We start from the raw sequence: 142,495 nt of genomic DNA, 5'->3' as shown, positions 1-142,495 counted from the left end.
TGTTTCTTCTCATACTCCACATCAAACTCGAGTCATTTCACTTCCAGGATCTGCTCAGATCCTCTTAGAAAACAACAAAAACCACATTTTAGGTGTTCCTAAAATAGAAAAGTGGCACCAGTGTTTGGCCCATTGGATTTTTCCATTTGAAATCATCGATATTTTGCAATCTGGATGAAGCTGGGGATGTTTGTACTCTGAAATGTCAGCCAGCATCTCCCAATTTCACATACTTGTCATCATTTTACAGCTTCAGGTTCACATTACAAACTGGCAGTGATGCTTTTCAGGTCATCTAAATATTCTTTTTTTTTTTCCCTCTCTCTGTCCTTTTACCTAAATCCTTAAATTTCAGAGGGAAATTGGGATTTCAGGGAAATCTTTCACCGTGGTGCTGCTGCTGGGATTCTAAATCAGGTACAGCTCTGGAACCCCAGGGCACTGAGGGGGAAAAAGGCACAAAAATGATCTGAAAATCATGGAATGGTTTGGGTTGGAAGGGACCTGAAAGCCCATCCTTAAATCCATGGGCAGGGACACCTTCCACCATCCCAGGGTGCTCCAACCTGGCCTGGGACACTGCCAGGATTGGGGCAGCCACAGCTTCTCTGGGAGTCTGGAATTCCAGTGCTCCACCATCCCCATGGATTCACCTGAATGAAAGGACCCAGGGCTTGAGTTGTGGTTTGAACTCTGGAGTGAAGAGTAGCCAATAAATTAGTTTGGGAAAGGTGGGAGAAAAACCTGCACGTGGCTCGATGTGATCCTGTATCCACAGAAAAATCTCTTCTCCAAGAACTGGAAGTTGCCTTCAAAAACAACATTTTCTCTGCACTTTGAAAATGTATTTTATGGATATCAGAGCAAACCCTGTGCTCTGGCATAATGCCAGCATCTCCCAATGCCGGAGGAGCTTCCACTTGGGCTCCCCTGGCACTTGCACATTTCAAATGCACAAAAAATCTGCACCCAGACCCTCAAAACATTTCAAAAGATTTTTTTCTTTGGGAAGACATGGCCAAGGTTTGAGTTCCTGCAATGAAAGCACTTAAAGTCAAAGAGCATCACAAACTAGAGCCCTACAAACCACTAATTCCATTTATTCCTCTCCTCCTGGAGCCTGTCTGGGAGGGCTGCAGGGAGAAAAAAAGGGAAAATTCCCCACGTTCCACGTGCCCACGAGAGCAGAGAGGAAAAAGCTAATGCAGGTCACCTCTCCTGTCCTCTGGCAGAGCAAATCCATTCTCCTTTCTGTATTTACTGCCTGAGCTAATAGAAAAGCTTTCCCTGCCCAAATCCTGAAGCTTTTGCTGCTCGGTGCTCCGAGAGCGAGAGGATTCATCCCTTGTGCTGCCCTGGATTAGCGGGAGGAGCCGCGCGCGCCGCCACCGAGGGCATTCCTGGCACGGATGGACAGCAGAGCTTCCTTCCACGTGCCAGGAGCAGGAGGGAGAAGTTTTGTGAGCTTGGTTTGATGCCTTGAGAAGGCTGAGCTGGAGCAGAGGCTGGGCAGAGCTACAGAACAAAGCAGGGATTTATTCAAAGCATCTCCTCCATGGATCCACCTTGGGCAGCACAAGAGCCCAGCCAGGGCTGCCCCCAAGATGAACCCAAATGGTCCCAAAATGCACGAGCGCTCCCAGGGTCTCTCCCTTGGATCAGTTCTGCTCCATTTGCACCTTGCAGTTCATTGTCCCGTTCCAGCTTTAGCCCAGGCACTCCCACCCTGCTTGTTTTCCTCTCCTCAGCCCACGCTGTTTGTGCTCCTGGGCTGAGCTTTGGATCATTTGTCCTTGGTGCCCAGCTGGAGCAGGAATTGTTTTGTCTCCCTGCTCTGTGCAGAGAGCTCAGCATCCCCTGCTGTGAGCCCAGCCCCGCACACTAAAGCAGCACAGAACCTGAAACACAGAAAAGCCAAACCTGAGCCATCAGGTTTGGGACAGCTCAGCTGTGCAGCTGGGCAGGGCTGGCCCTGCCAAGGAGGGGGAAGCAGGGACTTGGTGGAATTCCTGCTTTGATCAGAGTGGAAGAGCTCACTACTTGCTTTGATTTTGGCTTCTGGAGGAATTTTTGGGCTCCAGTGTCAGCTGGCATTTCAATAATGCCAATTCTTTACCCAGCACTGCCCTGATGCCTCCAGTTTTAGCTTTTATATAAATGATGCCTCAGGTTTGGCTTTTCTGTGTTTCAGGTTCTGTGCTGCTTTAGTGTGCGGGGCTGGGCTCACAGCAGGGGATGCTGAGCTCTCTGCACAGAGCAGGGACACAAAACAATTCCTGCTCCAGCTGGGCACCAAGGACAAATGATCCAAAGCTCAGCCCAGGAGCACAAACAGCGTGGGCTGAGGAGAGAAAAACAAGCAGGGTGGGAGTGCCTGGGCTAAAGCTGGAACTGGACAATGACCTGCAAGGTGCAACTGGAGCAGCACTGATCCAAGGGAGAGACCCCGGGAGCGCTCGTGCATTTTGGGACCATTTGGGTTCATCTTGGGGGCAGCCCTGGCTGGGCTCTTGTGCTGCCCAAGGTGGATCCATGGAGGAGATGCTTTGAACAAATCCCTGCTTTGTTCTGTAGCTCTGCCCAGCCTCTGCTCCAGCTCAGCCTTCTCAAGGCATGTGCCCCAGGAGCAGCAATTTAGGACAGAAATGCAAAATCTTCATTGCTGTTCTTCCCTTTGTGGCCTGATTTCTCAGGGCAAGGAGTTACCCTTGAAAACTCAGCCAGAGGTGGTTCATTCCAGGTGAGCACAGGGAGGAATTATCCCAGCAGGAGGGAGAAAAAGGAACTAAAAGATCCCCATCTGTCCCCATCCCTGAGCAGCAATTCCCAGCTCATCCCTCCCTCTGCCTGCCCAGGGAATATTCAGCCTTTGAGCAGAAGAACTCCACAGAAGGAATATTTTCAAAGGATTTCACAGCCAGGGATTCAGGATTAAACACAACATTTTCCTGCTTTTACCAAAAGGTTCATCCCGTGCCAGACACAATTCCAAGAGCGACAGGACCACAGGGAAGGGTTTTTACCTCAGAGGGACAAACAGAGCAGTGTGAGTTAGACTAAGACTAATCAGACTAAAACAGTGATTTCTGTACAAGGATTTGGGGTCTCTCTGAGGTAAAAACCCCATTTCCATACATCAAAGAAGGAAGAGGAGGAACCTTCATCCTCATAAAAATGGGATCAGGAAGATCCACCCTTATCCCAGGTCAGACTTTGTTAGACCTTCAATTATTTTTATGTTTCAAGAGAACCAGCTGCCATCTCCTGTAGATATTAAAAGGTCAGCTTCAGTATTAATATCAATATTAAAAAAGGTATAAACCAGTTTTTTCCTTACAGAGACTCTTTTTGTGGTGCCCGGAGTCTGATGTAAGGAGAAGTGTAATTCAGATGGTGTCACCAAGGCAGTCAGTGCCACCCCAAGGGATCCATGTGTGTTTATATCCTTCCTCTCGGGCTGCAGATCCTCCCTGCACGGAGTAAAAGACAAATATTCCCAGAGAGGGAGAGGTGTGAGGCTCAGTGTGAGCAAACCCTTTGCTGAGGGCCAGGGGGCACCCAGGAAAGGGGTGTATGAAGGTAAAAGGTGCTGGGAAAAAACCCATTCACAAAGTTGTTGAAATCCCACAAAAACCTGGATCTTTTTCCTTCGGGAATGATGCACAAACTTGATTCTCCCTTGCACTACAAATTAATGAAGGTGATGGGATTGCAGGGATAAAGTCCTGGTAATGCCCAAGAATTGTGAGAAAATTGGGGGGTGAAGCAGGAGGGGATGTCCTGGCCATGGAGCATCCCTGTGCTCCCCATTTTCCAGGGGAAAGGCTGTCTCTGAGCTTCCCTGTCCTTACAGCTTGCAAGGGCCCCTCTGCTCCAGCTGCCTGAATTTTGGAGAGCAGCTTTGCAAGCCTGAACTTCCTGCCTTGTGATTCCTGCAAACCCTTCCCAGGGACTCCAGCTGATCCTGCACGGCCTGGGACAGCTCCAGGGGAGTTTGCAGCCACACAGAGCAGAGTTTGGTGACTCCACCACTGCCAGCATCTCCAGGATGGGCAATAAAACACAAAATCCAGCCCTGAGCTCCCGAGAAAGGTCTGGCTGCTCGCCCTCGTGCCTCTGAACCGCTTTTGGAAGCCCTGCCCTGCCCAGTGCAGGGGAAATTATCCTAATTGAGAGACTTTGAAGGAGTCCCCAGGGAGCTGCTGGATCCTGAGCCTTCCCTAGGTCACTGCAAAACAATTTCACACGTAATTCCGATTGCACAAAGAGTCATGAGCTCATAGAAACTCTGACACTGCTTTGTGTTCTCCCCAGTCCAGGTCACTTCTGGGGCTGGATAAAAGGCAGATGATGAAGCTCGTGTTATTTTTAGAGTCACCCTTGTAGGTATTTTATTCTCCTTCAGCTCAGACCTGCACCCTCCGAACAAACAGAAGTAGATCTGCCCTTTTCTTTACTCCACTTTCAGATGATGATGAATTAAGCAAGTTCTGCTTGTCAGCTCTGTTTATTGAGATGGACCAAACCCAGAACCCAGCCAAACCCAAACCAGAGGAAGTCCAGAGCTGCAGCCAGACCTTTTACCTGTTTTCCCTTTTGAATGACCCACATCCAAATTTTAGGAACATTTCCATCGGGTTTTGATCTATTTTTAATTCTTAAGACTCCCAGCCTGTAGCTCAGAAGGAGATAAAGCACAGATAGAAAGATCTGGCTCCTCCTTCACAATCTTTTTTCCAGAGTTGTGCAACCAAGGCAGTTTTTATGACCGAAGTGGTATAAATTAGCCAGAAGCAGGCACAGGAAGGGGGATACAGCACCAGGAAGATGGATTTAGCACCAGGAAGATGGATTTAGCACCTTCAGCCATCATTTTCTGTCTCTGACCCATCCCATGACTCTTTCCCAGCAACTCTGCCCTCATCTCCAAGAGCAGAAGTAGTGGGAATGTTTTCCCCTCAAGGGCTGCCTCATGCTCTGGGATTTCTTGCAGGCCTCAACATGTGTTTAGAATTCCAATTCAGCGCAACTGAGGTCACAAAATCAGAGAGCCAATGATATAAAACGAGGATTGTTGGTCATGGGGATCTCTCACAGAGGGAAACGGGGACAAAATGTGCAACTCGTGCTGGATATTTTTCCAGGCTGTTCATTCTTTTGTGTCTTGAAGGTTGGATTTTCATCAAAATCTCAAAAATGAGAAAATTTCAGCGAGGTCTGTGAACACCTTTGGGCTTGGGGAGGTTTGGAGTCCTCTTGACTGGAGGTGTCCAAGGGCTGGAGGGGGCACTCAGTGCTCTGGGTTGGGGACAAGGTGGGCATTGGGCACAGCTGGGACCTGATGGCCTTGGAGGGCTTTTCCAACCTCAGTGATTTTGGAATTCTGTGATTCCCACCCTGGAGAATGCCCAGACTGCATCCATGGCCTGGTGGTTTGGTCTGGTACTGAGCTTACAGGACCCAGCTTCACACTGATCGCCAGTGGCATCAAAACATGGGGTGAGGAAGAGCAAAATCCAGCAGAACTGGAGATTCCTGCTCTCCCCTCTCCAAATTCCAAGCTTGGCATTTTTCCAAGACCCAAACCCAAGAGATGTGCTGGGCTGGTGGGATGAGCTCGCCTGCACAATTTTTCAGGCACAGGAAAATCCAGTTATCCAGCGCTGCCCTTCAAGTTCTTTTTTTCCCCAGTAATTTAATCCATAGGAAAAATAGCCATGCTTCAGGCACCAATGGGCTGGGAGTGAGGAAATGTGGGGAAAAAATCACCTTTTTGTCAGGTAGTGACTCTGAGCAGCCAACAAACCAACCCCAATTCTGCCAGCAGGTTACACCTGCCCACAAATTCAGGGTTTGTGGTTTTGTGGTCGTGTTCCAGCTTTGTTATTCCCTTCTTTTTGTTGAATATTTTGGTATTTCAGGGAAATTTTTCAGTTCCAGTGGGGTAATAGGACTAAAAAGATAAATAAACTTAGCTCAGGTGGACTCTTTACACCCTTTATTGTCCAAAGGATGCCCTGGCTCTGAGTTTTGGGCAGACTCCATCCCAGACCAGGCTGGTCCAACACCAGGGCCCTGCTGCCCTTTTGGGAAGTTTCTCTTGGCAACTGATTTTAGGAAAATCCTCTCTGCTCCCTGATTTTCCAGTGGCACCACAAATACTTTGGGGACCATGACATCTTGCCTCTTTAATAAACAAGGGTTCCGTGCTCAGAGGGAGAACTTTGGATCTTCTGGAGAAGAATCCCACCCAAAACCAGCTCTGGATGACGACATCCACGATCACAGCCCTGACACAGAAAGCCCAAACCTCTCCCCAAAATCCCCTGAGTCCATCCCACTCCACCTCCCCGCTGAGAGCAGAGCTGGGTAGGAGAGGCTTTTCTTCTAAATTCATCTCGGGCTGGATGTTTTGGTGAACTTGTCTGCTTTATAATAAATATTTTCCCCCTAAAATTATGGAATTGTCTGTTTCATTTCAAGCTCTTTCTTCACCCCGGGCTCCAGAAAGAGCAATGGTTTTTTAATGTGGAAATTTCTTGCACAGGTTCCTTCATCCCTTGAGCCAAATCCCATTTTTCTGCTTCTTAAAGATTTATTTATCGATCCTTTTTTGGCCCACCTGATGAGTTACACAACCACATATCACAGAGGGGATGTAACCAGCAGTTTAAAAACCTTACAAAAAGGGTCTGGAAGCAGCCAAAGCAGCTTTATCAGCATCACTCTGATTTATTTAGCACATCCAGTGATTTACTGTGGCCTTTGCTTTATGCTCAAAGCATTTTTTCATTCTTTTTGTTCAGCTTTTTTGGGGTTTTTTTTTGGTCTCTTCTGAAAAGTCAACACATGCAGCCACTATTGTTTTCTCTTCCCATCTTTTCAAACTTTCAGGGTTTAAATAATCTCTAATAAATAAAAAACTTGCAGTTGAAACACGGGAAGGAAAGTTTTTTTCTTTCTTTCCAGCTACTCCTGACCATAAGGCACATTAAAGGTTTGGGGTTCTTTTCGTTTTGTTTTCTGCTTCTGTTTGGTTTGTAATCAAGAAACTGCTTGAATGAGAGAATAAATATAAATATGAGCATAAATAATATAAATATAAATATAAATATAAATATAAATATAAATATAAATATAAATATAAATATAAATATAAAGTATAAAATACAAATATAATTATCTAGAAATAGAAATATAACAATAACTACATAATAAATACAATAAATAAAAATACATATACTTTTTCTTTTCTTTTTTTTTTTAATATCCAATCCTGGATCCTTTATCACTTCCAAACCCAAACTTCCTTGAAGTTCCTGGCAGATCCCATAATTTTTTTCCCTTTTCCACACTAAATTTCCATTCTCAGCTCAAGCTGGAAGTGCTGACCTGGCAGAGGGAGTGAACATTTTAACCCCCATGAGATTTCCACTCAAGTTTTGGCAGCCTGGGGAAACCTTAGCTGGAGATATTTAGGGAAGGTCCCTAAATTAATCTTTTCATGCCTCTGTCATCCATCAGTGGGATGGACTGTGAAGTTCTGTCCTTCATAAAGGCTTTGCCTGGGGCGTTTTTGGGATGGGGAATTCCTTTGGTGTCTTTGGGAGCTGACCCTGCCAGCAGCTGCACAGGTGGTGAAGGAGCAGATCCTTCTGCTTTTTTTTTTTTTTTTTTTAATTTATTAGAGCTGCTTTTTTTTTTAATTAGAGATCCTCTGATTTTCACAAACCCTCCTGCGAGCCAGGGAAGGGTGGCTGGGCACGGTGGGCACGGGGCACAGCTTGGATTTGATGATCTTGGAGGTGTTTTCCACCCTCAATGGTTCTGTGAGGTTGGGTCAGTCCTGGCTGAAAGGTGGGAAATCAAAGTTGAGAAGTGGGAACGATTCCTTAAAAACACTGGCAAAGTCCAGGTGAAGAGAAAATAAAAATTGAAAAGTGGGAATAATTCCTTAAAAACACTGGCAAAGTCCAGGTGAAGAGAAAATAAAAATTGAAAAGTGGGAATAATTCCTTAAAAACACTGGCAAAGTCCAGGTGAAGAGAAAATAAAATTTGAGATTCCTTAAGATTCCTTAAAAACACTGGCAAAGTCCAGGTGAAGAGAAAATCAAATTTGAGATTCCTTAAAAACACTGGCAAAGTCCAGGTGGAGAGAAAATCAAATTTGAGATTCCTTAAAAACACTGGCAACGTCCAGGTGAAGAGAAAATCAAATTTGAGATTCCTTAAAAACACTGGCAACGTCCAGGTGAAGAGAAAATCAAATTTGAAAAGTGGGAATGATTCCTTAAAAACATTGTCAAAGTCCAGGTGGAGAGAAAATCAAAGTTGAGAAGTGGGAATGATTCCTTCAAATCATTGTCAAAGTCCAGGTGGAGAGAAAATCAAAGTTGAGAAGTGGGAATGATTCCTTAAAATCATTGGCAAAGTCCAGGTGAAGACACAGAGCTCTGGATTCCTCCTGGGTGCCACAACCACCTCGTTCCTGTGCTTTGTGAGGAAAAGCTCCTGGCTCACCTCTCCTGGGGCAGATTTTCCAGGGCTGGGATTTTTAAAAATGCTCTCTTGTGGCACCTCCACAAGGTTTTCCCAACCAGCCCTTCTCCACCACAAACCCCTTGCTCCTCACGGAGCATTTTGTGGTCCTGTGAAGCTTTCAGAGCCCTCTCCAAAGATTAAATTCGAAGATAAATTCTAAATAAAAAGATAAATTCTCAAAGATTAAATTCACCCAGGTGCTAAAATGCTTCCAGTGCCAGGCATGGGCTGAGCAGTTTGCAGGGAAGAACTGTTCCAAGTTTTTCCTTTTTGTCCCAAGTGCAGCTCTAATCAATTTTCCAATGGATAAATGCACTGGATAAGTCCCACCCCTCCCATTTCCAAAGACATAAACAAGTCCCAGACCATCCTGGGATGGAATCCCAACCCAAGTCCTGAAATCCAGCACATTATCTCATATTAAATACACTCCTAGAATCCCTCTGCTCTCTGTTTAATTGAAGTGTGACACACAAAGCAAAAGATGTTAATTGAATTTTATAGCTCCCACAAGCTGCCAGGTTGTTGGAGATAATTTTTGCTGAGGGGAAAATTTATCTTCTCGGGCTTTATTTCTTTTTTTTGGGGGTTGGAAGCACTGAAGAAACCATTGCTTGGAGAGACACCACATTTATTTATTGGCTTTGCTTTCTTGCAGCTAATGGCTGGTTTATTTTACAGCAAACACATCTAGCTTTGCTCTTAATGACACTCTCAGTAAAAATCTCATAAAAACGAGGAAAAAAACCTGTTCAACCTCTGAACTTGAGCCTTATCTCAGATTTAATCTCGATTTGAAATGAGGCCTGACTCCTGACCTCTCTCAGCTGAACCTCCCATCACCTGCCAGAGCTCTTTGGTGAAACCCAGCTTTTATTTCTGCTTTATTTGATTTACAGTAATCCCTTCTAGGCAGGGCTGCTCTGAACCCGGGCTTGGCTGTGCCTGATCAATTAAGAGAGGAAAAGAGTTGATGAAGTTGATTAGAGCTCCTCTGATAGTGGAGCCTATCACAAACCCTTCTGCACCCACTTGGGCTGCTCAGGAGGGCTTTTTGTACACACTGGCTATCGATCAGCACCTTCTAATGAAGACATTGCAGAGGTAATTGCTGCTCCTGCAAGGCCCTGCAATAAATTTAAAACCTGGCAGCACTAAAAGTGTGATCCTCAGTCAACACATTTCACTGGCCCAGAGCTTTGGGCCTTATCAAAAACACTTATCTGGCAAAATCCGGGCCTGGAAGGGGCCATTTCACAGGTTCCTTTCTAATGTTTGTGTCACCAACTTCAACCTCAGCTGGCAAAAAAATATTAATTTTTTTTTTAAAAAGGGAATTTGATGCTTTGAGGCAATTTTATTCATTTCCTTCCTGCTAGTGTGGTGGGTAGTTCAGGCCCCAGTCTGTGCAGTGGGAGATAAAATTGAAAACTATTGTACTTATTTCTAAATATAAAGATGTATTTATGCCCTCTCTAATTATATCAGTAATTTCTTGCAAATTACTGAGGAGCAGCACTTCTTGATTTCTTGTACATTGGTTAATTTTAGATCCACCAGCAAAGGGAAAAAAAAAAAGTCAAATGTGGCTCTGATAACAGAGTTCATCACTTCCTGTCTAGTGAACACCTGGCTCCATGTTTTCCAGGAAAAGACAGAAGGTTCTTTGGCAGGTTAATTAGAGGAGCTAATTGCATTTTTATTAATGGGCCTGCTACATTTTATTTCTAGTGGAGTTGCCGGGCCTGCAGCAACCCAGGGCCTGTTTTTGCTTCTTGTGATGCTCCGAGGGTTGGTGCTCATCAGAGGGACGAGGTGAATTGAAATGAAATAAAGACTGCAGCCAGGATGGAACCTCTGGAACTCTGTACGGTTTGATTAAAAAAAGGTTTGATAAGGAATCCTGTCTGTTGGACACAAGTTTCACTGATTTAATACGGAATGTGGGAAAAGAGAAAATTAAAAAGAAAAGGAGATAAAAGAATAACACAGAATTATGAAATTGCTGAAGAGACCATGGGCAGGGACATCTTCAGCTGTCCCAGGTGGCTCCAAGCCCTGTCCAGCCTGGCCTTGGGCACTGCCAGGGATCCAGGGGCAGCCGCAGCTGCTCTGGGAATCTGTTCCAGGGCCTCCCCACCCTCACTGGGATGAATTTCTCCCTAAAATATTTGTCTGTGCAGCAGCAACCACATCACCCAGCATCTCTGTTCCCAGAAAACCTTCAAGACCCCTCGGAAGGTGCCTGCTCCAGACCCAGCCCTTCCTGCGGAGCCTCCCTGGTGCCAAGGCCAGCAGCTGGAGGGGACAGGCTGTGGGTTTTAACTGCATCCTCCTCATCCTCATGGATGAGGAAATAGAAAGGAAATAGAGCTCCTCTCATCCCCAGCACATTGCTGCCTAATTGAGAACGATCTGCTGAGGCCTCCGGGGAGAAACCTGCAATCTGAGGCTGCTCCTGGCCAGTATTTGCATTAAAATCCACAATTGTTGCCTGTATTTCATGCAGAAACCTCACTTAATGTGCTTGAAGAAGAAGCCCAGCCCTTTCTACCCAGAACATTTGTTTATTGATTCTTTTGCTACGCATTTGTTGACGGCACGATTCCATCTTCCACGGGAGAAAGAGGAAAATAACACATCGAGTCTGAGGGGAGAATTCCTGATCCTGCTTGGGAACGGGAGCTGAGCAAGCAGAAAACAAAACCTTCCGTAGAAATACATCCCAGATGTAGTTCCAGATCATTAACCAGCAAAACTCTGTAGGATTTGATAAAAAAAAAAAGATTTGATAAGGAATCCTGTCTGCTGGACACAACTTTCACTAACCCAGGGCCCTCATGAACAATTCCTATTTTTGAATTAATGAATAATGTGCACGATGTTTGATAAGCTGCCTCCACCAAGCCATGCAAAGCACAGAATGTACAATCCTAATTAGCTGCTTTGCCCAGCTACTTAAAATGTTTTGCACATGCCAGCAAATGTAAATACACAATTAGGATATGCTTAGTTAAAAGGCAAAGCAAGATAAAGTACAACTATTATTAGCCAGAACAAAAATCTTCCTGATCTTCATCACAGCCAGGGCTAATTAGGCTGGTAAAATGTGCAAATGAGCTCAGCTGATTGTTCAGGGTTTGAAAAGCAGTGCCAGGCTGGGAAGTCCAGCGCTGAGGGTGTCGAGGGATGGGTTTGTGATTGTTGGTTCTGGGAGCTGCTGCCTGCACAAGCGTGAAAATAATCAGCATTAGGAGGCTGTGTTAACAGGAATTGGGAGAACAGTCACAGCAGATCTTCATTGCAGATGAACCCCAAAAAATGTCAATTGTATCAGCTGGTTTGTGTGGCTGGGTGTCTTTCTACTTATATGTGGGGAGTAAAAGAAGTTCAGCTCGATGTCAGCTTGGTTTAATGAATGAAGATTGAGGAGGAAAATGGAAAAAGCCTTTTTTCTTTCTCTCTTTGAGCATTTGCCCATTCCCTATCTTGAAACCCTGCATTTCCAGATTGTCTGGGATTAGGAAATGCTGCATGAGTTAGTGCCAGAGAAGATAAAGAGGAACTTTCTTCCAGGGAATTTGAAGCATCCTGCCCTGCTGTGGATGGAGGTGATTCCCCTCAACCTGAAACACAAGGTCTGCTACAGCAGCCTGACAACTTCTTTGCTGTCAAACACACACCAGGAGCTAATGAAAAGAGAGGCTCTTCAATCTCCACTGCAAGTGTTTCAGTGTTTATCTAAAGGCTGGTTTTGCCAGCTCCAATTGCTCCTGCTTCTCCCAGGAATGTGCACCCAAAATTTGTCCACCTGAATTCCTCAGCTGGCTGTGGACACCTGGCAGGGTCGGTGAGAGTGGAAGTGACACCAAAGGCACCAGCAGAACCCTGACCCAAGACTCTGCTGGTTCTCTTTGTGCAGCTTGGTGTCCTTGGGGTCTGTCCCTGTGAGGGCCATCAGCAGCTGGGGCTCCTGGAGGAAGAAACAGGAATGTTGTGTGAATAAATAAGCGGAGGCAAAGCAGAGACCACCGCTCATCCCCTCAGTGAAAGCACCTTTCAAGCAAATCCATATTTACAGTCATAGCGTTGTTAAAGCTATTTTTAATTACAGAAAATAAAATACTAATAAAGCTTATTAGTGTTTCATCTCTCCCTCCCTTTCTTCACACCCTCGGGTGAATTTTAATTGTGGTTTCTTTCCCACGCCCCTCCAAATCTGAGGAGGCTCCAGCAAAGCCGGAGAGGAGCAGTCTGATCCCAGCCCAGATAGGCTGGGTTTGCCTCGTTAAGCCTGCCTGCAAGCCTGGCAAACTGCTTAAAGCTGAGCCCGTTCTCAATTTACAGGCACTCGCTGTCTGTGGGATATGAGACACCAAAAAAAGCCTCCTGTGTCCCTGATCCTTTAACTGCGTGTCAGAGCGGCGTGATGAGCGAGGTTTCATCTTTCTCGAGGTGTTGCCAGGTGCTAATTAGCCTCGGGACCTTGTACAAAGGGAGAAAGTGCAGGAAAAGATTTCAATGGAGATTGGTTTCTTGCCCACCGTGTGGAGCTCAGCCCTGCAGGAGTCTGTGGAATTTATTCCCATTTTGTGCTTCCTCCAGGGACAGGCTCTGCACTCATTAACAGAAGTACCTGTTGCTGATTGAGTGGGTATTTTAGCAGGCTGGATTTCCACATTCCCCATCCACAGCTGTCTATAACGTCCCCAAAGCAGAGGGAAGACAGAACAATGTTTAACCCCTCAGTTTTGTTGGGGGTTTTTTTTGGTTTTTTTTGTTTTTTGTTAATTTGGCTCAGCTAAGGAAAACTTCCATCCTGGACCTGATAACTGCTTTATTAGAGCACTCTAAAACGATAAGAGAGCACAGCAAGTTCCCCAGTCCCAGGGGAACGTGGGCAGGGCTGGAGCAAGCCACAGCTCCTGGTGTCCCAGCCTCCACTCAATCCCAGCGGCGTAATGGAAAGCAGTGGCAATGTCCTTGATTCCCCGATAGCCTCGGCCCTACGTGCTCCAGCCTCTCCAACACAGGCCTTGGGGAATCTGCACGTGGGTTTGGCCTAGCCAGACACCCCCTTTGGATTTGTGTTTTTCTGTTTTGCTGTTCCATTGGCGGCGAGGGAAGGAAGTGGTGGGAGAGCGGGGTCAGTGCCCGGCCGCTCGCAGCATTCCCAGACTCCCCAGGATGGTCATACCCTTGGCAGGGCTGCTGCTTGCTGTGGGCTCACCTAAAAGTGCTTCTGGCTGCTGTCAAAGCCTTCCCAACACGCAGAGAGCCTTGTTTGTGGATCCCCAACCCTTCTTTCATCCCATTTCCAACTGCTCCGTTCCCCCGGGCGCTCCTGCAGCTGCGTCATCGCCGTCAGTTCCTTCTTGGGGGGATTGCATCCAAAGCTTTTGGGCTTTTTCAGGTCATGTGTGCCAGACCTCAAAGTGACCTGAGCTAACAATCCCTTGTTTCTCTTCCTCTTTCATGTACTTACTTTCCAGGATCAATCTCCTTCCAACAATAATATTAATGTTGGCAGCCTGTCCCGCTCTGCTGTGTGTCTGGAGCGGAGAGGAGAAGGACAAAGCTCCCTGTCTTTAAAACCTTAAAGCACTCCCCTTCCAGCCACACTTGGGGCCTTTTCTTTACATTTGTTCTATTTCTGAGCTGAAGATGGAGGGGTTTGTAGTATGAGAATCCCGTGCCCAGCACCAGTGACTGGGGCAGAATCCATCAGGGCTTTGCTGGGTTTGTTCCCACCACTTTTGATATTCCTCAGACATGAAGGGGATTTATAGAGCTTCTTCCCATCACCTTCTGAAATTCCTGACACAAAGGGAAATTCAGAGCCAGCGGCATTAATGCACAGTCACTTTGTTTCAACTTTTATTTACCCGCTGCATTCTGTGTTAAAAAAATACACCACAAAATAAGTCAAGTGCAGAATAATGCACAGACAGGGAGCAGAGTGGGACAGAAATGGGAGGGGAGGCTGGTCCTGGGAGGCTGTGTTCTGTCCTGATGGCTGCAGCCAGAACCAGCAGCTGGAAGTGACTGATTAAAAAATTAAAACAAGAAATTAGATGGTTTAATAGCAGAGAGAAATTTGTGCAGGAGTGCGGGGAGCAAGGCTGGATGCATTTCCAGAGGATATTCCAGGCTCAAAGCCTGGACTCCACAAGCTGCGAATGGAGCAAAAGGACCAAGCTAAGTGAAACTTCACCTCACCTTAAACTTTCCAGACTCAGGAATAGAGAGTTATTCCTTGGAATGAACAGTTTTACAGACCGGCCTGGAGGCAGGGTGGGTGTAGCATTACCCCAGGGTTTATTTCCAGTGAAAAGGGGCAGCCAGGGGTTTGCAGCCCTGGGGTTCTGTCAATACCCTGCAGGGCAGGAGGTGCTGCTTTGTACCTCGAATTTATCCTGCAGTGAAAAGGGAAAGGATGTGGGCTCAACCCCCACTGGGGGAGAAGATTTCCCATTAGTAACAGGACCTTGTGTGTTCACTGTACACAACAAACCACGAACAAGACCATAGAAGAATTTTCTTCTGTTCAAGAGAGAGGGGGAAATGGATTTGTAGAGAATTCTCAAAGCCTGACAGAAGGCTCACACAGTCTGCATCTGTGTGCAAACCTCGAGATTAGAAATACTAACTTAGAAATACACAGAGTGAGACAAACACTGGTGAGAGAGAAGTGGAGCTAGAAACGAGTTTCAAAGGATGGCCTTGCAAATAAGACTGGATATTTGGAGAAATAGAACTGTGAAAGATGCATTGTAGTGGGACCCACGAGGGGTAATTTTAGATGATTGGCTTTAAAGCATTTACAACATGGTGTAGCAAAAACTAATAAGCCAAGAAACGCTTATAATGTATTGTAATTAGGAAATAATTGGCTTCTGATTGTGATGGTGTGCATTATACCACCTGTATTGTCTCACCTTTCACATGAGACTGAAAATAGAATAAAAGTTTTTAAAACACCTCTCAGTTTGAGAGTTTTTAACATCTCTAAGTCAAAAAGTCCCATAATCCAACACCCTGGCCCCTTTTCCCCATCACCAAACCCTTCCAAACCTCCCTGGACGTGATCCCCACTCCCCAGGAAGGACGGGTCCCATCGTGCCCAGGATGGCGAGCGCTGCTGTCCCGATCACCATCCCCGTTCGGGTGATGAACAACAGGAACTGCTCCGTGCCGGGCTGTGATGGCCCAGATAAGAGCGGAGCAGCAGGGGCGATGCTGATGTTCCGTTTGCAGAGGGCAGGGCAGGGCAGGAAGGGTGAGACAGAAGCGTTAACGCTCCCTCGCTTATCTGACAGCTGGAATTGGGCTTTTCTCTTCATTTTTCCCATTGACAAACGCCGCTTTTCATTTTTCCCATTGACAAACACTGCTTTTCTTGCTCTTCCCCTCTCGGGAGGAGCTGATTGCCATCCTGCCTCCCTCCCTCCCTCTCCACCCAAACACCACACGGTGCAGATGTTCCAGCTGCCACCAGCCCCAGCGCTGCCCAGGCTTCTCCAGCATCATCCAGGCTCTGCATCCCGAGTTTTCACAGAATCACAGAATTTCTAGGTTGGAAGAGACCTTTAAGATCATCGAGTCCAACCCGTGTTCTAACACCTCAACCAGATCATGGCACCCAGTGCCACATCCAGGCTTTTTTTAAACACATCCAGGGATGGTGACTCCACCACCTCCCCGGGCAGATGATTCCAGTGTTTGACCACTCTTTTCTGTGAAAAACTTCCTCCTAATTCCAGCCTGGATCTCCCTTGGCGCAGCTTGAGACTGTGTCCTCTTGTTCTGTCTGTTGTTGCCAGTTTTGGGGAGAAATCACCCTGTTTGACCATTTACAGGCGTTTATCCCCACCACCTCAGCCCGTGGTGCTCTGATTTCTGGTGCTGCTGTGCAGAGAAGGGCCTTATCCAAACCATGTTTATTTATGAGAGACTTTTATTTTATTTAGGAAAAAGAAAAAGATACTTTTAAGACAAAACAGATTCTAAGGGCAGTAAATCACTCGGTGTCTTCGCATCTAGAGGTTGGTTATCCCCTGGTGGTAAATAAATGAGGTTTTTTTGCCTTTTCTAGTGACTGCCTTGTTATGGGCTGCTGCTGCCCTCCCAATCCAAGGGATGCCTCACACCCAGCTGGGGCTCGGCCGCAGTTTCAGTTTGGCTGGACCTTGAAATTAGTCCCTACCCTCGTGATTGAGTTGTCAGCATCTGCTGAGGGATCGTTCATTGTGCTGTCCCTTCCCATTCAGACAGGAAAGCCTCACACAATAACTTCACCTCGTGGAAAAGGTCATGCCCAGAGTTCACAAAACACTGTCTGTGTTCCTTTATTTATTGCTTATGCCCACCCCATAAGCCACAAAACAGGGGAAGACAGTTAAAAATACTCTGCTTTGGCACATTCCCCCTGATTTGGCAGAATTTGGGCTGAGGCTTTTGTATTTATGTGAAGAAGCAGGACAAAGCTCAGCTGGACTTCCCCGAGAGCCCCAAAGCAGAATCAGGGCAGGATTTACAGCTCTGCATCCAGCCCGTAAATCAGCTGAGGGGAACTTTAAACCCAGCCCAGGTTTGCCAGGACAGCCTGGCAGCCCCAGACGGATTCACAGAGCCTTGTGCCCCACTCCTGCCCTGCCACTGATTTTCCCCACCCCATCCTTTTGCCTCCGTGGCCACTCCACCTCCTGTTTCCCTGTGTGCTGTCCCCAATGTCCCCACGTCAGCGGTGCCCTGGTGCAGCCACAGGCAGAGCCCTTATCACTCGCAGCAAACGGTTCTTTCCCCTCCGTGTATTTTTATTTTTGAGTGTCAGATGTGGAAAACCCAACAGGATGATCACTCAGCGTGTACCTTGTGCCTGCTGCCTGCTGGGAAGTCACAGCAGAAATGACAAATGAGAGAGGGAGGAATTCAGAAAACACCAAATGGCTCAAAAGGCAGCGGGGCAAAGCAAGTCCAGCCCTTGCTGTGGTTTTGCTGGTCTTGACAGAGCTGCAAAACCAAGAGACAAATACTCAGATGTTCCACTGGTCTGTCAGCAGGCAATTGGTAAAAATCTTTTAGCACTTTTCCTTGAAGAATGATGATTTTTTTTTTTCTTCTTGCCACAGAACTCCTGTGGGCACGACGAGGCGTTCCCCAAAGAGCCCTGATGATCTCATCCTGGGAAATCTTCATCCAAGCAGTGCTCCCTGCTCCCAGCACAATTGCTGGATGATTCTGCCTTTGCTCTGGCATCCACCAGGGTGTCAGGTTTGAAAAGACAGGTGTCTGCTGAAGAGGGGAGCAATTCCAGGTGCTCCACAGGGAGGTGTTTGCTCATTTTCCCCTGTATTCTGCTTGAAACAGAAATATCAAAATTGGATTCAAAATTGGTGGTGCAGCAATATCTGACAGCCACCAAAAGGGATTCACCTCCTGGAGTGATGCCAGGTCTCAGAATTATAGGAATTCTTCTTAGCAAAGCTGTGAGACCACAGGGATAATTTTCCTTGTCGTAAATTCAGCCCTAATCACATTTGGAGTGGCCACAAAAGGCAAAAAGATAAAGATATAAACTTTCAAATGACCTGGAGAAAAGAGATCAGAAGGGTACAGAAGTGTGAGAGAAAAAAGAAAGTTTAAAAGAAAAATAATATTTAAAGGAAAAGTAATGTTTAAAGAAAAAATAATGTTTAAAAGAAAACTGTTAAAAGGGTGGGACACTGGTGGTCCAACAGCAGGATAAAAGGATGCAACCACATTGTCACGCTCAGTGTAACACTTTAATTTTCACCTCATCTTAAAGCTGCCTCTGGTTTCAGCCACCGTCCACCAGAAATACCCTGGAATTAACTCTGTTGTGGTGTTTTCAGTAGCAGAAACACTTTCCTCTGAAATGAAGTCCTCCAAGAGCTGCTCTGCTGATCCCGGTCAGAGGAAGACAGAAGATTCATTCCTGTGCTCACTGCTCTCAGTGGGATCTGCAGCTCCCGTCTTTATCCCAATTAATTTTGTCTCCCGGTGTTTACCCGGGTTCGTGCTGCAGGCACTGGAAGGTTCCACAATCCCTGCTTGGGGCCAGATAATTCCATGTCCTCCTGAAGCCTCGGAAGGCACAGCAGGGTCCCCGGAGCCCAGAGCACTCTGTGAACCCCTTGTGAGAATCATGATCCCTCCTTCGCCCTGCCCAGCAGTTTTAGTTTGCATTCCAAGCATGATTTTATGCAGGACTCTGGAATTTCTCATTAACTGGGGTACAACCGTTTCTAGGAGGTTTCTGAGGCGTTTTGCAAATACTTGCAGCTGGGGCATGTGGCAAAACGGGGTTGAAGGGAGACATAATTGATGTCTGCTCAGTAACACTCATTCGTCAAAGGATAATTGTGCTAATTAAAACTTCAGCCACAAGTCATGTCCATCCCACAGACGGAGGCCCCATCCCAAGTTTCCAAGGCCAGGCTGGACAGGGCTTGGAGCTACCTGGGATGGTGGAAGGTGTCCCTGTGCAACTGGATAATCTTTAAAGTCCTTTCCCACCCGAACGATTCCACAATTCTCTCTCTATATCCCCACAAATACTCACATTTGAACCAACTACTCCTCACCTTCAGCTTGAGTGGTGAAACACAGCCAACCCCACAAGAAAACCCGCTCCCATATTTTAATTTTGAAGCAGAGCAGCTTCCAGGAGGATTCAAATGATGAGCAGAGTTGTTTTCTCCTTGAGGAGTGAGGAGGTGAAACCTATCCCTTGCAGCTGCCTCAGTCATTCCCTTGCAGGCATGTTCACCTGGCTCCTGCAGCAGCCCAGAGCTGGCACTGCCCCCCTGGCACTGAATTTGAGCTCAGCTCAGGGGGCACCAGCCCATCCCAGGCTTCTCTTGGGAAAGGGATCGATGCCTCAGCTGTAAAGAAAAGAATCTGCATCACAACAGAGGCTGCTGGAGGGAGGGCTTTACAAAGCATTTGCCGTTTCTAATTTTGGTAAGGAAATAGGCAATTACTGCCTTAAAAAATTAAATGTCGTGTCATTTCAAACTGTCTGTGTTTCTCATAAACATCTTGCAACTTGTGGCAGTGGTTGCTGGAAATCTCCCCTGATAGCAGTGCCACGTTGGCCAAGAGATGTTTGATTGGTGCTCCAGCCTTCTCTTCATGTGGGTTGGACTGGTCTGTAGTCAGATAATAAGATCATCTGCTCAATTTAGCCTCAAAACATAAATTTGAGTGGGCCAGTGTTCATTTTATAGCAGCTCTACCTCATCCATCCAGAGAGGCAGCTAAAACCAGGTTTGGCCACCACTGAGCCACCATCTGCCAGCTGACTTCAGCAGAGGGAGCCTGGAATTTTGACGTGTGTGTCCCCAGGCTTTGGCTGAGGCCCAGCTCTACCTGCTCCCCAGAGGGGCTGGGTGGGTCAGGGTGTGCTCAGGTTTGCACACCCTGGGCTCTGAGTCCCCTCCACGCTTCTCCAGGTCGGAATCTCTGAGGTAAAACACCATCTGTAGCTGGGCTTCAATGGCTGCACGGATATCTGGGCATCAGCCTGTCTAGATTCCGTCCCAGAAGGGTGAATTGATCCCTCACCCACTTTCACCTGGACTTTCTGCCACTTCATGTGCGCTGCAGTCACCCTGGTGAGTGGGGGTTGACACCCTCTGGACCCTGAGCACCAAACCCCACAGTCAGATTTTCCTTAAAGGATGTCCCAAAGCCACTGCTCCTTTCCAAAGGGAATTCTAGGCCTAAATCCCAATTATCTGAATGGACTCTCTGGTCTCAAAGCCAAGCAGAAACTCCACCACTTTTACCTGTGAGGTTGGGCCAAACTCATAAAAAAATCACTTACTTGGAAGTTGATGTCTCATCAAAGGAATTCTGCAGTGACTTTCGTGCCTTTAACCCTGCAGAGTTCCAGTTTGGAGAGTGACAGGGAATGCTTTATTCCTAGATTAGATCCTTTATTCCTAGAAGTTTGTGAGGTTTGAAGGCAAGGAATTGAAAGGCAAACGGGTGTCTCCCACCGTGCCCACTGTGGGCTGGAGCTTCCTAAAATTTTAATATTCACTGGAAAGCGTCACCACGTGTCACTGTGACATCTCCATGGTTTCATCAGACCCTGGGAGAGTCCCCAGTGGTGGGACAGGGACACCCAGGTGGACACAGAGGGAATTAATTACAAAGCTCAGGAAGAAAAGTCAATACCAGGACTGAAACATTCCCACAGGTTTCTCTTGAACGAGATCTCCTGGCTGACTTGTGCCGATGGCGAAATGCGGTGCCAGGTGAGATTTTATCACTAATTAGAGGTGCCCAGGCTTCAGCCAGCTCTTGGGAAGCTCCATGAGGTCATGGATGAACGGGCTCCAAGGGAAAAAAAAGGCAATACAGATGATTTTCTCCAACAGATTCACTGTGATAAGCACATTCCGGTGACTCAGTGCAGAGCAAGGAGGAGCTGGATTTTTCACATCCGTGAAAAAATCACGTAGCATAGAAAAATCCAATAATGCCTTTTTGTTTTTTTTTTTTTTTGTCCACTGCTTGTATTTAAAACTAAATATAATTAATAGGAAATCTGTGGACACGGACTGTACATTACCCAAGAGTGCTCTGCCCATGAGGTCACAGTTCGTAGTGGGACAGGAAATTAAAAAAAAAAAAGAATAAAATTGCTTCCAGTCGGTTCTGAGGCAGGTCCTGAGTGACCAAATTCCCTGTCCTTTGAAACCAATCCAGGTCACGTTGGCTGGGTCCCGATTCAGCGTGGAATTTGTTTTTCCCATCATGTGAGAGGGAGGAAACGTCCCGTCCAAGGCGGGCGATGTCAGCTCGGACGCAAACGCGCTCGGCACGGAGACACGAGGAGAGGGCTCAGCAACTTGAGAGCTTTCTGCACTGCCTCGTGCACAAAACCCTCTTGGAAGGACTCGCAACAAACTGAGAGCTCACTGGAAACATCTCCCTTGTTTGTTTTGGCTCCCAGAGCTTTTCTAAGTGTAATTACCAGCAGTTGAGGAATGGAGAGGGTGAAAGAATCCTTGTGGTTCGTGCTCAGGGGCGGCGGCTCAGGAGACCTGGGTTGATTTCTAACCTCTGTCACGGTGTCACAGCAGGGAAAAGAGATTTAATTCATCTGCAGGTCGATTTGTACAAACAGGGATGAGGCTGCCCTGCAGCAGCAGCTCCTGGCACTGAGGTGAACCCTCCACGTCCTGCTGATTTAAAGGAATTCAGGCAGATATATATCATTATATACCCATTTGTAAAGGTTCCTGGTGCTTATATACCAATATATAAACCTCTCTTAACAGCACCACGCTGCTTCAGAGGGGGAAAATCCCCCATTCCTGCACACAGCTGCGCATCCCTTTAAGCCAGAGGATAGGAATGGATTTGTGCCCTGCAAGGACCAACGTCTTCATTAAGATCCCTGTTTGCTGGGCAGTGACAAATCTTTCCCTCAGAACACGGTGATTAAGGTTTAATTTTATTCCGGATTATGGGCAGCTCCACTTGCAAAGCAGCCCCGGGCCAAGGTTGGGCACATATTGCCTGGAAATGAACGTTCCTCCCCAAAGTGCTTAAGCAGCTTTGGATAAGAAATGATGGTTTGGGGAAGATTAGGAGCGTAAGAAAGATCTCCAGGCTGAGAGGAAAGTGCCATCGTGGGTTCAGGAGGAAACGCTGAGGGTCTGAGGCTCCCAAATTGCTTGGGAAAGTTGGAGGGAGTTGGTGGGGAAAGGATAGGCTAGTGAAGGTGGTGGATTTACAGATGGGTGAAGACAGCCGAATTTATGGGGATGAGGTGGGGTGTGTGTTTGTAAAATCATCAGCAGGGAAATTTCCAGGCTTCGATTTGCTTAGAGAACCAAATCAGCATTTCTGGAGGTTTTATGTTGTGGCAGCATCACTGGAGATGAAGTTTAGGTCTCGTCTTAAACACAGGGGGCAATAAAATCTGTCCTGCCCAGCCCGAGAGCTGGGTTGGAAGATGGACAGAGGGCTGGAGGAGAAGCAGAGGGAAAGGAGGAGAAGCCTCCCGGGGCTGGGATGCAAATATTTCTCCTGATATGCAGTTCCCTGTTCCTGCAGATCCTCTCCCCTCTGCTTTTCCTCACAGGTACAGGTTTATTCTGCCAGGGAATGGTATTTAAATACAAGCAGTGATGATTATTTGTTCTCAAACACATATGTTCTTCCCTCCCCTGAGAGCAGGGGGAGGAGGACAGTGATGAGAGCCGGCGAATGTTTCACCCTCGCTGCAGTGACAGCTTTGATTTGTGAAACAGCTTGGAATAAAACGCCGGTAATTTTTCATGGAAAAACCAGTGGACATAATTTTTTGTGTGTCTCAAAGAGAACAGCAGAGAGCTGAAATGCCTGGACACACCATTGTGTGAGTGCCAAAATCACGGATGGATATAAAACTCAGTGTTTTCAACCCAGAGAAATAACATTACAATCATCCCTGGTTAAGCAGATTCTGCTTGTTTATTGTTTTCCAGTATCTGCAGCTCTGCTCATCAATTTTTCACATTATTCCTTGGCTGTTTCCTCGTGTTCTGTCTCTTTGCTGGTTTGATGTTTTGCTCTCTGGAGATTTCTTCCATAAATTTTTATTATTTCCTCCGAGAAATCTTTTTTTTATGATTCCCAGTAAGACTTGGGAGTGTGATATGGTGAAGGGAGAGGAGAAAGCTGGGCAGTGGAAACTCCTTTAACTTAATGCCATGGAAAAACCCCTCTGGCTCCCTGTCAGCCAAAGAAGGTCAAAGGCAGTCCGAGCTGCAGCTGTGCCAATGGATCCTAAATCCAGTATTTAATATCGATCTCCAGCTTCATAAACACCACCCTGACAGTGCTGACAGCAGCCCTGACATCAGCGTGATGACACAGGGCACAAAAATGACTTCACACTGCCAGCTCTGCTCCCAGCCAGCACGGGAACAACGCTGGGAAAGAGCTTTTGTTTAATTAGTTATTGGTGATGAGCTCTGGGTAAAGGGTGAGATGGGACTGAGGGGAGCGAAGCCGGGCTGGCTCAGTGCCTGGGGCAGGGGATGTTTCACAGGGGTGGTGCAGGGGGTGGAAGCAGGGGTTCAAAGCAGATTTTGGGCTCACCTTGGCTGTGGGAGGAGGATTTCCAGGCACTTCCAACACCAGCCCATCACTCAGGCGGTGATCATCAGCTTTGGAGGAGGTTTTTGGAGATTCATATTCAGTTTTCACAGAGATTTCTGGAGATTTATTTTCAGCTTTGAGGGAGATTTTTGGGAATCTCTGTGATTTTGGAAATCTCTGTGATCTGGATGAGGAAGGTTCCCAGGGAGCAGAGTCAGAACCTTGGTGCTGCAATCACATGGAAAACCAGACTCAGACATTCCCAAAATTGCTGGGCACATCCAACACCAGCCCATCGCTCAGGTGATGAACCAAAATCTTCATCTCTGGAGCTGATCTTCAGCTTTGGAGAAGGATTTGGAGATTCTTTTTCAGGTTTAGAGAGCATTTACAGAGATTTATCTGCAGCTTTGAAGGAGATTTTGGAAATCCACCTGTGACCTGGACAAACCCCACCCTACACAGGGGAATAGGAAGGTTCCCAAGGAGCAGAGCTGGGGCTGAAATCCCATGGAAAGCCAGACTTGGACATTCCCAAAATTGCTGAACACATCCCTCTGAAGAATGATGGACGTGGGGCATGCTGCCATCACTGCCCTGCCAGTGCTGAGCCCGTGGATGTCCTTTCTGAATTTGATTAAAATCTAGAACCACCACCATTAAATCATCCAAAGCCCAACAGAAATATTTAGGAAAAGGGAATGTTCCAAGTGACCACAGTGGGATTCAGGGAAATGGTTCTGAGCTGACAGGAATTCACAGGGTAACTCCTTTTTTAATGAAATGAAGGGGGCAGGAAGAGAATTATTGAGAACTACCCCAGTGAGCCCCACCTTCACTCCATCCATGGAAATCTGTGCCCACACAATGAAAACAAACCCAATCCAATGGGAACAGCATGAGCCAGGATTTGGGGTTGTGTAAATAAAGCACTGAGGTGGCAGCACTGGGGCAGCAGGGATTGATGCCAGCTGAGGATCAGGCCCATGAAGTGGGAATAACTCTTTCTGCCCTGTGATTTATGCTCTCCAGTTATTGACTGCTCCAAAATAAGCCTCTGTTATAAACAATCCGGGCAGCAAAGAAGGCAATTGTGCCTTAATGAGCCCATGGTTCAAAGCACTGCCCTGCTACATTGACCCTTCTATAGATCACAAAGTCTCCTTGATTTAATTACCTACCAGAACCCCAGACTAGACAGCTCCAAACCTCATTTATGCCCCGATCTTGCTATTTTTTTTTGATTTTGGTGCACTTTATAGTGATTTACAATTCAGCCAAGGGACTCTTCAGGCGGCCGAGGAGAATTGTTTAGAGGGGTTTGTGTGCAATTACATTTTTCTGAAGGAAAGACAAAGGAAAAGAAAAGCACATTTTGAGACTCAACCGTCTTGCCTCCTTTCCCAAGCACAAATAATAAGCATTTCTGCCTTTTTAAGTGTAAAGGACTAGAAGCTTCAAGGGTAGAATTAAGGGAATTTAAATCAGGGGCCAGACACTGCACACACTGGAAACATTCCCATTTGGAAGTTCCCGATCCAGTGGTGCACGCAGCTTTCAGCAGATATTACAGGATTGTTCCACCAGGATTATCTCAGCTACCAGGGTATTTATTTTGCCCTTCCAATCTGTGGCACAGAGCAGTGGAAATAATCCAATGTTCCCTTGCATTCAGCGGTGCCTCATCCCTCCTGTCCCAGGATGAGCCTCTCATTAGATGAGCCTCAAAACATCCTCAAAAATTAATCCAGAATTAATCAAACGACCAAGATTACATCCTAATTTCTTCTGGAGCAACGCTGAACTGCAACCAGAGGTGCAGCAAAGAGCCCTGGCTCCTCTCTGCTGCTTCCCTGGCACACGGGATTCCATCTCCCACTGCAGAGAGGGATGTGAGATAAAATTACAGACTGAAACCACAGAATCATGGAGCAGTTTGGGTTGGAAAAGACTTTTAAGCCCATCCAGTCCCACCCCTGGGACACCTTCCACGATCTCAGGATGCTCCAAACCTGCCTTGGACATTCCCGGGATGGGGCAGCCACAGCTTCTCTGGGAGTTCTGCTGCAGAGAGCACCAGTGTTGGTCATGGATGCTGCTGAGGGCTGCTTCAGGTCCAAAAAGGGAGCAGGACTGGCTCTGCCAGGCTGGAGGTTGTGGCTGGGTTGAGCTGGGACCTTGCATCCACCTGCCCCAGGACAGAGCAGCTCTGTCAGCTCCAATGCTGTCATTATGTCTGATGTTTGGTGGCTGCGTTTCACTCTTCACATTCTTGTTTTGTGACACAATTTGGATCACTAAAACTGCCACATTATTCCCTTTCTTCCCCTCCCTCCCCCCTTGATTAGCAGAGACACTTATTTCAGCTTTAATAGGGAGAAACAAGTTCCCTCTGTCCTTTTCCAGTCCTAAAAATACAAGAGTGTTTTTTTTCCAGAGGAGCTGGTGATTGAGGTTTAAATGTTCAACCAGAATACATTAAAATGCTCTAAACATCAAGGAGAAAAAGGGAGCCCTGATACCCAGAGGAAAGTGGGGTGCTTGAGCTGGGTTACAGCGCTGTAATTATTGGTGCTGTCAGAGCTTCAAATCTACATTATTTTTAGGCCCCCGTCCAATCCACAAAAAGATCTCTAAAATAATTGCAAAAAGACCTCACTTGAAGACTGTTTGTTTTGGAAAAATAGAAATCTTTGCTCCATTTCAGCATATTTCATCGTGGAGAGCAGTAATATTTTATTTGTGTTGAAAGAAGGCAGGGGCTTATTCAATATTGATAAATGGTTTACAGCACGGGTTAAAGTTCTTTTCTTATTCTGCCCTGCAACCCTGCCCAGGAGGCTCCACTCCTGGGGGAGATGTTTCTGCTCAAGGGACTTGAAACTAAAGAGAAATAATATTCACAGGGTGGAAATCTGCCCAAATCGAGATGTTTTCTGCTCAATATTCTGCCACGTTTTGCACATTGGTGCTAATTAGTGGTGTCAGCTAATTAAGAGCAGAATGTTAATAGGACACCTGGCAGGGCAGTGTGCTCCTGGCCAGGACGAAGGGACCTGACCCATTCCTGGTCCAGGCTCTTAGTTTGGAGCCCTCTGAGCCCCTGTCGGAGCCTGGGAGTTGTGCCAAAGTCACTCCATGGCATTAAAGACTCAAAGTCCGACTCTCTGTGGCCAGGGACAAGAAAGGGATGGAAAAGAGGTACCAGGAGAGAAGGAAAAAAACCAGATCCTAAATCAGGGGGATGCACTTGAATGGATGAGCTTTAAGGTCCCTTCCACCCCAAAGGGAAAACCAGATCCTAAATCAGGAGGATGAACTTTAATGAATGAACTTTAGGGTCCCTTCCAACTTTAAGGTCCTTTCCCTTTTTCCAAAGGGAAAACCAGATCCTAAATCAGGGGGATGCACTTGAATGCATGAGCTTCAAGGTCCCTTCCACCCCAAAGAGAAAACCAGATCCTAAATCAGGAGATGCACTTAAATGCATGAGCTTCAAGGTCCCTTCCACCCCAAAGGGAAAACCAGATCCTAAATCAGGAGATGCACTTGAATGCATGAGCTTCAAGGTCCCTTCCACCCCAAACCATTCCATGGTTCTGGAGGTTTCCCTGGGGAGGTTTGCAGCCTGCAGGTGACAGAAGGGATTGAATTTTGGCTGCTCCTGAGGATGCACAGAGCCCAAAAAAAAGCATTTTCTGCCTTCCTGATGTTTTTCTTTGCTTTCTTCAGTGGAAGAAAGGGGAGAAGGAAAATGTTTGAAGTCCTGGTGGCTCTGGCACAGCCCTTCAGGCTGTTCTTGTCCCTCTGGCTCCCTGGCTTTGTGCTGAGCTGTCCCAGCAGTCCTGAGCCACTTTCAGGCCACCCCTCTGGCCCTGGGAGCTGCTCAGTCCTGCCGGATGCTCCCCCAGACCCCAGAGCTGGACTGGAACGGGTCCCACAGCACCGGTGGGATCTGCTGGCACCACCAGGGGTTCAGGAACCAAAACCCTGCAGGGCACAGAGCTCAGCTTGGACCTTCACAGACCCCCTGGCCACCAGGATGTTGCTAATTGTGGTCACCAAAGGCACTGCACCCTTCCAGGGTGGCATTCAAAGGGGTGGCAATCAATCAGAGACCCAGCTGAGGGACTGGCACCTGGAGAACCATCAGCAGCACAACCCCCAGGGACAAACCCTGAGGGAAAACAGCTCTGTGGGAAGAGAAGAATCACCCCAATTATGACAGCAGGGAGCTGAAATGGCTGCAGGCAAGTCCTGGGTGTTGTATTTGCGTTGCCCCCAGACAAAGGGAGGAATGGTGAATCTGACTCCATGTGCTCAGAAGGCTGATTTATTATTTTATGATACTGTATTATATTAAAGAATACTCAACTCTACTAAAGAATACAGACAGGACACTTACAGAAGGCTAAAGGATAATAATGAAACTCATGACTCTCTCCAGAGTCTGACACAGCTTGGCCCTGAGTGGCCAAAGAGTGAAAACAGCTCCCAGCAGAATGCAATGGAACAATCACCTGTGGGTGAACAATCCCCAAACACATTCCACACCAGCACACACAGGAGAAGCAAATGGGATAAGAATTGTTTTCCTTTTCTCTGAGGCTTCTCAGCTTCCCAGGAGAAGAATCCTGGGTGAGGGGATTTTTCAGAGAATGTGAATGTGACACCTGGACATGACCTGCCCAGGTATGATGGGAATTCTGGCTGTGGGTGCCCAGAGAGGACAGGTTTGGAGCACAGGAGAGGGGCACAGGTGTCAGGAATTCCCTGTCCCTCTGCAGTGGGATTTGCACCTCTCCTGCCCTGGCACCTCTCCCACCTGTGCAAAGCTCAGGTGCCACTGCAGTGGCTTTAAAACCCAACCAAAATCTGCTTTTTTTATACCACAGTGGGGACAGAAGGAGCAAACCCCGTGGAGATGGACACTATTGACCACGTGTCTGGGTTTTTGATTAATTACAAACCAACAGGAGCCAGCAGAGTTTCAGAAAGCCAGATCAGTTTCGGCGTTGTTGCTTTAAACATTACCCAGGCCCTGCTGCAGCATCCAGAGATGCTGAGGGCAGAAAGCTCCTTCCCCTCGATCTTTAACCTCAATTTTTTTTGAAGTGCTGCTTTTCAGGGCTCCCAAGTGCTGGGGACTCCTCTGCAGGCAGCAGCTGAGCGGGGCTGTTTATTTATAAGAGTCAACCAGAGCCACACAAAAGGTTATGGCCACGGGCCAAATGTCTTTGACATCATAGCCTGTCATTAATGGCATAAATCCTCCGTGATTTCATTTCCCACTGAGCCAACCAGCGTCTCTCCCAGATTATTTCAAAGGGAAAAAAAGTCTAAACATTTACCTTCAAACCCCAAACAGATCGTATCGTTCCATTCCGCTTGCCCGATATTAGATATATTCTCTTGCACATGGCATTTTTATGGCAGGTTGTGACCACTCCTGGAGCTCGTTTCAGAAGGAGATAGGCTCAGAAAGAGAAATTTTCTCATTTTTCCCTAAGGGCAAAACCAAAAAAATGACATTTCATTCAACAAAACCTTTTCTAACCACTGCACTTTGCTGTTTTAATGTATTTTTGTCCCCCCAGATCTCTGCCTGAAGGAGAGAAGTATTTAAAAGCTTGTTCTCTGTGCCACAGCCTCTTCAGTGTGAGAATATTTAGTGTGGAGAGGCTGGAAAAGTTTTGTTTCACACCGTTTTTGTCCCCTTTTTTCCATCATATCCATAATATGCATGGGGTTATGTGAAAAACATGAGGAAATCACTCTGAGCATGAAAGGTCTGAATACACCTTGAATACCTGAATAATTTAATTTAAATCCTTTGGGATTTTAAATCTTCCTGACCTTCTGCTGATGCACTGCTTGATAAAAAGCCAGGTGGAAAACATTTGATAATAATATCAGATCATTTTTGACCAGTCATTGCTTGTTACTGAACTGGGCCTAAAATGCCCAGGAAAAGTTTTCCAAACCAGGGCTGAGACTAAACCTGCTGGGATAAACCAGGAATTCTACACTGACATGCAAAAGCAGCCAGTCAGAGGGTTGGGGTTGCCCTCACTTTTTGGAATATTTGCTGAAATGGCTCCAGATTGGCCCATTTGAGATGGAAGGAGCCTGACAGCACTCCTACCCCCAGGGGCAAATGGCCATAAAGTCAGGGATGCTCCCACTTATCAGCTGCCCTGCCAGGAGAAGTTGATTATCTGCAACTACAGATCCAAACCAGCTCGAAGAAAGGGAATTTAGGCTCAGCCCAAGCCCAGCTCGGGTCTGGGCACACAGGGCACCGTCAGAGGTGATTTGGTGCGAACTCCTGGAGCTGCCTTTGCTCGGCCCCTGGAGGCTCTGGGTCCCGGGGAAAGGAATCCCGTGGAGCACCCACAGTGCCAAGGAGGATCCCCAGGCTGAAAGGAAGAATGTGAATTTTCCCAGGGCAGGAAAGGACCCTCAGAGGAGAGAGAGAGAGAAGCAAAGTCCCCCCAGCCTCTGCTCAGAGGAGAAAGGACAGAGCAGGGCTGGACATGACAGCACAAAGCTCCCCTCTGAGCCACCACTGCTGCCTCCACCCCACACCCAAAGCCCTCACCACCACCAAAGAACAGCAGAAGGACCTGCAGCGTACCTGAGGAAATAGAAATTGGCCGTTTCCCCCTTTTTTTGGAGCGGGCTGGGATCTCAGGAGGCATCAGCGAGCGAACGCTGCCGACAGCAGGGCTGTGTCAGAGCTCTCCTGCCAGAGCCAGAGTGAAAATATCCCTGCAAAGCACCAGTAGCTTCATTCTTATGACTAACACATCCCAAAGGTGCCATAACATGCAGGGAGGCAGGGAATTGTGGGGTGCTGGAAGGAGTACAGCGAGAGGAGGAGCTGCAGGCCAGAGGTTCTGAGGAAAGCCAGCGAGTTCTTTTTCCACAATTTATCATCCTACTTTTACTCCGCTCCTCCGAGTGCACAGATGAAAAGTCCCACAACTCCAGCACGAACTGAGCCAGCCAAGAAAAAGAAAAGCAGCCTGCTCTGCTCCCCAGGGCACGGGTTGTGGCTGTTTGTTAATGGTTTTTGATACGTGGAGGAGACAAATTTCAAGGAAGGAATGTGGTCATCTCCTATCAGAGACAGAATCTCCCCTGCTGGAACTGCGTGTGTCTCGTGCTGGGGGCAGGCAGGGGTTGGGGTGGAGTGGGGGTGGTTTTTGGCACGCATCACGCAGTGCAGGGCTCCTTTCTGGGCAACTCGTGGGCTCTCACAGCGCTGCTGGAAATAGTCACGGAATGGTTTGGGTTGGAAGGGATATTAAAGGTGATCTTGTTTTCCCTCCTGCCATGTCAGGGACGCCTTCCACTGTCCCAGGCTGCTCCAAGCCCTGTCCAGCCTGGCCTTGGGCACTGCCAGGGATCCAGGGGCAGCCTCAGCTGCTCTGGGCACCTGTGCCAGGGTCTCACCCCCCTCACAGCCAGGAATTTCCAATTCCCAATATCCCATCCCTCCCTGCCCTCTGGCAATGAAGCCATTCCCTGTGTGCTGTCCCTCCATCCCTTGTCCCCAGTCCCTCTCCAGCTCTCCTGAAGCCCCTTTAGGCCCTGGAATGCTGCAATAAAATCACCCAGGAGCATTTTCCAGGCTGAGCAATCCCAGCTCTCAGCCTTTCCTCATAGGAGAGGTTCTCCATCCCTCTGATCACCGCCTGCTCTGGGCTCTCTCCATGTCCTTCCTGGGCTGGGGGCAGAGCAGGAGGGGGTGAGCAGCAGGAGGCAGATCCCAAATGCTCGGGTCACAGGCATTCCCTTGGATGATGAGCCGGGTGCCACCAAAACTCCACGAGCCTTTCGAGTCGATAAAGTCCCCTGTGAAAATGCTGGGCAGGCTCCTCTTGAGCACCCTCCACCATCCAAACCAACGCAGTGACAGGAAAATATCCATGGAAGGAAACCTGCCCGACTTGGGGCTTGTGAGGCTTTCAAGCACCACCTAATAAATTAGTTTATTCATTAATTAATTAAACACCTCAAGCACATGCAAGTGGTTTTATTGTGTAGCAAAACATCCAAGCGTGTCCAAGTTGTGTCCTGTCCAGCACAGGACACGACAGGAGTGTTTTATTCTTTCTGGAGCAGTGACATTGATGGTGATGCCTTTAGTTTTACCTTTTAGCTAAAACTTTTTAGCTAAAACTTTTTTTAGTTTTAGTTTTTTGTATTTTCCAGCTCCTGAACTGCGTTAGTGCATGACTCTGAGCTCCACACAGAGGGCTGGCAAGCTCTCCTCACAGTTTGGGGAGGCAGAACAATCCCTCCAGGCAGAGACCCAAGGACCTCAGACCCCAAAAAGTGTAAACAACCATGAATCTGGGGGGAGCAAATGGGGGAATGTGGCTTCATTACCTGAAGCTGCAATTGGACAATTAACCCCTGATATGCAAATAGACCAAATTTATATCTGCCCCAAAAACTGCTGACCATCTTGGGTTAATTGGACGATTAACCCTTGATATGCAAATAGACCAAACCTATATCTGCCCCAAAAACTGGTGACCATCGTCCATCTTGGGTTAATTGGACAATTAACCCCTGATATGCAAACAGACCAAACTCATCTCTGCCCCAAAAACTCATAGCCATCGTCCATCTTGGGTGTAGCCTCTGTGTGGGAAATGAATTTATAGAAAATTCTCAAAGCCTGTCAAATTCTCAAATTCCCACCTCTGCAAGGCTTTGCACTGCCCGAGGTGTAGCTACTGAAGAAATAAATTTATAAATTTATTCATAAAAACCCACTTTATTCTCTAGCTCTGTCCAGCCTCTGTTCTGGGTGCCACTCCAAGGCGATTCCTGCCGAGGACAAAAAGGAGGGACAAGCCATGCCACTGCTGCTCCCATTCCTTTTCCCTGCTCTCTCCCAGTGGTTCCGTTTCTGCCTGGGGAGAGCACAGCTCTGAGCAGCAGGATGGCTCCCTGGGAAGGCCACAGGGGATGAAAGAGCTCTCATTATCCGCGCGGAAAGCTGCGCCTCTGCCTCAGCCGGAGCTGTCACAACACGCTGAGCTCCAGGGATTCCTGGGGGAGCCGGGCTGACACATCTCCTTCTGATTTGCATGGATTCATGAATCTCACTCGGTCTTTTTGTCCAGAGGTTCTGAAGATGTTTAGTCAGTGCATACCTGGAGTTAATTCGACAGAAAATCTGTCAGATACAATGCCAGGGGACAGGTGATGCCTTTGGGGCTGCCTAAAAACAGAGGCCAGGCAGAATTCAGAGAATAAAAAGCAGTTTTATTTATTGAATGACCTTCGGGTACATTTAGGGCAGACAAAGCCCACCCAAAATGGACAAGGTTTTGACGCTTTTGTAAGTTTGGTCCATTTGCATGTTGGGGGTTCATCTGCCAATTACAGCTCCAGCTAATGAAGGCATTGACCCCAGGTTTGCTGCCCCCAACTCCCTTTTGTTTCCATCTCTGGGGCCTGGGGCAGTGAGGTGTCCTTGGCTGCCAGGCCTGGAGAGGAATTGTTGTGTCTGCCCAGACTGGGAAAGCAGCAGCTCCCACTGTACATGGAGTTTAGAGTTACACACTGAAGAGCTGCAGGGTTACAAAGAGATGAAAAATATAACAGCTAAAATCCTAAAGCTTCACAGTCCTGGCAACCCTGACCTGTTAAACACCCAGGGCTGCAGCAGGGCTTCATCACAGCACTTAATGAGCCAGCAGTAAATGCCAGCACGCTCCGACTGTGTGGAAATGCTACAACTCTGAAGGTAAATACCAGAGCCAGCAGGGTCCTGAGATCACAGCCGGCTGTCCCTGCGAGCAGGGAGGGGTGAGGAGGGCAGAAATGAACTCCAGAGAGCGCTGGGAGAAAGCCTGGGAGAATTGGAGATAAATGCTCTGATAGAGCTCCGGTACTGGCTGTAATTAGGATAAATCAGGGCTTCCCTAATTGCTTTTAATCCTTTGGTTTCTTGCTGACAGGAGTGGCCATGCCCAGAACATGAAGAGGATCCACGGGGGATCCACCTCCTCTGTGTCCCACTGGCACTCCCAGAGCCCCCTTCCCACCCGGGATCAGAGCTGGGATGGGCTAGGAACAGAGGGAAAAGGGAGCCCAGGGGCCCCAGGAGCCCAAATCTGCACCAGCACAGCCTCTGCAGGCAAAAGCTGGGGCATTCTGCCCTCTCCCATGGAATTATTTGCTTCCCTTCTCCAGCTGTGCCCCTGCTTCCCCCAAATCCTGCAGACAGGGATCCTTCAGATTATAATTTTGAAATGCCGAGTATGAATTTGAGCTGCTCCACGCTTCTGTTCACTTTGTTTTCCTTTAAAACTTTCCTTTTTTCCTTTTCTTTTTTTTTTTTTTTCAGTCAGGTGAGGGGTTTCAATTAGAGCACACACACCTCTTGCAGAAGGCAGGATGGAATTCCCTCTCTTTCCATCCCAGAGGAATCCTGAATCACCTGCAGCAACCAAAGCTCTCTTGCTTTTGGTGTAAACAGAGAAAAAACCCAACTTTTGATCTGCTTCCACCTTTCCAGCAGAAGTGAGGGCAGTGCAAGTAAGAACGTGGAGAAAAGGGTTAAAAAAAGGGATTTCTGGGCTGTCTTGAATTCTGTGAGTGCATGGGAAGGATCCCACAGAAACCCAGAGAACTTTTCTCAGAGGTGACATTCACCCTCCCGGATCCAGCAGCCACTGCCCCGTTTCAGAACATTAAAAGGCTTCAGAAAAAGAGCAGAGTAAAGAACAAGAGGCTTCAAAAAAGAGCAGAGAAATAACCCAGAGTTGTTTCTCTGGGTAACCTCCGTGCCCCGGGGCGAGATGCAGCCCTGCCATAAAGATCCCGTGCTGCTCAGCTGCAGAAATCCATCCTTTCCCATTCCAGATCAATTAAACTCTGCTGATGAGCTCAGTGGAAGCAGGGCTGTGGAGTTTTTGAGTCCTGGGCAGCAGCAGCAGCAGCCAGGTTTGTCTCAAATCTCAATAATCAGGAGATTTCTGAGGTGGTGACCTCAAGGTGCTCCTGTTCTTTATTTAGAGCCCCAGGCACAGCCAGGAGGCACCTTGCATGCCTAATTAATGAGCTGATTTGCATATCAGCTGAACTTTGTGCACAGCAGGATGTTTGTAACAAACATTTTTGCAGGATGTGTTGACAAAAAAAATGAGCAAAATAAAAAATCCTGGAAAGCAGGAGCTTACAACTTCCCTCTTGCTTCCCAAGCAGCCACCACATCTCCAGCAGCAGGAGGGAGCAGGATTTACCCAATTTACCTCCCTCCTGCTGCTGGATACAAGGAATGCCCAGAGTTAGGCTGGTTTATCAAATCTGGTTATTCCTGCTGCATGGAATAACCAGAGTTAGGCTGGTTTGTTAAATCTGGTTATTCCTGCTGCAAGGAATACTCAGAGTTAGGCTGGTTTATCAAATCTGGTTATTCCTGCTACAAGGAATAACCAGAATTAGGCTGGATTATTAAATCTGGTTATTCCTGCTGCAAGGAATACTCAGAGTTAGGCTGGATTATTAAATCTGGTTATTCCTGCTGCAAGGAAAAAACAGAATTAGGATGGATTATTAAATCTGGTTATTCCTGCTACAAGGAATACTCAGAGTTAGGCTGGTTTATTAAATGTGGTTATTCCTGCTACAAGGCATACTCAGAGTTAGGCTGGTTTATCAAATCTGGTTATTCCTGCTACAAGGAAAAACCAGAATTAGGCTGGTTTATTAAATGTGGTTATTCCTGCTGCAAGGCATACTCAGACTTAGGCTGGTTTATCAAATCTGGTTATTCCTGCTGCAAGGAAAAACCAGAATTAAGCCAGGTTTGGTCAGATGAGACCTAAAACTTCATTTAGACCTCAGTTCCTGAGTTATCCTGAAATCTCTTGCAGCTGAGGGGTGGAAGGAGGAGAGGATCCAACTCCAACCCATCCTGACACAGCTTCCCAGCCAGAGGGATTCACAATTTAATGAATATATCATTTGTGCACACCTCAGCAGGGATTTTTTAAAAATAAAACCTGTTGTGGGTTGAAATCCAAGACAGCAGAGAAGGGAAAGGCAAGGGCAGCATTTTTGTTTTTGAAGGATAATGTAAAATGCATAAATTGCTGGAAAAGGTGTGTTTTTCCTGCCCACCCAAACCCCGAGCTGCATTTGTTTGCCTGTGACACCCTGGATTTGCATATTCAAACAAGCTGAAAACGTGGGTGTTGGATTATAATCTGTTTTAGTGAAAAGTTTGGAAGGAGGAAAAAAGACATCTTTTCAAGACTTGTAAAGAATATTTTTAAATTAGTTAATTTTTTTAAAAATTATATTATTTCCTATAATTTTAGTCCTGAATTTTCTATAATTTTAGTCTTGAATTTTCTATAATTTTATTCCTGACTTTTCTATAATTTTAATCTTGACTTTAATTTTATTCCTGACATTTCTATAATTTTATTCCTGACTTTTCTAGAATTTTAATCTTGAACTTTCTGTAATTTTCACTGCTTTCCCTTTTCTGCCCTGTTTGGCAAAAGAGGCACTGGTTGCTTCACGCAGACATTTTGCAGTGGGATTTTATTGGTGTGGGGCCTCAGTGGGTCCCAGTGAGGAACGTGAACCAGATCACACCAAATCCAACAATTAATCCAACAATTCCACGAGCAAGAAAACGAGCACGCAGATATGAGCTGCACAAAGAAGCTACAGTTCATGCAGGATGTTCCCTGCTCAGCCTCCAAAGAATACAAATCTTGAGTTTTAGGTTGATGTTTGGGCTGTGAAAATTGTTAATATCATAGAGCTCTTTTGGCAAAAGCGTGTTCTTTTTAACACGATGGACAAATTCACAATGAATGAAATGAAAATGAAATGAACAATTCATTTTCATTTCATTTTCATTTCAATTCATTTTACAAATTTGTAAAAATTGAATGGTAAATGGGCAGCTTATAGTTCACCAGTCCCTGAACAAATGCTAAAATATTTGCTTCAGAGTTATGTGGATTATAACATCTGTCTTGTCTCTCCCTTCTCATCAGACTGAAAATGGAATAGAAGTTTTTCAAGCGCCTCTCAGTTGCAGGTTGGGTCAGGAAAGGGCAACAGGAGCAGCCAGCAGCATCACTGCAACCTCCCCAGGCTTTCTGTGGCACTTTATTCCTTCTGCCTGGCTCGGGGCAGCGCATCTGGAGCCTGCAGAGCATCTTCCAGCTCAGCTGGTGCAGAGAGGAAGAAAACTTCAGTTGTTGCCTTGCTGGCCACCAAAATCCCCTTTAATTGGAGCTGCCTCCACCCGGGCCGGGCACAGGAGGAGAGGCACTGACAGGAGAGGGTGCTCACGATTTAGGGAAGGGACAGGGAGTGGTCCCCAGCGTGTCCCTGCAGGGAATCCAGGGCAGGGCACTGAGCAGCTGTGCCCGAGGATGCCTTTCAGCAGCGGGGAGAAGGAGCAGATGCAGGCTGTGGCAGCTAATCTGTGCCTCTAAATCCAGCCCTGTAATTATGATGATAAGCTTTGCGAGGGACCATTGGATTCGAAAAGTAAATTTGAATGTATAAATAGAGCCGTGCTCAGCGGGGTCAGGGCTCCAGCCCAGGCGTGGATAAATGGCATTACAGGCTGATAAAAGGGTTGGGAAATCAGCAGAGGGCTCAGAGCTGCACTGAAATGTTCCCCTCAGCTGGGGCAGCAGCGTTTGATCCCCGCTGGATCAGCACTGCCCAGCTGAGTCATGGCTGTGCTGATGGCTCAGGTTTGGCTTTTCTGTGTTTCAGGTTCTGTGCTGCTTTAGTGTGCGGGGCTGGGCTCACAGCAGGGGATGCTGAGCTCTCTGCATAGAGCAGGGAGACAAAACAATTCCTGCTCCAGCTGGGCACCAAGGACAAATGATCCAAAGCTCAGCCCAGGAGCACAAACAGCGTGGGCTGAGGAGAGAAAAACAAGCAGGGTGGGAGTGCCTGGGCTAAAGCTGGAACTGGACAATGACCTGCAAGGTGCAAATGGAGCAGAACTGATCCAAGGGAGAGACCCCGGGAGCGCTCGTGCATTTTGGGACCATTTGGGTTCATCTTGGGGGCAGCCCTGGCTGGGCTCTTGTGCTGCCCAAGGTGGATCCATGGAGGAGATGCTTTGAATAAATCCCTGCTTTGTTCTGTAGCTCTGCCCAGCCTCTGCTCCAGCTCAGCCTTCCCAAGGCATCAGTGCAGCCTCAAGATCTGCCCTGGAGGCCACACAAATCAGGATTTCACAGCTCTTTGTGGCTCCTGGAGGCTGTGCTGTCCCTGTCCTGGTGACACCGGGCTCAGGGAAATGAGGGATGCAGATTACACCCAGCCTCTTTGGAACTGAGCGTTTCAATAAGGAGATGTTCCAGGCAGACACGAAACACGGGGATTGCAAGATGACTTTCCTGCTTAATTTTTTAATCCCTTGCTGATTCTCCGGGTGCTTTCATCCCTCCCCCCTTCCCTGCTTTGGAGCTTTTCTTCCTTTTCCACTTGGAGCAAGGAATGACCTGGGGCTCTGCAGTCCCAGGTGTGACCTCAAGAAAGGTCCTGGGGCAGATTTTCCCCGTCCAAGTCTCGTTTGTGTTCTCCCCTGGGAAATAACGGTGGGATCACCTTTCCTCCTGCCTTTTGTCGAGGCAGAGAACGAGCTGTCTGTTCCTCAAGGCTCCAGACAATGCCTGTGCTCAGACAAGCATAAACACAGCTCATATCCCCCTCCAGACCCGTCTCCCTCCTCCTTTACACACACACCGAGCTCATCCTCAATTGCTTTGTTTTGTTTTTTTTTTTTCTCATTTTTTTTTAATTATTTATTTAGAAATAATAAAATAAGACATAATATATAAAAATCTGTACAATCCACAATTTGTGCAGTACATTAGGAAGACTTCGATACAAAAAGGCTGCAAACAGGAAAATAGTCATGGACAACTGTCAGACGCCGAGATTGTTCGTCTTACAAGAGCTGCAGGCCAAAAAAAGTCCTTACAAAATCAGCTTCTGATGGGCTGTGGGGTGGTAACTGTGCAGCACCTTCTACTCCACAATGTGGTGAGCAGCCAGAATGAAAGACATTACAGTACTTCTCAGTTTTACCTCGGGTAATCCATCATGAGAAAGAAAACCGAAGAGAACAAATTAAATACCTGAACCCTTTGTCTTTTTCCGAGGGCTTCCACTAACACAGAAGTGTTTTCACAGCCGGGAGAGCCGTGAAATTAAATTAATTAAAGCCAGCTAATGAGCCAGGATTCCTACCCTGGCCACTCAACCCAGGAGAACTCGCACGGAAGAGACGGAGGGAGGGAAGCATCCCTGCCCACCTCTGCTCCTGTCACTGTACACAGAATTGTGGGTCAGACAATGTGTCCCATTCAAGTATTTTCAGGGAAGGGCAGAAATAACATATTCCCCCCCAGCCCCTAAGCAAAAGACAGGAGAAAAGCTTCCGTGCGAGCCGGGTGAGCCAATTTATCCTGGATAAAGAGGCTGGACCGAGGCCTGGGGGAGGCTGTGGGTAGAGCTCCGTCAGTTTAAAGTTTAAAATGCAAGGTTTAAAAAGTTTAAGGTCTAAAGTTTAAGGTTTGAAGTTTAAGGTTTGAAGTTTAAGGTTTCAGGTCAGCCTAAGCTTGGCCCACGATCAACGGGAGCTGAAGGAAAGCTGTCAGTCACTGTCTAGTCCTCAAAAATAACCATTTTTTAAATTGTTACTCCAATTTGCTGTTGAGAAAGCCAAAATTGATGGGAAAAAGGAGAAGGGGGCCACTTGCAGGGCTCTTCCCAGCAGCTTCCCAGAGCCAGGGCTGAAATGTGGGGTTCCCTGGGCAAAGACAAAGGGTTGGGAAAGAAAGAACAAGCAGAGATTAGCAATGGATTACACCTGCACACCCCCCTCGACACGGCTCTGGGAGCTCTGCAAAAACGCCAGTAACTAGAAATGAAAAGTCCATGCTTAAAAAATAAATAAAGAGAAGTTCAGAGCTTTAGGAATCCTATAAGGCTTGCAAGTAATTTGCTAAAAATCATGCTAACCTGTAGCATCTAGTCCTAGCGAGCCGAGACTGCTGAGCTGAATTGATACTTTTTTTTTGTGGCCTTTTCGTTGTCTTCTCCTTGTCCTCCTTTACAGACTTCTATTTACATTTGGCTTTAAATATGAAAATACTTGATAAACTTTATAAAATGTACAATTTTTAAAAATATTTCTGAAAAACCGACTTGAAAAACAAAACAAACAAACAAGAAAGAAAAAAAAGAAAACAAACAAACCCAAAACCTCTGCACCAGAAATGTTAAAGGGGAGGGGATTTTTTTTTTTTTTTAACTCTCTGGATTTCTTGTGTGTCAAAGAAATGAGACAAATCCTGCCTTTTCCATCCCCCCCCCATCTCTCATCCCTCTCTCAAATATCTCAAGTATCATTTAGGGGGAGCGCTGTGCACGTCGGGGATGCTGATCTGAGACCAGGTCCCCTTTCTCCTGCTCAGCCTCCCTTTCCCCGTTGTTTCCGTGCCCTCTCGGTGTCACTGAATACTCTTTGGTTTGGTTTTTCTCCTTCTGCAGGAACATCACCGTTAGCAGCACTAGCAGCACCCCGCTGTCTCCACCACTGTTGAGCCAGAAACTGCAGCCAGACCGCCTTTCAATGCCCACCCTTCCCTTCCTTTTCCATCCTCCCACCCTGTAACAGCCTCAGGACTTGCACTTCATCCTCTGCCCTCTCCAGGAGCCAAATCTGTGTTTCCAACATGGAATTCCCCCAGTTTCCAACCCTGTGATAGCATCTTATCAGAAACCAGTTCATTGCAGGCATTTCTTCCAGCAGGGCTGGCAGGGGCCAGAGGCCTCCACAGATCTCCACGTGCAGAAGACACCAGACCTAGAACAAGCTGTTTTTTAATGGCATACAGTGATCCAATACTGCAAGAGTCATCTGGGATTGCCATCCCCACCGCCCCCACGAGCAGGGGCCAAGCACAGCTTTGCTGTCTCCTTGAGCTTAGAGGCACAGAGAATTTAAAGCCTTCTGGGTGAAGGAGCCAAAATACCACCAGAGCTTTGCTGAAGGTGACAAAATCTGCTCGGTGACGAGTGATGGGTGAGTGTCACCCGCTGAGCTGGGGTTTGCTGGGGAGGGAGGCAGGAGGTGAAGCTCCCTTTGCAGCCTCGTCCTCCCCAAAGAATCCCTCTCTCCACCAGATGGAAATCCACCTCCCTCACACCCCTGCCCTGCCGAAGAGAAGCATTTTGCACAAAACATCCCTCTGCCACTCCTGAGTGCTGTGCTGCCAAGGCCCTTTCCTCCTCTTCCTTCCTCCTCAAAAAACTCCTCTGGGGGCTCCTCTGCTGCTTGGCTCATCCGTGGCCAAACTCCAGCAGCCTCTGGCATCAGCCAGCAGCTCCACGGCGTGTCCGTGGCACAGTTTCAGGGAAAGCTCCTCTGCTCAGAGCTGAGGCTGGCCAGGCAGGACACGCAGATGATGCTGGTTTGCTTCCCCCAGCTGAGTTTTTTTCTCCCACAAGGAAAGAGGGATTTTATTCCCCCCACAGAAGAACAGGGGGAAAGAGGAGGAGGCCCAGCTTGCTTTAGATCCGAGCCTTAAGCCTTTAGAATAAGGTGCAAAATAAAGGTCTTAAAAAGAAAAGAAAGAAAAAAAAAAAAGAAAAAAGTCAAAACCAAAAAAGTGTCTGAGGTTTGATTTTTTGTTGTTGTTTAAAGCAGCCTGTTCCTTTTTTTTTTCCTTTTTTTTTTTCTTTTTTTAAAATAAACTCCACTGTGCAAAACTGTGCATTTTCTTTGGTATCCACTTAGGTAGTTTGAACTTAGTACTTTTTCCTATGAATACATATCTTTTGTCTCATTTTTCCTTTAGACAGAGAATTAAATTCTCCCCCCAAAAAAATCATAATTTTGCTGGAGGCTACTGATTGGCCTGATATTACATAATGCCCCTTATGTAATTGGAAAGAGAGAAATTGATTCTAGCTATCAACTACTGGCCTCAAAAGGAGTTTAAACTTTCTGGCAACATTGGCCTCTCTGAACTGATCATGAGCTTTTCAACCCAAAAAAGTTCAACACTGACTTTTTTTTTTTTTTCTTTTTAAATTACACAAGAGAAAAATAAAAACTACACTGCAACAAAAATAACCATTTGTGTTCATGTAGTTAGCAGCAGCTTTTTAAAAAATAATTATAATAATAATAATAAGGCAGATTCTTGCCTTTGTTATGCCATTAAAAACATTCTTGTTCCCTAGAGAGAAGCATTCTGGAAAAAGTTGAAAACAAAAAATAATAATAACCCAACCAAAGCTTGCCTGCAAGTTCAAGTTTTGTAAAAAAATATATACATAATTTATTCTACAACATATGTGCCTTCTGTTCATACTTAGACATGTTTAGTGCTTTGTGTTTAGAGTTCATTTCCTGTCGTCCCTCCTCTGAGGACAGCCCTAAAACCAGCCTGGGTTCCTCGGGTCTGCTGCCTTCACGCCACTCTTCCACAGTACCGTTGTCTGCAAACTCTTCTGGGCCAACTTCTCAGGTCAACGAGCCCTTGCCCGATGGACACGGTGGGGGTTTCGCCTTCCAGCCCCGCGGGAGAGGCAGAGCCTGCCAGTCATATCTCCGACTCCCGCCGCAGCGGCCGCGGCTCCAGGGGCACCCCCGCCTGGTTGTGGTGCTCCATGTCCGGGTGGGTGTCCGTGCTCATGCTCTCAGGCACCCCCGTGTCGATCTCGTCCTCCTCCTTGCTGCTGAGCGCCACCTCGTTCTCGTAGCAGAAGGAGTTGGCGTTGGAGAGGATGTATTTCTTCTCCGCTAAGTCCCTGGCACTGCAGATGGGTGTGTTGGGCACTTCGTACGTTTTGTGGAACCTCGAGTAGTCCACCTTGTAGTAGTTCTTCTCTTCGAAGAGCACGGGCTCGTAGCGGTGGCCCCAGAGGATCTCGTTGGCCAGATATGAGCTACGGCACTGCGTGGTCATGGCGGTGGCCTCCACCATGCCCTCCAAGATGACCACGATCTCAAAGTCAGCATTGTCCATGTCCTGTTTGCTCAGGTCATACAGGGGACTGTCCTCGTCTATCTCGTGCACTATTGTAATGGGGGACACCAGGAAGATGCGGTCGATGCCGCTGTCAAAGCCCACGTTGATGTCGATTTGATCCAGGGGGATGTACTCCCCTTCCGACGTGATCCTGGATTTCAGGAGCTGCGCCCGCACGTGCGCCTCCACCAAGTGGCTTTTCCTCAGGTTCCCCACGCGCCACATCAGGCACAGCTTCCCGTCCCTCATGGCCACCACGGCATTGTGGCTGAAGACCAGAGTTTCGTTCCTCTTTTTTGGCTTAGCCATCTTTGCCATGACGGCACCAATGATGAAGGCATCAATGATGCAGCCCACGATGGACTGGAAAACCACCATGAACACGGCGATGGGACACTCGTCGGTGACGCACCTGAAGCCGTAGCCGATCGTGGTCTGGGTCTCGATGGAGAACAGGAAGGCTGCGGTGAAGCTGCTCACCTGAGACACGCAAGGCTTGCTGTTCTCTTGGTTCTCCAGATCCCCGTGCAACAGCGCAATCAACCAAAACACACAGCCAAAAAAAAGCCAGGAGAGGATGAAAGTCAGGCAGAAGATCACCAGCATCCACCTCCAGCGGATGTCCACGCACGTGGTGAAGATATCGGCCAGGTAGCGCTGCCCCTTCTCGCCCACGTTGATGAACTGGACGTTGCAGTGCCCGTCCTTCTTGACGAAGCGGCTCCGGCACTGCTGCCGGGTGTGGACCTTGCCCTTGCCGTTGCCGAAGCCGTTGGCCACGGCCATGGTGGACAGCTTCATGCCGTCCTCCTCCGAAGACACGATGCTGTAGCGGTTGGTTCGCACGCTGCCCATCACTACGGCCGGGGACTGAGGTGCCTCTGCTTTAGAAAACAGTCTGAGTTTCTGCAAAACCCTTTGGAGAAACAGTTTTGAAAGTTCTACAGGAACACACACACGCGGAAAAAGCGGGCGGAGGCCGGAGTCCCCAGAAGCCCTCGGATCAACCAAGGACAGTCTTCTGGCATGCAGGGTGGGCTCAGCAAGCCACCGTCATAGAGAGGGCATGGTCTGCAAGAGAAAGAGAGATGGCACTTTAGATCCTGGAGGAAAAGCACAAGGGATCAAGGAAAATGACACCTGTGGGCCTGCAGGAAGTTTCCTCTTTCTTAACGACATTTCCAGCAACGCTCAACGTTCGCAGCTGTGCATGGACAGGGGTCACACGTGGCTACTGCAAGGAAGGAATTGCCCTTCCCGAAGGAAAGCGCTGAAGGGAACGTGTCACACCAGCCTGAGCGATATTCACTTTAAAGCTGGGCACGCAAAGGATCTCTCTGCTATTTATAACTGTGCTTTCTGCTTATTTTGAAGCAAACAACTCCCTTGAACATCCCTCTGTTCAAACACAAATGCTGAAGTGGTTTGTAGCGACTAATGATGTGTCTCGTGGACTGTCTGACCCGTGAAAGCAGGGAGTGAGCAAAAGGGAAGGTGGAGACAGGGAAGTAACTTGGGAAGCGCAGATAGCAGTGATCCGTGAAATTAAAGCACATACAATTGTTTTAATTAAGCTAACAGAAGGAGTTGCGCATTCTCAGCACATTTCAAGAACAAGGGCTGCAGTATCTTCTCTCTAACTCCATAAACTCCTCGGGATCTCTGTAGTTTTCACGCTCAAGTTTGGCCTAAGTTGTCCAAAACCAATTAAACCTTTCAAACCTGTCATCTGCTCCTGCCACAGCCACCAGTAAAACCCGGCAGGATCAGCTGAGTGCCTTCCTAACACCTTTAGGAGCGAGTTCCAGCACCCTCCCCTCGCGAGCCCGAGGCAGCCCCTTCCATCTCCAGTGGGTCCCGTGAGTCTGAAATGTCACCAATCAAGACTCAGCAGAAAAGCTACAAAATCTCCTTGCTGCGGGGAGAAGCCACCAAAAACTTGTTTCAGGGAGGTCTGGCTTAGACCCAGGTCTAGCTTTTAACAAGTGCGTCATCCATTAAGTCATGTACTGCATATCAGGAAATGGAATTGAAATACTGCAGAGGAGAAGAGATGCATTAAAGCAACTGCTCCAGCCACACATGGCCCACGGAGGGAATAAAGCTAAACCCAGGTGGAGAGGAATGTCTGCTGTCCCTTTGGCACAGCACGGGAGGCTCCAGAACCATTTACAGTAGCAGGAGATTAAATCACGGCGCTCTTCCTAAATTAATGTTATCAAAACTCATCTGAGTTTGTCCAAAAGCCAACAAAACTGCAGCCACTGTGGAGCACAACCCCTGCCCGGCAGGACCTCTGCTCTTCTCTGACTGGAATCTCACAACAGCTGGAGATGTTATCTCCCGTCCCAAAAACATCAGCCCCCAAAGCTCTGCTGATGTGCTCCAAAAACTCGAGCAATTTCAAACAACTCCTCGAGCCCTCCCACATCCTTCAGCCACATTACAAAGGCTTGAGCTCAGCAAACACTTGTTAGGAAAAGAGCAGGTGACAAACAGCAACATCATCAGCTGTGTGTGCAGGCTGCTTTTCCCTCCAGGATCTCCTCAGGGTTTACTTTCACCTCCTCTTTTCCCCTCGCTCCTGTTTGTTGTGCAAGAATGTGTCCCGATGCCTCCTTGCCAAGATTAGTCATCTGTGACTTCAGCTCAGACAAGACATTCTGGCAGCTCCTGGCGGGCTCTGTAATGCCCCTTTGAGTGCAGCTCTCAGCACTGAACACTTCTGGTGGAGCTGCCCTCGTGCTTATTCTGGGCACTTCTTACTTTTACAACTGTCCTGCCTCCACTGTGGAAGGATCCGCTTCTCCCCCCTCTTACACCTTTTTGTTCCCAGGGTTTCTCATTCCTGCCAGGATATCGTGCTCAAAAATACAAAAGAATTCTTAAACTGCTCCCTTAAATGATTTGTTTTGGCCAAAACCCCACTTTTATTAGAAACCTGAACACGGCGGGGAAGCGAAATTACTGTTAATACATCCCACATAAAAAAAACTTCTTGAAAAGCCATTGCACTGCTCTGCAAATCGATCACTTTCATAAACCACATCCTATAATCACAGTCATGTTCGACTTCCCCGGTCAAAGCCTGTTTTGTTCCAAGCTGATGAAACACACAGCCTAGGAAACAGTTTATTCTGGAGTTTGGGTATTTTCCTTTTCTTTCCTGGATTTTAGATAAAAACTTTTGGCGGAGGGAAAGATAACATTTAAAGTGTCTGAATACACAGCTTCTGCCACGAAAGTCTCGACCTGAGGACACTTGTTTGAATCCCACAGATCCCCGAAATCCTAACACCAGCGTCCTGTGGCTGCATTTAGAAGTTTGGGACCCGAATTTTCCATATTCCTCCCCTGCAGGACTGAGCGCCTCTTCCCTCCTGTCCCTCACCCGGATCCCTCCTCGCTGGCTGTGCTGTGGGAGTGCAGCTGCACCCCTTTGGTTCCAAGGACCCCAAAATCTGGGAGTGAGCCTGGGGGCAGCTCTGGAGCCTGCTGGAAGTGCAGAGCACAAAGCTCTGGCACAGTCCAGGGCAGCAGAGCTGTCTGCCTGCTTTTCCAGCACAAACTGCCTCTCCTCCAGCGAGGATGGGATGGGTGGGATGGGAGCAGGAGCAGCAGCACGCACAGGGATCAGCCAGAGAGGCTGATCTCACTCCTGCTGGTGGAAATACAGGTTCTGTGAAATGCCCTGTGCATCCCCTGGCTGCCCCAGCACCTGCTCCGTGCTCACCCTGACCCTCACCACCACTTCCACTAAAAGTTCCCCAAAAAACCCAAAGCAGCAGGAAAACCAAACGCTACTTCTTCTTGTGCCGATCCACCTGCTGCTCAAAGGCTGGACAACGCTGCTGCCCCTCATTCCACCCCAGCATCAGCTGCTGGTGGCACCAAAAATTCCAGGCTGGTGTGGGAGCAGCCCTGCAATCCTCACTGGGCAGAGGGAGCCAACCCAGCACCGCCGACCCAGCCCAGGATTTCCAGCATTTGCCTAACTGGGCCCAGGGCAGTGCAGCCAGACACAGAGCTGTAAATTCAATCGTCGCCAGGTGTGTTGTCATGATTATTATTATTATATTTATGATTATTATTATTATTAGTCCAGGTGACCTTCCCTCCTGGAAGGGAAGATAAGCAACGCGGCTTGGAATTACCAGCAGTGGCAGGGACACGGGATTACTGGGAGGGATGAGACGGGACGGGAGAGCCTGGCTGGCTCTGCTGCGAGGGGATGCTTGCAGGAGGGAGGAAAACGGGGCTGTGCTGCATCTGCAGCGTTTCTGAGCCAGCATTTGGGGAAATGCCACGACGAGGAGCCCAAACCTTCACCTTCCCCCGAGCATCCCCCTGCGGACCTTCCCTGGGGAAGGACGCGCACATCGCAAGGCGCAGCAGGAGGGGAATTTGGGCAAAGGTTGAAGAGCGAGGGATAACTCCGGAGCGCAGAGGAGCAGGGGAGGGGTCGAGAGGAGCAGCAGGCAGCGCTTGGAGCGGTTATTCCCCGGCTGACGCCACCGAGCCCCGCGGAGCCAGCCGGGCACATGTTGCCAAGAGAGCACCAGCACCACCGCAGCCAAGCGCCCTCCCCGCTGCCCTCGGAAAGCAGAACAAAGCAGCTTCTCGCAGCGGCCAAGCCTGTTCCCACATTCCTGCTCCCTCGCTGCCGGGCACGGCCACCTCTGTAACCTTTCTCCTTAAAAGTCATTCCCCGGGGCTCCTCCGCTGCTCCGGGCGCGACTCGAGTTACAGGGAGCTGCCCTCGGGAGAAGGCTCTGACCTTCAGCGACAGGCAGCGGGGGGGGAGAAAAAATTAAAAAAGAGCACATGATGCAGGGAAATGGGTGCGAAGAAATAGGAGAAAGGGAAGGACAAGTGGCGCTCGCATCTGCTGTCCTGCCAAGGAGACGGGCGCGGGGTATTTGTAGCTGGTGACAAAACAACTCCGAGCGGAGCAGCCATCACCAGGGGGTGTACGCGGCGCACCGGCTGCGAGGATGGAAAAGCAAACAAGTGTAAAGGTAAGGCTGAGCCGCGGAGACAAGTGCGGGCAGCCTGCGGGGTGGGGACAGAGCTGCGGGGACAGAGCTCGAGCCGGGCCAGCGGCACCTGCGGGTCCCCAGCCGCACCTGCGGGTCCCCAGCCCCGGTCACCGACCCCCCCAATCCATCTGCCTTTGCTTATCAGTATTTTTTCCTTTCACTGTCACGAGCGAAGCTGAAACAATACAGCTCCTCGCTGCCTTCCCAAATGCTTTTTTTTTGGGTTTTTTCCTGCTTCCCGTTTTTCTGGCAGGACGGTCAGAAATAAAGAAGCCCTCCCGTTTTTTGCACCGTGCCGATGAATGAAGCTACAGGTTCATTTCGCACCCCTCCAAACCATCCCGGGCGCTCAAAGCCACGCATCCGAGCCGAGACTCGCCGCTCCTGCCCTCTCTCCGTGCGGGAAACAACAGGCGAAGGGATGGAGCGGTGCGCTTTGCGCGACACGGAGTTGTCATGCGAACTTCCAGCCCTTCCCCAGGATAAAATATCCCGAGGGGGGGAAAAAGGGGGGAGCAGCTGGTGCATGGAAAGTTATGAGCACAAACAGATGCTGCAAGCAGATGCTCGGGCGCTCCAGCCATACCTATCGAATTATTTTAGGCGCTGAGAATAGCTCCGTGAGAAAAGCAGGAGTTCCCCTCTTCTGCAAGCCGGAGGCGGCGGGCGCCTTTATCGCGGGGGTATCGCGACAGCGCGCGCGCCGCGCATCGCCTCCGCTGCTCGGGGAGGCGGGGAGAGACGCGGGCAGGGAGGCGATTCTTACCTGCGGCGGCCGCGAGGGAGGTGCCGGCGCGGAGAAGGGGTAAGATCCGTGGCGAGGCCGTGCCCGGTGCCCGCTCCGCTCGCACTGCGCTCCCGCCCGCCCGCGGCCCCTTTTTGCGGGCGGCCATGGCACCTTTAATACGGCCCCGCCGGCCACGCCCCCCGCGCGGCCGCGGCCAATCGCTGCACGGGGCGGGGCTCGAGGGGCGGGGCCTCGCAGGGACCGGGCAGCGGGAGCGGGAGCGGCGGGGCCGGAGCGGAACGGGAGGGAGCGGGGACGGAGCGGGATGGAGCGGGAACGCTCCGGGAACAGAGCGGGATCGAGCGGGAACAGAGCAGGATCGAGCGGGAACAGAGCAGGATCGAGCGGGGATGCTCCGGGAACCGAGCGGGATGGAGCGGGAACAGAGCAGGATCGAGCGGGGATGCTCCGGGAACCGAGCGGGATGGAGCGGGAACGGAGCGTGGATGCTCCGGGAACGGAGCGGGATGGAGCGGGGTTGGAGTGGGGATGCTCTGGGAACGGCGCGGGGATGCCCCGGAGCGGGGCAAGGAGCCGGGGTTCCCGCTGCCAGGAGGGGCCCGGGAGAAGGCGCTGGGTCCGCCGGTGCCCGCTGCGGAGGCTCCTCATATTCCCGGTGCGGAGGATCCCGGGAGAAGGCACCGGGTGCCTGGATTCCTGGGTCCCTGGTGCGGAGGGTCCCTGGGAGAAGGCAGCAGGTCCCTGGATCCCCGGGTCCCCGGTGCGCAGGGTCCCGGGAGAAGGCACCGGGTCCCCGGGTCTCCTCTGCAGAGGGTCCCGGGAGAAGGCACCGGGTCCCCGGGTGCCCGGTGCAGAGGATCCCCGGGTGCGCGGTGCAGAGGGTGCCCGGAGAAGGCACCGGGCCCCCGCTGCGGAGGGTCCCCGGGTCTTGGGTGACTCGGTGCAGAGGGTCCCGGGAGAAGGCGGCGGGTTCCCCGCTCCTGGGCGCAGAGGGGGCAGGAGAAGGCGCCGGGTCCGCGGGTTCCCGGTGCGGAGGGTCCCGGGAGAAGCCACGGTGCAGGAGGGGCACGGCCGCGCTGCGGGGAGGCAGCGCCGCTGCGGGTTCGTTCCGCGGCTCCGGGACGCTCCGGTTGCGCTCCCGGACACCCGGCACCTGCCGCCGGCATGCCCTCACCCTCCCTCGGCAGAGAAAAAGGCTTTTGCGGGACTTCACCGGGAGTTTGGGATGGTCCCGTGTGGGAGCCGGCTGCCCGCTCGCTCCCGTTCCCGTGTTTTGGGCTGATGGCCGAGGCCCCGGGCAGTGAGAAAAAATACCGGGACAGAAAAGTTTCCTTCCTTTTGTCCCTTTCTTTATTTTAGTGGAAATAAAATGCTAAGGTGCAGGGTGTCCCATCCCAAACTCCCGACCCTAGCAGGCTCAAGAAGCCAGGCGAGCACTGCACAACACCGCTCCTAAACCGAAAATCCTTCTCTTTAACTACATGAAACATCCCTTCCAAAACAAGAGCTTTGATGCCCGAACTAAGATCTTTTGGAGCAAGGCTGGGAGCAAGGGAAGGACGAGCTGCAGTGTGTGAGATCCACGGCTTTGCTCCCTGAGTCACCTGTGGCAGCTCGGTCAGGCTGGCCAGGGTTGAAATATGCAGAAATCCAAATGATTTTTAACAGCTTGTCCTCCCTACAGTGGACGTGGCCTAAGACAAAGAAAATAAGGATGAAATGCCTGGCCGGGAGCCTTGCAGGAACAAAAACAGCCTTGTAAGCACAGCCTGAAGTTTGCCAAGCCCCGGCTCTGCTGGACAGTGCAGGGTGTTGGGTTCCAGGGCAGGTGTCCACAGCAGGACACTGTCCCTGCCCTGGGGAGGGAAAACAGCTGAAATCCACGGGGAGCCCGTGGTGTGCTGGAGAAACAAGGTGACTGCTGAATGCGGGGGGGCAGAGCCGCCCAGGCTTTAGGAATTGCCACGAACACCTTGAATTGCACCCAGCACTGCGACAGCAGCCCCCGAAACACCCGAAAATGAGAGCTGGGGATGCTCCATGGGCAAGGCAGCGGCCAGCAGCAGTCAGGGATGGACTGCTCCGAGCGGCTCGGCCTCCAGAGAGCTCCTTACAATGTCCAGAGCAGGCTGTAAATATGATTCCTTACTTTCCACAGCAATGCCAGCGCCTGCAGTCGCTCCTCGTTGCTTAAACTCTCCTCCTCCTCCTCATTTGTTTGCTAAGTTTCCAAGTCTGCCATGAGCTGCCTTTGAGCTCTCGGTGGAAAAGCTGTGCCCAAATGCTCTCTCCTGGCGCAGAGGCTCCGGGAACAGGCTCCCCTCGCTGCTGCTGCTCCATCCCACCCTCTGGCACCGCCGCCGTGTGCCGGGTTCCCGCAGCCCCAGTGAGGAAGTGCCGCATTGTTGCAGCAATAAACACAACGGCCGAGGGCAGCTGGTTCACAAGAGCCACGTTCGTGAGCGCGGGAGGCGCAGGATGGACGGGGTGGGGAGGGGGAAGCAGGGACAAGTGACAAGTGCTTCTGTTCGTTGGGCAATCTGGCGAGTTGGGCAATCACGCTGGTTGTGAGTTGTTTCTTGGGTGGTTCTGTTCGTCTGAAAGGGGGAAGAGAAGCCCAAAACTCATGGGTGATGGGTTTGGAAAGAGAAATCTATAGGGGGGGTGACTGCAATTAGTTTGTCCATTCAGGGTTTGAAAGACACGGGCGCAGGTCATGTACCTGTATCAGAGGAAATATATCCCTCGTGTTTCTCTTCGTGCACTTCCCGTGAACTGCTAAAACAGCAACGGTTTGAAGTATTTGCCTGCTGGAACACCAGGAGTTGGAACTAGAGTTCCAACGTCGGCCCATCTACGATCCACTCCTGCTACAAGATGCTCTGCTGCGGGGTGGGTGCAGCAATTCCCTGTGCAAAACCTCCGAGATATTCCAGATTGCAGCACGGCTTTGGAGCCTCTTACTCAGCCTTTACTCATGAGAAGCGGCTGATAGAAAATACAGCCCTACTACAGATTTATCTGCCCAGATGAGTAAGGCTTACTCAGCCATTCAGCATTTCACACGAGGCAGGGCACAGCAGATCCATCAGCGCTGTTTCACAGCTTTCTCAGAGTCGGGGCAGCTCTGCCCAGAGAGCTCTTCTTTGAATGAAATATCGATTCTAAACCAATTGCACAGATAATGAAAACCATAACGGAGCTGCCTGCCTTCCAAACTTCCAAACAGGGAAGCTGAAGTTACAAGAGAAGTTTCTAAAAAACCCTTTCCTGTTGTAACAAGCCAGGACAAAGAGGGTGAGACAGCTGAAAACTTAACCCTCAGCGCTGAGAGAGGGGTTCCTTTTCCTCCTCTCCATGAATGGTTTTCCAGTGTGACCCAGCCTTGCCTCAGAAATCTCTCACTGAAGTATTAGAAAAGCCACGTGAAATGGTCATGGGATGAGAGATTTTCAAGGCAAGACCCTTTATCTGCAGGAAAAAAATGGTACTGAGGGAGAGGAAGGGCTCTGGGAGGGAAGAACATTCGAGAATTTTTCTCCCCTTTTTCTGTCACAGCTCTCCCCTCGCTTGTCACCACGGCCACCCTGTCCCTCAGCCTGCAGATTGCCCCTGGAAGGAAATTTGGGAGTTGTGTTGCAGGCCCAGACCTTGGAGCAGAGGCTGCAGCCCCTGTCTCACTCCAGGGGAGACGTTATTAAATTGCTTTTTCTGCCTTGGCGCTGAAAGGACCTAATTATCAGATTGCATTAGTCCTCATCTCTTCAAGTGGCCAAATCTGCTCCGGTTCTCAAGGATTTTATTGCCAGCTGAAAATGGCTTAATTGTATTGTACTCGCAAAGAAAACACGGGCTGGGGGAATCAGAGCTTTCCACAAGAGGAGAAGAAATGCCATAAATAACAGGCTGGGCTTTTATTTTTTTGGGTCTCGCCATTTCCATGCATGTAAACTGGCGTGAGCTTGCCTTTCTTCCCTAACCGTGAAGTCAACTGGAAAAAATTCCTCAGGAAAAGGTGGTTTCCCCATTCCCAGTAACCTCCTGGGGTTTAGGCATGAGCTGGATCTTTATGGGTCTGGTGCTGGGATCTCCAAGGGAAAATGAACCCACCTCGGTAGCGGAGGGAATGGGCAAATCCAGGGGAAATTCCACGGAGAGAAGCTTGCACGTTTGATAAGGCTTGAGAGAGCAAATGAACAGATTTGCAAGCAAATGGGATCTACGGACGTGCAGTTCTGCTCACTGGAAATGGGTTTGTCCATGGGAGGGATGAACTGGACAGAGGGAATTGAATTTAGGCTTTTTGTACCTGAGAAGAGTGGAACCCACACCCCGCAACCACATTTGTAACTGTGTATTTTGTGTCCAAAATCTCAGTTTAAGATTTCAGGCTGCCTTAGTTAGGCTTATCCCAAAGGCAAATCACCAGTCAGTCACTGTATTTTGGAAAAAAATAAATATATTTTCAGTCCTTGCTGCTGCAGGAGGGGGATGTGGGGAGCAAGGTGAAGAAATCTTGAAATACTGAATTCCAAACAGAAATCCGCTTCTAGCAGGAGCTGCATCGAACTCCCAATCCAACAGCAACCCACAAATTCTGCCAAGGAAAACTCCTTTCCAAGGCTATATTCCGTGCGGCTCGGTTCTCACCAAATTAAGGTGCCTAATTTAAAGCATCTTTAGCTCCCAGCTGAACTTTCAGACCCAATAAAACGCGGCGTTGGTAAAAAGGGAGCTCTGAGCTCTCAGTGCAGGGTCAAAGGCCTTCCAGTGTTCAGGAAATGTTCCTCTGATATTTGATGTGCACCTGGCACAGTCCCTGTTTTCTCCAAGCAGGCAGGTCCAGCACCACGCAGGGACCTGTTCCCACCACCCAGGAGTGGGGATAAACTTCCCGAAATGCAGAGAATGTCAGGGACATCTGGCATTGTTTGTGACACAGCAACGTTCCACATTTCTGCTTCTCCAGCCATCAGTCAGCTTTGGGCTCAAAGACAGCAGTGGGGAGGTGGTTTCAGATTAATGGGAAGAAATTTCAGACTAATGAGGAAGAATTCTCAGATTAATGGGGAGGAATTTGCAGATTAATGAGGTGAAATTTTCAGATTAATGGGAATGTATGTTCAGTTTAATAAGGAAGAATTTTCAGATTAATGGGGAGGAATTTTCAAATTAATGGGAAGGAATTTTCAGATTAACAAGGAGGAATTTTCAGATTAACAGGAAGGAATTTTCAGATTAATGGGGAGGAATTTGTGGATTAATGAGGAGAAATTTTCAGATTAATGGGAATGTATGTTCAGTTTAATAAGGAAGAATTTTCAGATTAATGGGGAGGAATTTTCAAATTAATGGGAAGGAATTTTCAGATTAACAAGGAGGAATTTTCAGATTAACAGGAAGGAATTTTCAGATTAATGGGGAGGAATTTGTGGATTAATGAGGAGAAATTTTCAGATTAATGAGGAAGAATTTTCAGATCAATGGGAAGGAATTTTCAGATTAATGAGGAAGAATTTTCAGATTAACAAGGAGAAATTTTTAGATTGACAAAGAGGAATTTTCAGATTAATGAGGATGAATTGTCAGATTAATGGAGAGGAATTTTCAGATTAATGGGAAGGAATTTTCGGATTAATGAGGAGGAATGAGTGTGAGTGCTCAAACTGACCAAGCAATGACATATTCCTAAAGGCAAGATTTTCCTATTAATCTCCCTGTTATCTGCTGCTCCCCCACAGCTCCCATTCTTTGGACGTCTCCAGGGAAAGGGAGTTAATGGTTAATAAAACTTGCCAGAGGTGTGAGAACATGCTTCTGGAGCTGCCATGGGGATGTTGACAATTCCTGGAAGGAAAAGGGTTAAGAGCCAGCAGCTCACACACACACAAGTGTGGGACTGCACTTTCATTCTCTCCCTTTCAGCTCCAGCTGTTCAGTGCCAGGTTTTCCAAAACTGGGATGAACACAGCAGGGTGAGGAGAGCTTGGTGGTTTTAAACCAGGTTTAAAACCTCTGAGGTTTTTTTAAACCAAGTTTAAAACCTCTTCTGGTTTTAAGACTCTGGTTATGGATCTTGCCTGTGAGCAGGAGGCTGTCAAGGACATCCTTTGGGTTTTCAGTGGTTCCCTGCTGTGGGCAGTCAGATCAGAGTGATAAAATCCCAGAATTTGGGTTGGAAGCGACCTTAAACTCATCCCATCCCACCCCTGCCATGGCAGGGACACCTCCCACTGTCCCAGGCTGCTCCAAGCCCCAGTGTCCAACCTGGCATGGGACATTGCAGGGATCCAGGGACAGCCACAGCTGCTCTGGGGATTCCATCCCAGCCCCTTCCCACCCTCACAAGGAAGGATTTTTCCCCAATATCCCATTCATCCCTGCCTTTTATCAGTTTTATTCCATTCTCCTCGTCCTGTCCCTCCATCCCTTGTCCAAAATCTCTCTCCATCTATCCTGTCAGCTCCCTCAGGCCCTGCAGGGCCACAACGAGGTCACCACGAAGCTTCACTTCTCCAGGCTGAGCAGCCCCAACTCTCTCATCTTTTCCAACCCCAATTCTTCTCTTTCAGGAGAAAAGGCAACGAGAACTGGGATTGTTCATCCAAGTCAAGTCACCTGCTCGCCCCAAAGCCCTCGTGGGGCTCAGAAACCTTCCAAATTTCCCCTGCAGAGCCCGGGAGGCTGAGAGAGAGGGGCTGGGCTGTGTTTTTCTGCTTGCAGCAGGCAGGGATAAAGCAGAGACCTGAGAGTGGCACCACGGGCAGAGCCGTGGAAAGCTTCCAATGGGAAAGGGAGTGGCAAGAAAGAACAAGAACTCGGTGGCAACAGAAAGAGCCGGAAGGTTCCTGTCTGTTCTGGGCAAAATGGTTGCAAATCACCCTCCTTTTCTGCACCTCTCCTCCTGAGCTGTGTGCATCCACACCTCGGGCTCCAAGGAACGGGGCAGCTTCCCCTTCCCAGGTGGGCTTTGGTGGCTCCTGAGGGAGATGCTGTGGGATAGGTGGGCACAGGATGGAACCCAACAGTGCCCCAGGGAGCCTCTGGCAAACCCTGAGTGGGTTTTCCCTCCCCTGGCTCCCTCCCCTGCCTGCCCTCTGCGCTGGCACCCTCAGCTGTGGGCAGCTCTCCAGGGTCCCTCTGAGGGTCTGGGGCTCCAAGGAAGCCAAGGCTGATCCAAGAGGTTCCCACCCCTCCCCAGAGCTCAACCCTCTGTTCAGAGCTGTGCTTTCATAGACATTGCATTTTCATTTCATTTCATTTTCATTTGGGGGGCCAAATGCCTCCTGAGGTCACCTGCGGCAGGCAGAGGGGACACCCAGCACCCTGCACGGTTCCCCTGCTGCATCTCTGCTGCTGAGCATTTATTACCACTGTAATTTATTCCCCATCAGGGCACCCACTCCAGTGAAAACTGCATTTATGAACCTGAAAGCATCTGATTTCTGCTAACACCACATAAATGACTGTTCTCCTCTCGCTCTCACACTTTCTATCCCAGTAGATTAGCTGAGATCAAATGTCCCCAGTGTTTTCTATCACTTTGTAGCAGAGCCTCAGAATTTGCCTGGAGTCTGTGGCCACAGCATAAATGCCAATATCAGAGTTTATTTTCTCTCCTGGAAAGCAAATAAACTGTGCTAAAAACAGAGAGTTAGATCACTGGCCATTGTGGAATGAAAACCACAGCAGCAAACAGGCTGGAGTTTCCTGAGCAGCCAGCTCTGGGGTTTTTACACCCACTGGGAACTTCCATGCCCATGGCACTGCAGAGACTCTCCCTGAGGGGGCTCCGGGTGGGTTTGGGTGTGTTTGTGCTGCATCTGCCCATCAACAATGGCTGGATTTCTCCACCAGGTGGACCAGGAGGTGCTGGAGCTGGTGGGGAGCAGCCCCAGCTTTTTGGGAGCCTCGAGCCCTCCCAGAGCCCTCCCAGCATCTTTTCCCTGCTCAGGAAGCCAAGGAGATCCTGGCCAGGAGAGCCAGGGCCGCTCCCTGGCACACGTGGAGCTCAGCCCTTCCCAGAACTCCTGCAGGGCCGGGAAAGAGGAGCACAAATTAAATCAGCTGGCACCTCTCAAAATGTCCCTCCAAAGCAAAGCTGAACAGATGAGTACAACCAAACCAAGCTCAGAAGTGTTGCTTAAACTTCCTGAGATTGTTTTGGGCTGATTACTTGGACCAGCCCTCCAAGGCCCACCCGTTAAAACACCTCTGCCACTTGAAAAATCTGTCGTCAGAGGGGAAATTATCCTCAGCAAGTAAAGGCCACAGCTTCCTTTCCCCTGCTATCACCATCTTGTGCTGCTTATTTGCTTTTCTGATGCCATTTTGTGCCTCCAGGCCCAGCTCTGCCCTTCACTTACGCACAGGGGAAGGATTCCCCACCCACCCCGGGCATCCTGAGCTGCAATTTGGGCCAAAGGGAATGTCCTGTGCTCTGGCCCAGCCTGATCTGGGTGCCAGGAGGGGAAGGATGGTGGCAGGAGGAGGCTCTCTGCTGGTTTTTCATTCTGGGAAATGCTGCGCCTCAGAGTGAGCCATGAGTTTCTTTGTAGTCTCCCTAATTCTTCAGGAGTTGGCTTTGATCCCCTGGTTTTATTTGAGCTGGTGCCCAAACCCTATTAAACAACCTCGTGACAGGGGCTGCAGGGGGAAAGGTTGTGCTTTTTCCCATCAGATGTTGAGCAATCAGCGTGGAAAGCTGATCAGTGTCAGGGCTGGTGGCAGTGAGACGTGGTGACATTGTGCTGCTGTGGTGGCAGCACAGGTCCCAGGGTTCCTCTGGGTCCACAGGGTTGGGATTGCTCCCCACAGGTGGGATGGGAGCTGCAGGAGCATCCTGGGGCCCTTCTCTGGTTCCCTTCTCTGGTTCCCTCCCTGGATCCCTTCCGTGAGTCCCTTTCCCTGGATCCCCTCCCTGGATCCCTTCTCTGGATCCTTTCCCTGGGTGCCTTCCCTGGGTCTCTCCTTGGGTCCTTCCCTGAATCCCTTTCCTGATGCCTTCTCTGGATTCCATCCCTGATCCCTTTCCTGGGTCCCTTCCCTGGCTGTCTTCCCTGGTTTCCTCCTTGGATCTTTTCCCTGAGTTGTTCTCTGGGTCCCCTCCCTGAATCCTTTCTCTGGATCCCTTCCCTGATCCCCTCCCTGGGTCTCTTCCCTGGATCCCTCCTTGGATCCTTTCCCTGGATCCCTCCCCTGAATCCCTTCCCTGGATCCCTCCCTGCATCCCTTCCCTGATCCGCTCCCTGGATCTCCTCCCTGATCCCTCCCCTGAATCCCTTCCCTGGATCCCTTCCCTGGATCCCTCCCTGGATCCCTTCCCTGGATCCTTCCCTGGTTCCCTTCCCTGGATCCCTTCCCTGAATCCTTCCCTGGTTCCCTTCCCTGGATCCTTTTCCAGATCCCTTCCCTGGATACTTCCCTGGATCCCTCCCTGGTTCCCTTCCCTGGATCCCTCCCTGGATCCCTTCCCTGGATCCCTCCCTGCTCTGCTCCCTGGTTCCCTTCCCTGGTTCCCTTCCCTGGATCCTTTTCCGGATCCCTTCCCTGGATACTTCCCTGGATCCCTCCCTGGTTCCCTTCCCTAGTTCCCTTCCCTGGATCCCTCCCTGGTTCCCTTCCCTAGTTCCCTTCCCTGGATCCTTCCCTGGATCCCCTCCCTGGATCCCTTCTCTGGATCCCTCCCTGGTTCCCTTCCCTGGATCCCTTCCCTGGATCCCTCCCTGCTCTGCTCCCTGGATCCCTTCCCTGGATCCCTTCTCTGGATCCCTCCCCTGGATCCCTTCCCTGGATCCCTTCTCTGGATCCTTTCCCTGGATCCCTCCCCTGGATCCCTTCCCTGGATCCCATCCCTGGATCCCTCCCTGGTTCCCTTCCCTGGATCCCTTCCTTGGTTCCCTCCCTGGTTCCCTTCCCTGGATCCCATCCCTGGATCCCTTCCCTGAATCCCTTCCCTGGATCCCTCCCCTGGATCCCTTCCCTGGTTCCCTTCCCTGGATCCCCCCGATCCCTGCCCTGCCTGTCCTCTGCGCTGGCACCCTCAGCTGTGGGCAGCTCTCCAGGGTCCCGCTGAGGCTCCGGGGCTCCAAGGAAGCCAAGGCTGATCCGGGAGGTTCCCAACCCACTCTGGGTTCTCCTCCCCAGAGCTCAACCCTCTGTTCGGGGCTGTGCTTTGACAGACATCGCATTTTCATTTCGTTTCATTTTCATTTCCAAAAGCCTCCTGAGGTCACCTGCGGCAGGCAGAGGGGACACCCAGCACCCAGCCTGGGGCTGTCTTGCTGTGACAAAGGCAGGGATCACATGTGGGGACAGTCAGAAGGGCAGACAAAGAGAGAGAGAATGAGCAGGGGCTGGCCGTGTCACCTGCGACAGCACTGGAAGGTGCCTGTGCTCTGTGCCACCAAAGGTGACGCAACAAAACCTGTGCAGAACAGACCAGAGCAGGGAACAACGGGCTGGCTTTGTTCCTCTGGCCTGGTGGGGTGACTCCAGAGCCCGGGATCAAGTGCCAGCAATGCCAATCAATTCTGGCTCTTGTTGTAAAAAAAAAAAACAAAAAAACAAAAAAACCCAAACAAACAAAAAACCCCAAATAACAAACAAACAAAAAAAATCCCCCCAAAAAACCAACCAAAAAACCCCAAAAAAACCCCAAAAAACCCCCCCAAAAAACCCCAAACATAAAAACCCAAAATCAAAGCAAAAAACTAAATTTAAATTAAAAAAAAAAAAACAAACACACAAACAACCAACCAAACCAATGCACAAATCCATCCTCCAGCTTTCCAGAAGTCAGGACTCCCTGCCCAGCTCAGCTTTCCCTCACGCCCACCTGTGCTGGGCTCCAGGGGGGGCAGGATGGGTGCCCAGGGCAGGGTTTGACCCTGCAGCCTGCACAGAGCTGTTTGCTTTGCGTTATTCACACTCAGCCCTGGCAGATTGCTTCCCCTCTGACCCTTCTCCACTGTAATTTCTTCAAGCTGACGAAGGGTCTGTTCTGAATCTTCATCTGAAATGGCAATTGACTCTGAATCTTTTTTGGAAGGCCCAGAAAGGAATGAAAGCTTTCCAAGCATCTTTGTGCTTTGGTGTCTGGAAGTGGCTCCTCTCACGGGGGAGCAAAGAGAAGAAGCAGATCTGGGTGAGTAATTTAATCTGCAGCAGGTAATTTACTGTCAGGCAGCACCTCAGCCCTGAAAGCTTTTGGTTCCCAGCACAAAACATCCCTGACCTGGCTCTCCTCTGCCCTCAGCTGTGCTTCAGATAACTCTGGGAAGGAGAAACCTCCCCGAGGAGCAAATCCCCGAGTACAAAGCCTGACTTCCTCTGCTCAAACAAGGCCCAGGAGGCTGGGGCAGGGCATGGATCCTCCCTTGGTGAGGAGGCTGCTCCAGGGCTTTCATCATCTCAGGTAAAATTAGCGCTGTACTAATTACCCCGGGCCAAACACACGGCTGGGGGGAGTGCAGATGTTTCAGAGGGGTGAGACTGGAGCTGGCAGGGACCATCCCCTTTTACCACTCCCTGTTTCATCCCCAGTCCACATGGGCAGATGGATTGCCATCACCAGAGCTCTTCCAAACCATTCTCCCACTTTTTGGTCCATAGCAAAGGAATTCTGTGGGTTTGGGACTTCTGTGCTAGCAGGGTTTGCCTGAGGGTGTTGTGTGGGATTGCAAAGAACCACATCTGACTGCTTTACCTGGGACTCCTCCAAAAAGAAGGATAAAATGGGAGGAAAGACAAAAAACACCTTCTAACAGAGTGGCTCCCTGTGGAAAAAGGGAGAAAAGTTTAATCAGTGCAGTGAGTAATTGCAGGAACTGCCATAAAACACTTCCCAAATTTCATTTCCCACTTCACATCCCACCACTGGAAAGCCTCCCAGGGAATTGGTGAGGTCACATTTGCTTCCCATGAGTTAGGGCAGGGAAGGTTTCCCCTTGGAGACGCTCCCTGGGCTCTTTCTGAATTCCACTTGGAGATCTGGAAGTGTGGATACATAATTCCTATTTTTCCTGCCCCACTCAGAGCATGGCTACCCCAAGGAGGCATCTACCAGCCAAAATTCCTGCTGGAGACACCCAGCCCAGCCCCTCCAGAGCAGAGCAGCAGGACTGGGGGAGCTCAGCCTGGAGAAAAGGAGACTCAGGGCTGCCCTCATCGCTCTCCCAGCTCCTGAAAGGTGCCTGTGCTCAGCTGGGGCTGGGCTCCTTCTCCAGGCACTGACACAACCAGAGCACACAGCCTCGAGCTGCACCAAGGGAAATACAGGCTGGAGAGCAAGGAAAAGTGTTTCACAGAAAGGGGGATCAAGTTCTGGAATGTTCTGCGCGGGAGGTGGTGGAGTCCCCGTCCCTGGGGGTGTTTAACAAAGCCTGGATGTGGCACTGGGTGCCAGGGTTTAGCTGAGGGGTTGGGGCTGGGTTGGACTCGATGGTCTTGCAGGTGTCTGTCAACCTGGGGATTCTGTGATTCTGTGATTCTGTAAATTCTGTGATTCTGTGTTTCTGTGATTCTATGAATGCTGTGATTCTGTGATTGATTCTGTGACTTCTGGGATTCTGTGGTTCTGTGGTTCTGGGATTCTGTGGTTCTGTGATTCTGTGAGTTCTGTGATTCTGGGATTCTGTGAATTCTGGGATTCTGGGATTCATCCTGTGATTCTGTGGTTATGGGATTCTGTGAATTCTGGGGATTCTGGGATTCATTCTGTGATTCTGGGATTCATTCTGTGATTCTGGGATTCTGTGAACTCTGGGGATTCTGGGATTCTGGGATTCATCCTGTGATTCTGTGATTATGGGATTCTGTGAATTCTGTGGCTGGGGAGGCTCCGGGGCAGCCTCCTCCCTGCTGCTGCTCTGCACTACGGTCACCCAGAGGCCACCAGCTCCTTTTGGCACCTGGGCCAAGCCGGGATCGTGACAGACCAAAAATAGCCCCTCCTCTCCTGTCAGGCGAGGCGGGGAGACACCCTGTGATCAAAGATGGGGAAGCACGAGGAGGAACGAAAGCACTGCCCAGTAGTCGCAGCAGAGCAGCTGCCTGACACTTGTGGAGCTTCCTAGAGCCCGGAGAAAGGATGTGAAGGAGGAGGAGGAGGAGGAGGATGATATGGAGGGCTCAGCAGATGTTTCATTGGAGCTGCTCCCGTGCGTGAGAGAACGCACGGAGCCGCTCCACGGAAAATGTGCATCCAGAAGTGGACATGGCACTGGAGATGAGATAATTATTAAGGCATTTCTATTCCGGAGCTTTTCTGTGTGGAGTTTTACACGATAATAAATGTTAGCCTTGCCTTTCTACACGCACACACGTTCCCCGGCTCTTGGTCACTGCTGTGTCCCCAGGTCTGTCCCTTTGGCCACAAATAGCTCATTGCCCTATTTGAAAGGTTCCTGGTGGAGTGCAGCCAGGTTTGCCCAGCTATATTTACCTCAGCTGGCAAACTGGGCCACGGCCCAGGTTATAAATAAAATTTATAAAGGGGAACGATACAAACTAAACCAGCGAACGCCCGATCAATTCTAAACCAGAGCGTGCTCTGCACTGCCCGGCGGTGCTGAGCCTGGGAGCTGTGCCCAGGTTTCCTGGGGATGGTCAGGAGGCGCTGGCAGTACTGGCAATTCACTGGCCACAGGTTGCCAGCTTACAACCGCGCTGCTTGTGGGGCGACACTTCGGGACGGGCGGGGGTCCCGTCGTGGGAGATGCGGAACGGCCCCGAGGGGCTGCAGGAGCCGCAGGGAGGCGGCGGGGGCTGCGCGCGGCGCGTTCCGGAGCCGCTGTCGCCGCTGTCGCCGCTGTCGCCGCTGTCGCCGCTGTCGCCGCTGTCCCGCGGATGCTCCGGGGACCGCTCGGCGCTGCCGCAGCTCCGCGCGCTGCCGCCAGGTGGCGGCCGAGGGACCGGGACCGGGATGGGATCGGGATCGGGATCGGGATGGGATCGGGATCGGGATCGGGATCGGGATGGGATCGGGATCAGCACTGGGACGGGGACCGGGATGGGATCGGGATCGGGATCGGATCGGGATGGGATCGGGATGGGATCGGGACCGGGATGGGATCGGGATCGGGACCGGGATGGGATCGGGATGGGACCGGGATGGGGATGGGATCGGGATGGGGATCGGGATGGGATTGGGACCGGGACCGGGATCGGGATCGGGATCGGGATCGGGGTCGGGATCGGGATGGGGATGGGCTTGGGATCAGGATTGGATCAAGATCAGATCAAGATCAGGATGGGACCGGGATGGGATTGGGATTGGGATTGGGATTGGGATTGGGATTGGGATTGGGATCGGATCGGGATCGGATCGGGATCCGGATCGGGATCTGGATCGGGATGGGATCGGGGTCGGGATCGGGGTCGGGATCGGCAACAGCACTGGGATCAGGACCGGGATTGGGATTGGAATAGAGATCGGGATCCAGAACGGCACAAGGATAGCAACCAGGATTGGGATTGGGACAGGGATCGGGATGGTATTTGGGATTGGAGTTGATCCAGACTCTAAAGGGGGATGGCAAAAAATAGGGAGATTGCTTGTAACATGGGAAGACAGCGATAGGAAAAGGGGTAAAGGTTCAAAACTGAAAGAGGGGAGATTTAGATGAGATATTTGGGAGAAACTCCCCCATGAGCTGCAGCTGCCCCATCCCTGGAAGTGCCCAAGGCCAGGTTGGAGCAGCCTGGTCTGTGGAAGCTGTCCCAGCCCATGGCAGGGGTGGCCCTGGATGAGCTTTGAGCTGCCGTCCATCCCAAACCATTCCAAGAGTCCATGACACACCTGGGTGGGGAATCCTCATGCATGTTTGACAGCCCAAGGTAACTGCACCTTGCAGTTCATTGTCCAGTTCCAGCTTTAGCCCAGGCACTCCCATCCTGCTTGTTTTTCTCTCCTCAGCCCACGCTGTTTGTGCTCCTGGGCTGAGCTTTGGATCATTTGTCCTTGGTGCCCAGCTGGAGCAGGAATTGTTTTGTGTCCCTGCTCTGTGCAGAGAGCTCAGCATCCCCTGCTGTGAGCCCAGCCCCGCACACTAAAGCAGCACAGAACCTGAAACACAGAAAAGCCAAACCTGAGGCACCAAAAACACCGATCCACATTTTTCAGCCCAGATGAAAACTTTTGGCTTCTTGTTTCAGCCTGCTTTTGTCACACTTCCCCTTGTCTGCCTGGAAGTGACTCTGTTGTCAGACGCTTCTTCCTTTTCCCTGCTTTGGGCCTCTCCTGCCCACCACAGCCACCAACTCCTTCTGTCTGCAGGTTCCCAGTTCCAACCAGCAAAGATTTAAGAGACAAAAAAAAGCTTACAAGCAATTTGTTTTTCCTCCTACACAACATTTCTGATGCCCTGGAAGGTACCTGCTGTTTCCTGAAGTGAGCTCAGACCTCCTGCACGGCGTGTGAGAAACAAGGGATAAACAAGGGGATAATATCCCGTCCCACATCTGAAACCCAACTTCACAAAAACTATGCACTAAATGACACATGATAACGGGGAAGAAGACGCCAGCTTCCCTAATGAATGGTGGTGAGCAAGGCTGGAAAAATAAATGATATAATAATCTCTTATTATACCCCCTTTGACATAAATGAATCTTGACCCGGAACAACGGAGCTGCTTTCCAAGGGAAAATAACCAGGGTGAAGTTCTAATCACGAGTCAGGAGGCCAGTGCAGGGTGGTTTGTTAGAATTTTGCTTCAGCTGGTAAATTTTGTGGAAAGTTTGGGATGGGGTGAGCAACTTTCACACAGAAATTCCGATTCCTGCCTCTCAGTGGTGGCTGGGAAGGAGCTGCTGAGCCTCAGCTTCAGGAATTGGCTTTTGGGAGCCCCAAGGAGATGTTCAAGGCTCTGGAAGAGCAGGAAGGTCCTGTTGTTGCACTATGGAACAGCCCAAAATATCTCCAGGTTCTTCCCTTTGGGCTGGTGGGAACTTTCCTCCAGTAAATTGGGAATGAGAGAAGGCTCAGCTCTGGGTTCCTGCTGGGGATGCATGTGCTGTTACTTTGGTTGGGTTTTTGGGAGTCTTGTTTGCTTTTTTATTGCTCAGCCCTACAATGGGCATGGAAAAAAAAACCCTCAGTGAGAAAGAGCAGATGGGGGAGGAAGAGCCTCCCTCTCATTGATCCTGTTTATCTATTTATCCCGTTTTTCCCTTGTTTCCAGTGTCCTGCAGGAACCATTCCTAGGGAGGAAGGATTAAGAACTGGCTCTACCAGAACACAGGGCTCACCTAAAAATAAACCTGGAGAGGAGAATCTTCCAGGGAAACCTCAGAACCCCTTTCAGGAGCTTCAGGAGAGCCGGAGAGGGACAGGGGACAAGAGACAGAGGGACAGGACACAGGGAATGGCTTCCCACTGGCAGAGGGCAGGGATGGATGAGGAATTAGGAAGAAATTATTCCTTGTGAAGGCAGTGAGCTCCTGGCACAGGTTGCCCAGAGAAACTGGATATGGAAGCTTAAAACTCGTAGCTGAGGAGAAGAAAAGCCCAGTGTGCTCTCACAAGGTGTGTTGCAGAGGAACGTTCTTTATTTTGATGTCTTTATTCATAAAAAAAAAGAAAAAGGAAGAACTGCATGCGCTGCTGTTCATCATTATTACACATAGTGTTTGTAGTGGGAAAAATGAAATTAAAGTAACAAACAGGAAGAAAAGGCAGGCTGCTGGAGAGCAGTGGTTCCCCAGCATCCTGTCTCCAGCACGGGCTGGGATCAGAGGCTGGGGATAAAAGTAGAAGAAAACATAAAGTGGCTTTTTATGAATTAACATGCCTGGGAGAGAAGTTTCTTCCTGCCCCAGGCACACCTTACCAGCCACACTCGTGTGTTTGTATTTATTATTTGTATCTCTCTGTGCCAAAGCACACAGGACAAACCCCTCAATCAGAGCCCTGGTGCTTGCACTTCCAGCAAAGACATTCCAAAGGAAGAATTTTTTTCCAGAGGCTCACAGGAAAGAGAACTTGGGGAGGCAGCTGAGCTCCCCAGCTTCACAGGGAGAGCTGCTCCGGCACCCAGCACCTGGAACTGGCACCTTGGGAAGGAATGTGGGCATTTTGGTCACTTAGCTCAGCCACATCTCCCCTCTCGGAGTCCCTTTACTCTGGGATGCAGCAGACACTGTGGGTGAGCTCTTGCAGAGCCAGCAGTGCAGCTGTGTCCTCGTGGGACATCCCCTGTGGGTGGAAACCATGGGATCACAGAGCAGAAGGCTTGGGAAGCTCCAAGCTGGCCCTCCTGTCTCACTCCTGACTCTGCTTCCTCCTCCACCAGGTTCCCCAGAGCCACCGCAGAGGTCACAAACCCTCACCTCTGTCACCCTCACCCTCGTTAAGTGTTTACTAATCATTTTCCCTCCCTTTCCCCCAGTTTAATCCCATCTTTTCCTGTCCCATCCTCTCCCAGCCCCACATTTCACCCTCTCCTAAAGCAATTTCTGTGTTTGAGAGCTCTTTGCCTCCCAAGCCTTTTTAGGATGGAAACACCGTGAGCCACTTCCCTCCTCCCTCACTGACAGCTTTTCCCCATCTCCCAATTGCTCCTCATCTTTCCCAAAAAGGGGTGCCCAGCATTAAACAAAAGCGTCCCAGGCAGGATCTGAGGGGAGTGGAAGGGTTAATTCCCATGTCTGGAAGGTGATATTCTATTTTATTCAATCCCAGTGGTGTTTTTTCCAACACCACAGAAAGTACTGAGACCCTTCCACATTTTCCTACATTTTCCTACATTCCTTTCCATTTTTTTCTAGACTATTTCCCCCATGTCTGCCAGTGTTTAAATCCAGGATACAAGAAGATGGTTTTTACTGCACTTATAAGTGGTTGTTGCTGATGAATCAGCACATAAAATAGGCTAATTAATGAGTTTTGGAATAACTAACACCCCCCCAGGCTTCAGTTTTACCTAAAGGGATCACGTTTATCCAGAGACAAGTGCTAGCAAAAGAGAAATACAATAAAATAATCCAGCAATCCTACTACTACATGGAGTAAATTGCAGGGGAAAAAAAAAAAACCAAAACACTTAGCAGGCTATTTTTTCTTCATTAAACGTGATGAGCTCATAAAAACCCAATTAATTAGTCAGAATGATGTGAATGACTCGTCAGACCTAATTTTAGCAGCCTAAAGTTAGCCAGCATTTCCACAGCAGCCGTTTCATCTCCTTCAGCAATAAATGGAGAGGGATGAACATTTCCAGGAAAAACTCATCCTGCTGCCCTCAGCTCCCCAAAAACCTGAGGAAGGTGGAGTGAACTCCCCTGTGGAGACAGAGGAGCTCCAGGAGCCACAGAGAGCAGGCAAACACTGAATTTCTCGGCTGCTAAGGGCAGGTGAGATCAAGCCCACAAACTCCAATATGATTATTTTCCGTTTGCAGGATAATTAAACACGGTGCAAATGAACTGCAATCATCAGGGGCAAAAGCATGATGAGGAATTGCTCACTAGATAATTACAGAGATGTGCAGAGCAGGAACTTCCACGTCACAGACACCTTCAGAATGTTTTCCTTTTTTTCCCAGTGCGAGCCGACAGGAGTTGTTGGATTTCTCCGTGAAGGATCATTTTTACACAGCCATGTGAGACAAGCATTTTTCATTTTGACAAAATCACCCTGTTTGTTCTCCAGATTGATCTTTGCAAGGAAGTGCAACACGCTAAAAAGAAAAGCAAAGTGAAATGAAAGAGGAGTTGATATAAAATATTGCACAGCTCACTCCAGACACGATCTTCTCCTCAAGCCCAACCTGATTTTGCTGATTTAAAACTGGAGGTCTTGTTTGGTTTTTTTTTTTTACCTCCTGCATCCCTCCAGCTTCTGAGGACGCGGCACCTCAGGGAATGGCTCACGATTAGGGAATGGAAGCTCTCCAGGATCCCACTGTGGATCCCACAGGACTAGGCAGGGTGTCCAAAGCCTCCCAGGAACACTGGGGTCAGTTATTCCCTCATCTTACAAAGAACAGCCCCATAGATTCCGCAGAGGAGCTCTGGGATGAGGCTGCACCTGAGGAATCATTTGTTGGGATAATGGAGCTTCAGAGCCTCCTGGAGGGACTGGGAATGGGCTTTCCAAACCTATGAGGCAGCTTTGAAACCCCTACCCAGAGGGCCCAGGGCACGGTTTGTGTGCCCTGCCGAGGTCATTCTGTGTCCCTGGGCATGGCCACCCGTGGTCCCTGCAGGGGAAGAAAGGGGGTTTGCTCAAGGGGCTCTCTGGGCATCCCAGCTGGAAGCTGCTCCCTTGTGCCCACGGCTGGCAGCCCAGCAGGGTGGGACAGGGTGTGACAGAGCGTGTGACAGTGTGGGCACGCTGCCAGCGAGGTCTGGGATAGAAATACTGCTGCACACGAGTTCATTATTTGCATCCGAGGAGCTACGAGGGGACAATTTGTTGGGAGGGGTTTCAACGGCAGGAAGAGTCAGATTTGGGACTCTATGGAGAGCCTGCTCAAGGTCACAGCTGCTTTCCTGTAGGAAGCCTCTCCAGGAGGCTGGCTGGAAGTTGTCACCGGCTCTTCAGGGTCCTCACAACTGGTGACAAGGGCAACAGCATTGAGGGACTTTTGGTTGTACTTGATTTCCAGGGCTGACTTCTCCGCTTGTTTCTCCCGCGTCTTCTCGGCGCGGTTCCACTCCTGCTCCTTCTGCTCCAGCTGCATGGCGCTGCAGTGAGGGGCGTACACCTCCGTGGTCTCCTCAAACTGCAGGCAGTCCACCTTGTAGTACTTCTTCTTGACGTGCAGCACATCGTTGAACCTGTGGCCCCACAGGATCTCTCTGGGGACGTAGGAGCTGCGCGACTGGTGGGAGGTCCCCGTGGAGTCACCCGTGTAGACAAACGTCACCAGGATCTCAAAGTTGTCCTTGGCCAGAGCTTTGCGGTCCAGGCCGTACAAGGGGCTGTCGCTGTCGATCTCGTGGACGACAGTGACTGGTGTGACCAGGATGATCTGATCGTTGAGCAGCTTCAGGTCGCGGTACTCCATGGTCATCCTCCCCTCCTTGTCCTCCTTGTAGCGCAGCAGCTGCGCGCGCACCGAGCCCTCCACCATGTGGTTGGGCCGGAAGTCCCCGATGCGCCACATCAGGCAGAATTTGTCGTCTCTCAGCCCAACCACGGCGTAGTAGCTGAAACGGATGGTCTGGGCCCTCTTGCGGGCCGTGGCCATCTTGGCCAAGGCCGCCCCGATGATGAAGGTGTCGATGATGCAGCTCAGCACCGACTGCAGGATCACCATGAGGATGGCGAGCGAGCACTCCTCGGTCACGCAGCGGTACCCGTACCTGTGGTGTTACATTGCAGTTAAATGGTGTGCTCTGCCTCACCGCTCGAAAACGCAGAGTTTATTCCAAGCCCGTGATCCTCCCCTGCAGTATCATGTATTGATTGGCCCAAGTCTCATTCTGCACCCACTTTGAATCTCCCTGTTGAGCCGGGCAGGGGAGACCACGCTCTCTCTTGGCTCTTTTCTCCCCAGGCTCTCCCTCTCTCCCCCTCCCTCCCCCTTCCCCCCTTCTCCCTCAGAAACCATGCTGCTCCCAGGGCTGGGATGTAGAAGGATTCTTAGCTGAACAAGGCCATGATATTCTCCTACGGAAACTGGACAACGCTGGCCCGCAGATTACAGAGAAACTTTGTGGACCACGTACTGTCCTCGGAACAAGATAGCCCACGTACTGGCCTCGAATAGTTACACCAAGGAAGAATGAGCATTGTGCTAAGATGAGACTAGAGGCCAAGCACATCGTGAGAACTGCTGACTTGGCACACCTTAGCTAAAAATCAGTAATTACCACATATGTGTGAATATAGCTACTTAACCAATGAGCTTTGAGCATTCGTGGCGTGAGACAGTGTACAGAAAAAGATAAATAAGCCAAAGTGACTGAATAACATGAGAACGGCATGGAGCCACATCGGCGTGAGCGTCGTTACTCGGCCGGCTCTCCGACTGGGACCCTCTTCAGTGGGACCCCCAATAAACCCTCATCTCATTAACACCCTCAGAAGCCGTGTGGAGTCTCCTTGCCTTTCTGCTGCTACCAGTGAACACACAGCTTAGGGGACTCCCCGGGACCCTCAAACGAACAGCAACTCGTACCCGATGGTGGTCTGGGTCTCCAGGGAGAAGAGGAAGGCTCCCGTGAAGCTGTGCACGTTGGCCACACAGGGGGTGACCTCCTCGTCGCTGAACAGGTCCCCGTGCTGGACGGCAATCAGCCAGAACACCAGGCCGAAGAACAGCCACGAGAGCACGTAGGACAGGGAGAAAATCACAAACATGTGGCGCCACTTGATGTCCACCAGCGTGGTGAAAATGTCCACCACGTAGCTCTCCCACTCCCCGAAGATGTGCTTGAAGTAGACGTTGCAGCTGCCATCCTTGTGCAGAAATCTCTTCTGCAGCCTTTTCACCTCCTTTTCCGGGCTGTCCCGACAGGTGCCGCGGTAACTGACCTTGTTTCCCTGGATATTTACGGGCCTGTAGCAGCCACTTTGGTCATTCATCTTCCTCATCTCCACCTCAGCTTACAGAAGGTTCCAGGAGTTGTCTTCCTTGTTCATTGGAAATCTATGAAATAAAGGAGAAACTCTGTTTTATTTGGATTTCCAAATCTGATCCCATTTACTCCGTGGCCATCATGGATAATCCTTGGAAGGGTACAGGCTGTGACATCCATTACACAACTTTGTTCAAAACCAGGCCTGGAAACATGGCACAGCTACAAATTCAACCAGTTGGAAATGTCCTTATCAACCCCAAAATTTGGTCTGGAGATGAAAAGAGAAATCCAAACCTTTGTGGTGACCCTATTGTGAGTAACTCCTTTAATGATCCCATGAAGCAACACTAAAAGCAGGAGGAGCTCCCCTGAGCAGTCACAAATCACTTAAATTTGGCCAAATATTGGAGGTAATTAATTGCTTTTTGCAATTTTCCTTGTTTTCCTACATTAGGGAAAAAAAAAAAGGGAAAAATCCCCTTATTTAGAGGTAAAACTTCAGTCACATGGGCAGGGAAATTCAGTGCTGGTGTGTTTAAAAAATGCATCAAGCACACGATCATCCATCATTATTTGTGTTCCAGCATTGCCCAGAAAAACCTGCTCTTGTGAAGTGAACTTGACTGAGCTGGTGCTACAGAGACACGTTTGTTCAATTTGGAGAAAATTATTTACATTTCGAATGAAAAAAAAAGAAACCCTTCTGAGGTCCTGGAAAGCCTCTGAAATCCTTCCTTAAAGCTAACAAAAAAAATATCCGGCTGCCAAAAATATTTAAATCTTGATTAATGAGTTTGGAGCAAACAGGGAGGGTGTTAATGGAAGTTGCGGGTGACACAATTTTAGGAAGTGATGTGGATTAGGAGACTCCTCTGTCAGAGCAGAGAAGAACTGAGCAGTGCCAGTCCCGGGCCATATTCAGTGACCAAGAACAAGAATTACGTTAGAAATTGAGACCTCATCACCTGGAATTCAATAAAAACCATGACATTTAAAAAGGCAAATCCTTTTCCTGCAGGTCTCCAGTTCATTTCATGACATCCCAGCCATTAACACACAAACCAGTCAGAAGTGCTGGGGACACAGCAGAAAAAATTCCAATTTTTTGCTAATTTCATGCTTGTGACTGATATTCCTAAAGGAAAAAAAAAAGAAAAAAAAGAAAAACCAAACCTAATATTTTTGTGGGAAACCTGTCATTATTCTTCCAGAAACTGCAAGATTTTGATGGAAAAATGACACGCTCTTTTCCCATCTTTAAGCTGGTTTCGGAGTTCGGATGTAGGTTTTCAGTGGAGCCAAGAAATCCATGGAAAATGAATTTAAGAAAAGCGAATTTCAGAAAAACCAGCTTTCCTAGGGGAATTCTTTTCCTCAGGTCTTCACTCCCTTTGCCTGAGCAGAAATGACTGCACACACTTCCAGGCAGAGGAGAGTCAGGCCCACAGAGTGTAAAATATATTGGATGGACTGGATTAACAGCCCGAGAACTCTCCCCTCATCCAAGGAACAATGACAAGCATGCAGAGACATTCATCCAAAAACACTTAAAAGCCAAACATAGTTTCCATTTCTTTTTTTTTTTCTCTTTTTTTTCCCTTTTTTTTTTTTTTTTTCCAGTCCAGAAATGAATGTGACATATGGTGTCGTAGCCTCAGAATGTGGCCTTCATTAAAAAACACAACATTAATGTTTCCAAAAATACTTCTTGGAATAGGGTCTTTGGAAACATTCATATGACTTGCTTTGCTCGGAGTTTTAAACAAACAGTGCAGCCTGCTCTATTGAAGACGCTTGACCCAACATTTTCAAAGTTGTATTTAACAGCAAACAAAAACTGGAAACTGTCGAGGGTTGGTTTTTTGGTAGTTTGTTGTTGGTTTTTTTTTAAGAACCTCATAATGTGAGGTGTGAAAATGAAGAGAACTCCAATCAGGAGCCAATATGACCTTAAATAAAAACATTTGTAGGGCTTTGTGTTGAGGGGCAGCTCCAACCTTTCTTCTCTGACAGGGACAGGACCCAGGGAATGCTGGAGCTGGGTCAGGGGAGGTTTTGTTGGATTTTAGGAATAGGTTCTTCTCCCAGAGGGTGCTGGGCACTGCCCAGGCTCCCCAGGGATGGGCACAGCCCCGAGGGTGCCAGAGCTCCAGGAGGGTTTGGACAGCACTCCCAAGGACGCCCAGGGTGGGATTTTGGGATGTCAGGGCCAGGAGCTCCACTGGATGATCCTTCATCCCTCCCAGCTCAATATTCCATGATTGTACTGCTTTTCTTATCGACAGTTTCAAACCAGAGTTCCTTGAAAACACCCCCAAACACCCCAGGACTCTAAAAGGGACTCAGCTTCACGAATCAAAGGCTCCCGAGCAGATCCCACTCTCTGCTGTCACCATCAGAAAATCTTCACATTTCCAAAATTGTGTTTTACTGGCACCACCTTTGGAATTTGGTGGGGAGAACCTTGGATGGTGACACACACAGCAATGGGGCAAAGGCCACTCTGATTTTCTGGTCATCTGCCACAACCAGGAGACAACTTTGACGTGGAGGTGACTTGTTTTGGGGACTCTGACTCTACACAGGGTTTCTCCTAAGCACAAGTTGTAGTTATGGAAATACTCCAGTGGATGTCTGAGATGAGTTTTTGGCTGGTACAGGAAGCCATGGAACAAGCTGGGACTTCCCAAAACAATCCAAAGTAGGTCTGCAATAAAAAAGGGAATGTGATGTAGAGCTCCCTAAACCAAAAATCCAGCCCTGGAGCTGGATGGAGCAAAAAAGAACCAGTGCAGAGCAGGGCTACCAGACAAGGATTGCTCCTAGGACCTGAGCTAAGCTTTCTTAGTTTTGTTAAAACTTGGATTTCTCAGAGGCATTTGGCATTGCACAGTGGACACTGCCCCAGGTGACCCAAAACCCTAAATTATACAGTGGACACTGCCCCAGGTGACCCAAAATCCCAAACTGCACACTGGGGACTGCCCCAGGTCACCTAAAACCCCAAATTACACAGTGGGGACTGCCTCAGGTGACCTTAAATCTCTGGAAAGAGCCTCCTCAGCCACTCCAAAGCATCAAAAAATGTTGCCCAGTATTTTGGGTGTGCTTAAACATAATCCAAACCTGCACCTTTCAAGGCCACCTCCTCAAGTCTCTCGAATGCAATAATAATAACAATAATAATTAATAAGCATGCATCATAATTAATAACCCTCTGACAGTGATGTTGCTCGGAACGCTCAGGTCCAGGCCCACCCTCTGGTGTTCCTGGATTATGTAAATCAGTTTTAGGATCTGTCCCTCGTTCCTGGGGACACCACGGAGCAGACATGTGATTTCCCTGTTCCAGACCAGCGCAGGGAGTTTGGAACCCAGCTGTTTCCCCCTCCTGACTTCTGCAGAACACTCAGCAGAATCTGATTATTACCAAATTATTACCAAGGGCCACAGAGTCCCAACCACACAGATGGCCTTCAACCTCAGAGCCATTTCAAAAGCCCGATTTTCCAAACTGGATATATTTGACATAACCCTAAGGAAGCCTCACGATTCCATGAGAGGTCCTGTTACCTGGTAAAGATTAACAAAGGGGGTGGGGGAGGATTTAAAACATTCTCTACTCACTGAAGCTCAGGGATCTGTTGTTGCAAATGACTCTCAGATGTTGCCAGGAAGCGTTTTCACCTTCCTCTAACACTGACACATAAACCCTCCCCCTTTTCTGCCTTGCTTTTACTTTCTGTGGGCTCTTTCCTGGATTTCTGGGCATGTTTGTGCACATCGTGAGCCTTCCCTTGCATTGCAGCACAGCTGAAGTTTTCTTTCCTCTCTGTTCTTATAAATGTATTTCCCCCTTCAAGTGAAAGTTTGTCAGATAAAAGTAAAGCAGCCAAGCCAGGCAGGGTGGTAGGAAGGCAGAAACAGAGAAATCTCAAAAGATTTATTTAGGGTAAATGGCAGAGGGTTGTTCTAAAGAATAATCGTATCAGAGTTCCCACACCAGAAAAATTGTTAATTATCTAAGCCAAGGATTTTACTGTGCTGGATCCCGAAATGCTCAGGGAGATACAGAAGTGCTCCAGAGATCAGGGGCCTCCACACTGAACCCCCAAACTGGTATTCTTTAAAATTTCACCCCAATCAGATACAGGAGGGAATTCCTGAATTTCAAAGGTCATAAAGGAGCGCAGTGGCAGGACTGGGAGCAAACCCAGCACCTACTTTAACCCATCGAAGAGCTGCCACAAAGCGAACACCAGCAGGAGCAGATTTTATCACATTTCTATTTTCACGTAGCTCCTCTTGAGCAGAGCAGCTGTGCCAGAACAGCTCCAGCTCCTGACTGTCAGCTCCCTCACAACAGTCACTCCAAAGCCTCGAGCATCAAGCTGAGCCTTTCAAAGACTTTCACTGGATGTAATTGTCAATTTAATCCCGATATTTGGAGTTCAGGGCTCAGTGTTTTGTGAGGATAATTCCTCTTGCACCGTAACCTAATACCTAACAAATTGCTGCTACACCCCTTTTATGACTCCCTTTTCCCATTGTGTAAACAATAGGGGTGAATTTTTGTTCGGTGACAACTTCACTCAACAGCCTGTTTGTAAAACATTAAGCAAAACAATGTGAAGATCTGGCTTCCAGGATGATTCTGTTCTGAGATCAGATCAAAAAGAAAACAGCCCCAAACCTCCAAATTAAATTGGGTCTCTCTTAAATTGGTAATAATCCCTCTCCCCCCCACACTCAGAAGTGGTGTCTCTCTCTCTCTCTGCAGTGTTGCTTTAGCAATCACCTCCGTTTTCTGCTTCATTTTGGAAATGATCTGAAAGGTTTCCAGTTTTAGTCATTGTTGTGTAACCCTGGAAGGGTTTCAGCTCCGAGACCACAAATGTGACAAGTCAGAACCTTCAGGGCTGCTTTGGGATTGGCTCCAAGGCTAGTTCCTTAAAAAAAATCCACCACCCACAAAACCTAAATAAATCCATTGTAGGGCAGATTAAGGTAGGTCCTTCCTTCCTTCCTTCCTTCCTTCCTTCCTTCCTTCCTTCCTTCCTTCCTTCCTTCCTTCCTTCCTTCCTTCCTTCCTTCCTTCCTTCCTTCCTTCCTTCCTTCCTTCCTTCCTTCCTTCCTTCCTTCCTTCCTTCCTTCCTTCCTTCCTTCCTTCCTTCCTCTCACTCTTTTTGTTGCAAAGGGATTTCTCCTGCTACTCACAGCCAATCTTTCTGCTTCTGATCTGTCCTCCCACTGTCCCAGGCTGCTCCAAGTCCAGCCTGGCCTTGGGACATTCCAGGGATCCAAGGGCAGCCATGGGTGCTCTGGGCACCTGTGCCAGGGCCTCCCCACCCCACAGCCAGGAATTCCTTCCCAGTATCCCATCCAACCCCGCTCTTGGTCAGCTTGAGCCAACTGATTATCCAGGGATATTCCAATATTCCCGTGCCACTTATTCAGGAGTATTCCAATATTCCTGTGCCACTTATCCAGGGATATTCCAATATTCCCATGCACTTTATTCAGGAATATTCCAATATTCCTGTGTCCCTTATCCAGGGATATTCCAATATTCCTGTACCCCATATCCAGGGATATTCCTGTGTCCCTTATCCAAGGATCTTCCAACATTCCTGGGCCCCTTATCCAGGGATATTCCAGCATTCCTTCCAGGAAGATTGCAACATTCCTGTGTCCCTTATCCAGGGATATTCCAATATTCCTGTGTCCCTTTTCCATGAATACTCCAATATTCCTGTGCTACTTATTGACGAATATTTCAACATTCCTGTGTCCCTTATCCAGGGATATTCCAATATTCCTGTGCTCGTTATCCAGGGATATTCCAACATTCCTGTACCCCTTATCCATGAATATTCCAAAATTGCTGTACCACTTATCCATGAATATTCCAATATTCCTGTACCCCACATCCACGGATATTCCTGTGTCCCTTATCCATGAATATTCCAATATTCCTGTACCCCTTTATCCAGGGATATTCCAATATTGCTGTGTCCCTTATCCAGGGGTATTCCAACATTCCTGGGCACCTTACCCAGCAATATCCTGGGATATTCCTGTGTCACTTATCTGGGATATTCCAATATTCCTGTGTCCTTTATCCAAGGATCTTCCAACATTCCTGGGCCCCTTATCCAGATAATATTCCAATATTCCTGTGTCCCTTTTCCATGAATATTCCAAAATTCCTGTGCTCCTTATTGACGAATATTTCAATATTCCTGTGTCCCTTATCCAGGGATATTCAACATTCCTGTACCCCTTATCCATGGATATTCCAATATTGCTGTGCCCCTTATTCAGGGATATTCCAATATTCTTGTACACCTTATCCAGGGATATTCCAACTTTCCTGTGCCCCTTATCCAGGGATATTCCAACTTTCCTGTGCCCCCCATTCAGGTCTGTAGATGTGAGCAATGTATATATCTAGAAGTTGCTTCTAATCAAGAAATGAAACATGGGGTTTGTTTTAAACGGGATTTTCCCTCCCTGTGGCTCGCACAGAGGCTGCTTTGTGTCCCTCAAGGCCCGGGGCTGGAGCTCTGAGTGTGGAACTCTGATTGGAATTCTCGGTGTGGAAGGTTTCCCCAGCCCTGCTGAGCAGGGAGCTCCTGGATGGGAATCCAGCCCATCCCGAGCTGTTTGCCACCGGGCTGCCCAGCCAGCCGTGATTTTCCTGTTCTGCCTCTCCAGGCAAGCAGCGTGAAGGAGCGAGCAGATCTTATCAGAGCCCATGTTAACAAAGATACATCAAATACAAACCTGCTACACTGCAAATGTCAACACAAAAATGATATCTCAACTGCACTCGGGTTGGTTTTATTGCCAAAGCAATTCCCAAAGATTGTTTTGAGAGACAACTTCTCTGTTTGGCCTCACAGGTGCTGTGGGCTTGTGAAATAAATGTCTCTCTTATTTATTCCACAATACCACTACAGGGGAGCTGTCACCAGAGACAAGAGCGTGGCTGAAGAGAATTTCAGCCTCTGGTTAGAAGTTTGCTGCCCTGATTCACTCCAGATTAGCTGGGAGTTGGATAAATGATCAGCCGTCGAAATTAAATTAAATTCAAGAGTGAGGTACACGGCCTCAGTGGGAGATTTATCCTGGTTTGTATCCTGTATTTTACACAGGTCGTTTTTACTCCTGTTCTCACCGAATAAAATGGAATTGCAGCATCACTTGCTCAGAGTCCTTCCAAATTCAAACACAAATCTGAAGGCGATTAACAAATCCCCAGATCACTCCCAAAAGTGCCTGCCCAGCCCCAGATCAGGAGCTCAGGCTGGTGGCATTCCTCTTCTGGAACATTCCATGTGGTGCTAAGCTCCATCACCTCAGGATGGGAGGAACTTTGGGAAGTGAAGTCTTTGAAGAACACAAAGTGGTGTTTCCCACAGGGAAAAAAAAAGTAATAAAACACCCCAAAACCAAAACCAAAACCACAAAAAACCCCCAAACAAAAAACCCCACAAAAACAAAAAACCCAAATAAACAAACAAAAACCCCTAAAATAAAAAATAAAAAAAAAAAAAAAAGAAAAACCAAAACATCACTTGGGTGTCTTAATTTGGGAGCAACTGCAAGGCTGATCATGGGAGGAAAGAAAGTTTGAAATAAGGAGAATGAAAAAGAGACCTCAGAGGTGCTGGAACAATCCCAGGAGTGCTGGAACAAAGGGAAAGCGATCTGAGAGCAATTGTGGCCCCAAACATCCCTGAGGATGGGCTGATGCCTGTTTGGGACTACCTAAAAACAGAGGCCAGACTAAATTAAGGGAATAAAAAGTGCTTATATTTGTTGAAGGGTGTTCAGGTACTTTTAGGGCAGACAAAGCCCACCCAAAATGGACAAGGGGTCACGGGTTTTGACACTTTTATAAGTTTGGTCCATTTGCATGTTGGGGGTTCATCTGCCAATTACAGCTCCAGCTAATGAAGGCATTGACCCCAAGTTTGCTGCCCCCAACTCCCTTTTGTTTCCATCTCTGGGGCCTGGGGCAGTGAGGTGTCCTTGGCTGCCAGGCCTGGAGAGGAATTGTTGTGTCTGCCCAGACTGGGAAAGCAGCAGCTCCCACTGTACATGGAGTTTAGAGTTACACACTGAAGAGCTGCAGGGTTACAAATAGATGAAAATATAACAGCCAAAATCCTGAGAGCCTCCATCCCACCCCAGAGCTGCAGGGATGGAGGGATGTCCTTCTGTCCTGCAGTCACCCAGGACTCTGCTCCCGGTGTCTGAAGGAGCTGCCAGGGGCTCCAGCCACGCCGTGACGTGTGTTGATAATTATGATCTCATGCCATGGATTTGCTCTCGGGGTGTTTTTCCAATCAGGCTCCGAGATCTCTTTGTTCTGCCGTGTAAAACCCGGCTTTGAGGTCACTCCTCGCCTTCCACACCCTTGGCTGTTTATGGAGGCAAAGCTCCGAGCCCATTTCCCGCTGGGGAGGACAAGAACCAGGCTGTGTCATTGTCTGGCTCGATTGCTCTCCAGGACTCACTCCAAGGAGAGGAGCAGCTCACCAGCTTGGGGCTTCATGGTGGCAAAAGGCTCCTGTCAACAATGGAGGGATGTGCAGGGTACCAGGCTGAGGGAAACAAATCTGCTTTTCGAATTAAAACACGAACGGGAACCACCTCCACCGATTCAGAAGGAAAACTGGTGAAAGGTTCAGGGCCACCTACTCAAAATGAGTATTCCAACAATCCTCTGATCCTTATCCAGGGATATTCCAACATTCCTGTGTCCCGTATCCAGGAATATTCCAAAATTCCTGTGCCACTTATCCATGGATATTCCAATATTCTGAGTCCTTTATCCATGGAAATTCCAATATTCCCATGTCCCTCACCCAGGGATATTCCTGTGCTCCTTGTTCCAATATTCCAACATTCCTGTGCCACATATCCAGGGATATTTCAACATTCCTATGCTCCATATCCAGGGATATTCCAACATTCCTGTGCTCCTTATCCATGGATATTCCAATATTCCTGAGCCCCTTATCCATGAGTATTCCAATATTCCCATACCCCTCACCCAGGGATATTCCTGTGTCCCTTATTCCAATATTCCAATATTCCTGTGCCACTTATTCAGGGATATTCCAATATTCCTGTGCACTTTATTCAGGGATATTCCAACATTCCTGGGCCCCTTATCCATGGGTATTCTAAAATTCCTGTGCCCCTCATCCAGGAATATTCCAACATTCCTGTGCTCCTCATCCAGGGATATTCCAAAATTCCTGTGTCCCTTCTCCAGGGATATTCCAGCATTCGTGTGCCCCTTATCCATGAATATTTCAATATTCCTGTGCCCCTTATCCATGAATATTCCAATTCTAAAGGCCATTTCTGATGCCACCAAAACAGGTGGCTCTGGATTTCTGTGTGTGACAGAGGTCAGCAGGGACATCCCAAGGGATGCCTACCTTTCTGTGTGTTCATATTAGAAGACTGAATTTTTTAAAATTGAAAATTTAAAATAATCTCAATTTAATAGTTGAAAATTGAATGATTTATAATCCGTGCTTTTGGTTCAGGACAGATTTTGGCACCCTAATCTGCATTTCCTTAAAGCTGCAGGCAGCACATTCTCCTGTCCCAGTCCTGGGCATTGTATCCATTTAGACAGAGCTCTGGGATCTTCCAGAATAAAAGGATCCTTATTGCAGGACTTGGAAAAATGTCCAGGCAGGAGGGATGAAATATTGCCCCTGCACACTGAACAGGGAACCTTTTCTTCCCGGGCTGCTCCAGGACTTGCTCCTGCAAGGTCTCGTCTGTCAGCAGATGCAATCAGCTCTAAGAGCCTGAATTACCCTCCTGGAAATCACTGGGAATCGTTTTGGTGACACAAAACCCAGCGAGGGCGGAAGTTCTCCGGCAGATTTGGGCCAGCACCCTGCAGGAAGGAGCCTTTGGTTCCCAGAACCATTCCTGGTGCCCAGGACAGCCTCTCATTCGGGCTCTGAGCAGGGAGCTTGGGTTTCGCTCTATTCCTCCCAGCCCCCTGGCACACACAGGCCGTGGCTGATCTGGAAAACAAAAATCATTTACAGCGTTTTCCAAGTGTTTCCACTGAGCAGATTTCAGCGAGGCCTGTCCCGAGCTGAAGAATTTGCAGGAATAGTGTCAATCTGATGTCACAGCGGCCATAAATCCTCTCCTGCTGGATTGCATTCTGCCCATTAAAACGCTGTGACCTATTGTCATCCGAGTGGAACCACATTCCACTGGCTGCTCAAAAGGTTCTGATTTCACTCCCGATTGTTGCCAGGGCAACTGCACCTCCATCCAAAACTGCCTCGCCAATCCCTGAACTCCATTTGAACAGGCTGGAGATAAAGCAAAGCACTAATTACTTATTCCCACCGAAAAAGTCCAAACCAAGCCTTGCTGTAATTACTTATTCCCATTGAAAAAGTCCAAATCAAATCTTTTTCTGAGGCCTGAATACCAGAAACTCGCAGGAGCTCTTGGAGGGTTACTTGGGGTTTTTTTTTTGTGTGAGGTACCAATTGCCTCATTTCTTTGTGGAATAACTGGTTGTGGTGACAAAATACCATGAAAAGATTAATATTCTAAAGCTATCCCGAGCAAGAGTGCACTGGAAATCTCACCACAGGCCGCTCCTGGAAAGAGTCCTCACTCACTTGTGGAAAACTGAAAGGATTTTCATGAACAGTGGTGAAGGCTTGTGAGTGAAAATAGAAATATTTGAATTTCCCCGTAGAGATTTCTGGTGGAAAGTGGCCTGTGTTTTATGGCCTCTGCTTTTATGAAGTGAATATCATCTCCGTGGCTCCGATTTGTCCTGATCTGTCTTTGAGAGGGCCAAAGCCAGGTAGGAAAATGCTCTTTCTCCCAGGGCTGCTGGGGATCAGCATTTCCTGGAGAGCAAAAGGGGCCACCTGGCCATCCAAAATCGGGTCTGGGAAGTCAGGAGTGAGCAGGGCCAGGTCACGCAGGTTCTGCCACTCCAAAACAGTGCCCTGGTGCTGACGTGCACAACATTTGGTGCCAATTTGAAACAAGTTTGGGAGAGAATATTTTAAAAGGAACTGGATGGAGATGTTTTGTGAAGTTGTCTCAGGAATGGAGATGCCTTCATTAAACATGGAATTTTTCCAGCTATTTTCCAGTAAAATTTTACTTTTTTATCCAGGTGAGTGATTTCACACAGCTCTGTGAGCCTGTCTTGGTTTTCTCTTGAAGAAAACTTGTCTGAAAAAATGGTTGTTCACTAAAATTACCTTTTTTTTTTTTCAGTTTGTTTGCCAGACAAAGTGAAATGCCAGCCCTTAGATCTTCTGTGGGAAGTGCTGACCCACTCTCCTAGCAAGGAGAACCCCAAAATCCAATGGTTCTTCTGCTGAACCTTTTCACAGGAAATTAAGGGCTGAAACCCTCTCCACTCTCCCAGTTCTCCACCCCACTGTGTCACCACAAAGTTGAGAAGCTGAAGATTATCCTGCCCTGGATGCACCCTCAGAACATGAATTTCTCTGCTCTAAAAAGAGGAACCAGTGATGGAATCCTGACTGGAAAACACAAGAAACGAGCAGTGCCTTGTGAAATGCAGCACGGCCACTTCTTGAGCTCCAGCCTTGCCTCCTGCCAGGCAGGACAGACGAGTTCTCTTTTACAACCGAGGATGAAAAATGAAGAATCAAGTCAAGCCCTTATCCTGGTTTGAAAGCAGACAGAAATGGGAGGCGGTGTTTGCGCGTGGGGCTCGTTTGTATTTATCACACAGTGGTTTAATTGCACAATGAATTACTGGAAAGGGGTGTTCTGTTACCAGACTTTCTCACCAAAAGCTCGGGGTGAGAATATTGGGCAAGAAAGGTGACTAATAGCAGAAAAAGGGGCAGAGCATCAGTCTCCAGAATTTCAGTCACTGGGGTGAGGGAGCAGCATCCTGGTGAAAAGTTTATGCTATCTTAAAAAACCAAAACCCCCACTGAAACATATCCCATCAACTCAAATTAAACCCATCTAAGGGAAAATACTTTAAGATAAAAAGGTGCCACGCTATTCACTCAAGCCTGTCATTAGAGCATCTTTGTTAAACATGCTCATTTGCAAGGTCTACAAAATCACATATGCAATCTACCTCTGTGCATTTCAGCGTATTCCATAACAAATTGTTGCACCATAAAAATCCTTATCAAGTACTGAACTAAAGCCCTTTATCCCTTAACTGTGCCTAGATCTTCATTTCCAAACTGAGGGAGGGAGCAGCGCTGGTGAAAGGCAGAAACTTCCCCAGTGTGAAGTGTTTTCCACCTGACCTTTCCAGGAGCTGTTCAGAGCCTGTGCTGGCAGAGGGGCGGCTCAGATTTCAACCTTTTTGTCTGGGAACTCTCCTTTGCTGAAGTTTTTTGTTCTTTAGGAGAAGCTCCCCGAGCTAATGACCATCCATCAGTCCCTGCAGTGACAGGTACAGAAACCCTGGCGAGGACCTGGCTGCTCATTCCCTTCTAGCAGAGTTGGTGCTGCACTTTTGGAGCCCATCTAAAACACGGATTGCCTGGCTCTCACCTGAACTTGGCGAGTTTGCAGCTGGTTAACTCTGATTGATCAGCTGGCATTCGCTCAGCGCTGCCAAACCACCACAGCAGGAGCTGGAATAATCCTGGTTTTGTCAGGAATGGCTCAGGTGCCCCAGCACTGCGGGGCTTGGCAGACTTGGCAGCACCCATCTCCCTATCTCACTGCATTCACACCTTATCAGAGCAGGAACCAGGAGAGAGCAGCACAGCGACTGCTCTGGGTGGCATGGAGTGTGGCATGGAAGAGAAGAGAAGAGAAGAGAAGAGAAGAGAAGAGAAGAGAAGAGAAGAGAAGAGAAGAGAAGAGAAGAGAAGAGAAGAGAAGAGAAGAGAAGAGAAGAGAAGAGAAGAGAAGAGAAGAGATATTGCCACGTCTGGGGTCACCATTTATTACCGTGGGTCTTCTGGGCAGTCAGGACTTGGTGAAGGGAAGGAGAGATCTTGACTCCATTTCAGAAGGCTGGTTTATTCTATTATGATATATATTACATTAAAAAAGACCACACTATAACTATTCTACAAAGAACAGAGAGAAAGATCATCAGAAGGCGAGACAGGAATAGAAAGGAATGAATAACAAAGTTCTGTGACTCCCAGAGAGTCCGAGAGCTGCTGCCTCCTGGATTGGCCACCAAGTAGAAACATCCCACACCGACCAATCGAGGAAGCACCTGCTGCATTCCACAGCAGCAGATAATAAATTGTTTACCCTTGAAGCTGAGGTCCTTCAGCTTCTCGGGAGAAGAAAATCCTAGCAAAGGGATTTCCATAAAATATCACAACCACAAAGAGAAGAGAAGAGAAGAGAAGAGAAGAGAAGAGAAGAGAAGAGAAGAGAAGAGAAGAGAAGAGAAGAGAAGAGAAGAGAAGAGAAGAGAAGAGAAGAGAAGAGAGAAGAGAAGAGAAGAGAAGAGAAGAGAAGAGAAGAGAAGAGAAGAGAAGAGAAGAGAAGAGAAGAGAAGAGAAGAGAATCACAGAATTTCTAGGTTGGAAGAGACCTTTAAGATCATCGAGTCCAACCCGTGTTCTAACACCTCAACTAGATCATGGCACCCAGTGCCACATCCAGGCTTTTTTTAAACACATCCAGGGATGGTGACTCCACCACCTCCCTGGGCAGATGATTCCAGTGTTTGACCACTCTTTCTGTGAAAAACTTCCTCCTTAATTCCAGCCTGGATCTCCCTTGGTGCAGCTCGAGACTGTGTCCTCTTGTTCTGTCTGTTGTTGCCTGGAGAAAGAGACCGACCCCCAGCTCACCACAGCCACCCTTCAGGAAGCTGCAGAGAGTGATAAGGTCACCTCTGAGTCTCCTTTTCTCCAGGCTGAACAACCCCAGCTCCCTCAGTCGTTCTTCACACGGCTCGTGTTCCAAGCCCCTCACCAGCCTCGTTGCTCTCCTTTGGACACACAAAGAGGAGATGCAAAAGCGCCGTGAGGCTCATTGGTGAAGTCTTTGCAGATCAGGAAAGTTAATTTTCCTCCTTTCCTTCTTCCAGTGACTAATTTCTGTTACTGTAACAGGGAGTAAAAAGTTTATCTCCACCAAAACTTAAATATTCACTTCCTCTTCTCCACCATATTTGCTTCAAAAAGCACTTCCCTCTCCATTCCAGCTCTGGCAAGAAAGCTCACAACACTATTACAGAAAACACTCTAAAAAAAAGGGTTTCTGTTAATTAAATGTTTGTAATCACACTCTGCATCGCCATCCCCAGAGAATGAGTCAGGGCTCCCAGGAGAACATGATCCCAGAAGAGAGGAAAATGATGTAACACCAGGACTTTGCAAAAGTTCTTATCCAGACAGAGCAGCCTGGATCCCCTCTGGATTTCAGCCTTTCCATTGTGGATCCCCTCTGGATTTCAGTTCTCCCAGCCTGGATCCCCTCTGGATTTCAGCCTTTCCACTGTGGATCCTCTCTGGATTTCAGCTCTCCCAGCCTGGCTCCCCTCTGGATTTCAGCTCTCCCAGCCTGGATCCCCTCTGGATTTTAGCCTTTCCATTGTTGATCCCCTCTGGATTTCAGCCCTCCCAGCCTGGATCCCCTCTGGATTTCAGCCTCCCCAGCCTGGATCCCCTCTGGGTTTCCAGGCTGGTGGTGGCCACTGCCTGGAGAAGAGCTTTGATCACAGCCCAGGCACAAGGATTTGAGGAAGTTTGACAGCAAGGGAGGTGCAGAAGGCAGGACTGTGCAAGCAAAGCCCTGGCCAAGGCATCCCAAGCCTTCCCGGGACAGTGCATTGTCTCTGCCACCTCTCAGCTTGCCCTGTCTGCCAGGTGAGCTGCTCTGGACAGGTGACTGCACCTTGCTGCAGGAGTGGAAACCCCAGAGACAGCAAGGAGAGGAAATCCTGCCCCCCCTCTGCCTCTGGTGTGACCTTCCCAGATCCTCAGCCTGCTCAGAAAGGTTCCACAGAGTTTTCAGGACAGCTTAAAAATGTTTGCTCAGGGCTTAGAAATGTAGGAACAGAGGGATTTCTAAGGGGGATGAGCAGGATTCTTGCTCTCTCACCTTTTTTGTGGATTTTCATGGTGTAGGAAAAATCTCTCAGCAGATTCCTCGCACAGACACATTTGTGCACAGGTATGGGGTCACACAGGTGCACAGACACTCAAATCCAACACATTTTGAATATTCCTGTTTGTTCCTCGGCCCGCACTCACCCAATTGTCCCAACAAACCCTGAGCAGGCTCCCCAGGCAGACTGATCCCTCTGAGTCATTCCAACCAGCCTTTCTACCACTCTGCAAGCCTCAGTTTCCCTGGGTGAGCTGAGAGTGCCTGTGCTGCTCTGCCCTCCCGGCCCAGGAACCCCCAGGGCAGCTCTGAGAGGGTCTGAGCTCCTCCAGGAGGGGACAGAAAGGACAGAGAGGAACAGAGGAGCTGCCAGAGTGGGTCAGCCCCGCGGTCTGGGTGGTCCCTAGCCCGTCCCCAGCTGGGGCCATGCCAGGTGCTCCAGGAGGAGGTGACAGAGCCCTGCAGGTGGCAGCTCTGGGAGGAGTTCCTTCCTCTCTTGTTGGATTATGGCTTTTACCGACCCAGAGCTGGGGTAACTGAGGGGCGCTTTAAAAACTTTTATCCCATTTTCAGTCTCACGTGAAAGGTGAGACAATACAGATGTTATAACTCACTCCAGCACAATCAGAAGATAATTATTTCCTAATTACAATACACTAGAAGTGTTTCTTGCCCTATCAGCTTTAGCCACACCATGCTGCAAATGCCTAAAAGCCAATTATCGAAAATGATTGATGCAGGTCCCACTACAATGCATCTTTCACAGCTCTATTTCCCGAAATCCAGTCTTGTTTGCAAGGCCACCCTTTGAAACTTGTTTCTAGTTCCATTTCTCCCTCACCGATGTTTGTCCTATTCCACAGCACTTCAGAGCCAGCATTTCTTATCTCAAGGTTTGCATAGAGATGCACACGACGTGAGCCTTCCGCCAAGCTTTAAAAACTTCCTACAAATCCATTTCCCACGTTCCCTGACAAGTTCTTACCCTGATCTGCGGCAATTAGAGCCTGGCTCAGCCCTGCAATTACACAGCTTAGCACCCTCCCTAAACATGGGCTCGAACAAGCTCTGCCTCTCTGTAATATTCAAATTAACACGAATTCCAGCCACTCAAACCGTGTTTCCAAACAACAGCTATCGAGCTGCCAGGTTACCCTCAAACACCCCTCCGGCTGAGCCGTGAGCAGGTTATTCCCACCCGGGCTGTGTGGTTAGTTTAGAGCTCTCTAAGGCAACAGATTTTCTGTTTACGTGTACAAACACAGGGAAAAGAGTCATTAAGGAAGTGAGAAATGGGCTTTACCTTAATGTCCTGCTGGGGTTTCAAAGAATCTCTGCTTCACTCCCTCCTTCCTTTTGCTCTGCCTCTCTCCCGCTCTCCTCGCGTGGCTGGACTGACAGGTTGGCAGAGCTGAGAACGACAGGTTGGGTTTGTTTTTTTAGACACAACTCCTCCCCCTCTCAAAGAGAAGGAAAAAAAAAAAAAAAAAGAAAGAAGAAGAAAAAAGAAGGCAAGACTGTTTGGGAAAAGTTCTCAGAAAATCCCGTCCTTTCAGCACATTCGAGCTGGTGAGAAAAATGCTGCTTTGGGGAGCCCGGCAGTTTTCCAAGTGTTTTCCTCAAAAAGGCTCAAGGTCTGCTTTGCAAGGAGTGTGAAGCAACCAGAGGATTTACACCAGGAGCCGACCTGACCCCAAACCTTCCCCACTGCCCTGAGAGCTGATCCAGAGGTGATTGCAGCCTTGACAGGAGGGTGTTGAACAAGTGGAAAGGGCATTTTGCAGGCAGCACAGATATCTTTGGGCCTTGGATTTTATCCTCACATCCCAGCACCAGTCTGGGTAATAAATGTCACCCAGAGGTGTCTGAAGACCTGTTTTTTTCCCTCGGATCCCCGTGCTGCTGCTAACTTGCCCTCACTGCAGGTTATTTTAAATTCCTGCTCTGAATTGGCTGCACAGAGACCAGCTCAGCTCCTGTCCCTGTCCCCTGAGAGGTGAGAGGATACCGGAGAGCTGGGGGAGGACTTTACCAGGTCACAGTGACCCCAGAGATGGGGTCAGGGTGAAAAGCTTCCACTTCCCCGGGCCTTTCCAGGTGTTCTGGCTCAGGTGACAAAACTCATCCCTGGGAATGCTCTGCTACAATGCTTTCAGAACCAAGATGCAGACACTGTTTTGACCCCGGGTTTATCAATAAATTCTGAATTAGGGCTGTGGCAAACTACTTCAGGGCTGCTGGTGCCTGTGTCCTCCTGGCCATGGAGCTTTGCTCCTGGCAACCCATGGCACGAGGATCTGCTAATAAATGCCAGGACAGAGAAGCCAAGGGGTTGGTGGCTGGTGGTGAAACAAGTTCCACCCTCCCAGTGCCCTGCAATCTCCGAAAGAACTGACAGACAGTCTCCTTCAGTCTCTAAAGCTTTTTTAAGTTGGCAGTTTGGGCACAAATCTGCAATTTCCAGGCCTGTTCTCTGCGGAGTCGCTGCCTCTTCCTTACCCAGCAAGCAGAAAAGCAAACGAACAGTAGACTAATGACTGTCATCTGCATAAATTTGCATCACAGACTCCTTGGATAGAGCCCCATCTCCTCTGGGTCACATTTGCACCTGAGTTGGTACAATGAGGATTCAGAGGCTGCCTTTACCTGCCTCACAGGTGCTGGTGTCGCAGCTCTGCAAAGCCAAAAGGGCTCCAAAACTTGGAAAAAATCCCCAGCCAGTTAAATTTAACATCATACCAGCTGGATTAGAGGTGAAACCAGCAGATCTCGTGATGCCTTGAGGAGGCTGAGCTGGAGCAGAGGCTGGGCAGAGCTACAGAACAAAGCAGGGATTTGTTCAAAGCATCTCCTCCATGGATCCACCTTGGGCAGCACAAGAGCCCAGCCAGGGCTGCCCCCAAGATGAACCCAAATGGTCCCAAAATGCACGAGCGCTCCCGGGGTCTCTGCCTTGGCTCAGTTCTGCTCCATTTGCACCTTGCAGTTCATTGTCCAGTTCCAGCTTTAGCCCAGGCACTCCCACCCTGCTTGTTTTTCTCTCCTCAGCCCACGCTGTTTGTGCTCCTGGGCTGAGCTTTGGATCATTTGTCCTTGGTGCCCAGCTGGAGCAGGAATTGTTTTGTCTCCCTGCTCTGTGCAGAGAGCTCAGCATCCCCTGCTGTGAGCCCAGCCCCGCACACTAAAGCAGCGCAGAACCTGAAACACGGAAAAGCCAAACCTGAGCATCACTCACATGGAGTCAGTGTGACATCATATTCAAAAATCTCCTTACACTTCTTGCAAGCTCAGCTTTATCTCCTGCACCAGGGGAGAGCCACATCCATGGACTCCATCGATTCCATCTCTTCCAGGCCTGCTTCCCATCCCTCCTGCCTCCTGCGTTCACACCCTGCCTCTTTCATCAGCAGCTGTTCTCAGTTGTGCTCAGCTCCCCTCTTAAGATGGACACAGAGATAACACAAACAGCTCAGAAATCCTTCCTGCCAGTGGAACCAGTTCCTCGAATCCAGACAAAGCCGGGCAAAGGTCAGTGCTAATGGGTGGTGCTGGAGGCACCACTGCCTGCTGAGGGAGGTGAGGAGCTGCTCTTCAGGTTACAGCACGGTCACCCACTGCAGCTTTCTGCATTTCCAGACTGCATTTCCAGTGCAGATGGATGGGGATAAGAATGTAGCAGCGTTCAGCACACTCCAGTGTCAGCACTGCTGGCTCAAAGGTAGATTTCCCAGCAGAGATCCAACTGCAGCTCCCTTGGGCACTGATTTAGGTTTTTCTCAGTCCTCCCTCCTCAGCATTATGAGGTTGGAGATCCAGACTCTTCAGAAGATGTGCAGCTTGAAGAGTCTTTAAGATCTTTTAGCAAAGGGGTTTATTCTCTTTATTGATTCTGGTTACTTGCCCTGGCGCCAAGAAATCACCAAAAACATGCCCAGCATGATGCTCTTGCTTTGCCTCTGGCATTTTCATCCCTCCTGGGACTCCTGGAGAGGGAGAGAAGCTGAACAGCATCACAAGGAGAGGGAAATCTCCAATCTCCAGCTGCAGCTGCCAGCCCAATCCCAGTCCAGCCCTGGAGTGTGACAGGTTTTTTTCTGCTGAGGGTGAATTAAAGCCAAGAGCCCTCAGTTCTCAGCAAACACAGTTGCTATAAGAGCTTTAAAGCAGTCAGTAAATGCTCTTCAATTAAGCACTGCAGCGAGGTCGGATTTCTTGTTTTTCCTGTTTCACCAGCAAGTTTCGAGACAGCCTCATAATGAACCTGGGAGCACAGCTCGTCACAGCATCAGAAAAGTTGCAAAATTGCACCCAACTTTGGGTTGTTATAGGGACTACACTTAGGGAGTGTAGCTACACTCCCTAAAGGAAAAAAAAATAAAAAATCAAAGAGGAAGGAACATGTCTCAAAATGCAGGAATTTATCCCAAACGCCCTGGTGCCAGTGAGAGGATTCCCATGGTTTCAGAGGGCTGTGGATCAATACTGATGTGTGGAAAATTAAATGACTCAAACTGCTGTTTGCAAACAGGTGACAGGGGAAAAGTGGTGAAACAAATCTGCCCTTCTGATAGGTGAGGAAGACACCTGTCAGAGCTGAGAGCTCCCTGAAGAAACAGTGACAAACAAAGCAGCTAAAAGCTAGATAAATCTCCAGAGAGAAAAAAAAAATCAAGGGAAAAAAAGAGAAAAAAACCCCCACAAAAATCCCTAGAGACCAGTAAAACTAAAACCAAAACTGGTGGCTACAAGTCAATCACAGAACAGAGGAGCTGAAGAAGAGAAACCAACAAAAAAGTCAAATACACTTCAGAGTTAATCAAATATAAGAAATGTAATATCCAGATCGCAAAGAGACACCTTAGGTCTCCTAGACTCAATGATCAAGGAACATCCCAGGACTGTCCCAAAAGACCACCGAAAGAATCTTTTACACTAGGTACACAAACAGTTTCCAAACACAGAGCCAAGGACTCTTTTCAATCCCTTTCTCTGAGACTCTGTGAATCTAAGGTTATATATCTATATATCCATATATAGATATATAGCTATATCAAGGACTCTTCAATCCCTTTGCATGAGGCTCTGAATCTAAGATTATATATCTATATATCTCTACATATATATCTCTTTATCTATATCTATATCTATATATATAAAGGACCCTTTACAATCCCTTTCTCTGAGACTCTGAATCTAAGATTATATATCTATATATCTCGAGAGATATATATCTATCAAGGACTCTTTTCAATCCCTTCTCTGAGACTCTGAATCTAAGATTATATATCTATATATCTCTACATATATATATATATATATATATATATATATATATATATATAAAGGACTCTTTTCAATCCCTTTCTCTGAGACTCTGAATATAAGATTATATATCTCTATATCTCTATATCTACATCTACATCTATATCTATATCTATATCTATATCTATATCTATATCTATATCTATATCTATATCTATATCTATCAAGGACTCCTTTCAATCCCTTTCTCTGAGACTCTGAATCTAAGATTATATATCTATATATCTATATATCTATATATCTATATATCTGTATATCTATATATCTGTATATCTATATCTATATCTGTATCTATATCAAGGACTCTTCAATCCCTTTCTCTGAGACTCTGAATCTAAGATTATATATCTATATATCTATATATCTATATCTATATCTATATCAAGGACTCTTTTCAATCCCTTTCTCTGAGACTCTGAATCTAAAATTATATATCTCTATATCTCTATATCTCTATATCTATATCTATATCTATATCTATCTCAATGACTCTTTTCAATCCCTTTCTCTGAGACTCTGAATCTAAGATTATATATGTATATATCTATATATCTGTATATATATATATATATATATATATATCTCAAGGACTCTTTTCAATCCCTTCTCTGACACTCTGTGAATATAAGATGATATAATTCTGCTGCACTTAAAAGCCCAACAACCGCAAAACTTCTTTCTGCACACGGAGTCGTTGATGAAGCAACGAGCAATAAATACAATACACAAAAACGTACAGAAAATACCGACAAAGCAATCGCTGCATCGCAGAGCCCACAGCCTCCACCCAGGGAATAAAAAAGTTCGCTCATGTACCAGTCTGGATTTGGAAAAGATGGGAATGGGACATGTTTCTGTGGTTACCCGGTGGACTGCGGGTTAAGTGAGGTTTTTTTCCTCTTATGTGCTGTAGAAACTCTCATCTTTTTACCACGCACGACCCCTTGCTCGGTGCCACTCATTCAATGTGTGATCAAGGGGATGCGGGTGGGAGCCTTGCCTACAGAGCCAGAAATGGCTACAAGAGGACAGAAATTGATGTCACTGCAAATAATTCCAAAACCAAAAAGGACCCAGCAACGAAAAGTTAAAAAAGGAGCAAAAAACCCAAAAAGTTTAAAGGAACAAAATGAGAATGAAGGTTTGTAAAGGCAATTATTGAGAAAATAAGAGGAGGAGGGATTGAAAGGAATGAGGAGGAGGTGTCTTTACAAGCTGTGATGGTAGATAAGGCCAGATACTGAGAGGTGAAAGGAGAAATGGGGGGAAATAAATTCCATAGGAATTCCACTGACTGGAATTCCTAGGAATTCACAGGCATTGTCACAGACTGTTACTCACTCCAGACTGTGCCTCATCTCTGGACTTAGGAGAAAAGAAGAGAGACACAAAGAAAAAGAAAACCAGGGTGTACACATTAGAAGGGGGTGTTAGGTGTCTTGGGAAGTCTGAACCTCTCAAGTACCTCAGCCAGTGGGGAAAGAGAGAGGGAAATGTGGCTGGGAAATTGGGATAAACAGGAGGCTGCATCCTCTAAAAATTTTGAGACACCAGGGGAATGCCCCATGGCCTCTCCCTTTATTCAAATAAAGTTGCAGTACTCCTCTGCCTCCTTTTTGGACAGAAACCTCTGGTGTTTGGGGATTAATTTTCCTGACACTAAGGTAAATCCCATGTTTCCAAGGGGATCTGTGTTCCCGGATTCCCTGTCCTGCCCTGAAAGCCTGTCCCTCAATGCCTGCAGAGATCTCTTGTCTCCAAGGCTCCTTGGGCTGCTCCAGCTGGGCAGGCACTGGGGCCATGTGTGTATTGCAAAGGAAAAAAACACCATTCATTCCCCAGATTTTACCCTTTGAGAGTGTGGATCCCTCAACCCACCCTGCAGCGGCCACTGATCCCAACCCATCACCTCGAACCCCAGCAAACACCTGCAGAACCCTTTTTGTGACCTGGCTGAGGCCGCTGCTCTGAATTTCCACCCATTCCAAGCTCAAACTCTCTTTTAATCCCATAAAACCTGCAGGTGCTGAATGTTTGATTGGGCAGGGAGGGGCTCCCTGCCGAGTACAGCAGCTCATGGGACCTTCAGGGCTCACTGAGTGGTGGTCCCACAAAAATCAGCACAAAATCCCCTCTTTGGGGGCACAGAAAAGCCCTGGGGGTGTCACAGAGCCTCTGGCACATCTGAGAGCTCGTTCAGGGTGTTGGGAATGACAGGAGGGCTCCAGTCCTTTTCCATGTGCACAGGCACTGAATAATTCACCAAGAAATCAGCTGGCCAGCGTGGAAATAATGTGAAATTACCTGAGCCCTCAGGTATTACATTAAGTGGATCTCTAGGGAAGGATGTGGATTACTGCAGCTGAATAGAGCCCTTATTTATCAGATGGAAAAGGTTAATGTCATTTCCTTTCCTTTCCTCCATGGTTTTCCTCACCACATCCCCGTTTCTGGCGAGCAGGAGGTGCAGACAGTGTAAGAACATGTGCTTGATTGTTTAAATCACCAGAGCTGTTACTCGGGGCAGGCAGGGGGGGAAGAAATTAAGATTTCTGCTGGTTTCCTGGGGAGAATTACAGGGCTAGGAAACATAAAACACCAAGGAAAGGAAATGGGCTGCGGAGCACCTGGGCTTTGATTTGACATCCCAGAGTCCTAGCTCAGGGAGGGAATTTGTGCATTCTCATCTACTGCGGTGCCTAATAGGAACCAGGATCAAACTAATCTAACATTCTTATTCCATACTTTATAAAGCAAGACTGCATTAAGAAAGGTCATTTTTTTTTTTTACTCCTTAATGAAGTTTGAATACTGTTAAATTAAGTTCTACTAATAAAGAGCCTTTGCTTTTTTTCTAATTTGCCTCTGGAGTCTCAAGGGCTGTTGACCTAAAGATAAATATCAGAGCAGTTCAGCTGTCTATTATGCGCTCTGCTAATGATGTCAACAAGTTAATTCTAATGTCAACTGAGGAGAAAATTTCCATGTGAGGACTTAGCTTGGGCTAAGAGGAAAAAAAAAAAGCTCTTTTGGTGTTAAAAAGCTCAAGGCACACAGGTTGTTTTCCGAGTCTCTGGCACTGGATAAGCCATGTAGGGATCTTCCCCCTCTGCAATGACTGAGATGGACCTAAACCACACTGAATTCACACTTGAGGAGAAGGAGAAATGTTTTTGACCATTTGGCAATGTCAGGATAAATGTTCCTGGCCATTTGGCAATGCCAGGATTCCCAGTGTCTGTCCACGAGGAAGGATGAGTGTGGCATTGGGCTTTGGCTGCTGACCCCAGGTGCTCTCTGGGCATCTCCTGCACATTTCTGCTGGCCTTGCCGGAGGTCAGGGATGCTTTGAGCTCCTCACCACCCTCTTGTTTCCAAAGCCTTTTAATTCCATTGCTTAATTCCAGCTAGGCCCCATAAAAAGGCCCCTGAATGCAGCTGTTGGTCTCTCTGGCTACACAAGATGTGAAATTACCTCCCAGTTTCCAGCTGCAGCTGCTTTCCTGCACCCAGCTCCAGGCTGGACAAACCCCAGGCACGCTCCTTCCCCCTCTCCACATCCCACCACCCATGGAGAGAAATCCAGACTGCAGGGACAGCGAGGACCAGGACTTCTGGGTGATTCTGAGGTCACCTCCCCAGCTTTCCATCCCTGACCTGAGTCTGTGGCTTTACCTTACCTTCAGAGGTGCCTTGAGGACAAAAAATCCATATTTCAGGGCACGGCAGCGGGGCTGGCTAATTCCAGCTCTGCAGGGAACGGGGACAGAGATGCCCATTGACTCATGTGGGATTTACAATGAGCCCTTATCCATTTTACATTGGCCTCCAGCAGCCATCTGAGGATAGCAGGGCCTGGCTATTAATTCCTCAGTGGGTAAACAATCAGCATCCCTCAGTAAATTAATGGAGGTAGCCAAGGCAACCCCAGCGTGGCTCCTGAGTTGCCTTCATGGGCTATTTGCAGGCTATGAAAAGAGCTGAGTGCATTTGCTCTTTTTTTTTTTTTTTGCTCCTCCATGAAGGAAAAGCTTTCCTGGACAACCAGGCAGCGAGGTTAAAGTAAACAGCCTTTCCCAGAAAGCCGACCTTGACTTTGTTATAATTGCTGCGTAAATATAATCCCACTCATCAATTAAATGCTGCTCTCCAGGGCTGGAACATTATCCATGTTCATGGGGATGGAATCCCTGTCAACTCTGCCTCCGTATTCATGGGCATTAGCCTTGGCAAGGAGAATGTGATTGCTTGAATAAATTCAGCTGCCACCTCCAGCACCCCTGGATCAGCTGACAAGCCTCAGTCAGGCTGGAAAAGGGGCTCAGAAATATGTTACCACGGAAATCCTAAATATTCAGCCCTCAGTGGGGGGTTCAGATGGGATATTTAATAAATAGAAATAGCCCAGCCCTTGCCAGCCTCAGAGCTGAGCCCTTGGTCCTACAGGTGTTAGAATCAGGAAGCTGCGTTTTTCCAAAAATGTTTGAGTAAGAAAAATTCTGACTTTTCACCAACAAATATGTTACCATGGAAATCCTAAATATTCAACAGGGGGTTGAGATGGGATATTGATAAATAGAAATAGCCCAGCCCTTGCCAACCTCAGAGCTGACCCCTTGGTCCTACCTGTGTTAGAATCAGAAAGTTGGGGTATTTTTCCTAAAGTGTTTGAGCAAGAAAAATTCTGACTTTTCACTAAGAAGTATGTTACCACAGAAATCCTAAATATTCAACAGGGGGTTGAGATGGGATATTGATAAATAGAAATAGCCCAGCCCTTGCCAACCCCAGGGCTGACCCCTTGGTCCTACAGGTGTTAGAATCAGAAAGTTGGGGTTTTCTCCCAAAAGTGTTTGAGCAAGAAAAATTCTGACTTTTCACTAACAAATATGTTACACAGAAATCATAAATATTCAGCCCTCCGTGGCGGGTGAGATGGGATATTGATGAACAGAAATAGCCCAGCCCTTGCCAGCCTCAGAGCTGACCCCTTGGTCCTACAGGTGTTAGAATCAGAAAGTTGGGTTTTTTCCAAAAATGTTTGAGTAAGAAAAATTCTGACTTGTCATGGAAATCCTAACTATTCAACTCTCAAAAGGGGGTTCAGATTAGATAGTTGATAAACAGAAATAGCCCAGCCCTTGCCAACATCAGAGCTGACCCCTTGGTCCTACTGAGCCCCTGGTCCTACCTGTTCTCAGGTGTTGCTGAGGAACAGAAAGTTGGGTTATTTTCAAAAGTGTTTGAGTAAGAAAAACTCTGAATTTTTCCCCGACATCCATAATTCCAGGTCCTGCATTCCTCTCAGATCTCTCCCAGAACCTCCTGCTGCCTATGCCCAGCCTCTGCAGGGGGTTACATGATTTTTGAGCTGTCTGGATGCAGGCGGCTGCACAGGCCAGAGGGCAGTTGCTAATTAATAAAATGCTAACGAAGGGCTCAGCAGCAGCCCTTGCCCTGGGGGTGCCCTGTCCCTGCCCAGCCTGGGGCCAGCCAGCACCTGACCCCTGGGTTTATGTCCTTGTTCTGTGTGACTGAACATTGTGAATAATCCACAGCAGCTCCGCGGCTCTGCTGTTTCCCCAGCACGGTTGCAAACGTTACAACCCCAAATACAAGCCGGGGGTGGATTTCCCTCTGGGGCAGCATCCAGCAGCTGTTCAACAACAGCCAACACCCCCCTGCAGCAGTTTAGCACCAGGGCTAACGTGTGTCCCACCTCATTAGGCCGAGGCAGTTCAGGCTGGAGAGGAATTCTTGGCCCTGTGCTGGCAAAGCAGCACAAGAGCCCAGTACTGAGGGCATGAAGAACTCCTAAAAACATAAAAACAGATAAAAACCACACAAAACAGATTAAAAAATCAGTGTTTTTCACAGGTGAGGAGAAACTGAGCTCCATGGAGCATAGTGGATATTATCCATGGACCCTAGGGTGCTGGAGTGACCCCAAAGAAGGACAATTGAGGTGGAGAAGGGTCTGGAGCCCCAGGAGGGGCTGAGGGAGCTGAGGGGGCTCAGCCTGGAGAAAAGGAGGCTCAGGTGGGACCTCCTGGCTCTGCACAGCTCCTGACAGGAGCGTGGAGAGAGGTGGGGTCTGTCTCTGCTCCCAGGTAACAAGTGATAGGACAAGAGGAAACAGCCTCAAGGAGGTTTAGGTTGGATATCAGGAAGAATTTCTTCCCAGAAAAGCTGCCCAGCCCTGCCCAGCCCTGGCACAGCTGCCCGGGGCAGTGGTGGCGTCCCCATCCCTGGAGGGATTGACAATCAGGTAGATGTGGCACCTGGGGACACGGGGCGGTGGATTTGGCCGTGTTGGGTGAATGGCTGGGCTCAGGGAGTTCAGAGGTCTTTTCCACCCTCAACGCTCCTGTAGCTCTATCCTGAAGCCAGCTTCGGGGCAGGAATGTTGTTAGAACAGCTTTTCTTCCAGCGCTGGAGTGCTGGGACACTGCTTCCCTTCGTGGGACATGACTGGGAAATAGGGACAGGAGGCGGGGTCAGGGGCAGGTGTGGGACAGGTGTGCATTGGACACGGGATGGACATGGATGGACATGGATGGACATGGATGGACATGGGATGGACATGGATGGACACGGATGGACATGGGATGGACACGGGATGGACATGGGATGGACACAGGATGGACACAGGTTGGACATGGATGGACATGGGATGGACATGGATGGACATGGGATGGACATGGGGTGGACATAGGTTGGACACGGGACGGACACAGATGGACACAGATGGATATGGGATGGGACACGGATGGATATGGGATGGGACACGGATGGACACGGATGGACACGGATGGACACGGATGGATATGGGATGGACACGGATGGACACAGATGGATATCGGATGGACACAGATGGACACGGGATGGACACAGATGGACACGGATGGACACGGATGGATATGGGATGGACAGGGACGGACACGGATGGATATGGGATGGGACACGGATGGATACGGGATGGACACGGATGGACACGGATGCATATGGGATGGACACGGGATGGACAGGGACGGACACGGCCGGGCGCGGCACGGTGCGGGCGCTCCGGCGCTATCCCTTCAGCACCACGGCGGCTCCCGAGCCCCGAGCGGGAGCGGCTCCGGCAGCGCCGAAGGGAAAGCCCCGACATCCCCCGGCCCCAGCGGGAGGAGCTCAACCCTCCGCCGTGCAGAGAGAAATAATAATAATAAAAAAAAAAACCTTCTCGCGGTTTAGGTTTCATGTGGGTTTGTGCTGGAAAACAAATTAACCTAAGAGGATTTGGGGAATTCGAGACAGCAACAAAAGACAAGGTGGAAGTGTCTGAGTTTTGAAAATGTGCCCAAGGCTCCGACTGGCAAATCCTTTCTCTGAATGCTCTTGCTAAGCCCTTCCATCAGCACTAAAAGAATACAGAAAAAGGTGATTTTTTTTTTTTTTTTTTTTTTTTTTTTCTGCAGAAAATGTTACCTGGAAATTATTTTCAGTAAAGTATTGGTTGTGCTTTCTCCTTACAAAATGTTTCTGTTCATAGAATTATATCAGAAGAAAACTTAGCAGCCACTTAATCTGTGGCTCTGATCTGGTAATTTAATAAAACCATCATTTGGTTTAAGGAAGGTTGGAATTAATTTGTCCAAGACATATCTCTTGAACATCAATAATTAATTTTGAGCTGAGACTGTTTCATAAAATCATGGAATGGTTTGGGTTGGAAGCAACTTAAAGCTCATCCCAAGAGAGAAAGAATTTCTAAACACTGGTGGAAAAGTTTGCTTAACGGCCTGGATTTCTCTTTCTCTAGTAGTTTGTCATTTACTTTTGGCAACTTTCAAGTCTTTGTGCTGAACAAAGCAAAGAATTGTTCAGAGCAAATGAAGAACTGAAAAAAAAAAATCTCCATCAAGAAGGGCTGAGAAACAGGAGCAGGGAAATGTTCTTGCCAGACAAAGAACCCTCACATCATGAGCACAGAAACTCAGCATTTCATGTGCTCCAATCCCATCTTGGTGCACTTTAAAAATCCTAATTTTTAAGATCTCTAAATGATATTTCAGTGTTGTGTATTCTGGGCATTGCAGTGCCTTCCAAAAGGGTGTGAGACAATCTTAGCTGCATCGGTAGTCTGCATTTTATTTATTTTGTGTTTCAAAACGTAAGAATAATTTAATGCTTTGTTGGTTTGGTGATGGGATCTGATTTGGGCTATCAGAGGAAGTGTTGTAAAAGCCTCAGGTGCCCTTCCTGAATATTCCAACAGTCGCTGCCTGCTCACCTTGGTGTCCTGGGACCAAGGGCAGCCTGTCCTTGTTTCCACAGCCCGAAAAGCAAACAGACACAGCTCAGGCTGCTCAATCCCTCCCTAAATACTTGAACTCTCCTGCTTTCCACCACCCCGGAGGTGCCTTGGGTGCTTCACCCTCGGATCCAGCGGGGAGTGTTCCTGGCTCTGGGTTTCCTGCAGGGATTTTTCGGAGCTCCTGTGGCAGTGCTGCCAGCAGAGGGGGAGAGCCAGAGACACAGAGCTGAGATTTCATCCAGCACCCACCCAACTCAGTGGGAATATCCTCAAAAAAAAAGCAAGAAAACCTTCCCAGCAGAGTGATATTTCCAGCTCCACAAGCCCACCTTTCCTTGCTCTTTGTTGTAAAGCATTTATCACTTTTTCTGAACAATTAAAAAAAAAAAAAAAACAGCCCTGCAAAAGGCCACATCTGGCCTCAGGAATCACAATGAAGACGGGAAAAAACCCTCCTGGGGCAGAACAAAAAGGCCCTGAGCAGCCCTGAGCAGAGGCTGCCACATGCCAGCCCTCATGCCCATAATAAATCTGCATTTGATCGTCAGTTCTAAGTCCTTAAGCACATTGTAGAAATGGGGCAAATCCTCTTTGGGAATTTACTGACTTAAAAAAAAAAAAAAGGAAAAGTAATTCCATTTATTTTAACATCATTAGATGCTGGAAAAGAAACCCTGATCATATCACAGGAAGTGTTTCTGTAATTGTCTGTGTGTTTTAAGGCTTGATTGCTGGGATACAAAGGAGTCTTGTGCCGTGGAAAATAAGCTGGAGTGGGAATAATATTTTGTGGGAAATAAGCTGGAGTGAGGAATAAAAACCAGTTCCTTTTTTTGCACTTTTTTTCCCCAAGAAAGTCTAAGCTATTTATTGTCAGGATAATGGCACTGAGCTTGGATGGGGCAGTGCTGCTGGAAAATGAGGTTTTTCTGCTCTCTGTTCCTGTGTCCATGAAGGAAAAGAAAGTGAAATCCGATGTATCCTATCATTCAGTAGCAGCAGCATGGTTTGGGGAATTTTGCTTCTGGATCTCACACCTGACTCAAAAAATCCCAAAAACCCAACTAAACCTCAACCAACCGACAAACCAAACCCCCTCCACAGCTCCAGGCCCTGTTGGAGCGGGAATTTTGCTACTAGATCTCACACCTGATCCAAAAAATCCCCAAAACCCAACTAAACCTCAACCAACCAACAAACCAAACTCCTCACAGCTCCAGGCCCTGTTGGAGCAGGAACTTTGCTGCTAGATCTCACACCTGGCCCAAAAAATCCCCAAAACCCAACTAAACCTCAACCAACCAACAAACCAAACCCCTCCACATCTCCAGGTCCTGTTGGAGTGGGAATTTTGCTGCTTGCTCCCACACGTGACTCAAAAAATCCCAAAAACCCAACTAAACCTCAACCAACCGATGAACTCAAACCCCTCCACAGCTCCAGATCCTGTTGGAGTGGGAATTTTGCTGCTAGATCTCACACCTGATCCAAAAAATCCTCAAAACCCAACTAAACCTCAACCAACCGATGAACTCAAACCCCTCCACATCTCCAGGTCCTGTTGGAGTGGGAATTTTGCTGCTGGCTCCCACACCAGCAGGGTCAGAAGTTAACTCAGGCACGAGGAGTTTGTCTGCTTTTAATATGAGCAAAACAGAATTAAGCCGCTTCTCCCTTCCCTCATTTTTCTCCAGAAGATCCCTCTGGGAAGCTCTTTTTCCACTCTTTTTCCTTAGCCACTTCAGCTGTGGAGCTGAGATGAGGCAGCTGGGCTGGCCTGAGGGATTATCCAGGGAAAGGCGTGGGCTTGTCCCTGTCCCTTCCTGAGGTGTGTGCTCTCCCCAGCAGGCAGAGCGTCCTCTCCTGAGGATTCCAGTTCTCCCTGGTCCAGTGGCTCCCTGGCTCCCTGACAAGGTCTGGATCATCAAAGCTCTCCATGCCCTTTTGATGCCATCATCTGTCTTTGCATTTCGTGGCACCCAGAACAAGCAAATTCCTTTCAAGTCCAATTTATGCTTTGTAGAATTGCCAGACTGGGGGGAAAAAAATGCTCAGGAAATGGAGAAATCTCTGGGCTCTTAACAAACATTAAACTCCTGATAAAAAACGATGACAAATTCATTCTCTGCCGACCCAGGTCACCTTTGAACAGACACAAAGTTCTTTACCACTTTGCCAATTCCCCCATTCTTTTAGAGGCCAGGTTTGTGTTTTCTTCTGGTTTTTTTTGTTTTATTTTTTGCTTGTTTATCTCTTAATCTTTGGGTAAATTGCAGCATCTGAATCTGGCCATTGTAGAAAGGAGTTCAAAGCTTCTCACTTAATTCATAGCCAAGGTTTGCATTTCCTCGAATCAGTCAACTCCTCATTTATTTTTTCTGTGGTATGATTTAGATTTTCAGGGCCACTGGGACCTCTGGTGACAATATTCCAATAAATACTAATTTATACCACCAATGCTCCCATTCATTCCAGGATTCTGCAGAGGGGGACTGAACCTCTCTGGATGTGGTGGAAGCTTTGGAAATATCCATTGGCCGCATTATCATCCCTTGAAAATGGAGCCACAATCCCTTAAACAAACAGCTGGGGCTGCTCAAAAAATCAGAGTTTTCCTCGCCAGGCAGAGGACAGAGAGGAGAACGCACCCAGGGCCCCCCAAAGGGTGAATTTGGGCTGAGATGTTCTCTGCCTTCATGGGGATCACACCTGTCCTGCAGGATTTACTCACGGAGCAAAATGGAATTCAGAGCAGCTGGAGACAGGAACGATTTGGGTTTTTTTCTAATTTTTCACACCCTGTTTCTGTTAATGTTATATCTATTATAGAATACATATTATATATATAAAAATATAGAATATATATAATATAAAAATAATATCTAACAATAAATACAATATATAAAATTAAAAAATATATTATACAATATATAATGTACAATATAATGTTTATATTTAAGTGTTCTGTATAAAATATTGTATTCTATAATATTATATATTCTATATAATTTATATTAATATTGTAGTTATATTTTATATAAAATATAGTTTTCAAAAATGCATAATATTTGTCTGATACACAACACAATGATCATCTACTTTCTGGATGTACTTTCTGCAAGTACCTGTTTAAACTTTCAGCCATCATTCCAATTTCCTTCCACACTCTACTCCAGCTAAAGTTCCATTCTATCACTTTTCACGCCAATTTATGTCACAACAAATTTAAAAAAACATATTTAGGCAAGTGAATCCTTCCCTCTGCAGATCAGTTTTGAGCCCCCACATAGCACACACATGAAATCTTATCTAAAAACAAACACTCATGGTTTAAAACCAAATACTCATGGTTTAAAACCAAATATTCGTGGTTTAAAAACGAGCATTCCCACCACACGGACCCAGCAACCAGAACAAATGTGAGATGAGTGTCCCTGTGTTTTTCTGTGCTGTGCTGAGGGAATTTGCCTCAGCCAGAAGTTTCCTGCTAGAATTCGCTTTACCCAAGAACAGAGAGAAAAAAAATCCAAGGTGCAGGAGGAATGTGAATGGCACAGCTGGACTGGGTGGGCTCAGTGAAAGGACTGATGGAAATGGAGATTTCCCCTAGTGCAGTCCTGCATCTCCACAGGGAGAAAAAGACACAAACCTTCACAGATTTCAGTATAAAACATAAAAAGATTAAAAGATAAAAATTATTAGGAGAGAAAGAACCAGTTACAGAGACAAGGCTGTTGGCGTGGAGAAAAGAGTGTACCAGGGAAGAAATGAATGAATTCACAGTGCATACTCTTTAACTCCGGACACAGATACTTCAGTTTGGGCCGAAGAGATCAGGATTTATGCAGTGATTCAATTTAAAAGTCACAATTAAGCCAAGCTGGCTGCTGCCAGGTTGTTCTGCCCCAAGAGAAGAGCAGACCCAGGAATGTGCAGCCGCTCTGCCCCGTGCAGGAAGGGAAAGGACACAAAAGGAGCTTTACCTTTGCTCAGGCTGCCACCAGGGAGATCTCTGGAGGCTCCTCTGTGTCTCCTGCCAACAGCTCCGCAGCTGTGCAGAAAAACAGGGGCTGGGTTAATAATAAAGAAAGGCAAGAGCTGTGAACTCCAAAGACTCGGGTTAAACATTGACTCAGGTCCTTGGGAGCGAGCTCTGGGGGCTGCCCGGGGCATCTTGAGGAGGGAATGGTGCCTTGAGAAGGCTGAGCTGGAGCAGAGGCTGGGCAGAGCTACAGAACAAAGCAGGGATTTATTCAAAGCATCTCCTCCATGGATCCACCTTGGGCAGCACAAGAGCCCAGCCAGGGCTGCCCCCAAGATGAACCCAAATGGTCCCAAAATGCACGAGCGCTCCCGGGGTCTCTCCCTTGGATCAGTGCTGCTCCATTTGCACCTTGCAGTTCATTGTCCAGTTCCAGCTTTAGCCCAGGCACTCCCACCCTGCTTGTTTTCCTCTCCTCAGCCCACGCTGTTTGTGCTCCTGGGCTGAGCTTTGGATCATTTGTCCTTGGTGCCCAGCTGGAGCAGGAATTGTTTTGTGTCCCTGCTCTGTGCAGAGAGCTCAGCATCCCCTGCTGTGAGCCCAGCTCCGCACACTAAAGCAGCACAGAACCTGAAACACAGAAAAGCCAAACCTGAGGCATCAGCACACCCAACCTGGTCCTCAGCAGCCTCTTCCCAGCTGGGACACACAGGGCAGGCAGCTGGGGCCACCCTGCACATCCAGGTGAGGCTTTCAAAGGCAAGAAGCAGGAAATTCTCCAGGTAATAAAAACCCTTCATCATTCAAATGGTTCTGCAAATATTTACCCATGAGATTGGATTTGGAGTTAGCCACTGATAGACAACTTCAGAATGAACAGGTTCAGATTTATAATAGAGTCTATTTTTTTTTTTCCCATAAGAAGTGTTTTGTTTCTAGATTAGCATAAGATTAAGGTAAGGACTTCCAGCCTACACAAGAAGTGCAATCTCACTTTTTGTCGAAGACACAGACCGTGTCCTTTGCTGTGCTGATGGAATTTGCCTGAGCAAGAAGTTTTCTTTGAGAATTCGCTTTACCCAAGAGCAGAGAGAAAAAAATCCAAGGTGCAGGATGACTGTAAATGGCACAGCTGGAGTGGGTGAGTTCAGTGAAAGGACTGATGGAAATCCACAACTTCCCTGAGTCCTTCCTCTCCACAGGGAGAAAATGATACCTGGAGGAAGGTGAGGGTGCAGCACAACCTTCATCCCTACCCAGGAGCTCTGCAGCATTGTGACCTTTCGGAATGCTTTCAGCTCCTGCTTTTCCCTTTTCACATCATGTTCAGGCTGTTTCTTGAGGATTAATGCAGCCACTTGAAGATGAACTTAAACCACTTGGATTTCTGGCTATGGTTCCTGCAATCCCTGCACAGGGACCGTGTCTGAAGCTTGGGTAAGAAGGGAGAAACCAAAGTCCAAAGGACTGAGCAGGAATGAGTTGGTCCAAGGTGAAATGTGTCTAAATCCAAGGTGGGTTTGTTCTTAGCTAAAAAAAGGCAGGTTTGACTCTTTTCATGCCAGCTCAGCTCTCCAGCTCTGCCCTGCCCCAGGAGAGAGGAGCTCAGCTCAGGGCAAAATGCCCTTTTCTGCCTGCCCTGGTGCCACTCTGGGTGCTGTGAGGTGACACCAGTCCCTGCCTGGGCGTTTTCACAGCCCCAGGTACACCGCAAACCCAGCCCCACTCTGGTGGTTCTGCAATACAAATTAATAACAATAACTAGACTTGACCGCTTGACAAAAAGCAAATAGCACGGAAAAAGCTGTCTTAAATCTTTCTATCCCACTTCCCCAGACCAAAAAAAATCTCCAAATGTTATTTCTTTTGGCAGCTGAAACCTAATCCTACCTTGGTTAACAAAACAGAGAGAACAGGAAGCGCTGTGAAGGAATTTTTCATTCCCTGGGACGTCTTTGATCCCACTCCCCTCCCTTTTCCTATCAGGTAATTTTCAAATCTGGACGTTTCCAGTTAGTCTACGGATCTTCTTGTTTTGTCTACTCCGGGCAAGCCTTATTTAACTTCCATTTCAGGCATGAAAATCTGCCCCGCACTGAGACTTTGCTGTTGTGTAAGCCTGAACCTGAGAACTCCAGAATCCAGGAGGGAACCCGACTAAAATTCACAATTTTTTGGGGGAAAACCAATCATGGCCCGAATCAAGGGGCATTCAAACATTGCAGAAACCCCAAATAAACCCTTTAAGCATCTTCCCCTGCAGCCACCACTTTCTGTCCCTCAGTTCAACTTCCTGACACACAGAGGGAATTTTTTTCATCATTCTCCATTTCTGAAATCTGAAATTTGCAGAGCTCCAACCAAATTAATGCCTGATTAATATTTGGGGTTCTGGAGGAATGTGTCAACCCTTATTCCAGTCCCACGTGGAATGCAAGGCTGCATCTCTGCTTTGGGCAATAAAACAATTGAATAAAATATAATTGATTAAAATGTGATTTCAAATTTATTTTAAATAAAATATAATTAAATAAAAGAATTACGACATTAATTAGAATTAATAATTAAAATATTAAAATATCCTGAAAGGGCTTAATTACCACAGAGCAGCCTCCTGCTCATAGCCAAGTCTGGAGCACTCCAGAGCAGGAGGGGACATACAAATCATAAAAATGTACCAAGATCATCTCAGGGCAGATCCCACAACAGCCCCTCTGCCTAGAAAACACACTTCTACAATAATGCAACACTTCTGTGGAAGTGAGAGTGTTTATACCTTTGTTTATATTTTTATACTCTTCATCTTCACTTTTGCTGTTACAGTTTCACTCCCTGAAGTAGAATTTCATCCTCAACCCCTCTCTTTTTTCCTGTTGAGGAGTTTCTTTGCCATTCAGTCATTCTCCCCCATTCCCACCAGTTCCCTCCTCGGTTTTTTTAAGGCTGGGAGAGAAAGGGAGATGAGAAATAAAGATGGGGCAGCTTTTTGTTGTTTTTAAGGGAAGGAGTGAGCTTGGAGAATTTTATACCCCAGCATCTCCAGGACCATCAGATCCTTCTGGGGCACAGCACCCCTGTCCTGCAGGTCCCAGGGTTCTGTGGGGTCCTGCAAATCCTTCTGTGACTCTGGGGTTTCACACAGCACAGCTGCCTGCAGGGAAAAGAATTTTAGAAAGTCATCGGGGAAAGCAAACAAACAAAAAATGCCAGTGTGGCTCCACAGATGCTAAGATTAATGGATTTTTATTTCCAATTTAGCCTTTGTGCTTTCTGATGGAAAGAGACTATTCTGGGGTGAGAGTTCTTCATTAAATAATTAAAAATAAAAAAAAAGAACAATTAATGGAGTGAAACTGGAATGCCAAAGTGTGCTGCATTGTCAGGCCCTTTTACGCAGCTCTTCCAGTAGCCCTAATAATAAAATAAAATAAAATAAAATAAAATAAAATAAAATAAATAAAATAAGAATAACAATAATAACAAAAACAACAACGAAACAACAACAAAACAACAACAACAACAACAACAACAACAACAACAACAACAATAATAATAATAATAATAATAATAATAATAATAATAATAATAATAATAATAATATTTTTGTTTGTTTTTTAAGAGTTGCAGGCTGTGTTTTTCTGCCTGCGAGCCCTCCTGGCTTTCAAAGTGCCAGGGTAGGAGCTGTTATTTTGGAAAGCAGCACAATAAATGTTGTTAGCCAGGGCAGGCTGGTTCTGTGCTGGGCTGGCCCAGGGGCAGCCCTGGATGGAGGCAGCCCCAGGCCAAGCACAATAAGGAGGGAAGCTCTGGAATGTGACACTGGCACTTGTCTCCAGTGGATTCCTCACCTTGCAAGGAAGATTTCACTCTGCAGGAAGCTCTTTCTTCTCGTTCATTGGCAGCTGCAAAATAAAAGGAAAAATTGTTCCTCCGCCACTCGGGGATTCAAAAGCAGCTGTGAGCCCAGCAAGAGCCCCCTGGCAGCCCAGGGCAGCTCCCCTCGCTGCTGCCCTGGGCTCTGGGCTGCAGTTGCTGATGCTTTGGTTAAAATTTCAATTTTCCTGAGCCCTGTCCCCCCTCTCATTTCCCTCTGCACTCTTGCAGCCCAAGAAACAGTTTAAAAAGTTTTCCCTGCTGAATAGTAAATACTCTCACCCCTTTACAAATAGTTGCTGAGATGTTTCCTTTCCCTTCCACCTGCCTGTTTTTAATGTTTCTAATTCTTTGGCATATCTGGTGGGTGGAAAATGTTATAAATTAGTAAATTCCTTTTCTGTGCAGAGCTGAAAAAGGAGCCCGGGGTCAGCTCCAGGTTTCACACCACTGTGGCCAAGCCTGGTGCTCACCCACATATAAAAATGCAAATTGTATTTACCTGCCGTGAAGAGGCAACATTGAGTAGCCAAATTCCTTTTCATAAGAGTTCATAAATGCTGTTTGCATAACACATCTCCATAATCAGATTTTTTTAGTTGGGCCTCTAATGAGCTCTTGTAAATTGGCTGTTATCTAAAGGCTTTGTTTTTATTAAACAAGTAAATAGCTGCCACCTCTTCACAAGGGTTTTTATTTTTTCTTTAAACAGCCCCCTTTTGGTGCCTTTGTCCATAGGGAATTCCTGGCTCTGTGCAAGGAGTTCAGACAGCTTTCCCAGGAGAAAGCTCCAGCAGGTGAAACCACATAAATCCACATTTTTCAGGGCTATCTGATATAGTTTATCCCCAGGCTAGGCTTGATACCCACATTGGGTACATTGGGACTTTTTCAGACCTCTGAGAGGAGGACACAAAACCCAAACCGGTGTCACTGAATGAATGTGCAAGAATTCCTTGAAGAAGCTGGTTTTCCAATTTAATTTTTCATTTAATCATTGCATTTATAATAGAAGTAATTAAAAGCTACACCGAACATTGTCTGAAGAGCATGTTTATAACATTTAATTTATAGTAGCTGCTCTGTTAGGGAAGGTCATGACTGACAAACTGGCAAAGCCCCAATTTTCATTTTTCTTGGGAACTCAACACTTGTCTCAACAACCCCAAGCCAACAGTTGTCCCTAAAAAAACAAAACACACCTACAAGGCTGTAAAAGCTGACAGGGGGGTGGGGAAAACGGTTTTCTCGTGAACTGGAGGAGATTATTCACCTGGATTCTGGGAATAAATGTGACCTGAGCTTTCCCAGGGCCTGGAGCAGCTCCTGCACATCCATTCTGTGCACATTCCCCAAGGTCTGAGGGCTCTTGCCCAGGGATGTTCATGTGGGTTAAAGACTGAGCTAGGCCAAAACCACAGACCCCAAAACCTCTGCAACTTCCCCAAAACACAGTTCTTGATGGGAATTCAGCATCTGTCTCCACAAGGAGCTGAGCCAAAGCCTGCCCTTCACCACCAGTGGTGAACTTTGGGAGAGTTGACCTCATCGCTCTCACAGCTCCTGAAAGGTGCCTGTGCTCAGCTGGGGCTGGGCTCCTTCTCCAGGCACTGACAGAACCAGAGCACACAGCCTCGAGCTGCACCAAGGGAAATACAGGCTGGAGAGCAGGGAAAAGTGTTTTACAGAAAGGGGGAGCAAGTTCTGGAATGTTCTGCCCGGGGAGGTGGTGGAGTCCCCATCCCTGGGGGTGTTTAACAAAGCCTGGATGTGGCACTGGGTGCCAGGGTTTAGGTGAGGGGTTGGGGCTGGGTTGGACTCGATGGTCTTGAAGGTCTCTGACAACCTGGGGATTTCTGTGATTCTGTGAGTTCTGTAAATTTTGTGATTCTGTGTTTCTGTGATTCTATGAATGCTGAGATTCTGTGATTCTGTGATTCTGTGATTCTGTGTTTCTGTGATTCTGTGGTTCTGTGATTCTGTAAATTCTGTAAATTCTGTGAATTCTGTGATTCTGTGATTCTGTGATTCTGTGATTCTATGATTCTGTGAATTTTGTGAATTCTGTGAGTTCTGTGATTCCGTGTTTCTGTGTTTCTGTGATTCTGTGAATTCTGTGATTCCGTGAATTCTGTGAGTTCTGTGCTTCTGTGTTTCTGTGATTCTGTGCTTCTGTGAATTCTGTGTTTCTGTGATTCTGTGATTCTCTGTTTCTGTGATTCTGTGAATTCTGTGAAAGTTCCATGTCCTGCTCGAAGCTGGGTTTACTCCTCCAGAGGAGCCATCCCAGGAAATCACTCAGGGTGTTGATAAACTCACAAATAATTCTTCTAAGTGTTCTACATCCAGGCTGTTTGGTGCCAAAATGCAGTATCCAGCTGCCTCCAGATGATATCTATTTAGTGAGCAGCCATGTGCAGGACCTCGTACACCCAGAGGGATTAACAGCAGTGGAAACTATTTGAGGAATTGCAGGTGAGGCATTTCACTGTGCCCAGGGGGATTTCTGACCTGCTTTTCATAATGAAGAAGTGTTCTCACAAGGTCACCAACAGCATTCAAACGCGTCCCAAGAAATGCAGCCAGCAGAGAGCTGGAATCAAGGAAAGAAACAGCAGGAGTAATATTATTGTACCCCTCACCCTGTGGATGAAGCAGGCTGGGTCTCCAACTGCAAACATCCAAGGGATGATTGAGGATCACAGGAATGCTGCAAGCCCAGCAGATCCCAACCATTTCTTTCAGGATGCTGAGGTGGGCAGGTTCTCCAGAAAAATCCATGTTTGTCTCGCATGGTGTGTGTGATTTTAGAAATGTTTGCAGGCAGAACCCCTGGGCTGCTCAGCATCCTTCCCGTGCCTCAGCCACGGCAGAGAGCAGAGCCCTGCAGGCAAGGAAAAGGTTTAGCAACCACAGAGAAGCGAATAAATAGAGATGAAACAAGGCAGTGAGTTCCTCTGTTGGCAAATCACTTAATTAGTGCAAAGATTTCAATCTCCCACACATCACAGACAGGGCTGGGTAGACACACACTGTGCAGTGTGACCTCCCTGGGAGGAAAGAGGAATTCTGTGCGCCACTGATGAACTGTTTAAATACCCTGGGGCGGGTGAAATGAGTGGCTTGTTATCAGGAGCGAGGGAATCCCCAAATCCATGGTTTGCTGAGCTCCTGTTGTGGGGAGTGAGGGGCACTGCATCCCCGGGGAGCAGGAGGGCATTCCCTGGCTGCTCCTGGTCCTGCATTAGGGACACCCAGCCAGTAATGCCCAGGTCAGCCACACACTGCAATTTCCATCCCATAATTGCACAATGAGACACCCCAGGCTGCTTTTCCAGGGGATTATTGCACTCCACTGAAAGCTGCAGTCACTTGGCCTTTGGCCTCCCAGAACCACCCAGAGCTCTCAATAATCTCCAGGGCTCTGCTCCCTGTTGTGTCTTTCTCAGACAAATGGAAAACACATTTTCACTTCAAACTAATCCCCCTTAAGCAGCACTGAGACCAGGCAAACCCTTGAGCTGATTCTAATAAAATAAAATAATAAAAAAAAGAACATATTTAGAAACAAATTAGCCTTGTAAGTGAGGCACTGCAGGATCATTCTGTGAAACCACCACTGGGCAGATGGGATCTGCTGCTCTGAGAGTTTTCCTGGGCCTGAGGGACACCAACCACAGGAAACACACACACAGGGATGGGATGGGCTCCCCACAAACAGCTCAGGTCGTGGTGTCAGTTGGAGTGGGGGCTTCTCAGTGCTGGGGTTGGGTGAAAGAGAGGAATTCTGGACAGGCTGGGGCAGAGAAGGGAGCTCTGAGGGGACAGCACAGGAAGGACATGGAGCTGTTGGAGAAACTCCAGAGGAGGCACCAGGCTGGTCAGAGGGATGGAGGAAGACTGGCAGAGCTGGGATTGCTCAGCCTGGAGAGGAGAAGCTTTGGGGTGACCTCAGTGTGGCCCTGCAGGGCCTGAGGGAGCCACAGGAAAGATGGAGAGAGACTCTTTACAAGGGACGGAGGGACAGGACACAGGGAATGGCTTCAAACTGCCAGAGGGCAGGGTTAGATGGGATTTTGGGGCAGAATTGTTCCCTGTGAAGGGGGGAGGCCCTGGCACAGGTGCCCAGAGGAGCTGTGGCTGCCCCTGGATCCCTGGAGTGACCCAGGCCAGGCTGGACAGGGTTTGGAGCCGCCTTGAGATGGTGGAAGGCGTCTCTGCCATGGCAGGGGTGGAATGAGATGATCTTTAATGTCCCTTCCAACCCACCCAAACCATTCCATGATTCCACGATTCAGCAAAGTGTGCGCTGTGATTTACGGAGACACTGAGCAGAGTGGTAGGAGCAAGAGCCTCAGCTTTGGGTTTTTTGTAAGTGAAGCCCAAGGAAAGGATTTTATCAGCACAATCCATTGAGCCCTTTCATCCCAGTGCCATTTTCCTGGGCCACCTTCACTGTGGCACCAACACTGCCCTGTGGCATTCACATTCTCTGAAAAATCCCCTCACCCAGGATTCTTCTCCTGGGAAGCTGAGAGGCCTCAGAGAAAAGGAAAACAATCTTATCCCATTTGCTTCTCCTGTGCTGTGCTGGTGTGGAATGTGTTTGGGGATTGTTCACCCACAGGTGATTGTTCCATTGCATTCTGCTGGGAGCTGTTTTCACTCTTTGGCCACTCAGAGCCAAGCTGTGTCAGGCTCTGGAGAGAGTTACGAGCTTCATTATTATCTTTTAGCCTTCTGTCTGTGTCCTGTCTGTATTCTAAGGTATAGTTTAATATAGTATTCTTTAATAAAATATAATATCATAAAATAATAAATCAGCCTTCTGAGCACATGGAGTCAGATTCATCATTCCTCCCGGCCACGAGGATCCATGCAAATACAGCAGTGCCCCAACAGAGGACAGCTCCTGGTGTGTTACCCAGCCCCCAGCAGCACTCGGTGCTCCCAAAGGGGAAGCATTCCTGTGCCACACCTTTGCCAACATCCCCCTGCTCCCCAGGGAATCCATTTCCCCCTGGTCCCTCCACTCAGGGAACATTTTTGGATTCGTGTCTGCAGCTGTGGCGCTTGGAACGTGGAGCAGAGCTCTCCTTCCTCGCCAAGCATTGTTTTGAAGATCACTTGTGAGGGCTGGGGTTTGTTTGGGGCTGGCCTTTTTTCTGTTGCTGTTTTTGGGAGCGAAGGGCTGTGCATGGAAAATGGCTTGGTGAGCTCTCTGTTCTGCTCCCACTGGAGCTTGTTTTGAATTCTCCGTTCTCCACTCCAGGCACTGGTTACATCCAGAGATCGTTTAGGATGTGCAAATGTATTAACAGCCCATTCCAAAGCCCACTGAGGCTTTCTCTTTCCTTCAATAGACTTTGGTTGGGCCACAAGTAAACAACCAGGAAATCTGAGTTGTTTTAACCTTTGTTCTACCTTTCTCCTTTCCTGCACTGACTGCGTTACTTCATTTGTTACCTCACACCTATTTAAAGATAAAACTTCTTTCAGTTAAGAGTCATGCCTTGAATTTTTCTCTTTTTGACTTTTACCAATTTTGATTTATTACTTCTAACCACCTTCAAAGGCTTAGATTTGTTGAGTAAGTGCAAATGCTGACAGATTTAATTTTTGTCCCCACGCCTTTGCAGGAAACAAGAATGTGGAGGGATAAATCTCTCCAGGGTTGGGTTTTATTTCCCCTGGCTCAGGAGATGGGCAGCACATTCCCCCTGTTATCCCAGCCTCAGGGTGGAGGAGGGTGAGGCTGTGGCTGAGGAGGGTCTGTGCTCTCATTTCCGAGGAGGTGAGGAGCAATACCCACCTCCTTTGACCCATGGAAGATGTTTGGGAGGGCTCTTGCAGGTGAATTTTCCAACTGGCCATGGGTGCCCACCTCCATTCCTGTCCCTTCCCTCCCTTCCCTGCCCATTCCTGCTGCTCCACTGGGCAGCAATTTCCAGGCTGGTGCCACGAGGTGCTCAGGGAGCAGCAACTGGACAAAAAGGATCCAGAAATGCCAAATTCAGTCTGCCTCACCTGCCCTGCTCACCACGTTCAGCTTTGTACTTTCTGTCCCTCTGCACAGGGAACTTTTCCACTCATCCAAACACTGGTTTGCATTGTCCCACATATTTTAGGAATTTGGTGCCAGACATTTGACAGTGTCTTCATTCATGCTGCAAATGGGAAAATGGATTACAGTGTGTCATGTTACCTGCAGGCCCAGCTCGGCCTTCCCCAGGGCAAAGAAGAGTACTTTTATTCTTCTAGGCAATCCTTTCTGGAAAACAGAAAAGTTTCCAGCTCCCAAAAGTCTGTGAGGGTCACAGGCTTTGCTTTGCAGTGGATAAATTCAGATCAGACTCAGTGTTGTACCCTGCAGCTACACTGGGGCCACTTACTTGGGATTTAATGGCTTTTATGATGGTCTTAGTTGGCTTGGACAGAAACAGTTAGCAAATAGTAGTTAAAATTCAAACAGCCATTAAAGTCTGGTCCTGACAAGATGCAACTACTCTGTTACTAATGGACTTTTCCCCACAAGGACACATTTGTTAGAGGAAAATGTTTGAAATATTTGGCCGGTTGACAGTGGAAAAAAAAAAAAAAAAAAAAAGAAGGAGAGAGAGCAAATTCTAAAGTTCTGAGGAAGCTGTGGTGGCAGGATCAGGCTGCACACATCAGCAAGATCCCTGGTCAGGAGGAGCAGCAGTGCCCCAGGAACATTTTCCATGAGTTGTCTTTATTTAAAGAGATCTGCACTCACCCATCCCCGTTAGCGGGTGGGGAACGCTCAGCGGAAAAGCTGCTGGGTGCTGGAACCCTGGATGCTGAGAATTTTAAACTCTCTGTGCTGAAAGCCCCAGACCCACAAGAGAATACTTTATTTGACTTGAGGCCATAGAGAAGCAGCCTGGAACTCCAGCTGGGAGCTCCAGGAATAATGTTTGACCACTCACCCCGTCAAATAAAGCCTCTCCTTGCTGCTGGAGCCTGCAGCAGCTCAGCACTGCTCTGGCACACCAAATTATCCATTTGGGGAGGAGAAATTGAGTCAGAAACACTCAGGGGCCTAAACTTTGATGCCTAGAGGTGCACGTGGTGTGTCTAACACCCTACCCAGAATTTGGGGCAAGGTTTGGCATCAATTCATGGAGGCAGAAACACCTGCACCATCTGCAATCTGTAGGTAAAGATAATTTTGGTGCAGTTCTTCATTTAGGAACACTGAAGCTGGAAACAAGCGGGTGTTTTCCATCGGAGCAGAGCTGATTTTTGGTTTTACACTGCATTTACTCCCTGTTGTTCCATGTAAAGGTTTGGAGCACAAACCACCCTGAATGGATCAGCACCTGGAGGCCTCCCGTGGATGAGCAAAAGGGTTTAATGAATTTTCATTAGTTGCCAACACAAGGACATATCCTAGAGGTGACAACACTCGGAATTTTCCATCTGACCCACCCAGCCACTCAGATCTTCCAGCTGTTCCAAGAGCTTCGTTGTGTTAAGTGCAGAAAGGGCTGGAGGCAAAGATGTGTTTTGTACTCCATGGTATCACTTTATTCACACCAGTTAAAAATGTAAATAATGGAAACAACTTCTTTTAAAACTGCAAATAAAAATGAGGGGAAAAAAAAAACCACCTCAGAGTAATTAAAATTAATTTTGTTTCTAATTAGCTGCTGGTTCTAGAAACCACTCCAGAGCTACTCTTTGCAAGGTGTTTGCAAGTTCTCTTTACCAAATGAGCTCTTGGAGTGACAAGTGCAGATCTAATAAACCTCCTGATCCTGCTCTGCCCTGTATTGAAAGAGCTCCCAATGCCTGTGATTTGGTGATATTTTAATTAAGTTTTTTATTCATTCTTCTTGCGCCAGTTCATCTCTCCAGATATCCACATCTGGATTTTTTTCCTGCCATTCAGTCTCAGTTTCACCCTCTCAGCAGCTGCCTGTACCTGATCTAAGGGTGTCATTTACAGATTTATGCCCAAATTGCCCAGAGTTTTAGAGCAAAACCCAAAGTTCCTCATCCTTTCTCTCCCGTTGCACCCACATTCCAGAAATCTCAAAGGAATCTGAACCCCTTCTGAAATGAGAACCTGTTGGTACCTGGTTTGTATTTGAAATATTAGCCCCTACATTTTGGCCAAGCTGAATGTCATTTAAAGCTCATTAGGCAAATTAGCATCAATATTAATGACAGAAGGACTTCCAACCTTAGCAGCCACTTGCTTATTTCTTAATTTTACTGTATTTCTTCACAGATTTGTTTTCACTCAGCAAAGACATTGTGCGCAATGCACAATACCTAAAAAGAAGTTTTCACACAGAAAAACCTGATCCTGTGAGCCAAGACCACTTTTTTTTCCTCCACTTTCTGCCCACCCTGCATCCGTGTAAGCCACGAGTGACAATAAAAACCTCTGGAATGGCTTTCTGCGTTTTGTTTCGCGGCAGCTGGAGGCTGACAGATAAAACTCAGCTCTGACAGACCACACTCAGCCTTTGTGTTCCTCCCCCCAAAACTCATCCTGAACTTCCCCACGACGAGTAAAGAAGAGGGAGAAACCTTCGTTCTCACCTATAAAAGCTGCAGCTGTTTTCCTGTTTTTATAGAAAGCAGCGGGCAGATTTGCTGTAAAAGAGTCCGAGCCCTGCTGCAAAGAGCTGTTCACCTTGAGGGGTGATGTCAGAGCCATAAATAACACCACAGGAACACGGAGATGTCCTTAAAGGCCCATTAAGAATGATGTGAAAAGGAAGTGGGAAGCAGAGAAACGAGTGCTCTGCACAGCAGGCACATGCTAAACATCACTGGAGTAAGGGAGTCAAGAAATAGCAGGGGAAAAGAAAAAAAAAGGAGGGAAGGAAATAACAGAATTTCTTCTTTGGAAGTCGGTTGTGAGTTCTGAGACTTGGCAAAGAAGGATTTCAAAGGATCAGTGGTTAAAGAACTACTGATGCATCCACCTTCCGGTGCCAATTTCATGTTTGATGCTCCATTCCACTGAGTAAAAAGAGTTATGCAGAATATCTTATTAATTACTGTATTTGAGAGGAAAAAGTCATCGTCTCAGCTAGAAAGAGTAACTTGTAGCAATACAAGAGTAATAATTTCCTGTCTGGGAATATTTCCTCTGATGGAGTCTAGAGCTGGATTAATCTTTTTCCTCTGTTCATGACCACATCTTCCTCTTTTCCCTTTTTTTCTATCTGTCATATTCTGACCATGTAGCAAAAATTCTTGCTATTGCCATTTCTGCTCTGACACTGTGTGTTATTAAATTTCCATCTCACAGCCATTACTCAGTCCCTTGGGACTGCTGGGCTCTTCCCCTTTGGTATTTCCCTCCATCAGCATCTGTCTTTCAACCCTGACTTTTCAAGAAGTTCAGCTCCATTGATGAAAATTTTAAAATCAGTTTAATTTGAGGATTGATCCCAAGGAGATTCATATTATTCTCTCATGTGCTCCCTTTGATTAAACACTCTTTCTTTCCATGGCTTCCACTAGGCTGGATCTTCAGTTTAATGAATATCCTGGATTTTTAGCTTAATTAATATCCTAGATCTTTAGTTTAATTAATATCCTGGATCTTTAGTTGAATGAATATCCTAGATCTTTGGTTTAATGAGTATCCTGGATCTTTAGTTCAATTAATATCCTGGGTATTTTGTTTAATGAATATCTCTGCATGTGGTAGTTCAGGTAAATTTGCCTCCCCTATCTGGAGAAGCACAGTAAACACTTCACGGTAAACAGGTTCACAATTAACCACGAGTGACCTTGGGAAAACCTTCTCTGACTCTGATCCCTTCTCCTGGACAAGTCTGAGTGCCTGGCACTGACGCTCCAACGAAATATTCCGTGTACTCCACGTGCTGCTCTCTGCTGCTGGTGCAGATTCTCCGGGATAACAGGATGAGAACTCATCTACCTGCCCGTGTCCCACCACTTCCACTGATGCCTCAGGATTTCAGTTTTTATATTTTTCATCTCTTTGTAACCCTGCAGCTCTTCAGTGTGTAACTCTAAACTCCATGTACAGTGGGAGCTGCTGCTTTCCCAGTTTGGGCAGACACAACAATTCCTCTCCAGGCCTGGCAATCAAGGACACCTCACTGCCCCAGGCCCCAGAGATGGAAACAAAAGGGAGCTGGGGGCAGCAAACCTGGGGTCAATGCCTTCATTAGCTGGAGCTGTAATTGGCAGATGAACCCCCAACATGCAAATGGACCAAACTTATAAAAGTGTCAGAACCCTGTGACCCCTTGTCCATTTTGGGTGGGCTTTGTCTGCCCTAAAAGTACCTGAACACCCTTCAATAATGATAAATACTTTTTATTCCCTTTTATTCTGGCACAGCAAATCATCCATTTCGAAACTTTGATGCCTAGAGGTGCACATGGTTTGGCTAACACCCTACCCAGAATTTGGGGCAAGATTTGGGAGGTCTGGCATCAATTCATGGAGGCAGAAACACCTGCACCATCTGCAGTCTGTAGGTGAAGATAATTTTGGTGCAGTTCTTCATTTAGGAACACCGAAACTGGAAACAAGCAGGCATTAATTTTGTCTGGCCTCTGTTTTTAGGCAGCCCCAAAAGGCATCAGCACCATCCAGGATGTCTGGAGCTGCTCTGCTTCCACCTCCCTCCCCAGCCAGCCTGGGATCTGCAGCTCCGGCAGGCTCTGGCTCCTTGGAGAGGCACAAAAGGGAAAGCAGCAGGGAAGGGAGAGGGCGAAAAGCTGAGCCTGTTCCTAAAAACCAGCAGCATAGTCAGAGGAGGTGAGCTCTGTGGACATGGCTTCCAAATGGCATCATCAGCTCATTTTTGTGGTTTTGACTCGAACACTCTCTCCATGGCTCTGTGAGCAGAACAGCTGTCTACCAAATGCTCCAAAGGCCTCCAATGAGCTCCTCAAGAGCACCCATGTGAAGGGAAGGGCTGTGCTGGCACTTGGGAGGCTTTTATGACATGTCATTCTCTGCTCTGTCCTCGTTCAACCTCGCATTGTTTCCCAGGCAGGGCAGATCTTCTGCATGAGAGCAGGATTCGTTATTAGGAAAACGTTCTTGGGACTCCAGAAATTGTCCTTGCTTGTGTAACCTCGGCCTCAGCTGCATCCCACTCCTTTAACACCAACAGTGACACCCCTTTCCTCCAAGGAAATGGGAAAAAATGAATCCCAGGGCAGAAAGGAGACACATCCTCAGTGCTGGGTTGGCATTTTTTGTTACAGAGCTGCCACAAACTTTTCAATGAGGAGAACAAAGGAGTAGCTGCATCCTGAAGTTTTCTGCAACCTGAAAATCATCTTCTCTGATGGTTTCAGAGCAGAAATTTGCTCCAGGTTTCCCATGAGGACCAAGTTGCTGGTTAATGACAGGCATGTTCAGAATTGAGTCTTTCCTTCCTTATCAGGGTCCCAGGGCAGAAAGGAGAGATCCTCAGTGCTGGGTTGGCATTTTTCGTTGCAGAGCTGCCACAAACTTCTTAATGAGGAGAAAAAAGGAGAAGCTGCATCTCAAAATTTTCTGCAGTCTGAAAATCATCTTCTCTGATGGTTTCAGAGCAGAACTTTCCTCCAGGTTTCCCATCGTGAGGACCAAGTTGCTGGTTACGGACAGGCGTGCTCAGAATTGAGTCTTTCCTTCCTTATCGCAGTCCCACTGGAGGTTTTGTGAGCCAAAGAGGTACTCAGGTACTCAGGACTCATGGAACAATCTGCTTTCAGCCAAGAGCTCCACCCCTCTGCTGATTTCCACAAGTTGTTGCCATGGAAATGGGGCCTTTCCATGCCAGGAGCATCTCAGCAGAGGAGTAGAATGAAGGGGACACTCACCTGTGTTCAGTTTTTGGCATCAGGAGTGCAAAGGCCTTGCAGGAACATGGACCTCAGGATGTTCACTTTGGATGGAATCAGCTCTTCTGCTTTTGTTTGGTTCAGTGTCTACTGGCCTTTAAGGGTTTGGGGTTTTCTGCCAGGCACAAATGGAAAAAATGGCCTCTTCCTTTGGGAGAGGGAGCCAAAATCTCCACTGGTAAAAATAGCGGTTTGTTTATTTAAATCTCATCTCTGTCAAAACAACAGGGTGATCTTATACTTGTAACTGACAGTTGTTCATGAGAGAAAGTGCTCCCAGAAAAGCTGGGAGCTGCTCCAGTGCTCCTTTCCAGCAGACATCCCACCCCACCAGTCTGGGAACCTCTGCTCTCCTCTCACCTCCTGGAGTGCCCCAGTGCAGATCCCACTGTGGCACCAGCAGGGAATTCTGCTCCTTCAGAACAATTCTTGTTTCTCCAGGCAAACCCCTCCAGATCTTTAAAAAGAGCCCTGGAAGGGAGATTTAAGTTACATAAGTGATATTTTTTATTTTTTTCAAGTCTAAATTAATCAGTGGTCAGCTCAAGCCATGTGTGACACGAGGAGTTCCAGCAAGCTTAAAAAAAATCGTGCCAATATTCTATTTCCAGAGACTCATTATGCACATATCATTTTCTTAATCCACTAAATCTGTGATGACAATGATCTCTTATCCTTTTATTTCTACGAGGCAGAAGAGTCCTTATTCATCCCAGCAGCTTAAAGGCACTGGATGATAATAATAGCAGCAGTAATTTGTGCCTCATAGTAATGAATTTCACGGGTTGCTTTGTTTTCTGAAAGCTGCCTTTTCTTCTCGCTGAATTTTGCTGCCATAAAGTTTGTGGCGGGCTTATTATTTTAATATTATCACTTTGGGTGAGTAGGAGCTAAGTTTGGTGCATTCAACACTTCCAGGCTCTGACTTCCCTGCCAAAAATCCTGCGTGGATTCAAAAGAGACAAAGGCTATGGAGCAGGAGGATCTGCAATCCAAAGTGATTTTTCTGTCTGGGATAGCTGTGAAATGCTTGTTTGCAGATGCAGATGCAGTGCCCAGCTCGTTTGTTCACAGCTTTTTCAGAACATAAAGCCATTGTGACCCACGGATCTGATGAGCTGCAAAACACAGACAAGGGAATTCTGCCCAGCAATTTGGGTATTAATTCAGTAACTTATGTTTTAACTGCACATCAGAAATCCAGGCTAGAGTCACTTTCCTTCAGAAATACAGGAAACACTGGATTTAGAGATACATTTAATACTAATTTATTTCACACTATTCACAGCTATTCATACAGGCTCTGTAAGTGCTAAAAAAAGTATTTCCTGAGATCCTTGGTTGTGACAAATGTTTCCAGTTCTTGTCATTTGATCAGCACTTTAATAACCCCGTAGATAAACTGGTGATGTAATGAATGAGCTCATGCACTTTTAAACTTGAGCCGAATACAAAAACCTCGCTTAAATCAAATGAAAATGTTGTAGGACGGGGAGGCTCTTAGTGGAGAGTGCAGACAGCACTTCAGCCTTTCCTCAAAGAGCTGCCACACAAACTTCTGCTGGAAGGAAACGTTTCAGTGCTGGAAGGCAACGTTTCAGTGCTGGAAGGCAAACTGGGATTCCTGGTAATCCTCTGGTTTGTGTGTTCGCTCACCTCTGCTCTCGCCTCCTTCCCCAAGGTGAGCAGGGAGATAAGCACCAGCTATTTCCCCCCTCAGAACTGCTGCCTTGGCTGCCCTTGAGCTCAGCAGCCCTCATGGACATCCCAGACCCCTGTGGGGTCCAAGGGGCACCTGCCCAGGTCCCTGAGGAGCTCCATGAGCACCTCCAGCACCTCCCTGCTCCTCACCCTCAGCCTTCCTCCCCCATCTCATCCCTCCTTTCTCTCTGCAGGGACTCTATGGGAAGGTGACTCTGGGAAGTGTCATTGGGAAGGGTAACTGGGGATTATGGCGTGTCCCTAACACGATTTGACAGCCTGGGCCACCTTTCTGTCCCTGCAGAAAATACATGCTCCTGTTTTCCCTCCCCTTGCCTAAATACTGCTTTTCTGAGCCTCGTTCTCCATGGTGGGGCTCTTTTTATCCAGATCAGTGTAGACTAAGCAGGATTATAAAACCAGATTTATCCAAGGCCGTAATACTGTAGTTGCAAGGAGCACTTTCCAGTGGCTGGGAGGTGCTTAATCTTTTAGATTAACTAGAAATATCTATGGCTTTAAACCGCTGGTTTGCGTCACGTCCCGAAAGCCGCTTTCAGTTGGGAAACATTAGAACAGTGATTAAAAAATTGTCTCTGCCCGTGGGTTCTGCACGAAAATGGGGAGGGGAAAGCATCAGTTCTTGACAGCTGAGTCCATCTTTGTCCTCCCAGGTAGCCAGGACTCCTTGGGTGGTGGAAGCAGCAGCGCTTCCAGGAATGATGGAGCATTTCCTGGAGGTGTGGGAGGAGAGAAGGGAAGCACCAGGACATGCACTGGTGACACGGGACAGCATTTCCCCCACCACTGCCCAGCTGCCTCCTTGGCCCTCTAGAGCCACATATCAGCCAGAAAATCAAAAAGCACCTCAACAAAGCAGCTGTGGACCAGCAGTAAGAGCTTCACTGCAGGCTCCCCATGGCTTCACCTCTCCATTCTTCCCTCTGCTAACCTCCATGTCCTCCCACCTTCTCCCACCTTCTTCCATTTGCAGAGATTCCTGATTCCAGCACGTTCTGAGACACGCCAGGTCACAACAGAGATGTGGGTGGGATTTCAGCTGCAGGAATAGCCACATCAGGGAGCCCACCTGGAGCTGGAGAGTCCTGCGGGACATCCTGCTCCTGGGTGGCTCCTGCCCTGGTCTGGAATGGCTTTTCCACCTCCAAACACATTCCCTTCTCCCTCCAGGCTGTTGGGAAAGAGGGAGCAGGGCATCTTCTCTGCCTGCCAGATGCCTGCGCAGGGCTTGGAATTTTTGTGAATTAATAAAGTCACCCACAAGCGCCTGGGGCTTTTTATTGCCTGTGCAGGCACTGAGATCATCGGGACAGCAGTGAAAACTCTGTCCAGGTAGGAGAGGCCTGGAGTGCTTCTCCTGGTGATAATATTCTAAAAAAGGAAACAACCAGGAGAAAAACACTCCTATAAATTTGTTTAGAGAACATCCAGTGACCGTGAATCCTGCTATAAATATCCCAGGCTATAGGTTTCAGGGATTCTTTACCGGATTGGTGCCGTGCCTTGTCACAGACCTTGGTAACAGGAGCCTCATGATGGTTGTGATAAACTGTTTTTATTCCTTATCTCCCTCTCTTCCCTCCTTCCTTCCAGCTCCACGAGGCTTTTTACCCGTAATGTTTATTCCTCACCTCATGGAAAATTTTTGACCGAGAAAAAGATCACTTCAGTTGGAAAACCAAAAATGTCCAGCCAAAACCAACGTTTTCATTGTTTGGCTGAAAATGAGAGGTTTGCCATTTTAAGCTTAAAGTTTTTGGTTTGGAGCCAAAATAGTTTTGCTTTTTGCCCAAAGTCTGCAGTAAAAATTCCCAATTTTTCAGGGAGGCAGACACTTGTTTTTACATCAACAAGGGAAAAGTTAAAAACCTGAGTGCTCACCAGAAGTTGTTTGGACAAATGCAGCTCTAGACAAAAGTCCTTTTTCCTTTAACGGTGAATGAAACACGTTCCAGTTCTTCGGCCTGTTACATGGACATGGCAAAGCTGCTGGCAGTCCTGTGCCAAAAGGGTTCATGGTTGGAGCAGAGGTGATTGCTCCACGTGATTCCATGTTTGGTGACAGCTGGGGCAGTCCCCACGCTGCCCTTGTCCCCTGTGGGGCCAATCCCAGCTCCAGATCTGTGAGGAGCAGCGTTGGACAGGGAGCCTGGGGCTGTGTGGTGCTGCAGCCCCAGAGCTTTGATCACAACCTGATTTTTGTGGGTGACACCCCTGCTCACAGCCATGGATTTCCATTCCACTGGGGAGTGGGATTTTCCTTGTTGCCATTCCTGGAGTGACTCCTAAGCCCAACAAAGAATTAAAACAGTGAAAGCTGTTTTATTTCTGACACCATATCAAAAATTCCTGTAATTCATGTCAGTGAAACTGTCCAGGATACCCAGGGGCTCCCTTGCCTGTTGCCTTTCTGCACACATCTGTTTCCAAGGATTTGCCATTTTTTGGGAGGGCTGAAGCAACATCTAAACCTGATTTTAACTGCAGAGGTGAACAGGGGAGTGTTACTGCTCCAGGTGTCTTGAGGACACCTTGGTGCAGAACTCCAGGCTCAGCAAATGCCAGCAAAATCAGTTTGAAGTAAAGAAGAGGAAAAAGGAGCAGGAACTGTAAATTTAAAACAATTGGAGGAGTTGGGCAGCCCATAAATGATGATTATTAAATCACCTTTCAATAAAGGAGCTATTTGATTTCAGAAGGACACAGGAGCCACCAGGATGGCAGAGCCATGGCATTCCAAATGAACAATCCAAATGAACATTCCAAATGAACATTTCAGGGCTTTGGAACCTTTGCTGCTCCTCTGTGACGGGGGAACTTAGTGATGCTTTTTGTTCCATGAGATCTGTGTGGAAAGGACCAAGCCACGGGGGAATTACCCACCGTGGGTGATCTCCAAAAGGATCCTGAGCCCAGTGAGCGCCCAGTACCCTGATGGGAATCAGGCAGGTCATGGCAAGAATCTAAATATGGCATTTTTGGCTGCCCTGCATTTGGCTGGTTTTTCAGTGGGTGCCTTTATTTTGCTACTCGTGTTTCTTCTCTTGAACTTCAGACACATTTCAGCCACACTTCTCTCAGGAAATTGCCACATGGAAAGTTGGTATTTTCTAACGATTTCCACGGAACAGTTTCCAACTGGATGCAGATCCTGCGCAACCCTGGACCAAGAAATGACAAAGCCTTCATTTTCTTACCAAGGGGCCTGTATTTGTTACCCTCCACAGCAGTGCTGGTCTGGGGCTGGGATTTGTGTGTGTTTCCATCAAACCCCACGTTGTTGTGGTTGGCTGGGGCTGGGGGTGAACAGTTCATCAGGGGAGGGACCAGAACACATCCACCAAAAAACCGACTTTGATATGTGAGGGTGGCTGAGTCACTCTCGAGTGCCACCACAAAACCTACTAACAGGAGCCTGAGAGCGACTGCAAAGCTTTGAACTTCATCCGCAGGCATTGCTGGGGCCTGGAGTGAACTCGAGATAAGAAATGGTTTGATATGGATTTGATATCAGCGACTGATGGAAGGTGTCCCTGCCCATGGCAGGGGTTGGAATGAGATGAGTTTTAAGGTCCCTTCCAACCCAATTCTGTCATTCTGTGATTCTGTGAGTGCTGATTTAAACTTCAGGTCTGGTGTTTTGGTGGAGAATTTTAAAGATCAGCTTTGATTTGTTGGAGAGAGTCCAGAGAAGGGTCACTGGGTTGATTTGGGGTGTGGAACTCTGCTCCTGTGAGAAACACTGAGAGAATTGGGGTTTTTCTGATGCCTTGAGGAGGCTGAGCTGGAGCAGAGGCTGGACAGAGCTACAGAACAAAGCAAGGATTTATTCAAAGCATCTCCTCCATGGATCCACCTTGGGCAGCACAAGAGCCCAGCCAGGGCTGCCCCCAAGATGAACCCAAATGGTCCCAAAATGCACGAGCGCTCCCGGGGTCTCTGCCTTGGATCAGCTCTGCTCCATTTGCACCTTGCAGTTCATTGTCCCGTTCCAGCTTTAGCCCAGGCACTCCCACCCTGCTTGTTTTCCTCTCCTCAGCCCACGCTGTTTGTGCTCCTGGGCTGAGCTTTGGATCATTTGTCCTTGGTGCCCAGCTGGAGCAGGAATTGTTTTGTCTCCCTGCTCTGTGCAGAGAGCTCAGCATCCCCTGCTGTGAAGCCCAGATTCATGCACTGAAGTAGAATCTGAGAAATAGAAGAGCTAAAACCTGAGGCATCAATGAACATCCTAACTGACCCCACCTGAAGTGATCCTGGAAGCAGAAAGCCCCAGATCCTGGAGAAGTCCCAGATTCCTGGGCTGAGTTCTGCAGAGAGGAGCCTTCCCGAGGGATCAGTTGTGTTCCCATTTGGCTTGAGCAGCTCCTCTGCTCCAGGACGTTTGCTGACAGCTTGATGCAGTTTGATGACAGGGGGAAAAGGGCTTTGATAAATATCAAACCCTGTCATTACCTCATTTTGGTGCACTCTGCATTTTTCCCAAACAAATCCCATGGAAAAGTCGTGTCGGAAACCAGAACTTTCTACAAAAGAGAACCCACAGATTGATTTTTTTCCCCCTTTTTCTTAATATGGAATGCAGCTTCATTCTGTAGCTCTGCCCAGCCTCTGCTCCAGCTCAGCCTCCTCAAGGCATCAGCATGAGCGCCCAGCACTGAGGGCTCAGTCGTGGAGTCAGTGTCATGGAGATCCCACAAAAAAAGGAAAGATAACTCCATTCTGCCACCGAAATACCCTGTGGGGTGGATACCTGTCAATTCAGTAAATGAATGGCTTATTGTCACTAATGAGTGGTCTATTTCTGCTAGGATGATCTCATTTTCTCCAGGACTTTTCTGTGACTTTTTGAGAAGCCCCCTTTCAATGAGAGTTTTGTTCATCTTAAATGTAACACCTTAATTATCGTCACATTTAACATTTTTTTAAGATCTTGAAAAACTCCTTGAAAACTGTTTGACTCTGTACTTCAGGGAGTATGTAAGGTAATCATGAGGTTAATAATAAAATTAACCTCCTGGCTCACCTGTGCTGGATTATTTCTCTCCAGTTTTTCCTTTCTGTCCTCTTTCAAACCCTAACCTTCTGTTCTTTATACACTTTGTCTTTCAAAACAGTCAGAAAGGCCTTTCTTTCTTTCTTTCTTTTTCTTTCTTTCTTTTTCTTCCTTCCTTCCTTCCTTCCTTCCTTCCTTCCTTCCTTCCTTCCTTCCTTCCTTCCTTCCTTCCTTCCTTCCTTCCTTCCTTCCTTCCTTCCTTCCTTCCTTCCTTCCTTCCTTCCTTCCTTCCTTCCTTCCTTCCTTCCTTCCTTCCTTTCCCCATGGAAAATATTGAGTTTTTCATGTTTTTCCCCTCTTGCTGTGGGTGAAATCCTTCAGGGATATAAATCAGCACAGGCCCACTCTACTTCCACTCCCACCAGTGAGGATCACCTATTGAATTCAGCATTTTTCACCAATTATCCTGAGTCAGAAGCATTTCCGAGTCTCCTTTATCCCATGGATAAAATGGGGTTTTATGTGTCTGACTCCCGGGGTGATAATAGCAGGGAATAGTTTTACTGCACACATAGAACTTTCCCCGAGGCCAAGAAAAGCAGCCACAGCTTTTCATCCACTCCCAGCAAAAATTAAGCAGGATTTAAAAAAAAAAAACAAATCCAATTGATGGGGACAGAAAGTGGTGGGAGAAGAGAAGCTGAAGTGTGAAAATTAACAACAGGAAGTACACAAAAATCAACCCTGAGTAGTTTGTCCTCTATTTTAAACATTTCTAAACTCTTTCAAATACACATTCAGCTAAATGATCACATTTTCAGGCTTCCCCCCCTCCAGCTACACGAGATGAAAATCAAAGGAGGAAAGACAGAAACAGGAATGTTTGATCTGCCTGTTGACTGAATGTTTGATCTGCTCTCGCTGGCTTTTCCAAGTGCAGTTTCCTGGCTGCAGGGTGGAACAGCAGCAAAGTCATTCCTGAGGGCATCCTCATCCAGGAGAACTCACCAAAGTGACATCCATTATGGGGTAGGGGATCCTCCGTCTGCACAGGAACCGTCCTGGAAAACAAAACATCCCTGGAGTGTCCAAGGCCAGGCTGGACAGGGCTTGGAGCACCCTGGGATAGAGGGAGGTGTCCCTGCCATGGCAGGGGTTGGAATCAGGTGATGTTTAAGGTCCTTTCCCACTCAAAGCATTCCAGAATTCTATGAAAATGAGCATTATTCTAGAAAATAGAGAACAAAAAGCAGATTTGGGTGAAGGAAAGGCCAGGAAGATCGCCCTTGGAGCAGCATGCCCGGACACCTGAAGTGTTTTGTGGGATTCAAGCCGAGAAAGAAACCTGAATTTAAGTTTATCTATTTCCCTAAGAACTTGGTTCAGCAGGAAAATGGGTTTCCAGTGGCATTCCACATTTCCACACACAGACAAGGAGGAGGATTGTGTAATTTATCTCTCTGCCCTTTTCTGCAGGGCCATCTAATCACAGAAAGCAGCAGGTTGCTCATCCCACTCTGCACTTGGTAAATCAACGCTGACCTTTGCTTCTTGTCTCCTCCCTCACGTGCCTGGGTTGGCCTCCAGGACTCCTTTTTAAGGAACAATCCCCATTTTCCAACAGTGTGGAGAACTGAAAGGGAAAAGGGAAGAGCCCACAATGTTTGGAAACACAATCTGCGTGGTTTAGAGCCCTGAGAGCCACAAACACTGCTGGGTTCATGGACAATAATTAAAACCTAAAACCTAAGCCCTACCATAAAAGCAGGGTTTATGAACAATAATTAAAAGAAAATAATTATTTCAATAATTAAGTATTTAATTAATAATTATTTTAATAATTAAAGCCTAAAACCTAAACCCTACCATAAAAGCAGGGTTTGTGGACAATAATTAAAGCCCCAGGACACAATCACACCCTTGCTGGTTCCCTTAGCAGTTATTAAATAGAAGTTATTAAACAGCATTTAATAAATAGAAGTTATTAAATAGCATCTATTAAATAGAAGATATTAAATATCTTCTATTGTGATTTTCTATATTAAATATGGGGAAAAAAAAATCACAATTGGTTCCAGGTAAAGCAGCACCAACCTCACCCTTTTATTGAACAACTTGGTGGAAAGGATGGGGCATTGAATTTGGATGATCCTGGGGCTGGGGAGGGAAAATGGGCAGCAGTAGGGAAGGAAACAGCAGCATCCACCTGAATTTGGGGTGGATGCTGCTGGGGGTCAGAAGGAATTTTTGGGTTCCATGAAATGAGAGGAGGTTCTGTCTGTTCAGGGAGCAAAACGCAGGCGGAACCAACGGGAGAGAAATTCAAAAGGTGAATCCATGTAAACCTGTCTTTAATCCCATTAAGGATCCCTAAAAAGCTGAAAATCTCAGTGGAGAAAGAACCGAGCTCCTCCGTGTCCTGCCTGTTGGACTTCCACAGGAAACTTCCAGAGTTTGTAGTTGATTAAAGAACTTCTGTTTAAATTCGAAGACACGGCAATGTTTTAATCACCCTCTTGGACAGACTTTCTGGTTTTTGATGGAGTGCTCACGGCAGCTGTTTCCCAGCTCTGGCAGAGGGTTGAGGATGAATTTTCAGCCTGATTATGCCCTTCTGAAGGGAAGGCAGTGGTGGACCAGGAAGGGGCATGAGTGCATTATGGACTCCTGGTAAAGCACTGGGATTTGTTGCTGCTGCTCAATGGCCCCAGGGAGGTGTCATGGATCAAAACATTGTCTTCCTCTGTGCTTGTCTCCCCTAAAATGTGCTCTCTAAGTCTCCTGAGGAGCACAGCTGATCAAGTGACATTTATAAGCCCATAGGAAGACACCCATGCACACACAGATGGGATTTTTGTAAGGTTGTGTGTTCAAAAGAAGGTAAACTTGCTGATTTACATAAGCCTGCCTCTTCCTTAAAGGCTGAGCTATTTTAACAGTGCATTCCACCAAAATGAATAATATTTGGCTTTTGGAGGCGGATTTTTCTGTGGTTACAACCTCTTTTGCACATCATAAATGTCCAACCCCATCCCCTTGCTTTTCTTTGATTAAAAAGAACAACGACTAACCTTTAAAAATACCAAATTTGTCATGGGCTCGCTTGGGTTTCAGCTGGTGTGATTTATGTGTCTGTCCTGGGAGCAAACACACTCATTGAGGAGAATTAGCAAGGGTTTCACACTGCAGGAATGAAGATTTTGGGTCATCTCAGGTGCTTTGCAGAGGACAGGGTCTCCTTGGAGCTGAGGTTGAGGTGGGTCACGAGTTCAAAGTTGGAACTGGAAATCCAGCACCTGCAGGTGACCCGTGGATCCCACAGGGAGTGGAGGTGACAGCATAGACCTGCAGGGAGTGTCACTTTCATGTCCTAGGACGGGCAAAGCCAGATTCTGAAATCCCGAATCCTCCCGGATTTTACAGATTTGTGGTTCCAGGCTGCTTCCCATTCCAGCCTGACTGGGCACCAGCACCTTCCAATCTTCCAGCAGATCCTGCTCCCAGTCCCACCACCCTCAATCACCAGTGGGCAACAATGGAAACAAACAAGCAGCACTGAGAGAACCTGGCCTGGCATAAATCAATTTGACTCCTGTCCCCAGTCCCGTCACCCTCAATCACCAGTGGGTCCTGAAACACTGGAAAACAAACAAGTAGCACTCAGAGAATCTGGCCTGGCATAAATAACTCTGTCCCCTGCCTTCACAATGACATCTTTCAGCTGGTGCAGACCTCCAGACCTGGAGGTGTCCCCTCCTTACACAAGCAAGAGATCAGATCCAAAACGAGCAGGATTTCTTGGAAGAAGGGGAAAACTATTTGAGGAGGGAGTAAACGGCTCTGTATCGTTCCAACTGCTCAAAAATTTGTTTTGCCAAGGGAACAGGAGAAAGATGTTAAAAAAAGATTTTAATTTTAAGTCGCTTTCGGCTTTCGCTGTAAGAAAACAAGGAAGAAGCAAACACAATGGCTAAAGAACATGAAAAGATCCCAAAGGTTAAGAATGCTCCAAGAAAAATACCCTCTCAATCTCAACTGGAAACATTATTTTCACCACTCCTGGGGCTGGTGCTGCTTGCAAGGGGCAGCAAAGGCTCTGTGATTTCCGAGGGCTCCTGGGGAAGGGGCAGCAGCAGAGCAGGAGCGGCGCTTTGTGCTTTGGGCTCAAGGCGCACCATTCCCCCACCACAAAGGCTGTCTTTGCACAGCTCGTTTGCAGGCTGAGTGAGGAGGCTGCAGTGGCAAAGTGGATATTGATAACTTCCAGAAGCCCAGCCGGGGCCGCGGCGCTGTTCCGCTCGCTGCCTGAAACGTCGGCAAACGCTCGCGGCACGAAAGCTCCCTTGCTGGCAGGAGAGCGTGGCTCCAAATGAATTAACCTCCAAACCTGATATTGAAGGATGTTTTATTGGTCTGATGTCTCTCCAAGTCTTGCCAGAGCCATCGTGTCAAAGAGCTGCGGACTCAGTTGTAATGAAAGAGACGTTGTTTGCGATTGTTTCCTCTGGGCATTGTCATGGAAGGGGAAGGGCAGTGGAAATGCACTTCCCAGAGCTCTGATCCATCATCCCAGGAAGGGCTGAGCAGAGAAACCTCGGGGTGCCATGTGGGAAGGGCTCCTGGGGACACCCCTGGCCTGGAGCACAGCCAGCACAGGCACATCCAACTCTCCACACTGGAATTTCGTCATTTTTAACAAGGGGCAGAAGCTTTTCCTTGCTTTGCTTCTCTTTGTCATGCTGTTGGTTTGTGTCAAATTTTTATTAAATAAGGATGGGAATTTTTTTTTTTTAATGATCCAAGTTTAGTATTATTTTGCATAAATATTGGCAGAACAACTTCTGTGGGAGAAGGAAAACAAAAGTTATCGTGATCAGCACATGATTGTGCTTAGTCAGAGTATCAGTTAAATTAATCTTGAAATTATAACGTTTCAGCTGCTGGTACTTTTCATATTAAAAATCAAATTTAATTTTCCAGTTTTGCAGAAACAAAAATTCCAACCATTTGGTGCTTTCCACCACCAGGAGGGAAGGAAAAAAAGGAGGGAAAAAATTAGAATTAATCCAACCCAATCCTCCAAAATAAATCTCCACTGCAGATTTTTCAGCCATCCTTAGGTGGCACCTCCCAGGTGGAAGTGGGGGCTCCACTCATGGTCTCAGTGGGGACAAACCTGGCCTCAATCTCCCAAATTTGGGGATTTATCCTGAAATTACAGCTGCGTAACCCAGGTCAGAATATTCCATTTATCCTGGAATATGTGCAGATGCTGCTCATCCCCTGTCAGTCACTGGATGTGAGGAAGGATTTTGGGAAGCAGCATCCTCAGCTCAGGAGCTGAGCCATTCCTGACAGTGTGTGGCAACATTTTTCAATGCTTGGTTTAGTTCCACCCAGGCTACAAACCAGAGAACCAAACCCAAAACAGAGAAGGAAAAAAAAATTAAAAAAATAAAAAGAAAGGAAAAAAGTCCTTTCTGATTTTCAACATAAAGCTAGGATTACCACCAAAGAACAATAAAAATTCCTTTATTACCAACAACAGGAAGAGCAAAGAGAAAAATAAACCACAGAAAATCTTTGTTATAATTTTTCCATAACAAATAAGGTCTTTTCTGGTCATGTTTGGCTTTTTTTTTTTCTTCTCCTTAAAATTGTATCTGTTTAGGAAAAAAAATAAGAATCTTGTTTAGAATAAAAACAAAACTGCAGAGGAAAAAGCAGAGCTCTTATTAAAGAGTTTGACATCACAACCCATCTATTAAATAGCAGGATTCTTAAAGGAAAGTCCTTTCCAAATAAAAGGGAGGAAATGAAAGGTTCTGTGAGTTCCCAAGCCCATTGTTGATGCCATAGAGCACAGAAAACTTCCACTATCCATGGTCAAGGAAGTCATGGAGGAACAGGAACCAGCTCTGGAGGTTCCCACAGGGAGAAGGTCCTTGGAGAAATAGGGCTGAGAGTTGTCCCGGTGTTCCTTTATTCCTCACACTTTTTTGTGATTTAACTGGGGGCGGGTAAAGGAAGATAAATTGTGAGATGGGAGGGAAATGTGCAGTTCCCTTGGCTGGCAGGAGGGATGGATCCGTGTCCCCCTGTCCCTGCTGTCCCTGGTCCACCCTAGGTGACGCCACCAGGAGCATCAGCTGGAGCCCAGCTTATTGTGAGGGGATGTGAGATCATCTCCAGGAGGTTTTTATCTTCCCCTGGCTCTGGGGGCTGGTTTTGATGCCTTGAGAAGGCTGAGCTGGAGCAGAGGCTGGGCAGAGCTACAGAACAAAGCAGGGATTTATTCAAAGCATCTCCTCCATGGATCCACCTTGGGCAGCACAAGAGCCCAGCCAGGGCTGCACCAAAGATGAACCCAAATGGTCCCAAAATGCACGAGCGCTCCCGGGGTCTCTCCCTTGGATCAGTTCTGCTCCATTTGCACCTTGCAGTTCATTGTCCAGTTCCAGCTTTAGCCCGGGCACTCCCACCCTGCTTGTTTTTCTCTCCTCAGCCCACGCTGTTTGTGCTCCTGGGCTGAGCTTTGGATCATTTGTCCTTGGTGCCCAGCTGGAGCAGGAATTGTTTTGTCTCCCTGCTCTGTGCAGAGAGCTCAGCATCCCCTGATATGAAGCTCAGAGCCACACACTAAAGCAGCACAGAATCTGAAAAATGGAAAAGTTAAAACCTGAGGCATCAGTTTGGGTTTGTTTTCCATGGGTTTCTGAGGGACAAGGTTCTTTTTTCATCCCAAAACCTGGCACACTTTGTTCCCGCTCCTTTGCCCTGTGGATCCATCCGAGGCTGATAAGGAGTGATAAAGGCTGGCAGTGAGTTATTGCCCAGCCAGCCTGAGAAGCCAAACCAGGCACTTTTGACACAAAACAGCCACAGAAGTGGCTTTTCCCCCTTATCTGGCCCTGCTCTCGATAGCAGAGGCAGCCTGGAACAAAGGCTTTTGTTGCTGGTTAGTCTGGAGCGAGAAGGAGCAGGGGCTGACCCTTCCATCAAAGGGGTTTGTCCTCTCTGATCCTCTGCCATGGGGTGGCAGGAGGAGCTGCTGAGCCCTGGGGTGCCTGGACACATCCCACAGGACAGCAGCAAGGCTCTGCTGGGATCTTCCCGAGCCAACAAGGGATGTTTTTCCCAAGGGGATATTGAGGGTGGAACACGGACCAAGCTCTCACCAAGTTTTAGTCACAGAATTCCAGAATGATTTTGGGTTGGAAGGGACCTTAAAGATCATCCAGTTCCACCTTCTACTGACCCAGGCTGCTCCCAGCTCCAGTGTCCAGCCCGGCCTTGGACACTTCCAAGGATCCAGGGGCAGCCACAGCTTCTCTGGGAATTCTTTTCCAGGGCCTCCCCATCCTCACAGGGAACAATTCCTTCCCAATATCCATCCATCCATCCATCCATCCATCCATCCATCCATCCCTGCCCTCTGGCAGTTTAAAGTGAATTTTAATGGAGTTGAACCAGGAATAATTTCCAGGTTCTTTAATAAAATTCACAAAATTATAAATAAACATTAAAATGATGAAAAGACCCTCCTAATCATCATATACCCTTATTTTCCTTCCTTGTTTCTCCTCAGCTCCTTCTCATTTCAGGTCACCCTGGCCCTCCTTCATTGATTTATTGTGAAATTATGGCCTGAAGTGAGCAGAATTGTGAACAGGCTGGGGTCAGACCCCAATTCCCTCTTAAAAGATAATTTGGGGTCACACGGCCACAAAATCCAAGCAAAGCCTGAATTTTCCTGCTCTGGATCTGCACAGGATTCAGGACTGGGGTGTTTGTGCAGCACCAAAGGGATGAAGTTCTTTTGGCCTCCTCTGTTGAACTGCACCCCCTGTTCCTGCTCATTTCACAGCCAAAGGGGTCAGAACTTCTTTTATTTTGTTAAACTGAACCCAGAAATCATCATCCAATCAATCTAGAAAAAAAAAATAAGGATACTCTGTTTCCATCTACATTTTTCCGGATGCAAATACTCCTTTAATTTAGTACAAAATTATTGTGCTGTAAACTCTTTTATAACATTGCTAGGTTTCATTTTTGGTTTTGTTTTTCATTTTCTGATGTCTTTTGCGGATTTGGGATACAAACAAATGACAGGGTACTAACAATGACTTGAATCAACTTCTGAAAGATGGGTTTCTGTTGGGGTTTGGGCTGGTTTTACCTACTTGCACCACTGATTTTTTTTTTTTTCTCTGGCTTCTTCATCGTGGACTTTTTCAGGAGGGCAGCATGTTTTGGGATTAGAATTCCCATGGTCAATATCTTTCGTGATTTGTGGAGTATATTACATAAACATACATATATATATAAATATATAAATATTGGAGTATCCCTCAAGAGGAATTCTGCCATGTGGTTTGGGAAGATCTTTGTGATTAAATGATGCCACATCTCAGGTAGAATCCAGAGGAGGAAGATGCCCCAGAAGGAGAAAAACCAAGTGCTGAGGAGTTATTCAGAACACAGGGATCACACCTAAAATCTCCAAAGGGAATAAAATGAGATATTTTCCTGTGAAAGTGCTGCTGGACACAAATGTAGATCTAAGAACTCTACAGGATAAAAAAGGGAAAATCAAGGCACCAAGTGATCTTAGTGGAAGGGAGCTTGAGGTCAGGCAGGGCTGGGAGGGCCAGGCCAGCAGGGAATGTGGCCAAGGGTTGGAGCTGCATTGATGGTGGTGATGGGATGAGGAGCAGAAGAGCTCCGTGGCTGGGGAAACATTCCCATGTTCTCTGATACAGAACAGAAACCCAACACCCCAAACACTCATTTTCTGTTCCACAGGAGGTGTTGTAGCACCAGAGGATTCCAGGACAAGGCAGAGCTTTCCCTCAAGTCCATCCCACCCTGAGCTTCCCTCTGTCCATCCCTCTGTCCATGGAACACAAAACCATCCGGAGCTCCACTCTGATTCATCCTTTCCCAAATCACTTTCTTTTGAGAACAGTGGAAAGTACCTCTTGTTTTCTTTATTTTCTTTTTTTTTTCTTTTTTTTTTTTTGTTTCCATGGCCATAATTTAATTCTTCATTTTAACCAACTTGCTACGTCCCTTCTCCTTGATAACTCCTGAGCTCGAATGTAAAAAATGTATTATTACAAGAGACAATTACGGGGTTCAAAGCATTCTGAAGAATTCCATGCTCCCAGCTTCTGGTACTGATATAAGGAGAGGAATATTTGTGGTTTTTTGACTTGCATGAAGTGGAAGGGTTCCAAGAGCTGGTGGTAAAAGGCCTAATGAAAGTCTGCCTTCATCAGACACAACAAAGCTCCTGCATCCTGGGAGGTTTAACTCTTTCTGTGGACGGGATGCCCAGGCCCCAGCGCTGCACACAAACAACCCTTGACCCTGCAAACTCAGTCAAAAACAACAGCAGCAAAAGAGTGAAAAAAAAAAAAAAAGAAGAAAGAATTCAGAGTTTGTTCGCCTTAAAATTCTTTCTTCTTATTTTTTAAACAGCACGTGTCTGGAAGTTGAAGGTTTGCAGCTCCCAAGGTTTGTTTGGACTGAAGATGTGTCTCACACCTTTGGGATACAGTTGGACAGCAGAAAACGATGGAAATAGGGTCTGTTTTGAAGGACACCCAGTGGCTGCACAAACATCTGACTGCTGCAGAGCAGGAGGTTCTTCTCTGCTGAACCTTCTGTTTGTCATTTATTTTTCCATTTCATAAATACCGATTGGAAACTTCTCCTTGGAAGGCAGAGGGAAATCTCGTGGATTGTAAACACCGAGGAGAGGAGGAATTGTTTAGGATGGTGAAAAGGGTATAAGGACTCAAAGCATAACGTTAAGTGGAGGAAAGTTTAGGCTGGATAAGCTTCCAAGTGCTGAAATCTCATTAAGCTGTGGAAAATTCTTCCAAAGGATGTGGGAGAAGCTCCACTGTTGGAGCAGTTTGCCATCAGATTGGACAAGGCACCACAAATAAACCTTAAACAATCTTGCCCCAGCAAAGGGGGTGAAGTGAAGAGGCCAAAATCGATGTATCCAGCCCCTCCTTTGATTTCATGGACCACAATCCATCTGTGCCCAGAGAGGGAGAGCATCTGTGGGATTTGTGTGGCTCAAGATGGATTCACCACCGGGATGGGCTCAGCTCTGGAACCTGCTGGAGAGAACCCTGTGCCATCCAAGAGTGCGGGAGGTGTCAGGGCCTCCCATCCTGGCAAGGAACAGCAATTCTAAACCAGGAAAATGGAAAATAGACACACACAGGAACTGCTCTGCTGCCCAGAGGGCAATTTGCCCTTTGGGGTTCAGAGATCCTTCATGGGGTAGCCTGGGAGAGAGCACGAGGAACGTTTCAATCAAGAAGGATTAAAAACCAGCCCAAACACAAAGATGTTTTACCCCCAAATCTGCCACCTGTCCTCAAAGGACCTGAGCCCCAGCAGCAATTCCCACGAGGGAGAGCAAGCAGCCGCTGTGGATTTGCTGTGTCATTCCAAAATGATTCCAAATGCCTCATATCAGATGATCCAATGTTCAGCAGGGAATTCCAGTTTTAAATATGCGTGGGTTTAGTAATAGGCTGATGAAATTATGGTCAGTGGGGACAACTGTGAGGTGATGCAAGACGTTAACTCAGTTTTGTTAGTGAACACAAAGAAGATCCAACAGAGTTTACAACTGTAATGATTCTCCAGGAAGTATAAAATATTTTGGATATTAATCCACTTGCTACCTTTTCCCTTCTCCTTAAGGACGATCTAAAAGCAAATTCTGGGGTTTTTTAGAAGTCCATTCCTGATGGTCTTGACCTGAAGCTCCTGAGGAGACTAGAAATCTTCCCACTGATTTCCTGGGGCCTTGGATTTTATCAGACCAGATAAATTTGTTCCAGAAACACCAAATTTCTGATCTCTCTGCTCTGGGGAGTCGTTAGGAGTCTTCAAAATCTGATCAGAGTTGCTAAACTCTGCCTGGTCACATGGTGGAGGCATTTGGGAGCACATCTGGTGCAAATATTTCCTGGTGGAACCCAAAATGTCACTTTCTGTAAATACTTCTCTGTGTGATTCCAAAATTCCCTTTCCACTGTGTTTTTGGCCAGTAAAACCTGAAAACTCCAAAGTTCTTCGAAAGCAAAGACAAAGAGATGAGGACATGGCCAAAGGAACTTTATTGCAAATTTGGATGAATCCAATACTGGTTAAAGCACACTTTGAAGCTGCTGTAAACTGAATTTTTGCAGACTGGAGAAGTTGATCAGATCTTGACCTGGTAGGAGAGCAAAGGGAAACTTTGTGGGTTTAAGTGAGAAGAAAACCAATTCTTACTGCTCCACACATGGGAATATGGAATATTTACTTTTAATACAACAAAAGCATGGTGTTTGCGTGGATATTTGATGTTTTTTGCTGCAAATGCTCTGTTGGTTCCGAGGTCATCTGAATCCATGAACCATGGAGCTGATCCAACCGGGGGAATGAAACCCACCTCCGAAACATCTCTAAAAATCATTATCACTCAGAGTGGCAGACTGGGAAGAACTTCTTGCCTATTTCCTGCCTAAACCAAATCCCACTTTTCTTCCCCAAAGAATTGATGGATACCAAAACGAATTTGAATTTTCTCCTTGTTTTTTTTTTCCTAATTGTTGCAATTCGAGTGTTTTGTACAGAACCTTGGTGGGTTCAGAAGCAGAAATGGCATTTCTAAGCTCCAGCCTCAGTGGGAAGGGCCACCTCATCCCCACCTTTCCCTGGCTGATTCCAAGCCTTGGATAAAAGATCCAAAGTTCTACAAGTCTTCTTCCAGAGTGGCCACAAGAAGTCCTGATGCAGTCACAGGATGGGTTTGGCCGGGGGCGTTTCACTGCTGTTAAATCAACTGTAAAATCCTTTAATTCCTCTGAACATGCAGCAATACTTTGGATCCTTGACTTTGGGGTCAAAAATAAAGAGATTACTCGTGTCTTTCCTCAATTGTGACATTTAACAGCAGATTTCTCATCTTTATCCCCCATTTTCTAACACATCTCTGCGCTGTTCCTTCTCTCTCTGTTCTGTTTTTCCACCAAACCTTTCTTCCCGCCCAGCTTTGTCCTACACCTTTCCCTTCACACTGCTCCAGAGCTTTTCCCTTCTCCCACTGTTATGAATCCTCAAGGGCCGCAAGAATTTTCCATTTTCCTGCCCGAAACTCTTCGTATATCTCTCCCCACCTCGTTACAATAAAATAATTCTTCCATTTCGCTGTCACCTCAATTTAGCTCTCTCACCCTCCACTCCCTCTTTTTCCCCTGGTTTAAAGACCGACCAGCATTTCCTGAATTGGAAAAGCCACAATAATATTTTTTTCCATTGAAAATACCACAAGTACAGTATTTCCATTGAACATACCACAAGAACAGTGTTTCCATTGAATGTACCACAAGGACGGTGCTTTTGAGGTATCTAAATGCTGAGATGAACTCATAATGTTCATCTTGGACTCGTTAAAGCAAAGCCCCTTCTCTCCTCAAAAATAATAATAAAAAAAAAAGTTTCCTCAGACAGAGAAAGAATTTTTATTCACAGGTTTCAAAAAAGAAAAAAAAATACAATAAAAACAAGATCTAGACAGAGCCAGGACAATTTTGCACTTGCTTTGTGAGTAAAATATAAATAGGTTTTAGCAAGTTAAAAAAAAAATCCATTAAAAATGCTTAGAGTGGTTGAACAGCTGGAAAAGCAACTTTTTTTTTTTTTTTTTGATAACATTTAAAGCTGCTTAGCAGCTGGGGAAAAAATCGCCTGTAAAAACACTTAACATTTACAGCCACTCAGTGGCTGGAAAAGCAACTTGTTATAAAATTGATTTAACATCTCAGTGGCTGGAAAAGACATCCCCACACATCCATCGAGCTGCAGTGTTTTACACTGCTATTTATGGCTATTTAGACACAGATAAGGCTATAAATAGATAAACTGGGCATTTCTGCTGATGCCATTGTGGCAGGGAATAATTTCCATGCAGATCACTCGCCGGTTCATTTTATTTTATTTTCTGGGAGTTTTCAGCTAAGCCCTTTAAATTCCCATCAGTCTGGAGTCTGGCGGGCCGGGATGCTCAGCCCCCAGGAAGGCTGTAAATCAGTTTAGTTACAGAGCACTTTATGAAATAATAACTGAGTTCTGTGCTTGATGGGCTCCAGCGAAGCTCTGGCTGCCCGACAAAATCTTTTTAATCCGCAGTGTGAAATGGGGATGTCTCCATCAGGAGCTGGAGGGGTGCAGGAGCCTGCCAGCCCCAAAATCCCAAAAGCAAGGGGCGTGATAAGCCCTATCAAAGCAGCAATTAAGCACATTTGTCTCTGTCTGAGATTAGAGCTTTTGAAGATGCTGATTTAAAACGTGAGTCACACAACAGCCCTCGGGCAGCCTCGGGCAGTGGTGCTGCCCTGCGTCCAGATGTGTGGGCAGGCCCTGCATCCTACCCTGCATCCAGATGTGCGGGCAGGCCCTGCATCCTGCCCTGCGTCCAGATGTGCAGCAGATCCTGCATCCAGTTGTGCAGCAGGCCCTGCATCCTGCCCTGCACCCAGATGTGCAGGCAAACCCTGCATCCTGCCCTGTGTCCAGATGTGCAGGCAAACCCTTCATCCTGCCCTGCATCCAGATGTGCAGCCAGGCACTGCATCCTGCCCTGCGTCCAGATGTGCGGGCAGGCACTGCACCCTGCCCTGCACCCAGATGTGCAGCAGATCCTGCATCCAGTTGTGCAGCAGGCCCTGCATCCTGCCCTGCACCCAGATGTGCAGGCAAACCCTGCATCCTGCCCTGTGTCCAGATGTGCAGCAGGCCCTGCATCCTGCCCTGCACCCAGATGTGCAGGCAAACCCTGCATCCTGCCTTGCACCCAGGTGTGCAGCAGGCCCTGCATCCTGCCCTGCATCCAGATGTTCAGGCAAACCCTGCATCCTGCCCTGCATCCAGCTGTGCAGCAGGCCCTGCATCCAGCTGTGCAGTGCTGGCAGAGGGGATGCCCTGGCACATCCCTTCTCAGCCCTGCTCAGAGTCCCCAAAACCAGGACTGAAGTTGCTGCCGGAATGTTCTCAGGCTCCCTGTGACCCCTGAGCTCCTGGCTGGGGGGGAACCCCTCTGCGTGGGGGCACCCCTTGGCATTAACTGCTGAAATGTCCCCAGTAATGCAACAGAGCTGACTGCTTCCTTCAGTTCCTCGAGGCAAGGATTTCCCCAGCCCTTGGGAAGGTGTCAGGACCCTCTGTGGCTCTCCCTCAGACTTCACCTCCATCTGGTTTTCTGTTTCATCCTTCCAAGCGTTTCTCTCCATGACAAAATCCGCTGGACGCATCCGTCGTGTTTGAAAGATGTCATAAAACCCTCGAGCAGTCCTTGCACTGCAACAACAAGCTGGGGCAATAAAACCTTTCATGTGCTGCGTGTTTTGCTGCTGAGGGGCAATCCAGGCAAACCAAGAAGCTTTGTTAAGCTCAGGGATCCCACCTCGCTGCCCAGGGGCTGAGCACAGCTCCTGGTGAGCCCCTTGGGAAGAGCACTGAGTCTCCTGGAGCAAAAGCAGCTCCTTACATTTTGTTTCCAAGCAAGGATGTCCTGTCTGGCTGGACTGTGGCTGGGGACCCAGTAAAGAGGGAGAGGGAATGCTGCCATGACTGGGTGTCACTTCCCAAAGCCCCAGACTTCTCCTGAAGTCAGGGGTAGAGCCCAAAGTGCTGCTTTAGCTGGGTTTGGTGCCAACTTTCGGAGCTCCGATGAGAAGCTGGATGTCTCTGCCGGTAGCTGCAGATAATGAGGCAGCGTTCCCAAAGTATCTGAGGCTGGGATCTTTGAAGTGTAACCACTTTGTGGCCAAATCCTTGTGAAAGTGGAAAAAATAATAATTACCTATGACTATGTGAAGACATATATTCCTCAAGGACAGACAGGAATTGCTCAGTGTCGTCCGGGTGAAGGGAGGAGGTGCAAAAAGAAGATTTTCAGCAGAGTTTTCCTGCCAGGGAGAGCTATTAGGCACTGGAATTATTTCCTCAAGGAAAGCAGAGGAAGGCGATTCCTTCAGACATTTAATAATAGCTTGGGCAAAGAATTAGGAAATATAAAGAAGCAGCCTGTACTGGCAGGTAATTGAGCTAATCAGGACTAAGTAGGACTCAGAATTTATTTTTTCTTAGGATCATTTAAAGTCAGCTGCAATAGATATTTCATTAATTCATTGCCCTTTTCATTGCAGTCCAACGCCCAGGAGGAAGGCAGGAGAAGTTAATATTAAAAAAACACCAACCCAGTCAGTGCTGGGAACACTGGGGCGAGGCGGTGCCAGCGAGGAGAGGTTTCGTGGGCACTCATCAGACACACAAACGAGCTCTCAAACAGGCCACAAAAGCCAGTGGGGAAGAGAAGGGGTAGAAGGAGCCAAGGTCTGATCTGGAAAATAAAAAGGGAAAAAGCAAGGATGAAGAACCAGGGGATTGGACAAGATGGGATGGGCTGGGAGGGGGTCCTGGAGAGCCTCTGTCTTGGCAACAGCCATGGAAAATCAAAGTGCAGAATAAAAAAGTGCTGTAAGAACAGCCCGTGATCGAATACCAGACTGGCTAATTTGTATTTCAGGGGCTCGAGGAGAGGATGCTGCAGTCTGTGCCTCTGGACCTTCCACACATTCGGTGTTCCTGGACAAAGAGCCAGCACTAAATCAGGGACATCCGGCTCAGACTTGAGCTGGGGTGTAAAGGCTGAGCAGCATCAGACTGAGAGACTAAATTTGGGGAGAGGCAGACACTTCAGAGCCCTGTGGTGTCTGGATCACCCAGGGGTTGCCTAAGCCAGGTACTTTTTTCTCTCCCTGTTCATCCTGAACAGCACGGTGGGTGCCAGCTTTTGTCCTTTCATCCTTTCTCCTTGTTATGTGTTTAAAAAAGAACATTTAGAACACGCTTTAATTATTCCATATGGGATTATTTGCCGGTTACATCCATCGCTGGGCATGTCCAGGGTGCTGGGGCAGGAGGGGACACAGCCTGGGACATCCCGACAGATCCTTGAGGGACAAAAGATGCCAAGTGCATCAGGAACACTCCCTCTGTGTCCCTGTTTTCCCAGGACATGTGGTCCCTCCTGCATCCAGGTGGGACAAAGGTTGTTCCTAAAACAAAGCTGAAGAGAAAGAAGGAAACAGAAAAATCCTCGTGTGACCCTTACCCATAAATCCCTCGCAGCTGAGAAGATGCAAATGAGGTTTACTGCCTTTTTAACAACCTCATGGCATTTCAGATGATCTCAAGGTCTGATGCAGCAATCCGTGCACACTGTGGACAATAATTACACCCAGCCAGAATTCCATGAAGGCCGTAAGTGTTGATCAGGATACGGAAAATTGTTGATCAGTGCATGGAAAATGGGTGTATTTGTCCCAGAGATGTCACAGCCAGATTTTGATGTACTCATTGGTGGCAATGGGTGGAGAGTCACAATCCAACACACTTGATCTGGTTCAGGACATTTGGTCCACGAGCGTCATCACTTTGTGATGCTGCTACCACTAAACCTGAGCCACGAGTTCAGAATCCAGCCCTGGATTTGTGCAATTGCTCTGTAACCTGCACAGAGAAGTCATCAGTCCAAACCCAAACCCAATCCCACCCTAAAAGCCACTCAGAAATCCATGTTATTCCTACATGTTTTTACAGCGACCGCAGCCATTGATTTATCCCTTATTAGAAGCTGATATCACCACTGGATTTAAATCATGGCTCTATTAACATCCATCAGCAAGCTGACCTAGAAACTTATTTATTTAAGAACACCAGTGGTCTGAGGAAAAGCCAAAAACAAAAACAAGTACAATGGGGTTTGGATCTGGACAATGCTTGGGAACCGTATTGGCAGCCACCAAGTTGGAATATTTGATCTTCACAGCTTGACGTCAAGAATGGCTTTTAAGTCTCCTGGCTGGTAAATACATCTGGCTCATGCCTTGTTTAACATTTGAGGTGCTTATAGATATTGTGGTTTCAAAGTTGATCAAACATGCAGGGCATTATTTGTAGGAAAAACATTTACCTTACTGGAGAGGTTTGACTTATACCAAGGGCTCAAATGATTTCCCGTCTGCTTTAATGTGTGGAGGAAAGTGGAATTTGCTTTGGGAAGCAAAGAAAAAGGCGGTTCAACACATCCTGCCGTGCCCAGCGTGGCTCGGGATTGCCTGTAGGAAAGCTCAGCACCATTTATTTTGTGAGATAAAACTTGCTCAGAAAGCCAGATTGTAGAGCGAAGGAAAAAGAAAAGGGACTG

The 142,495-nt window shown here is 47.8% G+C and overlaps 2 protein-coding genes and 1 long non-coding RNA gene across 4 annotated transcripts; 1 reads left to right on the top strand and 2 right to left on the bottom strand.

The window, feature by feature from the left end:
- Positions 1-38,451: 38,451 nt before the first annotated feature.
- Positions 38,452-48,675, bottom strand: KCNJ2 (potassium inwardly rectifying channel subfamily J member 2). The gene is made up of 2 exons (XM_038157304.1): positions 48,539-48,675; positions 38,452-43,804 (listed from the first exon to the last, which is right to left on the bottom strand). Exon 2 carries the CDS (start codon positions 43,586-43,588, stop codon positions 42,305-42,307), a length of 1,284 nt encoding a protein of 427 aa, XP_038013232.1. The 5' UTR covers positions 43,589-43,804; positions 48,539-48,675; the 3' UTR covers positions 38,452-42,304.
- A 16,374-nt stretch (positions 48,676-65,049) lies between these two features.
- KCNJ16 (potassium inwardly rectifying channel subfamily J member 16) lies at positions 65,050-103,452 on the bottom strand. Of its 2 annotated transcripts, XM_038157164.1 has the most exons (5): positions 103,434-103,452; positions 102,761-102,828; positions 86,460-86,567; positions 69,649-70,119; positions 65,050-68,830 (listed from the first exon to the last, which is right to left on the bottom strand). In XM_038157164.1, exons 4-5 carry the CDS (start codon positions 70,062-70,064, stop codon positions 67,966-67,968), a joined length of 1,281 nt encoding a protein of 426 aa, XP_038013092.1. In that variant the 5' UTR covers positions 70,065-70,119; positions 86,460-86,567; positions 102,761-102,828; positions 103,434-103,452; the 3' UTR covers positions 65,050-67,965. The 2 variants fall into 2 exon arrangements, with proteins under 2 accessions (XP_038013092.1, XP_038013093.1); XM_038157165.1 differs by lacking the exons at positions 86,460-86,567; positions 103,434-103,452 and having other exon boundaries at positions 102,761-102,834.
- Positions 103,453-103,571: 119 nt separating this feature from the next.
- LOC119709424 lies at positions 103,572-106,159 on the top strand. Its single transcript, XR_005259358.1, has 3 exons — positions 103,572-104,196; positions 104,633-104,745; positions 104,835-106,159. It is a non-coding gene; the product is annotated as an uncharacterized LOC119709424 (long non-coding RNA).
- The last annotated feature ends 36,336 nt before the right edge of the window (positions 106,160-142,495 follow it).

This window comes from Motacilla alba, chromosome 18 (assembly GCF_015832195.1).
Source record: "Motacilla alba alba isolate MOTALB_02 chromosome 18, Motacilla_alba_V1.0_pri, whole genome shotgun sequence".
Lineage (NCBI taxonomy): Eukaryota > Metazoa > Chordata > Aves > Passeriformes > Motacillidae > Motacilla > Motacilla alba.
Note: the sequence above shows the minus strand (reverse complement) of the source record. Positions and strands in the feature narration are given on the sequence as shown.

Excerpts from the sequence above, each read along its gene's own strand:
- KCNJ2 (XM_038157304.1), bottom strand. The coding sequence starts at position 43,588 with ATGGGCAGCGTGCGAACCAACCGCTACAGCATCGTGTCTTCGGAGGAG.
- KCNJ16 (XM_038157164.1), bottom strand. The coding sequence starts at position 70,064 with ATGAGGAAGATGAATGACCAAAGTGGCTGCTACAGGCCCGTAAATATC. Across the intron at positions 68,831-69,648 it reads GAGACCCAGACCACCATCGG|GTACGGGTACCGCTGCGTGA; the intron begins GTACGAGTTGCT and ends GTAACACCACAG.